The 125,493-nt window shown below is 42.4% G+C and overlaps 5 protein-coding genes across 12 annotated transcripts; 3 read left to right on the top strand and 2 right to left on the bottom strand.

Annotated features, from left to right (window-relative positions):
* Window positions 1-10,020: 10,020 nt before the first annotated feature.
* Window positions 10,021-25,390, bottom strand: FSAF1 (40S small subunit processome assembly factor 1). The gene is given in 8 exon segments (XM_073338019.1): window positions 10,021-10,422; window positions 11,424-11,476; window positions 13,717-13,803; window positions 15,103-15,198; window positions 15,808-15,864; window positions 23,729-24,081; window positions 25,182-25,341; window positions 25,343-25,390. Coding segments are annotated over 8 exon segments (984 nt in total). The 3' UTR covers window positions 10,021-10,292.
* On the top strand, window positions 25,123-65,473 carry GNPAT (glyceronephosphate O-acyltransferase). 2 transcript variants are annotated; one of them, XM_073338018.1, is made up of 16 exons: window positions 25,123-25,582; window positions 35,564-35,752; window positions 39,817-39,993; window positions 41,551-41,680; window positions 44,091-44,218; window positions 44,511-44,586; window positions 45,397-45,548; window positions 45,641-45,771; window positions 47,829-48,052; window positions 54,302-54,547; window positions 55,606-55,685; window positions 58,247-58,387; window positions 60,932-61,031; window positions 61,135-61,228; window positions 63,902-63,963; window positions 64,229-65,473. In XM_073338018.1, exons 1-16 carry the CDS (start codon window positions 25,535-25,537, stop codon window positions 64,270-64,272), a joined length of 2,022 nt encoding a protein of 673 aa, XP_073194119.1. In that variant the 5' UTR covers window positions 25,123-25,534; the 3' UTR covers window positions 64,273-65,473. The 2 variants fall into 2 exon arrangements, with proteins under 2 accessions (XP_073194119.1, XP_073194117.1); XM_073338016.1 differs by having other exon boundaries at window positions 35,561-35,752.
* Window positions 65,474-66,506: 1,033 nt separating this feature from the next.
* Window positions 66,507-82,596, top strand: PDCD2 (programmed cell death 2). Of its 3 annotated transcripts, none has more exons than XM_073337999.1 (6): window positions 66,507-66,936; window positions 67,292-67,527; window positions 70,528-70,689; window positions 77,373-77,488; window positions 79,459-79,575; window positions 82,248-82,596. In XM_073337999.1, the coding sequence occupies exons 1-6, from the start codon at window positions 66,542-66,544 to the stop codon at window positions 82,407-82,409; spliced, it is 1,188 nt and encodes a 395-aa protein (XP_073194100.1). In that variant the 5' UTR covers window positions 66,507-66,541; the 3' UTR covers window positions 82,410-82,596. The 3 variants fall into 3 exon arrangements, with proteins under 3 accessions (XP_073194100.1, XP_073194102.1, XP_073194101.1); XM_073338000.1 differs by having other exon boundaries at window positions 66,599-66,936; window positions 67,285-67,527; XM_073338001.1 differs by lacking the exon at window positions 70,528-70,689.
* Window positions 80,312-110,366, bottom strand: TBP (TATA-box binding protein). 5 transcript variants are annotated; one of them, XM_073338005.1, is made up of 8 exons: window positions 110,194-110,366; window positions 99,855-100,096; window positions 97,660-97,985; window positions 96,159-96,246; window positions 89,721-89,812; window positions 87,203-87,370; window positions 86,767-86,861; window positions 80,313-86,193 (listed from the first exon to the last, which is right to left on the bottom strand). In XM_073338005.1, exons 2-8 carry the CDS (start codon window positions 99,906-99,908, stop codon window positions 86,114-86,116), a joined length of 903 nt encoding a protein of 300 aa, XP_073194106.1. In that variant the 5' UTR covers window positions 99,909-100,096; window positions 110,194-110,366; the 3' UTR covers window positions 80,313-86,113. The 5 variants fall into 5 exon arrangements, with proteins under 5 accessions (XP_073194108.1, XP_073194106.1, XP_073194104.1 ...); XM_073338003.1 differs by lacking the exon at window positions 110,194-110,366 and adding an exon at window positions 102,789-102,889; XM_073338006.1 differs by lacking the exon at window positions 110,194-110,366 and adding an exon at window positions 102,847-102,869.
* Window positions 110,367-110,472: 106 nt separating this feature from the next.
* On the top strand, window positions 110,473-116,694 carry PSMB1 (proteasome 20S subunit beta 1). Its single transcript, XM_073338008.1, has 6 exons — window positions 110,473-110,647; window positions 112,393-112,500; window positions 113,746-113,827; window positions 114,380-114,509; window positions 115,581-115,687; window positions 116,403-116,694. The coding sequence occupies exons 1-6, from the start codon at window positions 110,547-110,549 to the stop codon at window positions 116,586-116,588; spliced, it is 714 nt and encodes a 237-aa protein (XP_073194109.1). The 5' UTR covers window positions 110,473-110,546; the 3' UTR covers window positions 116,589-116,694.
* Window positions 116,695-125,493: the final 8,799 nt, after the last annotated feature.

The raw sequence follows: 125,493 nt of genomic DNA, 5'->3' as shown, positions 1-125,493 counted from the left end.
CAGGGAAGCGAAACCCAACTGCTGCCTTAACCAGTTTTGAAACACGAGCACGTGGCTCTGCAGTGAACTCATCTCAGCATATAATGTCAATTTAACATTTTCTACCAAGCATGCTCAGTGGACAATGCTCAATATGCAAAAACGACTCATTTGCTGCATACCCAAGTTAGTCCAAACAGATATGCAATTTAGCCTTTGTTTAGAATGGTGGTGAAACTGGCTAAAGAAATTACTGCTCAAGGACTGTGCAGGGTTTGATTAAAGCATAAGCATGTGCCTGTGACCCCCACCTCAGAAGTCAGGCAATTGTTAGCATCAGAACTCTCATTTTAAAATAAAAAAAGAAAAAGTTTCTAGCCCTTAGGGTTGCAAAATAGCCCTTGAAAACATGAACAGAGTAACTAATGCAGTGATGCTCTTCTCACAATGTACAGTCAATCTGTGGAACTCTTTGCCAGAGGATGTTGTGAAGGCCAAGACTATAACAGAGTTTCAAAAAAGAACTAGATAAATTCATGGAGGATAGGTCCATCAATAGCTATTAGCCAGAATGGGCAGGGATAGTGTCCCTAGCTTCTGTTTGCCAGAAGCTGGGAAATGCGTGACGGGATGGATCAGTTGATGATTACCTGTTCTGTTCATTCCCTCTGGGGCACCTGGCATTGGCCACTGTCAGAAGACAGGATACTGCACTAGATGGACCTTTGGTCTGACCCAGTATGGCCATTCTTATGTTTGCCTGAGTTAGTTGAGAACCCTAAGCAGTAGCTACAAGAGGTATGAACTGCCCCTTGTGTTCCAATGGGGCATTAAAGCCAAGAGCCTACTTTGGGGGACTGTCCCAACACCACCCCTGCAGAGGACAACCCCTTAATAAATATGCCCTGGCTGTTGGGATGAAGTACTGGGGAGCCCAGCTGCTGTCCTTTCTGTGGGGAGGCAGAAGTGGGTGCACCCCTTCTGCCTCTGCTGAGGAGAGGACAACATACAACGCCACTGTTAGCCGATGGCCAAGGATGTTTGGTGAGGTGCCAGCTATGCCCGTTTTATACCATCCGTGACTTTAACCGCTAGGACGCACTGTCCCTTCACGGCGGGCAGCCCGGGCTAGGCTGACGGATGCCCCAAGGTCCTAAACACCCGTGACTTTAACTGCTAGAGCTCAGAGCTCCTTCGCAGCGGGCAGTCAGGATTGACTGACAGGCGCCCCAAGAGTTTGTCCCGTGGAGGCGGCACAACTCAACGCTAGGCTCTTAGTACTCTCACCTAATGGCCAGGCTTTATAGCCAAAACGGCTGAGGTTCTTTAATTGTGTTGGCTGCTTTACAGTAAACCAGAGAAAACAAGTCAGGCTTATGCACAAATGGTTACCAAAATTTATTAAACTAGATTCTAATCATGTGGTTACAAAATTGCTAGTGCCTACTTATTTAAATGTAGAGATGTTACGCACACAAACAAGTTACAAAACTGAAGCCACAATCCCAAAGAAAGAAAACAAAGTATAGAGCTCTATTTCAAAATATGTGTACACTAAAGATAGGAGATCAGGTGTGGGTGCTTCTTACCCTCCTTGCATCTCTCGATTCCAGCGGTGCCAAGCCACGATCGGTCACTCAATTCCACGGAAAGACGAATAAGGGACAAGGCTTAGGGACCCTCTTAGCTGCAGAAGCCTTGGGAGGCTGTCACTTATCTGACCAGCAGATAGATAGTGAAAAGCACTCAAAAATCATGGTGCTGGAGGTCCCATACTTATAGCTCTGTACTCCTTTATTCTCTTTCTCCTTTCTTATGCCAAATTGGGGCTGGTCTGTCTGGGCAACGCCAGCTCTCGCAAGAGTAGTTTACGCTTGCAAGGGAGAGAAACAATAAGTTTTGACTACTGGACATTCCTTTTATTAGGGTAAATATTTTCCCACCTAGGATGTTGGGGTGTGTGCATCACGCTATTTAGTAGGGGCTAAGAGCCATGTCTGTCACAGGGCCTCTGCCTGCTGTGAGCTTAATCATTGTATCTGCTCCCAGAGGCACATTGTAGCAGCACACCTGTGCTTCTCACAGCTTCAAAGGCTGTGCTGGAATTGATGTTAAGTGCCCTGTTGTTTTGGCTCCCTTGTGTTCCCAGCAATGCTGGTCTGAGGGGGGGGCTGGCTGTCTGGCTACATTCCACCCCCGATGCACCACACTACATCCCAGATTGCAAGGTGGTGGTGATGCCAGCACCTCTTGCCCTCCTTGGGGAAATCTAGAAATACCCAACAAACAAATTAGAGGATGAGGGTTCGCGGAATTGGTTAGGATCCCTTTTTAGCTCTAGGTATCTGATTTGTGTGGAGGAAAGAGCAGTTTGAATCAAACGCTTCATAATACATAAAGTTACACAAAAAACAATTACAATAATTAAAATGGTTAAAACAGTATTTACAACCGAATGTAAAAACGGGGAGAGGGAAAATCCGAAGTGTTGAGCTAACCATTGCATCCATGAGGTTTGTCCATTCTCAGCCACTGATCTAATAAGGAGTTAATAGATTTGATTAGCAATGGGTTATAAATGTGTCCGGAACTGGGAATAAAGAACAGTGATTGGTCATACCAATCTCTGCTTTCAGGGTATCTACTCATATTCAGGGGAACAATTGTGGCATTATATATTCTAAAAAGGGGTCTATGTTCAAGTGTGCCGTTGATGGGACCTTTCCAACATTTTAAAGTCCTTTTGTCATTCATGGGTGGGTAGGTAGTCCAATCCCCACTTCTTTTATCAAATACAATTGTATGGGCACATTGCTGCTTATCTAGACTACCCATTTGTATGTCACCCTGAGTTTCAAAAGAAATAGGGTATACTTCTTTAGATGATCCCGTTACATATTCCACAGGCCATCCCCAAACAGTGCGATGCCATTGTCGTCCCGCCCCCCCCCCCGAGTCAATGCGAGGGTTGTTGGTGTACCATGCTGGTCCCCACCAAAAGATGTCGCTTTTGTTCCACCAATCATTTAGGCTGAGTGGTACAAATTCAATTCCCAGTCCATTGGTTGAATTTAGCAAGGTGCACATCCAGCAATTTGTAGCACCAGCAGCTGAGGCGATGGTTTGGATTGCTCCCCGAAGAGGATGTTCTGGTATTGCCAAGGTGACTGGAGCCAACAGAAGGATCATGAGGGCTTGCAGGAATATATCTCTGGTGGGTCATGTTCTAGCTAAAAAACTTATTTTAAAACCAAAAGCAAAAGTTACACCTGCTATTATACGTAATGGCAAATATATCAACAGTCCATAGTAGTCTCTAGTGATCAAACAGGTCTGCTGCATGGTCCATTTTGCTGACAGGTTAGCTGGCAGGTTGCTCGGAACCATGGGACCATTCCTGCAATAAATCACATGGCAGCCGGTCTTGGATGCGATCCAAGCCTCTGTAATGGTTATTAGCCTTTTATCAGCATTTAAGGCACTCCATACACCTTTCTCTTTATAGGCGTACAAAACGCAGGTAAAGGTTCCCAGGGCTGGGTGTTTAATCACAACAGTGTCTCCGGGCGCATACTTGGAACTGTGCAGTGGTGTTCTGGCAGGGGAGATAGCTTTCCCTGTAGGGAAGAATCCACTGCTGATTGGACTTCCTGTAGGAGTCTGTCTGTTGTTTAATCTCTGCACCACTGCGTCCAGTCTGTCTCCCCATGTGCCATCAGTAGGCTTCAAGTGATTCTTTAGCAACCCATTCCAGCGCTCGACCATGCCATTAGATTGAGGTCGATATGGAAGGTGGAATGTCCATTGGACTCCATGGTTAAGGGTCCATTCCCTACAAGTTTATTCTTAAAATGCGAACCATTATCTGATTGGATTTCTTGAGGCATTGGGACAATTGCTGTTAAGCTGTTTAGTCGCATAACTGTGGACAACCCTGTTGCCAATCGGGTTGGATATGCAAAACCAATCCCTGAAACAATTTCTACCCCAGTCAAGATGTATTTCCACCTCTGCCTTGTAGTGGGCAGTGGTCCGACATAGTCGACCTGCCAGGTTGCCCATAGTGTTTTTCCATCTCTTAGCCTGGCAAACCTTTGTCCTTCTGCTATATGTTTTCTAGTCTCAGCACAAATAGTGCAGGCTTGCACCAGGTCTCTAGCCTGTCTGTGGGTGATAGGCCACCCCCTGATATGTGCTTGCCGCACTAACTCATCACTTCCTGTGTGTCCTAAATTATCATGTAACCATGAATATAAGCGTTCCCATTCTACTTGTGTGGTAAAGAGCTGGGCAGCTGCATCGGCTACATCGTTTAACTGTGCAGCTGGGGTATTATTCCTCTGATGAGCTGAGACATGTCCTATAGACAGGGGTTCTTGCAGGGCATGCTGATATAACCACTTCCAGTATTCCAGTCCCCAGACTGGTTTACCTCCTATTTCCCAGTGGTTATTTTTCCAGTTAGTGATCCACTGAGCGGCACCTGCCCATACCGCATAGGAGTCCGTATATACTGCGGTGGCTCCTGCTTCACAGGCCAGTTTAATTGCAGCCAATTCTGCAAGTTGTGCTGACCCATCAATTTCAGCAGTTAGGGGTGCTGCAGAGGTGTCTGCAGGCACTGCTGCAGCTTTTCCCTTCCATTTGCCTTTGACCAGCCTGGCACTGCCATCAGTGAACCATACTCCCTCAGGCTTAGAAGGATCAAATGGGGCAGCATCCTTAATGGGAGACTGCTGTGGAGGTAGGCGGTATTCATCAGGCATTCCTACTTTCCCTAGGGATTCCTGAATCATAGTGGGGTTTTGTGCAGTGTCTGCACTACCTACCCTGTGGTGTATGTAAAGTGCCCATCTTTGGCTAGTCAATTTTTGTGCTACACCAAGTGGTAACTCTTTCCCTTCCAATATAGGTTTAATGATTGGAAGAGGAGTGTGAATTGTGATGTCCTTATCCTGAGTTAATTCCTCAGTTTCTCTCAAGGCTGTGTAAGCTGCCAGAAGCACCTTCTCATAAGGTGTGTAGTTAGCCTGTGACCCTTGCCATGACTTGGAACCAAACTGAATTGGTTGTCTGGGAGCAGTGTCACTGTCTTGCCAGAGAGCATAAGACATTCCAGTGGCTCCCACAGTTAGGTACAAATGGAATGGGGCTTCAGGATGTATGGGACCCAGAGCTTGATAGGTGTGTATCTCCCCTATCAGTTGCCTGAGGGCTTCCTCATGGGCAGAAGCCCATTCCCAAGCAGCACTTTTCTTTAACAAATTGTACAATGGTCTGGCTATAATGGCAAAGCCAGGTACATGTTTTCTCCAAAACCCCAGGGTTCCCAAAATCTGTCTCAATTGATCTTTACTTTCAGAGGAGGGTGCCTGATTTAGCTCTTGCACAGTGTCATTAGGCACAGACCTCCTACCTCCCATCCATACAGTACCTAAGAATTTTATCTCTTGGGAGGGACCTTGGCATTTCTCAGCTGGTAACTCTAAATTAAGAGCTTCTAGTGCTCCTTTGATTTGATTCATAGCCTCCTGTACCTCTTCTGAGGTTTTCCCACCTATTAAGATGTCATCAATGTATTGCACAGTTTGTACATTGGGTGGCAGTATAAGGTCATCTAGGACCTTTGCCAGTGCCCCATGGCAAATAGTGGGTGAGTGTTTAAACCCTTGTGGCATTCGGGTAAAAGTGTATTGTACACCTCTCCAAGTAAAAGCAAATCTTTCTTGGTCAGCTGGTTGCAAAGGGACCATGAATAACATGTCCTTTACATCTAATACTGCTAGCCAGGGTTTATCCCAGGTTTGTATGGTGTTTACAATATCTGTTATGCTAGGGACTGCTGCAGTTAATGGTCCAGTGTTACTGTTCATAGTCTATAGTGAGTCGCCATTTGGTTTCTTGATGGGCCACACAGGAGAATTAAAATTCCTCGCTGTTCCAAATCTTTGATCAGGTCAGTAACAGGGTTTATGGCCTCAGCTGGGACATTATACTGCTTTATGTTTGTTACTGTTGAGGGCGGGAGAGTAGGCGCGCTGCTAAGTAAGTTTACAGAATAGTGGGGAGGGCTTTCCTCTTCCAGGTGGGTGGTAATTTTGGTAAAGTGTGTTGGAGCTTTACTCCCTTCTTTCCTCTTAAAACGTCCATGCCCAGTATGTTGGCATTGCCCAAAATCACCTCATATTTTCGGGGCTGATGGTGGGGTTGCAATGGGATATCTAGTTTTATCTTAACTAATGGGTAAGTTATGGTACTGCCATTTACTCCTGTAACAAGTACCTGCTTTCGGCCAGTAGGTGGCGAGCCCTGAAAACTTTCTCGCTTAATCATGGACATTTGAGCCCCTGTGTCCATTAAGAAAGGAATAATGTGTTTGTCATTTACAGTTACATGTATCCGGGGGTCTTTTGCTGTTGTTTTCTCCTCTTTGGATTTAAGCTGGTTTATTAGGAGAGGAGATTGACCCCCGCAAGCTAGTTTCCCTGCTCTGGTAACTCTTGCAGTTGCTGCAGCAATGGAGTATACAGGGTGTCTGCAGGTGGGGGAGGAGGAGAGAGCTGCAGAGGTGCACCGGGAGTAGCATTAGTTGTCTCCCAGTCAGCTCTTTTAAAGGTGGTTAATAATTTTAGCCGCTCTGTGGGCAGTCCATTTATCACATCTCTGGGATAACCTAAAGCCAGACATTGTCTCCACAACTTGGCTCTAAGCTCCTTTTCCTCCTGGGTTGGCTCTCGCTTGTTTTTATGTCCTTTAGATGGTGCCCCCTTGTTTCCCTGAAGGGAACACATCTTAGCTTTGCCTGTCAGTGCTCTGATGTCTCCGAATTCTCTAAAGTATGACACCAGAAGGTTTAGCAGTGCCCGAAAGGTTCTGTTATGTGCTGCAGCTTCTGATCTAAGGGACAGTGCCATAGCCCTATGGTTACTCAGAGCTCCCTTAAGCAGGGGTCTGAGATCATCTACATCTACCTGACCCTCCCATGGACTTTCATAGGCTAACTCTTGAGGGTTTTGGCCAAGCATGCTAATGACAGCCACAGTTAATAGAGCTGTTTTTACCTCATCTATGTTGGTCCAGTGCATTACTGTGGGTTCATCTCGGTCTGCTGGGTAAATTCCTCTTGCCCATCGACAAGCCAGAGACCAAAGTGTTCTAGGGGTGTTCCCCTCTGAATGTTCCAGGAATATTCCTGCACCTAAGTTAAGGCACTCAGTTTCTTGGGCTGTCAGGCGTATATATCTACCCCCAGTGTCCCAGAGACGGACCAGCCACTCTATTATACCTTCCTCGGGCTTTTTAGCAAAATCTCCCTGGATTGTTTTTAACTCCATGAGAGTATATTGGTGGGTGGTAATTTTGGTAAAGTGTGTTGGAGCTTTACTCCCTTTTCCCTTTTTACCTCCCTTCTTTGTTTTTGAAGAGGTGGATGGATCATTGTCATCCCCTTCTTCATCCAGCTCTGCCCCACTCAAATTTCCCTCATATTCTTCTGATTTGTGATGTGTGATAGCTGGTCTTAATTTTTCAGAGGGACCTTCCTCCTCAGAGGAGGGGGACTCATCTGCTGAATCCCAAATGTCTCCATCCCATTCCTCAGGGTCTAGCCAGAGAGCAGTCTCAACTTTAGCCCGGTTGATTCTGCGTGTTTTAGTCTCCAGCTTTTCCCTTCGTTCTATCCCTTCTTTCTCAATTAAGGGAAGTAATCCTTTCTGAAGATGTTCTATATCCCTATTCAGTGTTCTTACTCTGGTATCTAAATTCTGGCATTCCTTGCGCAGTGTGTCCCCTTCCTGTTGTAGCCTATTAAATTCTATTGCCAGACTATGATAATCCTTACAGGCAGCTTGCCAAATGTTAGTAAGCAGCCATATACAAGCACCTTTTCCTTTCCCTTTCTTCATCTTGCAGGCAGTTCTCCAGTTACAGAAATGCTGCCAGATCTCTGCTGGTTTTCCCCAATATTTCTCCAGCAGTTCTTTGCTCCACAGAGGATTTCCCCATCCCTCTTGGGTCAAACTTTTCTCTAGCTCAGGGAATTCTGTGGTGTTTATCATGACTGGTTTCATTGTGTTACTGTAGTGCAGCCTATATCACAATCCTGTTCGTGACGCCAATTTCTGTTAGCCGATGGCCAAGGATGTTTGGTGAGGTGCCAGCTATGCCCGTTTTATACCATCCGTGACTTTAACCGCTAGGACGCACTGTCCCTTCGCGGCGGGCAGCCCGGGCTAGGCTGACGGATGCCCCAAGGTCCTAAACACCCGTGACTTTAACTGCTAGAGCTCAGAGCTCCTTCGCAGTGGGCAGTCAGGATTGACTGATAGGCGCCCCAAGAGTTTGTCCCGTGGAGGCAGCACAACTCAACGCTAGGCTCTTAGTACTCTCACCTAATGGCCAGGCTTTATAGCCAAAACGGCTGAGGTTCTTTAATTGTGTTGGCTGCTTTACAGTAAACCAGAGAAACAAGTCAGGCTTATGCACAAATGGTTACCAAAATTTATTAAACTAGATTCTAATCATGTGGTTACAAAATTGCTAGTGCCTACTTATTTAAATGTAGAGATGTTACACACACACAAACAAGTTACAAAACTGAAGCCACAATCCCAAAGAAAGAAAACAAAGTATAGAGCTCTATTTCAAAATATGTGTACACTAAAGATAGGAGATCAGGTGTGGGTGCTTCTTACCCTCCTTGCATCTCTCGATTCCAGCGGTGCCAAGCCACGATCGGTCACTCAATTCCGCGGAAAGACAAATAAGGGACAAGGCTTAGGGACCCTCTTAGTTGCAGAAGCCTTGGGAGGCTGTCACTTATCTGACCAGCAGATAGATAGTGAAAAGCACTCAAAAAAATCATGGTGCTGGAGGTCCCATACTTATACCTCTGTACTCCTTTATTCTCTTTCTCCTTTCTTATGCCAAATTGGGGCTGGTCTGTCTGGGTGACGCCAGCTCTCGCAAGAGTAGTTTACACTTGCAAGGGAGAGAAACAATAAGTTTTGACTACTGGACATTCCTTTTATTAGGGTAAATATTTTCCCACCTAGGATGTTGGGGTGTGTGCATCACGCTATTTAGTAGGGGCTAAGAGCCATGTCTGTCACAGCTTCTCTGTCTGCTGTGAGCCTAATCGTTGTATATGTTCCCAGAGGCACATTGTAGCAGCACACCTGTGCTTCTCACAACTTCAAAGGCTGTGCTGGAATTGATGTTAAGTGCCCTGTTGTTTTGGCTCCCTTGTGTTCCCAGCAATGCTGGTCTGAGAGGGGGGGGGCTGGGTGTCTGGCTACAGTCACTCCTGGGGAGAAGGGAATCCCATGCTGATGCTCCTGCTTCAGAAAGAGAAGAGTCACACTGGAGAGCTCTGACATGCTTCCACATGGTTCGAGATTGCCTTAATCCATCCCTGGTGCTGTGCACGTATGAAGTGTGCTTTCTGAACTGTCATTACTGGGCCAACTGCTTGCCAATTGCCACCAGGACATTCAGAAGCATGGACTCCACAGTGAGGAGAAAAGGAGTACTTGTGGCACCTTAGAGACTAACCAATTTATTTGAGCATAAGCTTTCGTGAGCTACAGCTCACTTCATCGGATGTGAAGACATTCTGCAGTTTCCACAGTATGCCTCCGATGAAGTGAGCTGTAGCTCATGAAAGCTTATGCTCAAATAAATTGGTTAGTCTCTAAGGTGCCACAAGTACTCCTTTTCTTTTTGCGAATACAGACTAACACGGCTGTTACTCTGAAATCCACAGTGAGGGTTATTCTCCCTGCTAAACTTGAGTTGCCCATCTATGATTGTGTTTCAGTGCAAGAGCTGTTTAAAAAAAAAAGTGCAAACATCCAAAGAATCTTATTTTTAAATAGGAAAGCGTGGGCTATTTCCTCACTGTCCTCATACTCACAAAAAGCTAAACTTTTTTTCTTCAGTTAAAAAAATCCCAAACATAAGTCACTTTTTCAATTGAGACAACACCCAAGTAATTTTCAGCTCGCAAAGTGAACAGTTCTCAGACTAATAAAGTACAACACCTTTGTTAGCCAATGAAAATAATCGTTTAATTAGGTTACTTGCCATTAGGGGGAAAAAAAAAAACTTATTTTTTCTTACTCAGAATTTATGATGTATGCATTTTATGTTCTCCCCAGAGTGGAAACTGGGTGATGTTGAGGTAAAAAAACCAAAAAACCCCAAAGTATTGCAACAGGTATTAAAATACAACGAAGAAACATTGGCTATGTAGACATTTTTTAGTTAAGAAATTAATTCTAGCTCATTTTCAGGTTTGATGTGGTGTACCAACTTCATTTAACCGCTTTTGATGATTTAATTTTCTTTAGGTCACTACCTCTAAGAACCAAGGTCCCATTTGTAAATTTTCCAACCTGTCCTGTTGGCAAAATACTGGCTGCTGATTTTTTCTTTTTGGATTTCCTAGGTTTAAAGAAAAAATGAGGATAAAGAAAAGTCATCATCCAAAGCATTTGCAAAAAATGCTATATTTAAGGTGAAAATACACCTGTTTCATAACCTATAATAATGCAATAGTAGTAGTTTGAAGTTTATTAATATAGAGTCTTAGCTACAGGCCAAACCATCTAATACATTAAATAAACACAAATTTTAAATGGACACAAACTCCAAAAATAGGATACAAATTTTAAAAACAACAAAATTAAAATTAGAAGGTTAGCGCTTCCCTAAAGTCAGTTATAACTTTAAATCAACCACCCCTAAAACAACATATACAAAAATCAGAAAAATATTAGAAGTACATTATTTCAGTTTAGGTCAAAAGTAGCCTTTTTCCTTATTTTTATGGTCCTAGTTATGCCATGAATATGTTTTGAAAAGTTTTACAAATATATAGCCCAATCCTGCAAACACTTATGCATGTGATTAATTTTTGACTTACTAGCTTAACCATACACAGATATTTGGATAAATAAAATCAGAAAGCATAAAGGCTTTTAGAGAAATACAGAAATCGTTCCAGTGAACCAACTACATTGTAATTAAAAATGCAATCACACCTTCAGAGCATGTCATGTGGTTTTTAAAATTTATCCTGCAGAACACTTCCTCAGGGACAAAACCAATGCCCTGTTTTGTAAGATGGGGCAGAAGGCACTAGATTTCACATCAAGTGCCTCACCTTACTCTCAAACCACTATTTCCAAACCTTTTGACAAGTCAGGGCAGAATTAAGGCAGTTTAATTGAGAATGCTTAAATTAGCAAGTTTAAAAGGTTAGACAAACAAGATCACAAAACAAGATTTGCAGTGAGGAGTTTCTAGAATGTATATGAAAAAATAGACTCCATTTTGATATGCACAGCTTTTGGCCTAAGACTGCATTTTTATTTACAGGCAATTCACCAGGAAAGCGTAAGCAAAAGCAAGTTTGCTATCAATACTTAGTTAAAATGTCTCACCTCTGCTCCTGACCTTTTTTCTTCTTTTTCTTGATAGAATCAGATTTATATTCCTGATGTCAGATTTAAAGATAAATATTTCAGTGGAAAACGAACAGATGCTCCTGGCTGAACAGCAGTCCAGAACATAAAGGCTCCTGCATATTGTGTGTCTAGGGAGCGGACTGTTTCAGGGTGGCTTAAATAATGGGTTGGATCCTTGATGGTGCTATGCAGATTTACATCTGCTGAGGATCTGGCCAAATGTAATTAGGCAACATGCAGTAAAAATCCACTAAAGTTAATTCTGTTTCTTTTGAAAGGTGAAAGTGATACTGCTGGCTTGATTTAAACAAGGGTGGGCTGGCGGGCAGGAAATTAAATGAAACATATTATCCTAAGTCTGCATCCTCCATAATCATGTGAACAATCCTCACTGATGGGAACAGCCCTGCTAGAATCAGAACAAATAACTCATGGGAATAAATGGAGTAATGAGCTCTAGGCTCCCCTCCTAATAAGGTGATCTGTTTCACAATTCCACAAATGGATAAGGCAGTTTGGAAAGACCAAGGAAAAGGATTTGATCGGCATCAACGGCCACTCCACTAAGTTATCAGAAAGTCCTCCCACACCTCTTGCAATTTACAAATATAATCTCTGTAAAGCTTGCTAAAAACCTCAGAGGATCTCCCAACCCTGCCACAAAACCTTGGGGGAAAAGGAGTAGGGGGAGAGGGGTGAGATACATGCTCCCTGTCCCATAGAATGGCCTCGCTATTCCTGTTAGAATCCTCCTCTCTCGAGGCTAGATATAACGGCTACTGTCCTTCTGATAGACTGGGACGCTCTGTAGAAGATCATCAATACCACAGTATAATCTAACGCAGGGGTCGGCAACCTTTCAGAAGTGGTGTGCCGAATCTTCATTTATTCACTTTAATTTAAGGTTTTGCGTGCCAATAATACATTTTAACGTTTTTTAGAAGGTCTCTCTCTCTAAGTCTATATATTATATAACTAAACTGTTGTTGTATGTAAACAAGGTTTTCAAAATGTTTAAGCTTCATTTAAAATTAAATTAAAATGCTGATCTTACAGCGCTGGCCCGCTCAGCCCGCTGCCGGCTTGGGGTTCCATTCACCTAGGTTGGCAGTGGACTGAGCAGCACCTGTGGCCGGGACCCTGACTGGCAAGGGGCCGGCAGCCAGGACCCCAGACCGGCAGTGGGCTGAGCGGCTCAGCCCGCTGCCAGTCTGGGGTTCCGCCCGCGGGCTCTTGCCAGCTAGGGTCCTGGCCCTGTCCACATAAAGTAGGTACCTATCTTCTCCCTGGTTCTAGCTGTTCTCTTCCTCTCTCTGCACTGAGATGAGGGCAGGAGTGCGCTGAGAACAGGGCTGGGGAGGAAGGAGCAGGCTGGGGGTTGGGGTGCAGGGTCTGGCCAGGAGCTAGAATGAGGGAGGGGTCTCAGGGTTGGGGCAGGAGGTTTGGGTGTGGAGCGCTTACCTGGGCAGCTCCCATTTGGTGCGAGGGGTGCAGGTGGGGGGGGAGGGAGGGAGGAAGGGAGAGTGTGTGGGCTCCAGTTTGGTGCTCGGGGTGGGGATGTGGGGGGTGCAGGAGTCAGGGCTGGGGTTGGGGTGGGGATTCAGGGGTCAGGGCAGAGGGCTAGGGTGTGTGGGGGGGGTGCAGGGGTCAGGGGGGTGGGCTGGGGTCGTGGGGGTGCTCCCAGCCCCCTGCCCTGAGCGGCTCACAGCAGGGGGCTGGAGGAGATATGCTAATTCCACCCACTTCCCCAAGGTCCCCAGAGCAAAGAGTGCGCTGCGGTTCCGCTTTTCCCTCTCCCCTCCGCTTTTCCCTCTCCCCTCCGTAGCAAGGGCCGTCAGCTGATCTGCCACAGGGAGGGAGAGGAGGAGGAGGAGGAGGAGGAGGAGAAGAAGGGGCAGGAACCCAGCATGCTGGGGGAAGAGGTGGGGGGAGGGGGAAGCTTGCCTGCCCTGCAAGGAGAGAGCAGTGGGCAGGGGGCAGAGAAGAGCAGGCCGGTCAGGGCAGGATTTTTAATGGCAGGCTGCTGTCTGCTGGGATAGGCAGACAGCAGCATGCCATTAAAAATTGGCATGCATGCCATAGGTTGCCGACCCCTGATCTAATGGGTTGAGGCTGACTGGAACAATATCCTCCCATCTTCAAGGTAGAGCACCAGCCCAAGTAATAAGAGACTGGAACTGGTAATGAAATCTGGGTCATTATCCCATTAAGCTACTGGACTAGTTGCGACCTGCGCCTTGTTATTTTATAGGAAACATTGCATACAAACCATACTATGATCCTCTTTCTTCACTGTTTTCTTCTCTTTAATTTTCTGTTGATAAATCTTGTAGTTCAAATATTCCTTTTTGGGAGGCTGCAGTGAAAAAGATGAGTAAAGCTATCATTGCAAGAAAGATTCAAACATATTCTAAAAATCTACATGTTTCTACACAGAATCAGCTTCCATGAGCGACTGCAAAGGGAAACAGAATAAATAGGTTGTGTGTCCTTTTTGGGGAGTGGACACAGGGGGCTTGTTAAGAAAGTCTGAAAGGTTTCCACACTCTCCTCCCCAATAAAAGAACCCCCAAAATCAAACAAACCCTAAAAGAAAAAGGTTTTCTGCTTGTTGTTTTCTTTCCTTTTTTGGTGGTAGTTTCTTGGACCACTCGGAAATGTAGATGGAAAGCTCTCTAGGGCCTTAACTGAAACACTGGGAGAAAAACTAAGTTCAGTAAGGGTTAAAAACATGCACAAAATTCACAGACTAAATTTCAAATGGCCTCAATAGAAATCACTTTCCCTCTCAATCATATTTTCACTTCCTGGGTATTTCTGATGTCATACACCTACTAATTCTCCAGTCAGCCAAAGACTCTTCCAACATAGACAAAAGGAGGGGTGTGATTTAAAAAATCGTTTTAGAAAGAGACAAAAACCAACATTTTGTACCATCTTGGCTAGGCAGCAGTTCTGCGGAAAAGGACCTAAGGGTGACAGTGGACGAGAAGCTGGATATGAGTCAGCAGTGTGCCCTTGTTGCCAAGAAGGCCAATGGCATTTTGGGATGTATAAGTAGGGGCATAGCGAGCAGATCGAGGGACGTGATCGTCCCCCTCTATTCGACATTGGTGAGGCCTCATCTGGAGTACTGTGTCCAGTTTTGGGCCCCACACTACAAGAAGGATGTGGATAAATTGGAGAGAGTCCAGCGAAGGGCAACAGAAATAATTAGGGGTCTGGAACACATGACTTATGAGGAGAGGCTGAGGGAACTGAGATTGTTTAGTCTGCAGAAGAGAAGAATGAGGGGGGATTTGATAGCTGCTTTCAACTACCTGAGAGGTAGTTCCAGAGAGGATGGTTCTAGACTATTCTCAGTGGTAGAAGAGGACAGGACAAGGAGTAATGGTCTCAAGTTACAGTGGGGGAGGTTTAGGTTGGATATTAGGAAAAACTTTTTCACTAGGAGGGTGGTGAAACACTGGAATGAGTTACCTAGGGAGGTGGTAGAATCTCCTTCCTTAGAAGTTTTTAAGGTCAGGCTTGACAAAGCCCTGGCTGGGATGATTTAATTGGGGATTGGTCCTGCTTTGAACAGGGGGTTGGACTAGATGACCTCCTGAGGTCCCTTCCAACCCTGATATTCTATGATTCTATGATCTTTATATACCTTGGCTCCCAGCATGATGGCACGTTCTTGTTCCAATATCCGCTGTTCTTTCTTTTCATATCCAGTGATTCCAAACCTGTGTACTTCCAGACGGGCCTAAAACGTTACAGAAATTTGAAACCATTTCAGAAAAGGTATGAGCTATCACAAAAAAATGGTCGGCACACCACAAAGGAAATCCATTCCAGAGAATGCTTAACAAATGTTTGGCAAATCAACATAGTTATAAAATAAGACTAATCAAATTTGGTACTACTGTGGAACATCGATCATTACCTATTTAATTTTTTTTTCACCCCAGTCTCTGGATACACATTCAGAGGGGGAATTAGTAAAGACACAGATTTTTACTTTAGTTTAATAATATAACTGAAGAACAAATAGAGGGAGAGGAGCTATAAGAAGCTCACACAGAGTGAGCCAGTGACCATTCATTAGTGGCTACAAATATGTTAGAAAGAAGAGGACATGGAACAACTGTGATGCATCTATCTTCAAAGGATACCCTATGCAACAGCTCTAGCAGTCCTCTGACATGCCTGCACCAAACAATATATTCTGGAATGCTCTGTTTGCAAAAGATAAATTTATCTAAGAACATTCCAAATTGGTCTCCACTTTAACTTTCCCAATCTCACACACACACACACACACACACACACACTCTAAGCAACCATCATGATTAGATGAGCCAGAGTAACTTACTTTTTCTAAGTTAAATTCTTGTCCAGCCACATTTTTCTCTGGAATAGCCATCTTTGTCTATAAAGAAAAGAAAGTGTTTCCATTTCAATCTGACAACTAGCCGCGATGTAAAATGTGTGCCAATAGCGAGAGTTTTTTGAATGGCAATAAAATGCTAGAAAGAGCTTAGAGCCTTTCAGCAGGAACCTCTTGTGTCTCTGTTACAATACATAAACATTTTAGACTTTTATATGGAACAATTTTGTATCGTGTCCAGAGTATGGACTCTAAAAATGCATATTTCTTTATCCTGTGTGTGTGTATTTCTGTTTGATAGTCTTTTACCCCTGCAAATGTCACACAAGAAAAATAATCCATTTTAAAAGCAGACTCTGTTCATCTTGTGTGGACACTGGTATTCCACAATTACTCACTCCAACAATATACAGGCCACATTCTGCATAACAACTGCAATGCAGACTTGCTTTAAAAATTCAAATTTAATTTGCAGTTTGTCAGAAAGAAAAAAAAAATACTGCCTGCAAAATACATCTTTACCTCACATACTGTAGAACTGATCAATGAAATTGTTTTTAATTGTTCACTTTATTAATATAACTTCATAAGCAAAGTTTTATGAATGAAACAACATTCATTCGTAAAACCGATTACCCCAATAACTGGCTAATTAAGTTTCACTTTCAATCCAATTGCTGCTTAAATCGCTGAAACTTACACTGTTTCAGCATTCTAACTTCTGTTCACTGTTTGCCATTCCTTACACTTGTCCATATTGTAACTCAAACTCCATTTTAACTTGTTCCAAACTCCATTTTAAAATGCTCAGTCCATTTTGTAAATGCTTGCTGCAACCTTCATTTTTGAAAAATTCTGCTGTAATCTTATTAGTTTAGTTTAGATGTTTGAATGAGGTATGTATGGATGATGGAATCAGCCTCCAGCCCCAGCCTGTCCTGATGAAATAAAGTGTAAACAGCCCTGACAAAGTAAGAGGAGTCCACCCTCAAAAAAAAAGAAAAAAGAACAAAAGTACAATTGAAGAAACATCAAAGCCAGGTCCTAGGCTGAAAGTCATGTCTGCAACGGACCCAGAGGCAGCGTGACACAGCAAGACCAAAATGACAGGTTTCAGAGTAACAGCCATGTTACTCTGTATCCGCAAAAAGAAAAGGAGGACTTGTGGCACCTTAGGTGCTGTGCCACAAGTACTCCTTTTCTTTTTGCGAATACAGACTCTCTTTTCTTTTAGCAAGACCTATAGACTCTGGATTCAAACTAAAGCCTACAAAAAGGATGGGTGAGATGGAAGACTTTGAAAGGTAGCATTCTGCTGCCAACATGGAAGGGCATTGGTGCATGCCCAACAGAGACCCAGCTCTTCCTTGTGCCTGGCTTTCCTGGCCAGTTAGCCGCCACAAGCTACGAACCCAAGCCACGAACTCAAGCTACTTTCAGGAATGGTAACTATACAGCAGCTGCAGAACCTGTGTGTGTGTATGAACGAATGTGTGAATGAATGTGAAACTGAATGAAATGTTATAGCTATAACTGACTGCCTACTACGATTCTTTTTGTATTCACAATAAATGTGACATTTTGTCTTATCCCCTTTAATAAGATCCTGCTGGTTTTTATTTTATTGATAGAACAGTACTTCTATTACTAATTTGTAATAAGGTCACCAAGAAAGAATAAGAAGAGGATATAAGCTTGAAATCACTTATTTCGCACATTAAATATGGGACGCACAGAGTGGTCAAAACAAACTGTACATCAGTCATGGAAAATCTGTGTATTCCTCGAGGGAACAGTGGTACCAGTATCTGCCTGACAATTTGTGGTAATCTGCAGGACAATGCTCAATTTATAGTTGTTTACAGAAACAAATCTATTAATGTATATAGCCATCTTAAATGATGGATACAAGAAAAAAATCTTATGCAGGAGCACAGTCAACAATGGCAGGCCAATAAAAGCACTATTTAAAAAAAATAAAGAAATCTACTATCAGTTGCCCACAATGAGAAAAGTACAAACTACATCTTTTCTGCTAAACAACTCATGCACCCAACGCTTAGATCATTTCAGAGCCCTATGTCTCCTTGGCTTGGTGTGATTTTTTTTTTTCCCCTCAAAAGGTAAAGTTCATGCTGGTGAAAGTAGTTTGGGTGGACAGTCCTGGAAAATGAATAACTTGGTTTAACCAAAGAACTGGCGCAGCAGCAATGCAAGCTTCTCCACATCACCTGGCCAACATGCCTCAGCTGTGACCGCAAGGCTGTGCTGCATGAGGTTCTACAGTTGCAGACTTAATCAAGGTTTCAGAGTAACAGCCGTGTTAGTCTGTATTCGCAAAAAGAAAAGGAGTACTTGTGGCACCTTAGAGACTAACCAATTTATTAGAGCATAAGCTGTAGCTCACGAAAGCTCATGCTCTAATAAATTGGTTAGTCTCTAAGGTGCCACAAGTACTCCTTTTCTTTAGACTTAATCAAAAATCCCACAACTCGGAGATGGTTCAGTTGCTGGAGGAAGGAGATGTCATGGCAGGGTATGAAGCAGCACGAATTGACAAATTGGGAACAGGGCACCACCTGTCTCTACACAGGCTATTTTCATGTAAGATTTCTGCTCTTTTCAGGATACAGTACTACTTGCAAAGGTGTGTAATGCATTCCTGTGGGACCCTGAAAGTTTCTCTGTGCATTTCAGATTGGTAATAAATCTCATTGAGTTATTTCAGTTTGTCTTTTTATTTTTATTTTTTTTAAAGTTCTTGAGTTTGGCAATCAGGGAGCAGTCACATCAAACTGCACTCTCTAGGCCAATACACAACCAGCTCCTAAGCAGGCTGATGCAGTATGGTGGCACACTGGATTGGAAAATTCAGGCCATTTCACTGTTTCGTCCACTCAACTTTTACTGTCTAAATGCAAAAGCATTTTTCTCCTTCCCACCTTCTCCCCAGAGGAAGTAGGAGCATCATATATAGCTATTCAAACTAGAGCTCAATCTACACTAGAACACTGAATTCAACCCCCTTTCGTATCAAACCTGAATTTCATGCTGCAGCTCCCCTATGTATCAAGTTAACTCAACACATCAAACCCAAATACCTTTAAACTTTGGCAAAATTCAGATATGAAACATCCCAACTCAACCATCTGATTGCTTGTAATTTCCAGAACACTCTGTAACATGCCATTTGCCAAAACCTTCCATAAGCAAAAACCACAAACACGAAGAAGAGGGAGAAGAGTGTGTTGGGGAGGAGAAAAACAACATAAAGAGATTCCTAGAAACAGAGGGATGAACAGCAGAACCCATCGTATGGTTTGCAGCTCTCACAAGCTGTTCGTGACTAAGGTCCAAATCCTACAATGAGCTCCACCTCAGCAGACCTACAGGCAGTGGAGGCACAGGGATCTACCCAGGCGAAGCCCATTGTAGCGTCAGGACCTTAGAGATTACGGCAATAAACACTACTTTTGAAATAGACGTAGAATATCAGGGTTGGAAGGGAGATCATCTAGTCCAACCCCCTTGCTCAAAGCAGGATCAATCCCCAATTTTTGCCCCAGATCCCTAAATGACCCCCTCAAGGATTGAACTCATAACCCTGGGTTTAGCAGGCCAATGCTCAAACCCCCACTGAGCTATCCCTCCCCAGCTATCCCAAGACTCTGTAACTAATTAATAACTGAAGGGAACCTCTTCTAGGCATGGGAGGTAGTTCAGCTGCCAGGCTCTGTCAGTCCTTGTCTGCTCACTCTGTCAACAAGTGGGCCAGTTACAGCCAGTTATGATGGTGATTTTTGGGATCTCAACAGCATTAAGAAATGGACTGAGACCACCAAACAACTACAGACCAGGTCTGGATTTGAGCCAACCACCTAACAGGCTCCATTATCTCATCCCCAATTCCCTGAGCTATCTGCTTCTCCAAACTTGTATATGAGCAGACACAGTACTAACTGTACAAGACTGTGATTCCAGAGAAAGGGAAGAATCCTTATGGATGTCATTTCTATGCCAGCTCACAAGATCAGAGCAGAGCAGCTGGTGGCTCAGTGACAACACAAAACGTGTACATAGAGTCTGAGAGGCAGACTTTTGTCTTTTTTGTCTCTAGGACACTAGACCCATCTTTGCTGTTGCTTGTTGAAGACTATGCAAAGCTTTACTTCTGACCTGAAGCAACAAACATATTTCTATTGAACAAGTCCCTTATAAAAGCTTAACTCATGCTATTTGTATAAGGGGCCTGGGAATACAAGGGGAATGACTCATTGTTTTATCTATCACTTGGCAGGCTTGTTTTTATTGTAGTATTGGAAGTTCTATACACTGATTATTATTTAAATTTTTGTTGTAAATATTGTTAGTCTGTGCAAAGTGCCTGAAGTATTCCACCAGCAATATAAATTTGAATAGATCTGTTTAAATATCTCCCTTAAACTGGGAAATTGGACCTCAAGCCTACAAACACACGTGCTTAACTTTACTACTATGAGTTGTCCCATTGAAATCGATGGAACTATTCATAAAGTTAAGCACATGCATAAATCTTTGCAGAACTGGGGCCTTAGAGGTAACCATATTTTTTCATGTATAACTAAAAACTAGGGCTGTCAAGTGATTAAAAAAAATTAATCGTGATTAAATGCACTGTTAAACAATAATAGAATACCATTTATTTAATTATTTTTGGGTGTTTTCTACATTTTCAATCAAGATATTGATTTCAATTACAATACAGAACACAGTGTACAGTGCTCACTGTATATTTATTTTTGATTACAAGTATTTGCACTGTAAAAACAACAAAAGAAATAGTATTTTTCAATTCACCTAATAAAAGTACTGTAGTTCAATCTCTTTATCATGAAAGTTGAACTTACAAATGTAGAATTATGTACAAAAAAACTGCATTCAAAAATAACACAATGTAAAATTTTAGTCCACTCAGTCCTACTTCTTGTTCAGCCAATCACTCAGACAAGCAAGTTTGTTTACATTTTCAGGAGATAATGCTGCCTGCTTCTTGTTTACAATGTCAACTGAAATTGAGAACAGGCATTCTCATGGCACAGCATCGCAAGATGTTTACATGCCAGAAATGCTAAAGATTCATAGGTCTGTTCATGCTTCAACCACCATTCCAGAAGACATGCGTCCATGCTGATGACAGGTTCTGCTCAATAACAATCCAAAGCAGTGCAGACCGACACATGTTCATTTTCATCATCTGAGTCAGAGGCCACCAGCAGACAGCTGATTTTCTTTTTTGTTGGTTCAGGTTCTGTAATTTCTGCATCGGAATGTTGCTCTTTTAAGACTTCTGAAAGCATGCTCCACACCTAATCCCTCTCAGATTTTCGAAAGCACATCAGATTCTTAAACCTTGGGTCGAGTGCTGTAGCTATCTTTAGAAATCTCACATTGGTACCTTCTTTGCATTTTGTCAAATCTGCAGTGAAAGTGTTCTTAAAATGAACAACATGTGCTGGGTCATTATCCGAGACTGCTATAACATGAAATATATTGCAGAATGCAGGTAAAACAGAGCAGGGGACATACAATTCTCCCACAAGGAGTTCAGGCACAAATTTAATTAACCCATTATTTTTTTAACGAACGTCAGCAGCATGGAAGCATGTCCTCTGGAATGGTGGCCAAAGCATGAAGGGGCATACGAATGTTTAGCATATCTGACACATAAATACCTTGCAATGCTGGCTACAAAAGTGCCATGCAAATGCCTGTTCTCACTTTCTGGTGACATTGTAAATAAGAAGAGGGCAGCATTATCTCCTGTAAATGTAAACAAACTTGTTTGTCTTAGCGATTGGCTGAACAAGTAGGACTGAATGGACTTGTAGGCTCTAAAGTTTTACATAGTTTTGTTTTTGAGTGCAGTTATGTAACAACAAAAATCTACATTTGTAAGTTGCACTTCCATGATAAAGAGATTGCACTACAGTACTTGTATGAGGTGAATTGAAAAATACTTTCTTTTGTTTATCATTTTTACAGTGCAAATATTTATAATAAAAATAACACACACTTTGATTTCAATTATAATACAGAATACAATATATATGAAAATGTAGAAAAACATCCAAAATATTTAATAAATTTCAATTGGTATTCTTTATTCTACTGTTTAACAGTGCGATTAAAACTTCGATTAATCGCGATTAATTTTTTTGAGTTTATCGCGTGAGTTAACTCCGATTAATTGGCAGCCCTACTAAAAGCACACTTGGTGAAGGCATAGAGAGCATGTGTGTGTCTGTCTGATGATCCACAGTGGCAAATTACAAAATAAGCTCATTGCCCAGACAGACAACAAATTAATAATAATACCTTTTACTTCTATGGTGGTATTTTCAGAGCCATCTAAGGGGTTTGGATGTCCAGTTCCTTTTAACTTTAACAAAAACTAGACATTGAACTTAAAAACATAAGAACGGCCATACTGGGTCAGACCAAAGGTCCATCTAGCCCAGTATCCTGTCTTTCCACAGTGGCCAATGCCAGGTGCCCCAGCGGAAACGAACAGAACAGGTAATCATCAAGGGATCCATCCCCTGTCGCCCATTCCCAGATTCTGGCAAACAGAGGCGAGAAACACCATCCCTGCCCATCCTGGTTAACAGCCACTGATGGACCTATCCTCCATAAACTTCTCTAGTTCTTTTTTGAACTCTGTTATATTCTTGGCCTTCACAACATCCTCTGGCAAAGAGTTCCACAGGTTTACTGTGTGTTGTGTGAAAAAAATACTTCTTTTTGTTTGTTTTAAACTTGCTGCCTATTAATTTCATTTGGTGACCCCTACTTCTTGTGTTATGAGGAGTAAACAACACTTCCTTATTTACTTTCTCCACAGCAGTCATGATTTTATAGACCTCTATCATATCCTCCCCTTAGTCATCTCTTTTCCAAGCTGAAAAGTCCCAGTCTTATTAATCTCTCCTCATATGGAAGCCGTTCCATACCCCTAATCATTTTTGTTGCCCTTTTAGTCTCCTAGATGGCTATGAAAATCTCATCCTTAATGCACTTTCCATCCAAACAACCCTTAGTTAATAGATTTAACTGAGGTAATTGAAATCACTACATTATATATTTGAATGTCAAGGCAAATATGGACGAAAATCTTACATTTGTAAGGAAAGGTGTTTATAAAGTATTACAGCAACTAATAGCAAATTTGTGGCATGTTAAGAAGTAGCCACTCTGTCAGCAATGTGCAAGAAAAAAGGCTAGCCTACTGTGTTATTATAATATAAATAATGGACAAAACACAGTCTACAAATACTGCCAATTTTTTATGACAAAAAACATCAAATTCATCTAGTTTTATGTCAATGGAGTTTGCCAGGGGCGGGGTTGGCCTAGCATAATCTCTGCCGTTTCAAGACTTCAGAAAGTCGTACAACTTAAGGCCAGAAGGGACCACCAGATCATCTACTCTTATCTCTTGTATATCACAGTCACCAACATCACCCAGCATCCGCACACTCAACCCAACCACTGAAATTAGAAAAATTATATTATGTATTATACTCCTCAGGAGACTAAACTATTACCTGACAGGCAGAGAGACTAGGAGCTACGGAGGTGCACCACTGCCCGAGGCTCCTGACATGGCAGGAAATTGATTAACTGAGATGTACTCAGATGAGCCAAGTGACCCAGACCTCATGCTGCAGAGGAAGGAGAAACCCCCCCAAGGTCATTGCCAATCTGACCTGGGGGGAAATTCCTTCCTGACTCTACATATGGCAATCACTTCAACCCTGAGCATGTGAACAAGAATCAGCAAGTCAATCACATGAAAGAGAGAATACTCTGTACCACCTTGGAGCCCTGGCCCACCTCCTTTGATCTGAATGAATGACCCATTCATTACCTTTGAAACACTGTCCTGAGTGAGTTCCACTTTAGGTTTCTTCTTTTTATTCCGACCATGAAATGTCACAACTTCCACCTCTGTGGTCTTTCCCTGTTGCGTAGGTTCGGGGGACACAGCATTAGAACCGCTGGTTTCTGGGGTTGATCGTTTTGAATCAACAGAGTCATGATGCATCTCATTTTTCAGTTTTTCAAAGAAACTGGAAGCACTTTTCCTTTTGCCTGGTATTGCTGAATCAGGACACGCAGCTCTATCTTCCATTACTGTTCTGGAAGGTTCTGACCCCATCTTGCTCTCCACATTTTTCTTCTGGATCTTTTTCTTTTCATTTTTAACTAACGGCTCTTCTCCTGTGCTTCAAAACAAACATTTCAGCTTTCTTTCTCAGGTACCCAATAATCAGACTTTAAGACATGTAGTGTTTGTTTGTTTTCCCCTCACAACCTTTCACTCTCTTTTGTATAGCCCAGTGGTTCTCTACCAGGGGTATGCATAGGTCTTCTAGGGGTACATCAAACTCATCTAGATATTTGCCTAGTTTTACAACTGGCTACATAAAAAGCAGTAGTGAAGTCAGTACAAACTAAAATTTGACTTGTTTAGACTGCTCTATATACTATACACTGAAATGTAAGTACAATATTTACATTCCAGTTTATTTATTTATAATTATATGGTAAAAATGGAAAAGTAAGCAATTTTTCAGTAGAAAGAAAAGCTACAGCTCACTTCATCAGCTTATGCTCAAATAAATTGGTTAGTCTCTAAGGTGCCACAAGTCCTCCTTTTCTTTCTGTGAATACAGACTAACATGGCTGCTACTCTGAAACCAATTTTTCAGTAATAGTGTGCCGTGACACTTGTATTTTTATGTCTGATTTTGTAAGCAAGCAATTTTTAAGTGATGCAATACTTGGGGTACGCAAGACAAATCACACCCGTGGAAGGCGTACAGTAGTCTGGAAAGATTGAGAGCCACCGGTATAGCCCCGATCAACGCAGGTTTACTCGCGCAAGGGACCACTGGGTGTCTATGTACCACACAGTGATGATGGGCACGTGATAGGCACATAGTAAAAGACTGCTAGCCTAGTAAAGGCTAAATGCTAAGCAGAGATAACCGGGGCAGGGAAGGAGGTAACAGAGCTGTTTTGAGGAGCCCATGAAATTTACAGCCAAAGGAGAGACCGAGCTCCTGATCCGGGGAGGAATCGATTGCTACCTTAGCACTGCTCGAGGGAAGCCCACGGGGGCTCGAGGGTCTCTAGGGGAAGGGGGATGAAGGGCTTACGGACAAACTTCCTGGGCTCACTGGAACCGCAGGAGCTGCCCTGCACCCTTCCACCGGGGGCACAGTGCCTGCGAGGGGCCCCTGGAGCGAGCCGCCCCGAGCCCTGCCTCAGGGACTGTAGCGCCCGGCCCTACACGCCCGGCTCCCGCTCTCACCCACCGAGATCATACAGGGAGCCGAGCACCGCGTCCAGCAGACAGCAGCGCGCCGCCGCCGCCACTTCCTCTTCCTCCTGCTGCGGGCACCTGCCCGGGCGCCGCTTCATCCCCGGGGCCACGATCTCCCCCGACCCGCCCGCGGCGCGGAAGAACGAGCGCGCGCACGCACGCGCGGCTTTGGCCGCACGCGGCCGCCGTCGTATCCAACATGGCGGCGCCCACGGGTCGCTTCTCCCCGCCCCCGCGCGGAGCCGCCCGCTAGGCAGAGCGAGGCGGGCGGGGGAATGGGCGCTCCAGGTGGAGACGGAGCCCGATAAGGCGGGGCGGGCTCAGTCTGGCGGCAGCGCGGGCAGGATGGCGACGGCGGCGGGACGCTCCCGGCTCGGAGCTCCTATGTACTCGGTAGGTGCCGGGGGCGCGGCGCGGCCCTTTCCCCACGCGTCTGGGCTCGACCAGGCTCCGGAGCGCCGCCGCCGACAGCCACTTGGGGGGCGGGTATCGGGTCTCCTCCCCCTGGGGAGCGGAAGAGGGCGCTGCGGGGCCGCCTGGCGGGGTGGGGCTGGCTGGCTAGTCCGGTCCGGTCCCCGGACTCTGGGGGCGAGTAGGACTGCTCCGGAGGCGCCGCGCAGACCGCAGGCGAGGGGACCCCTGTCGCCGCCGTTCACTCCGAACCCTAACGATTCCCCGCGAAATGGCCGCGCTCCCGGGGGGCTGCTCAGCCGCGGTGCTGTGCCTGCTACCAGCCCTCAGTGCGCTGCCCGTTCCCCTCTAGTAGAGGGTGGTTGCACCCACCGTGGTCATATTCGCCAGCCCTCAGGTGCAGCAGAGTGGGGAGCTGGGGCCGCTGTCTGTCCTGGAGCGGGAGGGATTTTGCTGTGTATTATAAACTCTTCATTCGGTGTCCCCCCTAGGAAAGGTGAAAATTAGTCGTTCTCTTTCTCTCCCGCCCCACCCGAGGGATCTTACTATTGCGTGTAACTTGCTGCCTTCTGTTCTGATGGTGTTGCTGTGTGTTTCACATTCTGGTTTGACACTCTCATTCAGGATTGTTTGAAATCTTCCCCCTGTTCCTTTTAGTCACTGTAGGTTTTTCTTTTTGCTTCAGCTTCCCAGGCAGAATATGAAATGTCTAGTACAAATAAAACCCATAAAATGTAACTATAGTATCTTACAATTAATAGCCTAGGGGGAAAACACTTGGGATGAGGTAATAAATGCACCCTTATAAACGACAAGACATGATGCTGGTGTGATGATGACTGTATGTTGTTATAAACTAATCTCACCTCCCACACACTAGTGGGAATTACTTAGTAATGGAAGAAAATAGGCTCAAACAAGAGAGAGATTTGCAAGTATGATTGCTGTTTAAACTGACAATAAATAACACTAATTTACTGTCATCTCAATGTCTGTTAATTAACATTCACTAAATTTGTGGTTCTGTGTGGGTTCTGTCCAGAAGTCATCAACTACATCTCTATAGGCTCCTAAATCTGAAGGTGGCTACTTATTTCAGTTCCTTTCCCTTTACAGGAGACTTATTTTCCATCTGAATTCTTTAAAAAAAAATTATATAATTGGAAAGAAATAGTAATTAAATTCCCTATCACCAACAAAAAGGTTTCTATTGCAGATATACAAACACCTCCTTTTTAAATGGAAACCTACAGTATTACTTGTTTAATCAATATTGTGATATGTACAAGATGTTATGATTGCAACTCTAGCTTTTGTAATGTCCTGACTTTTGAGTGTTTGACTTCTCAGATCTAATATTACAATAATGCTAGTTTTTGCACTTAATCCTGTCTGTTTGAAGGAGAATGGGGGCGGGGGGGAAAGCACCAAGACTAAAGATAGATTCAGAGTAGCAGTCGTGTTAGCCTGTATCTGTAAAAAGAAAAGGAGTACTTGTGGCACCTTAGAGACTAACCAATTTATTAGATGTCTTTGTTGTCAAAGAATTTGATTCATGCCCATTGAAAGACTCTGATTTCACTGGGCTTTGGATCAGGCCCAGAATGCTTTAGATACCTTGTGCCTGTCTAGTGGGATAGCAGTACTAGGGTGGTTCTAAGTGGATCAGTTAAGCAGTATATCTTTTAACTGTGGAATCTGCCCTGCTTCTCTAGCTCAGTTACACAAATAACATGTGTAAAATTCCCAGCTTCAGCATTTTTTACTGTAGAACTGTTTGTTGTAAAACTTGATTTTTGTTCCTCCTTTCCTAGTGAGGATTCCACAAAACAAGTGCAGTTTGACATTTCTAGCATCAGCCAATTTTTGAGGGACCTAAATTAATGCAATTTTTTTTATTTAGAACATATGGATAAACTGCTCTCCATTCAAATAACTGAGCAAAATTTGTTCAACCTTTTAAAAATCTACTCCATCTCTTCTCTTCCTTCCTACACACAGAATCATGAACTTCAGACTAACAGGAATTTGTTTGAGAAATGTAGGAACAGCTGAAAGATGTGTGCATGTGTGGAATCTAGAAAGGAGATTGGAACTCTATTTTAAAGCAGAATGGCTTCTTGAGTCTGTGATGACTGTAACTTGATCTGTACACTCATATGCCCTTGTGGAGTCCCACTGTATTCAGTAGGGCTCCACAGCACAGAGAGAGGCTCTCCCCTTCATGCTGCAGTGATTTATCGTTGCAGTCCTCCACCCTCATCTTCAATAACTTCAGCTTCCAAGTTGACATCCTGTCCGCCCCTTAGCTTCCTTCCTCTCCTCACCGTCTTGTTATATCTTCAGGTCTGGATCTCCATTTTTCCAAACAGTCGCTTGCTTGACTTCAGCTTCACCAAGGATCGCTCCTTCTCATTACTACTGCATCGCCCATCCGCTTCCTTTGCTCTGCACTGCCACCTGCTCCTTCAGTTTTTCCCAATCCATTCATGTTCAAGACTTAACATCTCTGTCCTCCCTTTCCTTTTTCAGCTCAGTTGTTGACCCCTTGACTTCTTTACCCTTCTTACCCACTGCAGGGTCCCTCCCTCTTACTTCTAATCCTTTGATGAGATTTCTCGCAGTCACCCTTTTGTCTGTTTTCTTGCCACTGAAATGGAGGTTTCTCATCTGCTTTCCTCTTACCTCTCAGGAACATTTCCTCAGTGATATCTGAGGCATAGGCGCCAACTTCCACTGTTCCTGGTGGGCGCTCAAGCCCGCCCTGGCCCTGCCCCTGTACCGCCCCCATTCCGCCCCTTTCCCAAAGTCCCTGACCCCTTCCTGCCCCCATTCCACCCCCTTCCCCCAAGTCCCCACCCCTGCCCCGCCTCTTCTTCGCCTCCTCCCCTGCGTGCGCTGCATCCCCACTCCTCCCCCCCCTTCTGAAAAGTCCTAAGTGCCGCCAAACAACTGTTTGGCAGTGGGAAGTGCTGGGAGGTAGGCGGAGGAGTGGGGATGCGGCACGCTTGGGGGTAGGGCGGGGGGGAGGGCAGCTTGGCTGCTGGTGGGTGCAGAGCACCCACTAATTTTTCCCTGTGGGTGCTCCAGTCCACGGAGTCCGTGTCTATGATCTGAGGGACTGTAAGAAGTGCCCAGGAAATCTCCTTATAGCACCCTCCCTTCCTCCTGATTAGGGGGATGGAACAGCTCCAGTGTGGGGAGAGGCTAAAAAGACTGGGCCTGTTCATCTTAGAAAAGAGATCACAAGAGGAGGATCTGATACTGGTCTATAAAATCATGAATGGTGTGGAGAAAGTGAATAGGGTAGTGTTAATTACCCCTTCACATAACACAAGAACTAGGGGTTAATTAAATTAATAGGCAGCAGATTTAAAACAAACATAAGGAAGTACTTCTTCACACAATGCACAGTCAACCTGTGGAACTCATTACCAGGGGATATTGTGAAAGCCAAAACTATAACTGGATTAAAAACAGAATAAGTTCATGGAGGATAGGTCCAACAATGGCTGTTAGCCAAGATGGTCAGGGATGTGGCCCCATGCTCCAGGAATCCCTAAACCTCCAACTACCAGAAGCTGGGACTGGATCAGGGATGGAGCATTCAAAATTGCCCTGTTCGTTCCCTCTGAAGCTTGAGGGACTGGCTACTGTCAGAGACAGGACACTGGGCTATGTGGACCAGTATGGCAGTTCTTATGTTCTCCTGTTGCAGTATTTCCAAACCCAGGTGTTCAAATCTCATGAGTCAAATGTCCAAAAATCACGAGTGGCTTAAAAATCATGAGACCAAAAGTGAAACTATTTGGATTTTTTTCATTTATCTTCTGCTGTTGGAGCCTTTAGCATTGACCTTTTCAAAGTTTTTCTCTGCCAACATTAGTGCTAGAAACTAACGTTTTAAAAAATGAAATATGAGCTTCTGACCTCACATGAATCCAGAAGCTGTGGCTTTGAGAGACACCACGTAGTGTGACTTGTGATAAACTCAGAAGAGTTAGTAATACTGCAGTTGCCCCTACTTAATTATGGCCTCCTCACTGTCTCCTACTTTCCCCAAAAAAACAAGGAATGTACACACACACACACACCATCCTTAACATGAAGTTGAGCTTGTAGGCGCTCAGCACTGCCTTTTGCTCCTCATGCCCTGACAGAGTGTAAGAGTTCCCAAAACTCAGACATTAGAAAACCAGGAAATGCAGAGTTAATATGGCACTTCCCCCACAGCACAACCTTAACTTGGCACTAGGAATATAACTGTACCATAGCCCTCCATAAACAAACCTACCACTTACACTGTGCCCAGCACAACTCCAAATCAGCAATCGTAGTCATGCAGTTCCATGGACTATCACCATGCTGTTTGCAGACCTATTGGTCTGGGATGTATTGCTGCTGATTGGCAGATGCTGAGGGAGGTAAGGTACTGTGTCTGCCCTATGAGCTCCTTAAGGAAGGGATCAAAGAGGTGAGAGCCAAGACTGGGTGGCTGTGTTAGCACAGGGCAGTACTAAAGGCCTATGACCTTAAATCCCTGTTAGTGAAGATTTTTGTATGTGAGTTACAGAAGTGTGTGTGGACCTGAAGCTCACAGCTGGTGAGGATTACGCTGTAGTGCTGTGAATGAGCATGGAGCACCTTCTGGACTGAAACAAATGCTCTAGGGGGGGAAGGAGGAGAGAAGGGAGAAAAAGTGAGCTCCTCACCTCTCCTAGTCCTGAAGAAGAGTAAAGGGGAACCTCCCCAGCCTTCCATTGCTTCTCACTTGACTCCCACTGCAATCAATCCTCAGCCATCTAGGCCTGTGTAAGGATTCAGAGAAGAACCTCCTTTTGCTCCTCTGCACCTGTTTGGCTCCTGCAGCTGCTTCTCACCTCCCAGGCTATTGGGAGGGAGACCATCTCAGGCACCCAGCAGCTGCTCTCTGGCTTTATGGAAGAGATGGGAGTTTTCTCCTGGCCTCAAGGATGGCCCTTGTGAATGCAGGAGATTTCTGTATCATCTGTGCCTAGCACTCCCTGGTACCATCAGAGTCTGGCATGTGAAGCGAAGACTGCTCTTCCCCACTCCCAGCACAAAAGTCCCCATGCAAGGCCCCTTCTCTCCTATCTCCTGCCCTTCTATAACAGCAGCAAAAGTCATCTCACTGCTCTTTGTGCTCAGGGAGATTCTCTCATCCAATATGCCCGGGCACCTGCCGTTACTTCCTGGCTCTGAGTACAAGAACAAGTGAAGATTTTCTCATCCCTGTGGTTACCCTCTTGGCCAGGGCCACTCCACAGCACTGTAGAGAGTTCCTGGGGGTGCTGCCACACTTCACTGTGCCCTCTTTCCTCTGGCAGGATCCAGGGATGAGTCTAGGGGACCCCATTTGCCCTGGCTGTTTCCCCTTCATCTCTCTCCTGGCTCTGGGGAAGAGCGGGGAGGGAGAGAACATGCCTAGCCCTACTTTTCATGGATTTCTTCTCCCTGTTTCATGCAGAGAATTTGAGAGGGGGGGATGCTCAACCATTCTCCTACCTGGATTCTGAAAAGGTATGGGGGAGAGGAGGAGGAAATTCCCAGTTCCAGTGTCTGGGAACAGCCTCCTGAATTCTTCTTTACGCCTCTCCCTGGCTCCATACTGGTATCCTGGGAGCAGGGGGACAGCTCTGTGGAGTTTGGGGAATTCCAGGCTTGTGGCTGCTTGTCTTTTCCAGTATCCTGCAATACCTGTACATTTCTCATGACAACTGTTAATATGTGCATTTTAAAACCATTTAATATAATTTTCTAAATGAGGGAGTTCTATAGCAGCATCCAGCCAATCTGAAACAGTAGCTTTGCTGTTCTGTAAAACCACCCTGCTTTTAGTAAAAAGAAAAGGAGTACTTGTGGCACCTTAGAGACTAACCAATTTATTTGAGCATGAGCTTTCGTGAGCTACAGCTCACTTCATCAGATGTTTACCGTGGAAACTGCAGCAGACTTTATATACACACAGAAATCATGAAACAATACCTCCTCCCACCCCACTGTCCTGCTGGTAATAGCTTATCTAAAGTGATCAACAGGTGGGCCATTTCCAGCACAAATCCAGGTTTTCTCACCCTCCACCCCCCCACACAAATTCACTCTCCTGCTGGTGCTAGCCCATCCAAAGTGACAACTCTTAACATAATCAAGTCGGGCTATTTCCTGCATAGATCAAGGTTTTCTCACATCCCCCCCGCCCCCATACACACACAAACTCACTCTCCTGCTGGTAATAGCTCATCTAAACTGACCATTCTCCAGCTTTTAGTGTTTGGGAAAGAGAGTGTGAACAGGGGCTCCCCGAGTAGTGCTTGAGGCCAGGAAGCAAAAATAACCATTGGGCCAGAAGAGAAATTGGCTGTAGGAAAAGCACTGTCAAATTGCACGATGTAACCAAACTGAGAAAGGCGGGATGTTTCTGTGGTCTGGCTATTCAGTCAGATAGAAATGTAACTCTTAGCTTGACAGTGTCCTTTTAAAATCTGCTGTCACCAGATAAGCTTTCTGTGGTGGCATTGGCAATGCAGTGGGTAATGGATGTGATAATGCCAAAGCTGAGTATTGCATTTTTTCATTTCTACATAGCTGCAGATTACCAAATTTTCAGGGCTTTGTTTAACGTTTTCTAGCTGAAATAAAGGCTTTAACTTCTATTTATGTACCAATACATTTTGTCATGTTATATGTACTTAATATATGAACTAGCACTATTCTATACCCTTTTTTCCCAGCCGCTGATCTCATTTTAGGTCTTGGAGCCCCTTTTATAGATTCTTCTTTTCCTGCTTTATTTTTGAGCAGGAGGATTGATGCAGAGAGATCAGTGGCAACAGCTGACACACTTCACACACTAATACCAGTCATAGCACATATGTTCTTAGATTACTTAGGTATTGTAGCACACTGATCAATTGGAGACTGGAGAGAGAAGCAAAGATTGAAAGTTTTATAATCCTTTTAAATTTCACTGAAAAAATCGAGTGTAAGGAACTTTAAATGGCCACATCTGTATTTAACAACTGGTAGAGATTTAGGCTATGTCTACACTGGCACTTTTGTCGTGTTAACTTTTGTCACTTAAGGGTGAGGAAATCCTCTGCGCCCCCTCCCCCCCCAAACGACAAAAGTTTTGACGATGAAAGCACCGGTGTGGACAGAACATCAGCAGCAGGCCCTCTGCTCCCGGTAATGAAGCTACTGCCCCTTGTCTGAAGTGGTTTTATTTTGTCACCTGGAGAGCTCTCTCCCAGTGATAAAGAGCGGCTACACAGCGCACCTTACAATGATGCACCTGCAGTGGCATAGCCACGCCGTTGTAAGGTGCGCAGGGTAGGCATAGCCTTAATCTACTGTTTTCCCTTTCCTGTAAATTCTCACCTCTCAATTTGTTCTTTTGGTGTTTGGTCTTTACACAAATACGAGTTGCTTTGGATAGTTTGTGTAAAATCTGTTGTTTTTTTTAAGTGAGATAAGCAAGTAAAAAAAGTATACTTCTGTTTCATTTTGTATACAAGTAACTTGAATGGCTGAATTTTAAAATCACCCAGAACTTCATCTTTATGTGCAGGAGTTGTTTGGCAAGCATGATCAAACGGATTTTAAAATAACATAGTAGTAAACAACTGTAAACTTGCTTTCATTGTAAGCACAGTAAAACAATTTTATTAGGCTTTTAGTTTCGTAATTATCTGCAACACTTTAATGTTGCACAGATCTGAGTTATGCAATAGCTGTATAATGCTGCTGTTGCAGATTTTTGTGTAACTATCATTTGGTGCAGTTTAAGACTTGTGGAGTTGTGCATCTCTATAGTGCCATAGCCTAAGGCACTTTGCTTTATTTTTCTTTTATGTTAAAAAAAAAAAAAGAGAAACAAAATGCAAAAAACTACAGTAGTGCTAAATTAGTTGCAACTTGGAATACAAATAAGGAAAATGTAAGAGTAAAGGTTCTAATAGCAAGGTTAACTTAGCCACATCACACATACAGTATTTTTTTATTACTTTTTAGATAGTAGCTGCCAGCAATCTCAATATAATTGGGACTTCCCTGCCATTTGCACGCCCCTCAGACATGGTTTTCAATTATGAACAAAGTCCTGGGGACTATGGGCCACGTCCATGACCACTAAAGTCTTGGAAAGACTCCATTTGATTTCAGTGGACTTGAATCAAGCCCTATTTCAGTAGCAGCTGGGGTTTTTACTGCAGTACTGAGATAGCTGTGAGTCTGTGATGCATGCAGGAGACTACTGTGCCCTTTGCTATCTCATATGCCCAGTGGTGTTGGTAGAAAATATAGCTTTTTTTCTCCCTGGAACAAAGAGTTTACAGTATACCCACCTCTGTCAGATGAGTTTGAAATTCCCACATACCTGATACAGGCAGAAAAGTTGGGTGCAGGCTATATGATGAGTTTTGTAGTATGAATAGATATACTATTTTAGTTCCTAAAAAGAAAAGGCACCTTAGAGACTAACCAATTTATTTGAGCATAAGCTTCCTAAATGCAACATGGGAACATTTATATCTCTCTTCTTCAGGCCACCACTTGAGTTGGACCCATGCCTTTCTAGGTCTGTGAGCTACCTTTGATTGTGTTGACCGCAAGGTATTGTTATGGTCACTGGCAGGGATGAGTGACTTCTTTTCTTTTCTGGCCAAGAGAGCACAGAAGGTGGTGCCTGTCTGCCTCAAGGGTCCTCTTGTGTTGGTTGCTGCAGGCTTCTATCTCATTATGCTTCTTGCTCAACATATTTGTGAGGTTTCTGTGGGATACATTGAGGCAACATGAGGTCTTATATCTCCAATGTGCAGATGACTGTCAGTTTTGTTTCCATTTCATTTGAGTCCAGCCAGTGCAGTAAATTGATTTGCCTAGAGTTTGGTGCTGCTGCTGCTTGAGTTTTGATGGGTGCAAGATGGCTGAAACACAGCCCCAGCAAGACTAAGGGGACTAGCCAGAGCAATTGGCATAGGAAATATCCCTTTCAAATGGAAGAGTTTGCCTTTTGTTGCTCAGCTTTTCTCCCTGAGGTCTTGTTGGATCCACCGTTGCTTCAGGATACTGAGTTAGTATCAGTGGCCAAAAAAATCTATTTATTATTTGTTTCAGAGTAGCAGCCATGTTAGTCTGTATTTGCAAAAAGAAAAGGAGGACTTGTGGCACCTTAGAGACTAACAAATTTATCTGAGCATAAGCTTTCGTGAGCTACAGCTCACTTCATCGGATGCATTTGAGCTGTAGCTCACGAAAGCTTATTGTCAAATAAATTTGTTAGTCTCTAAGGTGCCACAAGTACGCCTTTTCTTTTTATTATTTGTGTTTGGCCAGAGGGAGGTCAGGTCCTCTTCTTTTATATGTGGAGCTTACCGTGGTGATCCATGCCTTTCTCACCTCCAGATGGATAAATATAATACAGTATGTATTGCATGAGCCTGCACTTTAAGCGACCCAGAAACTTTAACAAACTGGCCATTGCATTTTGCACTGGGTAAAGGGTGTTTCATTCAAGGACCCTTTTTACACTTGTGTTCCCTGATTTGCACTGTCTTCCAGTTTGATTTATCCTTAGCCTTAGATGGGTTGCATCTTGGATATCTCAGAGATCACCTCATTCCTTGCATGTAATTGCAACAGTTGAAATCAGAAGTGCTTAAGTCACAACCCATTAGTTTAATTAAGAAGATGCTGGAGGCAAGGCACTTTCTCTGTGGTCCTTGTTGACTTTCAAAGCCCATTTGTTCTGCCAAGCTCTTTTTGGTGGGGAAGGTTACGTCTATGTAATATTTGTTTATGCATGGGAAATTTGTTTAAGAATTCAATAAACAAACATTGCAAAAGTATTACATGACAGCAGAATAAAGCTGAACTGATATATCTAAGAATACCATTGGCTGGTTTAAGATATGGTCTCATTCTGTGTTTGCATATTCCCAGCAGAAAGAACTCACATCAAAGAAAAGGGATGAGTTTGAAGATATCTTGGAGGAGAGGCGGCAGTCCAGTGACCTGCGATATGCAATGAAATGTTACACTCCTGTCATTTACAAAGGACTTTCAGCTTGCAAACCAAGTGCCATTAAAAATAGTGTTGTGCAGTCTGAGCAAGTTCAGTATGTTATCAAACAGGTGAGACCAAACATCAAGTCTCTAATTCGTAGTAGGTGAAATTCAGATAGACATTGTGTGGGAGGAGGGGAGAATCCTTTTTCTAATCTCTGTCAGACAGGTTATTTATTTGTTGTTGGAAAGACCAGTAAATCAAGAACTTGAACACCACCCTTTGCTAGCAGGCAGAATAAATACACTGTTTTACCCACAGGGTTATGGTAGATGATCTCCAAGCAGTGTTTTGATTTTACAAGCATGCCAGTATGTTGCACAGTTTATCCACCCTGCTTGACTTTTTTTATGGGTCTTGAAAGAAAGCAACATTATAAAATACATAAGCATACATTTTAATGAAATTTCCTAGCTTTCTTTAAAGGAGAATGGTAAAAACAAATAGGAAACAATTAGTAAAAACAACTGTAACAACTCCTTCCCCTCATGCATCATCATCAGGTTTTGAAGCCTGAACTTTCAGCATTTCAGCACAGCCTGCTACTGCTTGAGCTACAGGACTCACTGCATTAGCTGGCAGCAAGAGAAGGCCGTTATCCCAGACTCAGGTGGGCTGCTGGATCCAGGAGGTTGTCAGTGGGAACCTGGCTTGGCTGCCTTCCTTCCGCCCCTCCCGAGAAGTTAAAGGAATTCCTGCCCTGTCTGGTGCTCCCAGATGGGGTAGGACACGGATGATGTATTAGGTCCACGGAGGGGATGGCGATGGGGACAAATGGCAATGTAGGGGAAATGACAGTTTTTAACACTTTATAACTGCTAACCAAACAAAGGGTAGGAATAAATGGTCACTTTTCACAGTGGAGAGAGATAAATAGTAGGGTCTCCCAAGGATCTATATTGGGATCTGTGCTGTTTAACAGCTTTATAAAATCTGGAAAAGGGGGTGAACAGTGAGATGGCAAAATTTGTAGATGATACAAAATTACACCAGGTAGATAAATTCAAAGTTGATTGTGAAGAGTTATAAAGAGATCTCACTAAACTGGGCAAAAAAAATGGCAGATGAAATTCAATGCTGATAAGTGCAAAGTAATGTACATTGGAAAAATAATCCCAACTATATGTACAAAATGATGGAGTCTAAATTAGGTGTTCTCACTCAAGAAAGAGATTCTTGGAGTCATCTTGGATAGTTCCCTGAAAACATCCACTCAATAGGCAGCAACAGCAGTCAAAATGCTAATGGAATGTTAGGAACCATTAGGAAAGGGATAGATAATAAAACAGGAAAATATCTAATGCCACTCTATAAATCCATGATATGCCCACATCTTGAATACTGCATGCGGTTCTGGTTACCTCATCTCTATACTTTTTCCATTTCTAATATATTATTTTCTGAGAAGGGCAACAAAAATGGTTAGGGGTATGGAATAGCTTCCATATGAAGAAAGACTAAAAAGATTGGGGTTGATCATTTTAGAGAAGAGATGACTAAAGTGGGTTATGAAACAGGTTTATAAAATCATGAATGGCATGGAGAAAGTTAACAGGATAGTGTTATTTACCCCTTCATGTAACACAAGAACTAGTGGTCACCTGATGAAATTAATAGGCAGCAGTTTAAAACAAACAAAAAGAAGTACTTCTTCACACAATGTACAGTCAACTTGTGGAACTTGTTACCAAGGGATGTTGTGAAGGCCAAAAGTATAACTGGGTTCAAAAGAGAATTAAATAAATTCATGGGGATAGGTCCATCAATGGCTATTAGCCAAGATGGTCAGTGACACAACCTCATGCACCACGTGTACGTAAACCTCCAACTGCCAGAAGCTGGGATTGGATGACGGGATGGATCACTCACTTTGTTCAGTTCGTTCACTTTGAAGCATCTGGCACTGGCCACTGTTAGAGACAGGATACTGGGCTAGCTGGACCGTTGGTCTGGCCCAGTATGGCTGTTTTTATGTTAACCCTGCATGGAATTTCATGAGACAAAGAAAATGCTCTTCTCTAGCCCAATGGCTTTCTCCCAGCTGCATTTTAAAAGCTGCTGCAAACCATGGAGCTGTTAGTTTCTTTTTAAAAGGTTCTTGTGACTGTTTTTATAGTGGAAAGCGTTTTAGCAACTGAAACATAAGGGTTACTTACCACTCCTCCTCTAATTTCAGTACCATCCCTTCAGCAGGGCAAGCTGCCAGCAATGCTGAAACAAGTGGTGGTTAAGCCCTTACTCAGAAATCCCCCACGCACTTGGTATGTCTGCACTGCAGCTGAGAGCGAGCCTTCCAGCCCCGGGAGACAGACTCACGCTAGCTCTGCTTGAACTAGTGAATGAAAAATATCAATATGGAGGTGGTGGCTTGGGCTAGCCATCCAAGCTCAGACCTGGGGATCGGCAGGCTTGGACTTGTGTGGCTATCCCGAGCTGCTACGCCTGCTGCAACGTCCACGTTGCTATTTTAGCATGCTAGCTTGAGTAGAGGTGGCATGAGTCTGTCTATCCGGGCTAGGAGGCATACTCCCAGCTGCAATGTAGACTCATCCTTGGAGGTTAATGATCTTGCCAGTTACAGTCCAGTCTCAAACATTTCTTCTTCAGACTATTGCAAGATGCTCTACTTGGGGCTGTCTTGGGAATATATCTGCCAGCTACAGCTGGTGTAGAGCACAACAGTCTGCTGTCTGAGTGGGGAAAACGTACTCACTTGAGTGAATCACCCACCATCTTTGGAATTTTCTTCCTTGGCAATTTGCTGGAACTGGTCTAGAAAATTTCAGGGTATGAGCTGAGTTGCATTTGTTTGATTTTTTTTTTTTTTTTTTTTTGTGGTTTATATGGGTTTCTTGTTTCCTAGTTTTATGGCATAAGTAATTAGCTGCTGTAGGAGATATGCACTCTATAAATTAATAATTATTTATTCATGAATGATAGGTGTGCTGGTAAGCATTTTACGAATGAAGGAGAACAAAGTGCCTGCCCTGAATAAATAATAAAAATCTACTTCCTGTTAAATATTGATTTTTGTTTGGTGGGGTTAGAGAAGGTAGTCGCTGGTTTCTTCTGTGTTGCTAAAATAATCGGGCTGTGCTAGACTTGAAACTATTCAGGATGAAATAAATTATGTAGAGAAGGAAGTTTGAATGCATCGATTTGATAATGAAATGGCCACTTTATTGGGATGGAGGAGGGTGGGAGAAGAGAAATTTCTTGACCGTTATAGAAGTGAAAACATTACTAATAAGGTAAATAGTGTACACCTCTCTAAAGAGACATGGTTAATTCACTGATGTTCACTGCATCCTCCATGCCTTTATAACATGCATGTTCCTTATTTAGTTGTTTAATCATAAAGAGTATCTTTTAGGTTAAATGTTTTTTGAGTCAATATACTGAATAAGGAGATTCCCACTCTTTAATTCCATAGTAACAATCTCCCAAATGAAAGATTTGCAAGAATTAAAACTGAACATCAATATGCAACATTTGTAGTGATGGTACTTTGTATGCATTTCAACTAGCCATTGCCAAAAGGATACATTACAAAGAAGTGCATGAGTAATGGAGTGGATATCCCCGGGTAACTAAAATCTTACCCCAAAAGCATTTTAAAACTTTTCTACAAATGTGTCTTAAGAATACTGGCTTTTTAAAATTAACTTTTTATTAATCAGTGAAAGAAGACCAAAGCATGCATTTGTCAGAAAGGCAATTTAATAAATCCTCTTCTAAAATGTAAGCTTCCTAAAAGAAATACAAATCTAGTATAACGTATATATGCCAGTGCATCCTAATGGCTTATTATAAATATAAATACAGCCTTTGTATGAAACTTATGTTTCAGAAGGTAATCACTTAAGTTACTGTGTTTCAGAGGAGTTCACGCTTTACTTTTTTTTGTTGTTGAAATAAAACGGAATCGGTAACATTAGGTTTATGCCTGTCCTATAAAGCAGAACCCACATTTCCCCAAAATAATGTTTGAAACATTTAGAATGTATTACATTTCATTGGCTTTAATACCTTTCTCTTAGTTTGACAGAATAATAGGTATAGTTTGTGGAACAGCCTTTTAAAAAAAAATTATGGGAAATGACTTTTGATCTTATTGTTGCTTTTTATTTAGCTATCAAAAGAGATGGGTGAGTCCACTGATATTATTCAAGAAGAAGCCATTGAAATCCTGGATGAGATGGGTCACAATTTACACATAGGAGCTATTCGATTTTTTGCTTTTAGTTTGAGCAAAATATTTAAACGCCTTTTCCAGAGGGTTTGTGTGAATGAAGAAGGAATTCAGAAAGTAAGTATTGGTATAAAGGCTGACATAACTGGTGGTTATACTACTCACTCAGGCATAGACGCTCAATCTTCACCCAAATTCATAGATTCAAAAGTTTTAAAGAATAAAAGTGGCAAGGCCTGTGTTAACTAGGATTATCCTTTTCAACAATTAAAAAGGGAGAAACCTAGATGTGAATAAAGAATTCAAAGGAGAATCTAAACTCCTAATTTCAGTACACAAGTATCAGCAGATTTAAATAATTCATGCATTTTATCCCATTGTGCAGAGCTATTAGATAGGCTTGTGGCTGGGACAAATTTTGAAACCGAGAAAACAGTAACTCCTAAAGATGACCTACAAAGAATTTTTTTTATTTGTGCTTGTACCCTTGATTCTGTATGAAGAGAGGCCTAACAAGGTTTTTTCTTGGTGTTTCCCTTGGAAATATCAAGAATGTCAAGTCTGATCTTTGCTTCCCCTCCCCCATCCCCCCCACCAAGGACTTGTTGGCAGGCTCAGAAGCTGCGTGTGAGCTTTTGCATGCATTTATTGAAATGGTGGGAGTAATCTTTATTGAAGATTTCCTTTCTCCAGAATATTAATTAGTCTTTGAAGTTAAATAGTTAACAAAACAAAGACACAGTCTGTCTAAATATTTTCCTCCTCTCATTCATTCAGTTTTCACTCTCTTATGATGTTACCATTTTATTAGTTCTTTGGTCAGTATAGAGTCTTACTGAACAGGGCCTGAATTCCTAATTAAATTAAAATAAAATTGCATAAGAGTAACTTCTCTATGGTGTTTGGGGAAACTTTATGAAAGAAGTTTTGTTTCTAAAAGGCATAAGCCCATTTTTTTTTCTTTAATTTATGTTTAGTAGTAGGCGCTGATAAAGAAAGGTTCTAGAAGTAAAGTTTGGACCCGTGATGAAATGGGATATGGTCATAAGCACTGAAGAATGGGATTGGTGACTAATAGAAACATGGGAACCTGGTTGGAGTTACACCATGGTGATGGGTATATGGTATGCCTGAGAGAATAAGAAGCTAGCTTATCAATATGTATTTCAAAGAATTTCACTATAATCTATATCCGTTATATCTAACTCAGTAAATATCCAAAATATATTAAAGCACTTCAGAGGGGTGTTGGAAGGAATAGAAAGTAAAGATCATGTTTCTCCATATGTTGTATGAATGCCCCGAAAATAAAATACTGAAATGTAGTGACTCATTAAGACAATCAGAACACATGTTAAATGTCAGCAGTCTTCCATGACCCATCTCCCACTATCGAGTGGTCCTGCTAGATATATGATTAAAGGGGAGTTCTCCTTTGAGAAACTCTAGATAGATATGGGATCCAGTGCTAGTGTTACTGTAGCTCCAAGTTGTATGTCAGCAAAAACTGAAAGAATTACAGACTACTGATAAACACAAGGACCACCCTCTAATGAAATTCACTATAATGTCATCTTGAAACAAAATCCATTCTATTCTGAGATCTTGTTGGAATTTGCAGTGATAGCTTCCATGAAAGGGGTTCCCATAAATATTGTTTGTGTTTGTTCTTAGTTACAACAAGCCATTCAGGAGCATCCAGTTGTCCTGCTGCCCAGTCACCGAAGCTATATAGATTTTCTGATGCTATCTTATTTGTTATACACATATGACTTGGCTCTGCCCGTCATTGCTGCAGGAATGGGCAAGTATTTCTTTTAACAATCCATTTTCAAGATGCAGAGATATTATTATAGCAGGTGCCTGGTACTAGCTACCAGCATTAAAGTTGAAATAACTTCTGTAATAACCCCCCATTTTCATATGGTTAAAACATTCTGACAAACTTCATTGGTGAATTTTTTTTATAGCATGTTTGAGCAAAATCCCACTAACTGCACTTCTCAGTAATGGTGGGGGAAAATACTTATGTCACTTTAAAAAGTTGCCATGTTTTTTCCTATACATGCAGATAATTGAAGCTGGATTCTGAAACTTGTTATGTGATTATTACTTATTGAAGAGTATCTACTTGAGCAAGTTGGGCGGGAGGGGAAATTGGTTTGGAGGAGGATGATTTGGTATGATTGAATACTGGCAGCTGCATATGTGCAGTAGAACATTTTCATATGTCTGTTGTGCTGTGCGTGGCTTTTTTTAAGTGCCCCTGTAAACATCTGATCTTGTGAAAAAGGTTCTGACCGCTCCTGAGAAAAGTGAGGTTTTGGAAAAAATTTCATCTCCCGTGATGAAAATCCAAAATCTTGAAAATTTTTGTGCAAATGAAATGCCAAGCTGCCTGGGAGCCCTGGCTCCACAGCAGCGAGCCAGGGAGCTTAGACCATGGGACTCCCGAGTAGCTATAGGTGCATTGCTGGGAGTCTGGGAAGCCCCGGGAAGCAGGCAAGCTGTGGAGGAGGACACAGGAGCCTGGAAGTCGTGGGAGCCATGGCTCTGCAACAAGCAAACTGGAGAACTGGGAGCTTGGGTTCCCTGGTAGCCAACCAAGCAGGCTGTTTGGGAGGTGGGAGGGAGCAGGTGAGCTGGCAGGGAACCATGTAAGATTTAATTGAAAACCTGTTCTGATTTCTGTTAAGACTTGTCAAAATCAACACATTCTCACAGAACGTTTTGCTTTTGATGAATTAGCATTTTCCAGCAGAAAAAATATTGCATGAGAAAACCCAGCTTTAGCTGAGACCTTATTATGCGCTTTTCAGTATGTCAGTAGGTAGCGCTCAGTCTTAGGGACTTAACTTTGTGCTCTTCACATGCAAGGTGCTGCAGATGTGGCAATTACTTTATATATTAGGTATACACCTATCGTTGTATGATAGTAGTGGTACTATCCTACAAAGTTTTCAGAAGTACTCTGTATTAGCTTAACTTTCCTCCCATTGAAGTTAATGGGAGCAGAGTTAGACCAAAATGAATGCACCCTAAGTCATTTATGGCACTGCAATATACGTTAGTTCCTCAGCTATGTTCAGAACTTACTGTGCCTTACAACACACTATGGATTTAAGGTATGTTAGGCACTAATGGTGATTACAGATTTTATTCTTTATTCTTTTTCAATATAAGACATTAAATCCCAAATATATTTTTAATATGTTAAGATTAGTCACCAGAAATTAAGGTTGAAACTTTGAGCTCACTGTATTGCACGTGTATATGTTCTATTCTTCTCTTTCTAGTGAGATGTGTACCTTAATATGTGTGTTATCGTTTACTCTGTACTGCACTATAAAGTTATACAAGATATTCATGGCAACCAAGTTCATGTTGCTGTTGGAACTGTAACTTTTGTGTTTACTGACTTTGACATTCACTGTGCAACCTTAAAAGGTTCCCAAATATAGTGCATCAGAAGAAGATCCAAGAATCTAACAGGTCAAACTGTTTTCAAACTCTCCTGCATTATGTGACTCCCCAAACAATTCGTTGTTATAACGCAAGTGATCTAAATAACTTGCCAAAACCCAGAAAGGAGTAATCCTGATTCCTCAAGACTAGGAAACGCATAACAGCTGTACTTTCAAGTTCCTATTTTCCATGCCTCATAAAGTTGGCGAGCCAGACATCAACTATTGTAAATGGGCCTGGTTTCATTGACTTGAATAGAGCTAGGCCAACTTACATCAGCTCTGGATCTATTAGAATATATTTAAATGGATGTGTTGCTCCCTCTCAGGATTACTGAGGGCTTGTCTACATTTTACAGCACTGCAATGCTTAATGACGACACTACCTACACCGAAGGGAGAAGCTCTTCCTATTGGCATAGGTACTCCCCAAAGGCGGTAGCTATGTCAACAGGAGGAGCCCTCCTGTCAACATAGCGCTGTGTGGGCGTTCGGTCAGTATAACTGTTGCTCAGGAGTGTGAAAAGTCCACACCCCTGAGCGACTTAGTTATACCGACATAAGTTGGCGGTGTAGACCAAGCCTGAAATTACTATGGACTTTGTGTCAGTATAACAATGGCTATTTACATTACATCCCCAAAGAATTAGTCCTTTATGGCAACAGCTGAGGTCAGAGCTTCAGGGAAACTGATTAATATTCGGTGGCACAGTCAATCAATAAGTTTTGTGTTTGTTTTTTTCCCCACAGATTTCCTAGGAATGAAAATAGTTGGTGAGCTGCTACGAAGGTCAGGCGCTTTTTTTATGCGACGTACGTTCAGTGGGAACAGACTCTATTGGGCAGTTTTTGCTGAATATGTAAAAACAATGATAAGGGTAAATAAACTACTGAACAATTTTTTTAAAAGTACGTTTTAAAGCATTAGTTGACCTTACTGGCACATGTGTTCTATGAAAGATACATTAATGCAAAAAACTTTATTTGGTTAATTTAACTATATGCTGCTTTGGAGGTGATGGATGAATGTAGGTGTAGTGATGCCTGATGTTAGACTTGCGTGACTCCCAGCTTAAAATAAGCCTTTTTACTATGTGGAGAGAGAAGATTAAACATTATCATATTGATTTTTTTCCCCCAATCAACTTATTTTTTTGTTTTGTTTTGAAGAATGGCTATGCCCCAATTGAATTTTTTCTCGAGGGGACCAGAAGCCGCACCGCGAAGACTTTGACTCCAAAGTTTGGTACGTTGGTTGAAAAAGTTAAAATCTTCATTGAATTTGGGGATTTTCACTAGAGTACCTTACTGGGTTGCTGGGGGGAACCAAAACAATAGAATGTGGGAGAGTAGCAAGGTGGTCCAACGTATTCAGTGACCATGTGTAGTTGTGTGGCACCAAATGGCATAACATCGCACATGAGGTGTGTCCTCCGTGCAGTGTGACCTCACACACCATTTTGTAGAGCAAGTCTGTTGTGGGGTGGACAAATTCAGGAGCTGTATGGAATGGTCCTGTAGGCCTCCAGACCAGCCTACTGTACTGGTTAGTGTTGTGTTGTATACGTCCGAGCACAAGGGGCTCCTGTTCCGTGGCCGGGGCTGCTAGATGGTACCACAATACAAATAATAGAAACATACAAGATTCCTGATTCTCACACTGCCTCCCTGTGTGGCCTGATGCAAATCACTTAACCTCTCCCTGCTTCCCATCTGCAATGGGTGTAACAACAGTTATTTATCATCACAGAAGTGCTGAGAGATTGCTGGATGGAAGATGCTATGTGAATGCAAAGCAGTAGTATTGTTGTGTAAATACAGCACAGGTATTTGATCAAATGTAACACTTTTTTCATTTGCATTGTTTTAAAGCACAGACAGCAACTTTGGCTTATGCTTGCATCTGCATCGTGTGAGCACAAAGCGCATCTTCTAACATAGTTTTTGTCTATTGGTACACAACCAGATGCCTCCTTTCAATTGCAATTCAGCTTAATTTCCTTTCCAGAAGCCTCAGAATGTTGTTTTTTTTCCCCCTTCACCCACCTATTTACAGGTCTTCTCAGTATTGTGATGGAGCCATTTTTTAAACGAGAGGTTTTTGACACCTACCTTGTTCCAGTCAGCATCAGCTATGACAGGACATTAGAAGAATCCCTCTATGCATATGAACTTTTAGGAGTCCCTAAGCCCAAAGAGTCTACATCTGTATGTAAATATATTCAATAATAATACAATGTATTTGCCTCTCTGTATATCCCTGCAATATCAACTCACATTTTTCCCTCTCCTCACTTCAGGGGTTGTTGAAAGCCAGAAAAATCCTCAGCGACAATTTTGGAAGCATACATGTGTATTTTGGGCAGCCTGTATCACTCAGAACATTGGCATCTGGCAGAATCAATTGGTGTCCTCATAACTTGGTCCCAAGGTACCAGAACATCTGATCTCCCAATAGTTTGGGTTCAAATCTATAATTTGTTTGTTTTTGACTCATGTGAAACAGCGAAGGCTGGAGAGTAGCATTTTTCTTTTCATCTCCATGCTGGGAGCAGGTCAGGTTCGTTCGTTCTTCTCCCCTCTACTTGATCTGACCATTCAGGCAGCTCAGCCGTGTTTCTCTAAAAATCAGGCACTAGTGTGATTCCAGTGATCAAGTATTTCTGAAGAAGCTCATTCTTTGTTACTTGTTTTGTGAGTGTCACTGAGTACCCTATTCAAGATTATGGTGATGTATATATGTGCCATGCTAGGCTCTCAAATGCAGAGCTCTACCATCGAGAGTTGTCAGTAATTGAAGTATCTCAGTTGTTTCACCATTTCAGGTCTTCCTCTTCCCCCACCACTGCCACCTTCTTCATTGCAGACAGCGTGTGTCCTTGTGCCAGGAAGTGGTAATTTTCTGACAGGATGAATGGTTTCCCAATTTGATATCTGGAATTTAAGATTTTCATGGCTTTTGTTTGAGGATAGCAGACGTTATAGCCCCAAGCTCCTGGAGCGGTGAAAAAGCTGAAGTGTAGGATGTGGTATCGACAGTGGTCTCTGCCCACCACAAAGCATAGGATATGTCTCGGTGAAGGATTCATGGCTAAATGGAAATAAGCATCGTGGGGGTCAAAGGAGACAAACCAATCTCCCAGGCCCAGAGAAGGAGTGATCGCTGCTAGGATTACCATTCTGTACCACTGGGTGTGAACAAAGGTGTTGAGTATACTGACATCCAGAATTGGTCTCCACCCCATTTTTCTTTGGGACCAGGAATCACATTGAATCCTTTCCCAATGAAGTCCCGTGGAACAGATTTGATCGGCCCCAGTGTTAGGGGGATTGTACCTCCTGCCTCAGAAGACTCTTGTGAGAGGGGTCCCTGTAGAAGGGGCGGGAGGAGGCGAGGGAGCAGAAAGAAGCTGAACTGGATAGAGTAACCTGTGGATACAACTTTCAAGATCCATCTGTCTGAGATGATGAGCTCCCAGGAAGACAGAAAATGGATATTTAAAAGCACCTCTTAACTGCAAACCTCTTGGCAAAGGATTTGTATTCCCCACTATTATGGGGATTCATCGGCACTGCCCTGATCATCTAGATGCTTTTCCCCTTGCATGCTATCATCGCCTCTGTCTTGTCTGGACTCTGCTTCCTCCAGCTTATATTCATCCAAGTCTCTGCCTCCAACACAGGTAAGGCAGACACTACAGCTGTGAGAAGGAAAGATTTTTCGACTTTGCACGGGGCAGAAAGAACCTCAGGCCAACTCTGGAAATTTACTACATTCTCTTTACAAACCAACTTTGGCTTTCAATCATTTTCAGTGTCTAAAAGAGGTGGTGTGATTGGAGGGTAATGTAGTTAAGGAGTTAAGTGTGTGAGAGAATGTTTGTGTAATACAGCATTCTGGAGAGAGTGAAGGGTTTACCATTGTTTAACACCCAAAATCAAAGCCCCATACATAATGCAAATATGTAACCATGTTGTTAGCTGCAAAATTTACCTTTTCCCACGGAGTTGCAAATATGTGTTTATATTGCATAAATCCACAAAAACAACCATTCTCCCTAAGCTGGACATAGAATCCAGAAAGGCTACCCTCCTTTTGAGCTGCTTTATCCTGGCAGGTGTGATATTTCTTTGCTATAATGCAAACAGACAATATGCATTAGCAATATATTTTCACATTATATGGTATTTTTGGAATCTTTTCAATAAAGTGGAAGGTTTTGAATGATTTTTTGTAATCAGTTAACATAAGTCTTGCTTAGATCTGGAAGCCTTGCTTCATAATTTAGGTCTCGTGTACTTGCATAATTGCCCAAATGTGTTAGGTGCTGTACTGTGGGTACAATGGGCAGAAGAGTATCTATGTGAGAGAACATACATATATGGGTACAGTACAGGACTAATGGGATTAGGATATAAATTATATCCTAGGATGTAGAGCTTCTTCTTGGTTGTAATGTATTATGTTATTTCGACTTTTCCTTTCAGGCATCTTCCCCAAAGGCTATCTGAGGATATCCAGGAATTTGTTACTGATATAGCCTACAAAATAGAGCTTCTACAGATAGAAAACATGGTTCTGAGCCCCTGGGTATTAATTGCTTCTGTCCTGCTCCAGAATTTGCCAGCCATAGATTTTGAACTTCTGGTTGAAAAGACACTTTGGCTGAAAGGCTTAACGCAGGCTTTTGGAGGATTCCTCGAGTGGCCTGGTACGCAGAGAAAGTTATATTTCTTTTGCTAAGGAAAGTTACACTGTGAAGTGAGTTTTATTTATGTTGAAGCAGTACTAAAAGCCGAGCTTAGGAGTTTTAGTCCTGATCAAAAAATTTTGACTGAAAATCCAGTCATATGGAGACAGAACAGATATGCTACTTTTTTGAGGTGTGAAGCGGTAAAGGGGGAGAAACTCCAGTATAATTATATTAAAACAGTACTGAGATTTGCGTAATATTGTTTCTTTATCCAAACCCTAACTTTTGAAAGCATGGGTCACAGAACGTTATCTGAGCTGCAACAGGAGCTCAGTACATTACTAAGTCTAAAGTTTGATATCCAGTGTAATGTAAACTGCCCCTGTAATCAAGAACTCTCTCGAACACATGCACAGAAAGTCACATTACAACTTTGATTTTTATTTTTTTCTTCTATTCCATAGTTTGAGAGTGTTTATTCCTGCCTCAGGGTTCGCTCTCCTGCCCAATTCTTTAATTTAAGCATTCTTTATATTTAACCTCTCCTTAAAGTGGCTCGTGATACTTCATATGGGGAGCCACTGAGAGTTATGCAAGCCAAAACGATGAGCGTAATCCAGTCTCATGCTTCAGTGTATAAGTAGTAACATACATAAAGAACTTAGTTTACACTATATATGATTAAGACGACAGTTTTTCTTCAAAGTCTCTCAAATATATAAACTATAGTCCAAGCAGGTCTTTACTCTAGTGCTCATTTGTACATAATCAAAAGGGGGAATATTTTTAAACAGTGCAGGCAGGGCTGGATTAACTCTCCTGTGGGTCTGGGGCTATTAGATTTTGTGGCACCCCTGTATACAAGTCTTTTTCCTAATTTAAAACAAAATTATCACAATTATAGCATCGAGGCTATTAATGCTATACTAAACTTGTCTTTTAATTAACATTAAGCCGTTCTGTGGTTACATTTCAGTCTTAACATGTAGAATATAATTAAGTTAATTCAAAATAGCCTACTTCTTACCTTAGAACAGCTGTTATATTAGTTTCTTTCTGGGAGGGAGTTTGGGTGCAGGAGGGGGCTCCAGGCTAGGGCAGAGTGTTGGGGTGCAGCTGAGGGGTGTGGGCTCTGGGAAGGGGTTTGGTGCAGGAGGGGATTCTGACTTGGGGCAGGAGGCTGGGGTGCAGGAAGGTGTGCGAGGTGTAGACTCCAGCCAGGAGGCACTTACCACAGGCAGCTCCTGGCTAGTGGTGCAGCAGGGTTCAGGCAGGCTGCCTGCCATAGCCCCATGCTGCTCCCAGAAGCAGCTGGCTGCTGGCACGTTTCTGCCGCCCCTGGCAGGGAGGGGGACAGCGTGTCTCCGTGTGCTGCCAGTGCCCGCAAATGCAGCCCCCACAGTTCCCATTGGACAGGAACCAGCCAATGGGAGCTGTGGGGACGCTGCTGGGGGCGTGAGCAGTGCACAGAGCGGCCTCCCCCACCCCACCCTGCCAGGGGCTGCAGAGACATGCCAGCAGCCGGCTGCTTCCGGGAGTGGTGTAGGGCCATGGTATGCAGGCAGCCTGCCTGAGCCCTGCTGTGCTGGGGCCCCCTTTACCCCAGGGCCCTGGGCTGCAGCCCCTAAATCCCTGCATTAATCCAGCCCGAACTGCAGGGCAAAAATAGACATACTACACTGTAACAGAACTCTGTCCATCACAAAAGAACAACCCATCTCTCTCCCCTCCGGATACTTCAGTTTTTTGACTGAAGGAAAGCTCTGCCTTTGGAAGCCCAGTAAAAATAACTACCCAAATGAGAGATGTCCCGAATCAACAGCCTTATTGCAAAGTGAATTAAAGAATACTCCAAATGTAGGCATTTTGCAGGGTTTTGTTTTGTTTTGTTTTTTTAAACAATCCTACTAAAACAAAAAATTATCTTTATAAGTAAGACCCTACTTGAACTGCGGTATGACTGTCAAATAATTGTGGTTGAGTTGCAGACAAGACATGGAAAATTGTGGAAAAGTAATAATGGACCTTTCATTATTTTGTGGTAGTTTGGAAAAGCCAGAGTAGACCTATTTGTTTAAGAAAAATTTGCTGGAACTATATGAACACTCTATTATGCTGTTAATTTTTTTTTTTTATAAGCAGACATTTAGCTGCAACTGTATTACGGTCATGAATGCATGGGACTGACAGAGGGAACTCCCACTGTCAGCTGCCTGGGGCTAACAAAATTGTGGTGGAAGCCTAATATTGTGGGATCCGCAATTTCTGCAATATCGCAGTTTAAGTAGGACCTTAGTTATAAATAAGGAGATGATTCTGTCATGGATTCCATGACTTTCTGGGACCTCTGTGACTTCTTGGCAGGGTCACTGCAGTGTCAGCTCCATGGCTGCGGGAGCAGCAACTGCTGGGACGGCCACCAGCCCCAAGGCTGCCGGAGCCATGGTCCCCAGCATGCCAGAGCAGTGGCTGGGGTTGGGTCAGCCCCCTTGGAGCTGGAGCAGCAGCAGTCAGCCCGTGCCGCAGGGGCAGTGGTGGGATTGGAGCAGCCGCAGGCCCTCGGTAGCGATCTGACTGTTTGTCCTTCCCCAACCCCCAGGGTATTCTTAGTAAAAATCAGGGACAGGTCACGAGCTTCTGAGAATTTTTGTTTGTCTGTGATCTGTCCCTGACTTTTACTAAAAAATACATAATCTTAACCTTAGTTATAAGTATAATCTGGGCACTGGAACATAGACATTTTCTTGTAAATGAGCTCTCTAATAATTTTTGCTTCCATTAAAACGGGGGTGGGCAAACTATGACCCGCTTTGGATCCGGCCCACGGGATTGCCACCCCTGTGGCACCGCAGGCCCCACACCACTCCAGGAAGTGGCCAGCACCACATCCCTGGGGGACGGGGGGTAGAGGGCTGAGCACACTGCCCTTGCCTGTGGGTATCTTCCCCCAGAGCTCCCATTGGCTGGGAACGGGGAACCGCAGCAAATGGGAGCTTCGGGGGAGGTACCCACAGGCAAGGGCAGCGCGCTCAGCCGTCTGCCCCCACTTCCCCAGGGGCCGCAGGGACGTGGTGCTGGCCGCTTTCTGGAGCAGCACGGTGCTGGGGCCAGGGCAGGCAGGGAGCCTGCCCTGGCCCCGGTGTATGCCTCTGCCACTCCGGAGTCGCTCCAGAGCCCTCACCCTGAACCCCTCCTGCACCCCACACCCCAACTCCCTGCCCCAGCCCTACATTCATAGCCCTGCATGCAATTTCCTCACCCAGATGTGGCCCTCGGACCAAAAGGTTTGCCCACCCCGCATTAAAATGTTGTTGCACTTCTGCAAAGTGAGGGGAGCTTTGATATCTTATCTGATATCACTTGGCGCCACTAGATACTACAGTAATGTAAATTATAAGCAATGACAATCTCTGCTGATGGTCCTTCCCTCCCTCTGAAGGCTGTAGTTCATCAGGAATAAAACAGCTAATCTAAATTGCTGTAAAATGTCAAACCACAGATTCTCAATTTCCTTCTTTTTTTTTTTTTCCTTCCCCGTGAGTTTATCCTTAAACTTGATGATGTGGTATTCTGGATTCTGAAAAGTTCTTCCACTAGGTGTTTGTATCTTTGGAGCCCTTGGTTGCTTTACAGAAGTTTTCAGACCTCCAGATGTGGTCTGAAATTCTGTGATCTGGAACACTCAGCAACCAGATTTTTTTAAATATATGATATGACTGATATATACTTGCAGGTATATTACTCATGATGCATTGAAGGGATCCAGGCATTTAAGCAGCATTTGTGTGGCACATCAGCAGTTTTTTTTTTAACAGGTCAGCAGCGGTAGCATCCCAGCAGTCAAAAACTGTGGTCCTAGCTTGGCCCACGGTACTCATCTCTTAGACCATGTCTGCTAGCAGTGGTCTCTTTGGCCCTCCATGTTCTGTAAAACTAAATGGCAGAATCACCTCCATTTACTGTTAAAATAAGCAACCTATATTGTCAAAATGCAAGACAAAAGACTGATGATAGAGCAGATTCCACTATTTTGCACTGGCCGTTTTATGGGGCCTGGTTTATACTTAAATTGTAAGTTGATATAGCTATGTTGCTTAAAGGTATGAAAAATCCTCATCCCAGAGTGACCTAACTATGCTAAGCTAACCCCTAGCATAGATGCAGCTAGGCTAATGGAAGAATGCTTCCATCAATGTAGCCGTTGTTACTCTGGGAGATGATGTTCCTACAGTAACAGAGAAACCCCTTCTGTGAGTGTAGGCTCCATTTCTATTACAAGCTTATGCCAGCATAGCCATGGTGATGTAGCTATGCTGGTATAGTCCCCCATAGCATAGACAAGCCCTGGGTATGATTACACATTTGGGTTTTTTTTACTTTGAGTTATTAATTTGAAGTAGTTAGTAGCTGTTTGTAATACATTGGGCTTATTTATCTACTGTTGAAATGTACTTGTGTAAGAAAACTATATTAAAGGATTGCAAAACAACCTGTCTGCCTCACCACTTCTCACCCAGTTGAGCAACTTTAATGCACTGGCAAAGATAGGATGACACGTTGAAGCAGCAGATAAGCCACTAGCTGCTTGGGGATGAAGGTTATGTTAAAATTGATTTTTAAAAGAAACAAATGTACCCCTTCAATGTCCTGTAGATTGGCATGCACACAATCCTATGATCATATGTTTTACCTCTTCATGTTCAGTTTAAGGTTATTGTCTATTCCCTTGCATGTTAGTATATTCTGGTCAGACAAAGAATATTGTCTCATATTCTACACTGAGAATGTTTTGAAACAATTAGTTTAAATAAATTAAAATATCTGAATCAGTCAAAGTAGAATAACTCAAGCTAAGCTTTTTGAGTGGAAGAGGCTGTGCATATGCTGTGTATTTTTGATCTCATACCACAATTCTGGGATGTGCTTTTCTTAATTTTTTTTTATCTGCTATACGCTCCTCTTTGCAAACACTCACTTACATCTTTGAATAGCGTTCTCAGTAAAACTGTTCTTGAAAAAGTGTGCCAGGGATATGTCTTATGGAACTTTGAGCTTGGGTACAGTCTGTTATCTCTGTAAGCAGGTGTGTTACGCATGATGGTCCCATTTTTACTACTTTTAGTTTAAGGTGAGTTTGAGGGATCTTTGGTTTGTGGGAATTTGCTTTTACCTTGACAGAAGGGTAGATGAGAATTAAAAATGTACGTTTGCAGATCTAAAATAAATGTGGTGAACAGAGCTATGCAGTGTACCTGTCTAATAGTGTAGATCTGTGTTCTCCATTGAGAGGTTCAGAACAGCGGTTACCCACTTTTGGTTGCAGAGAAGGAAGGAGACTACTTCGTATTTCCCAAATTCACGGCCCTGAAAAACACGTCATGGACCATGAAAGCTGGACTCCCCCTGTGAAATCTGCTTTTTTGTGTGTGTTTTTACCCTATGCTATACAGATTTCACGGGGGAGACCAGCGTATCTCAAATTGGGGGTCCTGACCCGAAAGGGAGTGGGGGGGGGTACACAAGGTTATTTTAGGGGGGTATTGCCACCCTTCCTTCTGCACTGCCGTCAGAGCTGGGCGGCCGGAGGGCGGCAGCTATTGGCCAGGGTCCCAGCTGTGAAGGCAGCACCCCACCAGCAGCAGCGCAGAAGTAAGGGTGGCAACACCATACCAGGCCATCCTTCCTTCTGTGCTGCTGCCTGCAGAGCTGGACCCTCAGTCAGCAGCTGCCATGCTCTGGCGGCCCTGCACTGCTGCCTTCTGGCTGCCCAGTTCTGAAGGCAGCAGTACAGGGCAGCCAGAGAGTGGCAGCTGCTGACTGATGGCCCAGCTCTGCAGGCAGCAGCGCAGAAGTGTAAAAGTGTCAATACCACAACCCCCACTACAATAACCTTGTGATCCACCCACAACTCCGTTTTGGGTCAGGACTCCTACAATTACAACGCTGAAATTTCAGATTTAAATAGCTGAAATCATGAAATTTATGATTTTTAAAATCCTGTGACTATGAAATTGACCAAAATGGACCGTGAATTTGGTAGGGCCCTACTGGTAAGGTCTAGGTTGTAGTTCCAGCAATGCCTGTAATTATTGTCTCCACCTCACCCTATGTTTTTTCCTGCCTCTTTCCAACATGGATCATCCTGGAACAGGTTTCTAAGTGTTCCTAGAGGTAAAAATTGTTCTGGGTTTTAAAATATAATGTAATATACATTCTGTACATACTTTTTCCTTTAGCATGTGCCTGAGTGTTATGTCCTTTTACTAGATAATCTATGTGCCAATAAAGCAATCACGTCCAGCGTTGCCCTGCACTCCAACATTGTGAGCCTTGTCAATGGCCAAGTGGTTTTAAATGACATGGGAATGGAGGCTGGAGCTACAGAGGAGCTTGTTTTTAAACAGGCGCTCTCCATCCTCATGTGTGGAGCCTACAGGAACCAGTTGCTAAATGTGTTTGTGCGCCCATCTCTGGTGGCTGTAGCATTGCAGATGACGCAAAGTTTCAGAAAAGGTAACTTCATAATATTAACATATTCTAAGGGAGGTTGACCTGATCAGAGGTGTTGGGCACCTGGAGTGCCTGCTGATGTCACGGGGTGCTAACCAAATTGAATATTTACACCAACATTCAGAGTGAGGCCCACTGGCATCAGATTTTGAGGGTTTTTTTTTTTTTTTCCAGCTTTTTTAATGCCCTCTTCACACTAGCACAAAGCTAACCCATTTTCACAGCCATGTTACAGCATTCCTCTGGGAACCACGACAGATGTTTTTGCAATGTATTAAGTCATGGGACAAGTTAATGTGACTCTCATGATTCCTGACAGTACTTATACTGATCTGTGACATATTACTGATTTGAAAGTAGATACTCTGCAGGCCTTTCTCTTGTTGGCTTCTGATTTGCACTGGGAGCTTGCCTGGGAGGACCAACTCCTGCAAACAGACAGTGTAAATAGCTTTCCACGCTCCAGTTGTGGTATATGGAGCAGTATTTGATACACGCTACTTCCTTTAGTAAGGTCTGAATGCTGTTTGATAGGGTTGTGGAATAGTTTAGTGTGGACATGGCCTTGCTCTGACTGTTCAGGTGTTTGAGTGTGTGTACACATATTCTGACACTACCTGCATCCTAGATTTATTCCCATAGAGTGCAGTTTGTCTCTCCATGTCCTTGCTTGTTTCAGTGAAATATTGTAGCAGTCAGTACTTTCCCTTGTTCAGTACTTGCGATACATTTTTTTAAACAGAAAATGTTTGATTTGGCAAAGATTAATTTTAAACATCTACAGTATTTCCTGTATGTTCAGGGAGGTTGCACAAATACAACCAACTTCTTCCCTTTTTTTTAAGATTAGTTGCATAAAGTATATAGGTGATACTATTTCAAGTTGAATCAGTCTCTGTGCACATGCTTATATTTTTTTTGTCAAAACATTTGTGCTAATTGTGCCCTGTTAAAAATTTCCTCTTACACTGAAGGCTCCCCCCCCTTTATTTTACAAATGACTTAAATGAACAATGTTATATCCTTAACCTTATCTTTTCCTTCCCCCCCCGCCCACCCAGAGGAAATCTATAGCTGCTTCAACTTCTTGCGAGACATTTTTTCTGATGAGTTCATCTTCTTCCCTGGCATTGCATTGAAGGTAAAACCATCCTGTGTAAATAAATAAGGGTACATGTAATTTTATCTGGGTACATGATGGATTAGCTTTAGGAGTCTCCGTAATGGGAGTTCTGTGTCAAATTCTTTGAGCCTGAGATCTGTCAGATCTCCGCTAAGCAGGAGTGAGCCTGATCAGTACATGGGAAGAACATCTCAAAGGAAAACCAAGTGTAGGTCATTCAGTAAATGCCAAGTTCTACCATGAGTAAGATTTGCAGCAGTTTCTCCATATAGCATTAAAGGGCTTGTGCTGCTGAAAGAAGAGTCTTTCAGGTGAGATATAAAACTACTACCCCTTGGCCCACACCGCTTCCCGCAGCCCCCGTTGGCTTGGAACGGTGAACCGCGGCCAGTGGGAGCTGCAATTGGCCGAACCTGTGGATGCTGTAGGTAAAAAAAACCGTCCTGGCCCACCAGTGGATTTCCCTGACAGGCCGCGTTCCGAAGGTTGCCGATCCCTGCTTTAGCATCTACAAGCCCACTCAGTCCTCCTCCTTGTTCAGCCAATCGCTAAGACAAATAAATTTGTTTACATTTAACGGGAGATACTGCTGCCTGCTTCTTATTTACAATGTCACCTGAAAGTGACAACAGGTGTTCGCATGGCACTTTTGTAGCTGGTGTTGCAAGGTATTTACGTTCCAGATATGCTAAACGTTCGTATGCCCCTTCATGCTTCGGCCACCATTCCAGAGGACATGCTTCCATGCTGATGATGATCGTTAAAAAAATGTGTTAATTAAATTTGTGACTGAACTCCTTGTGGGAGAATTCTATGTCCCCTGCTCTGTTTTACCCACATTCTGCCATATATTTCATGTTATAGCAGTCTAGGATGATGACCCAGCACATGTTCATCTTAAGACCACTTTCACAGCAGATTTAACAAAACGCAACGAACTTACCAATGTGAGATTTCTAAAAATAGCTACAGCATTCGACCCAAGGTTTAAGAATCTGAAGTGCCATCCAAAATCTGAGAAGGACAAGGTGTAGAGCATGCTTTGAGAAGTCTTAAAAGAGCAACACTCAGGTGTGGAAACTACAGAACCTGAAACACCGAAAAAGAAAAATCAACCTTCTGCTGGTGGCATCTGACTCTCATGATGAAAATGAACATGCATCAGTCTGCTCTGCTTTGGATCATTATTGAGCAGAACCCATCATCAGCATGGACGTACTTCCCCTGGAAGGGTGGCTGAAGCATGAAGGGACATATGAATCTTTAGCACATCTGGCATGTAAATATCTTGCGACGCTGGCTACAACAGTGCCATGCGAATGTCTGTTCTCACTTTCAGGTGACATTGTAAACAAGAAGTGGGCAGCATTATCTCCTGCCAATTGTAACCAAACTTGTTTGTCTGAGTGACTGACTGAAATAGGACTGAGTGGACTTGTGGGCTCTAAAGTTTTACATTATTTTATTTTTGAATGCAGTTATTTTTTTGTACAGAATTCTACATTTGTAAGTTCAACTTTCATGATAGAGAGATTGCACTCCAGTACTCGTAATGTGGGAATTGAAAAATACTCTTTTTCTTGGTTTTTTACAGGGCAAATATTTGTAATAATAAATATAAAGTGAGCACTGTACACTTTGTAGTCTGTATTGTAATTGAAATCAGTATATCTGAAAATGTAGAAGACAAAAATATTTAAAGAAATGGTATTCTATTGTTTAACAGCACGATTAATTGCAATTAAATTTTTTTAATCGCTTGACAGCACTACTAGAATATTTTATGTACATTAACTTTTTTTTTGCTCTGTTTGCTGATTGGAAATATCAAATTTAATGTAATGATTATTTCTAACTGGAAAAGTTCAGAGACAGTGCTCATCTCCAGAAGCAAACCAGGAACTGGAAGATTAACGTAACCAGTCTTTTTTGAGCCAAAATAAGCTGGTGCCAAAGCACTACTTCAGAAATAGAACTTTTACAGACCTTGGCAGAAATTTAGGCACTGAATTCCCATGGACTTTCCATAGGCGTTAAGTGCCTAAACGTCATTTATGTCTTTGAAAATCTCCTGCCTTATCTTAAGTAGGAAAACCAGTTTTGTTTGACCTTATGATAACTAACTCCACTTCAACCATGGCATGGTCCCTACTCCAGAGAGCTTTTAACATGTTTTATGTTAGATGGTTGTCATTGATGCTAGCGGAGAGCCTCGGGTTGACCACGACCAGCTAACACCCATCATACTGGGACAAAGTCCTAGATTAAGTGATGTAGGCTAATGTAATGCCAACTTCTTTCCTAGACAAGACAAGGTCCCAGAGGCCTTCCTGTGAAGATAGAGAGGCCATTCTATTATGAGGCTCCCAGTTTGAGAATATAAACTTGGTGAAAATATGAACTCAATACCTGTTTAGAAATTGATTCTTGGTATATCTGAGAGTGTCTAGAAAACTTCTTTCAGAAACTTCAGTGGCAGGCTGATGGTAGCTGTGTGCTTTATTTTCATGAGGAGACTTAGCTGCACTTGTCCTAGTTGGGAAAATTACCAATTACACTGTTTTTCCTTTGTCCTACAGGACTTTGAAGAAGGATGTTTTCTGCTTACAAAATGTAATGTAATTCAAGTGACTCCCCAGGAAATCATCTTTACAGAGAAAGGAAATTCTGTAGCAGCTTTTTTGGCAGCTCTGTTCAGGCCTTTTATGGAAGGTTACCAGGTACACAGTTCTTCACAAAGTTTGCACCTACTCTCTCCCGTCTCCAACTCATAATTTCCATGGGGAATGACATGAGTCATAGTTCTTCTGTGGTACAAACACTAAGTATTAGCGTGGGTGGGAGTGGAAGGGAGAAGATACATAGTAGTAGTAAGTTTTATCCAATGATTTGAAGAGATTGGTTCCCTCTCGTGACACAGATTTTAAAAAAAAAATGACAGGGTAATTAACTTTGTGGTAGTGCTAAGGGTCTTATGACAGGCTAGTTGGAGCTGTGGTATCTTATACAATTGAATCTGCATGTGAGGGTTGGTGTTCTGGCCCTGTGAAGGGCAGTTTATTTAAGAAGAGAAATCCAGAGCAACAAACACCTTGTCCTGTTTAGGTCCCAGCACAAAAAGTGCCCAAGTCAAAAATAAATGAGGTTTTCAGCCAAAAGAGGAAGGGTAGACTACCTGGTTCCCTTAGCTCTAGCCCTCTCCCTTTAAAATAATTCCCTCTGGATTTATAAAGCCCACTTCTCAGGGAATCTGTTGTTAATGGGCTAATTGCCAGTCCTTAAAAGGAGGACTTCTTTAGCATATGTAAGTGGATAGTATGCAAACTGCAGAAGTTGGTTGTATGTTTGGCTAAAGCCTGTGTGGGAATTCTTTGCCCTGTCAGTGTTTATTTTAATTCTCTCCCCCCCGCCGAAGCCTACCAAAACTAAATAACTCTTTACACTTCTTAAATAAAATAAATATGCTAGAAGAGGATAGCAAATTCCCACCACTGTGAAACCGTGTCAGTTATTGGTTAGATCATAGCGGTCAGGGTCATAAGAACGTCCATACTGGGTCAGACCAAAGGTCCATCTAGCCCCGTATCCTGTCTTTCCACAGTGGCCAATGCCAGGTTCCCCAGTGGGAATGAACAGAACAGGTAATCATTAAGTGATCCATTCCCTGTCGTCCATTCCCAGCTTCTAGCAAACAGAGGCGAGGAACACCATCCCTGCCCATCCTGGCTAATAGCCATTGATGGACCTATCCTGCATGAATTTATCTAGTTCTTTTTTTAACCCTGTTATAGTCTTGGCCTTCACAACATCCTCTGGCAAGGAGTTCCACAGGTTGACTGTGCGTTGTGTGAAAAAATACTTCCTTTTGTTTGTTTTTAAACCTGCTGCCTATTAATTTCATTTGGTGACCTCTAGCTCTTGTGTTATGAGAAGGAGTAAATAACACTTCCTTATTTACTTTCTCTGCACCAGTCATGATTTTGTAGACCTCGATCATATTCCCCCTTAGTTATCTCTTTTCCAAGCTGAAAAGTCCCAATCTTATTCATCTCACCTCATACGGCGGTTGTTCCAAAATGCCTAATAATTTTTGTTGCCCTTTTCTGAACCTTTTCCAATTCCAATATATCTTCTTTGAGATGGGGCGATAACATCTGCATGCAGTATTCAAGATGTGGGCGTACCATGGATTTATAAAGGGGCAATATGATATTTTCTGTCTTCTAATCTATCCCTTTCCAAATGATTCCCAACATTCTGTTTGCTTTTTTGACTGCCGCTGCACAGTGAGTGGATGTTTTGGGAGAACTATCCACAATGATTCCAAGATCTATCTTTCTTGAATAGTAACAGCTAATTTAGACCCATCATTTTATATGTACAGTTGGGATTATGTTTTCCACTGTGCATTACTTTGCATTTATCAACATTGAATTTAATCTGCCGTTTTTTTGCCCAGTCACCTGGTTCTGAGAGATCCTTTTGTAGCTCTTCGCAGTCTGCCTGGGACTTAACTATCTTAAGTAGTTTTGTATCATCTGCAAATTTTGCCACCTCACTGTTTACCCCATTTTCCAGATCATTTATGATTATGTTAAATAGGACTGGGCCCAGTACAGACCCCTTAGGGACACCGCTATTTACCTCTCTCCATTCTGAAAACTAACCATTTATTCCTACCCTTTGTTTCCGATCTTTTAATCAGTTACCAATCTATGGGAGAACCTTCCCTCTTATCCCATGACTGCTTACTTTGCTTAAGAGCCTTTGGTGAGGGACCTTGTCAAAGGCTTTCTGAAAATCTAAATACACTATGTCCACTGGATTCCCCTTGTCCACATGCTTGTTGGTCTATTGCTGGCTCTTCCACTGACTCACTGTTGACCTAGGACAGGTTACTTCACTTCTGGATCTCACTTTCCCCATCTGTGAAATGGGTGTTGCTGAAAAGGAATGTCACTTTTGACAGCAAGGCAACTTTTTCAAAGACAAGGACCATAAACCAGTTTCTAATAGTATTTAAAACAATACTGACCGAATAATAAATCATAAGATTCTTGTTATGATTACCCAAACAATATTAAAATTTTCTAATGCTTTGCATAATGTTATATTTGTTAGCCTACTAAAAATGTGTCTTCCAAATTGATGATTATTAGGATATGTTATTCCTTTAAAAATATTTGTTTGTAATTAAAGACCAATTCAAGTTACAGAATAAGAGGAAAAGCTCAAATACTTTTTAAAAAACTTTTATTTTTTAGATAATCGGCAGATATCTTTCAAAAGAAATAAAAGAGGCCTTTACCGAGAAGCAGTTTATACTTGGAATCCGTAACTTTGCTTTTCAGCTTCTTGAGACAGGTATGTTTGCTTTGTATGATGATGTTGGTGCTGTGATTCCTTACATGTGTAATAGTTTGAGTAATTAATGGACTTTTAATTGCCCCCTATGCTTTCTCTGTAGGAAGCACTCCATGTTATGAAGTTTTGTCTTCTGATTTGCAGAAAAATGCCTTGGCAGCTTTTGTGCGCCTAGATGTAGTGAAGAAGATGAAAACGTAAGTAATATAAGAGGCCCTCAGGTTTGCAAGAATATTATTAGTAAAAAAATTTTGCTGAGGTCTGGACACAAAAGTTGGAGGTAAATGCAGACAATGTGTTGTCATTATGAGTCTAACTAGATCCAAGGATGAGATCTAACGTAATTATCAATTGCAATGAGTGGTTGTACTTTGGAGATACTTCCGTTAGTATACCATAATTCACATACAGAACCATGGGGCTCTTTTATCTGATATCTTAATGGTTGACCTATAAAATACTAAACAATATATTACAACCCTGATTTTCTGAACTTGAGCCAACTACAGTTTGATTATATACCCCCCAGTGTCATACTGAGTCACAAAGTTGGCACCTTCTTTGTATGTGCCAGTTCCCCAAATATGGCATCTCTTCATTCTATACTAGGATTATGCGATCTGAAATACAGAATTTACAGATTTCACTAGCTGGCTTTTAAATCTCTGGACCCCATTTCTTTTTTATCTTGAGGTATGAGGTGTTTCCCCCCAAGATCTTTGGATAAACAGGATTCTGCTTTGTTTGCATAGACTGTTTGTAACACACTTAAAAATAGCTAGGTTTTTTTAATCTCCTTTTTATTAAAACGGAGACACAAATGACTGTTACAGGCAATATAGTAAACTGCTCATTCTGACTGTACCATTGTGTTGACTTTTGCTTTAGCATTGCAAGTTAAATGAATTGAAGCTACACTAACATTTTCTAATTGTGAATAAATACTTGGGTTAACTGATAAAATGAGACCAACTAATGCTATAAAAATATTGTGTGTATACACACAAATGTGTTCATATTTTATAAATTCTATAATATATTATGGATCTTCTTATGGTATTAGTTAGTGGGGCAAACAGTTTGTAGCGAGCAAATTACCTGGCAAATTTAGCCCTTTTCCCTTTTATGAATAGTCTGTTAATAGACACATTTTTACAAACTTACATACTAGTCACAGTTGACCAAATGATGTATCCAATTTATTGTGAATATTTGGTCTTTGTTCTGTGATCTTAGTTGTGTTCTATTTTAGTTCTTTGATTGTGTGACCTTCTAGCTCAAACACTCAGATTTCAATCAAGACTGCCAACAGACTACTTCTGGTGGGGACGCTAGTGTAAAATAGGGATGCTTTCCTACATGACTGGGGTGTTGTGAGGATGAATTAGTTAAGACTTGTAGAGCACTTTGAATATGTCAGTGCAAGGTACTGTTGCTATTGTGGTATCATCCTTTCTGTAGCACCTAGCTGTGATACAGAAAAAAACTTTTGAGGCACATCCTCAGCTGAGGTAAATTGGTGTAGCTCCATGGAAGTCAATGGTGCTATGATGATTTACACTAGCTCAAGATCTAACTTGATTTCAGATGGGTAGTTAATCATATAATAAAACAGGGGAAGGGAAAAAATAAATGTTCTAGAAGCATATCTATCCCTCTGTAGTATGGCTTTTTCAAAGAGCATTTGTGATGTCAGCAGATCTTTCAAAGTTGATTATGTGGGTAAAATTGATGGAGGAAGAATAACGAAAATATTATTTGCTCCAGATAACTTGAAGTAGTATCCTTTTCTTAAATATTCATTTTTCCATCCTGTCATAAATATAAAGGGAAGGGTAAACCCCTTTGAAATCCCTCCTGGCCAGGGGAAAGCTCCTCTCACCTGTAAAGGGTTAAGAAGTGTCAAGGCTCCTCCCCCACTCTGAACTCTAGGGTACAGATGTGGGGACCTGCATGAAAAACCTCCTAAGCTTATCTTTACCAGCTTAGGTCAAAACTTCCCCAAGGTACAAAATATTACACCCGTTGTCCTTGGACTGGTCACTACCACCACCAAACTAATACTGGTTACTGGGGAAGAGCTGTTTGGACGCGTCCTTCCCCCCCAAAATACTTCCCAAAACCTTGCACCCCACTTCCTGGACAAGGTTTGGTAAAAAGCCTCACCAATTTGCCTAGGTGACTACAGACCCAGACCCTTGGATCTTAAGAACAATGAACAATCCTCCCAACACTTGCACCCCCCCTTTCCTGGGAAATGTTGGATAAAAAGCCTCACCAATTTGTATAGGTGACCACAGACCCAAACCCTTGGATCTGAGAACAATGAAAAAGCATTCAGTTTTTTACAAGAAGACTTTTAATAAAAAATAGAAATAAAGAAATCCCCCCTGTAAAATCAGGATGGTAGATATCTTACAGGGTAATTAGATTCAAAAACATAGAGAACCCCTCTAGGCAAAACCTTAAGTTACAAAAAAGATACACAGACAGAAATAGTTATTCTATTCAGCACAATTCTTTTCTCAGCCATTTAAAGAAATCATCATCTAACACATACCTAGCTAGATTACTTACTAAAAGTTCTAAGACTCCATTCCTGTTCTGTCCCTGGCAAAAGCAGCATACAGACAGACACAGACCCTTTGTTTCTCTCCCTCCTCCCAGCTTTTGAAAGTATCTTGTCTCCTCATTGGTCATTTTGGTCAGGTGCCAGCGAGGTTACCTTTAGCTTCTTAACCCTTTACAGGTGAGAGGAGCTTTCCCCTGGCCAGGAGGGATTTCAAAGGGGTTTACCCTTCCCTTTATATTTATGACACATCCCAAAAGAATAACAGCCTATTACTGTGTTTTTTTTTCTCCATATCTAGGACCAATGGATTTACTTACACTGTAAACAAAGAGGCACTCAGTAAAACAGCAGAAATGTTTGGTAAGTGTATTTCTTATTGGTATACTAATTAAACATGTATTTATGGGGAGACTTTCAAAGTCACAAAGAACCGTTAGATACCTAATTCCCATTGAAAGTCACATTATGTCTAGTTTTTTTACTGCATATGTTGTAATGCGATACCAATGTGAGAGCTGAATGAAAAATAAGCAGTTTTTAAAATGTTCTTGCTTGCATGATAAACTCCAGCTTGGCATTGAAGGTAGTCTTCTAATCAATGTATGTGCTTTTCTTTCATCCTTAGATTCTCAGATACCCATAAGGAAACTTGTGACCTCAAGACTTTAATATTAATCAAAAGGCTTTGAATTACTTGACCGTGTGCACTATAATCCGCAAGGAACACTGACAAGTACTCAACCGGAGTATGGATAGGTACAGAAGTATAAACCTTGCCTTTTCCATTTGGGAATTTTCATATGTATTATACTAGATGGCGGGCAAAGGATGTTCAATTGGAATATTTTCATTACCAGTACTGAACTTTGTCAGTACTGATGTTTACTGTGTTCCTTTTTAAACTAAATGTAAACATCTTTTTGGATACATATTTAAGGAAAAAATGCACAGAAACATCTACTTTAAATACTTTTGTAGTTTTGTTACAAGGAAATGTTTTGTTTCAAATAGGTTATTTCATCAATATGAAACTGTAACTAAAAACTAAAGACTTAACATTAAACATAATATTTAGACAAAAATGTTGCTGGTTGTCATATCTATGATATTGCCATTGAGGTCTTCTTTCATAGAATAAATGTCCTGTAACTGCCAAAATTCTGCTTCTATCTTATCACTTGTTTTGTATTTATTTTATGTGCAGCTGGAACTACCAAGTATTTAGCTTCTGCACAAAATCTGCCTTAGCATTTAAAACTGAGTTTAAAGCAGTTTGTGCTGTTTTCAATTGTTAAAATATTGACATCAATAGTTATTGTGCAATGCCTTGTTGTTTCTTTGTGAATGAGGTTTTATAAACGCATTTTGTCAGTGTTATTGCCCTTCTCAACTACCGTGTGATCTGTGTGTATACTGTATAAATAGATATGTATATTCTGGTACCACTACCACCTGTGAAGGTGGTACTTGTATCAGGGATGTGTCTTGCTGTCCCATGAAAATCTGCCTAAATTTTGCTTAGTTTTAAGCTTTTATTTTTTTGGGGGGGGGACTGTTCATACATGCTCAATACAGACTTGCTACAGTTTCTTAGCTAAGTTCCCTAAACATTCTGTGCATGCTGCAGCCAGAGCTAAGCAGAACTTTCTCTGCAGTTTTAGTTCTGGGCTGCTCTGGGCCACATTGGTTCTGGGTCTAGGCACCAGAGTGGAAAGGATGGAGATTTCTTTTCCTTACTGAGCCTGGCAGTGTAAAGGAGGAAGGTGCCTTATTTGAATTCAGACGGGACAAGAGGTGGACCAGGAGTAGGGGAGTAGATTGGGACAAAAAACCTGGAATGTAACCAAGATCCTAAGTCTTCTGTCAATAAACATCTGTGCAACTCACTGCTAAAACGTTGTATCCCTCTCTAGGTCCACAGAGGGTATGACAACACTCCATTAGCTCAGTGGGTTCCAACCCAGCTGATGACCATTCGGGGTGACAATATGATGGATGATCAAATATATTTTTTTAACATCCTAGGAAATTACACCTACCCCCACCTCAGAACATTAATGCTGCACAAACACTCAAATTGGGGGGGAAAGGCACTAGCCACCTTAATTCTGGCATTTCCTAACTTTTGAGTGTTTGTGTGTGTGTGTGTGTGTGTGTGTGTGTGTGTAGTGAGCTTTACTATATCTTTATGTAAAATTTCCTCTGCTACAGGTGTTATGCATCATCAGCTGACTGCTAGCCTTGAGTTAACTGCATGTCACTGGGGGGAGTTGAGCCTGTAGTTTAAGAGGTGGGTTTTTAAATGAAGAACACGGTAAATGTAAAACTAACCGCATAAACCACCCACGTATGTAGCCGGTAACTAATGTGTAAAAGGGGTAGGATGTGTACATGGAAGTTACTATAGGAACAAGAAAAGGAGGACTTGTGGCACCTTAGAGACTAACCAGTTTATTTGAGCATGAGCTTTTGTGACCTGCAGCTCACTAAGCTTATGCTCCAATAAATTGGTTAGGCTCTAAGGTGTCTCCAGTCCTCCTTTTCTTTTTGCGAAAACAGCCTAACACGGTTGCTACTCTGAAAACTACAGGAACAGGGGTTCTAAACCTTTTTCTTCAACTCTCCCTCAAATCCGCCCTCCCCTGCCAGGCTCTGGGCCTGGTGGCAACAACCACCACCCCTCCCCCATCCTTCCTGGGGCACGGCTTGGTTTGATGATGGTTTCCATGGGCTGGAATATGGGCAGGGCCCCGGCCCCGGCCCTAGAGGGAGCAGAGGCGGCTCCGCGACCGGGTCTGACAGGGGAGCAAAGAAACAACACGAGCTTCCCCTCGAGCCTCCCTCGGCCAGCTGGACACGAGGGAGCAAGTCCGCCGCGGCCCGCGCTTCCGGAGCTTGACAGGGGTCCGGGCTCATTGCAACAGCTCGCACTTCCGGTATGGGAGCCCGGGGGGACGCGTTTCGGCAGCGCGCACTTCCGGTACGGGAGCCGGTCGGACGACTTGTGGCACTGTCCACTTCCGGTGCACGCGTGTTGTGCCGCGGGGATGGGCGCGCGCGTGGAGCTGGGGTTCGCGGAGGAGGCGGCCCCGTGGCGCCTGCGCAGCGCCCAGTTCCCCAGCAAGGTGGGGGGGCGGCCGGCGTGGCTGGGCGAGTCCGGGCTGCCGGGCCCCGCCGAGCTGCGCTGCGGGCGGTGCGGGCGGCCCTGCGCCTTCCTGCTGCAGCTCTACGCGCCGCTCCCCGGCCGCCCCGACGCCTTCCACCGCGGCCTCTTCGTGTTCTGCTGCCGCGGGCCCGCCTGCTACCGGCCCGGGGCCCAGGGCCCGCTGCGAGGTGAGAGACCCGCCCCCCTCCCCGGGCTGAGACCTGTCAGGGGGGCCCTACCCCTCCCGCTCCGCGCGGCACCCACCTTCCCTCCACGCGGGGCGCCTCCTTCCCGCCCTACCTCTCCCTCCACAGGTGGAGTCGCCCCCCAGTGATGTGTAAACTCTCCGGGGCAACGTCTGTGCTGCCTTTGTACAGCGCCTAACACCGGTGGGGGTGGGCCTGGCCCGTGGATGGGTTTCCTAGGTGCAAAAAATAAAAACCCAAACCATCACTGGCAGGTTTTTGGAAGTGCCCCATGCTGCTGCTCTTTGGACAAATGGCATTTGGTCCCTTCACTCCTGTGTTTCTTTTAAGTTTTTAGGAACCAGCTTCCTAGGAAGAATGACACCTATTCCTATGATCCGCCACCTGAAACGCCCCCTCCGGAAGGGCATCCCCCTGTGAGCCTGCAGCTTCAATGTGGAGCTCATCTATGCAGAGTCTGTGGCTGTTTAGGGCCAAAGACATGTTCCAAATGTCACAGGGCCCATTACTGTAGTAAAGATCATCAGACTGTCGATTGGAAATTGGGACACAAACTATCTTGTGTGCAGTCAGGTGAGTTAAGTGGAATTTAAAATAAACCTGGGAAGATTCTGTCTGGAAGATAATGCAATGCTGCTGCTGCTTGTTTTCTTCTTTGCCGTTTATATTTTGAAGAGAACTTCTCAAGATGTAGTGCAGTATAGAACAAAAGTATGATGCAAGTCCAACAAGAGTTACTTACAATCTTAATAATCTAGCGGGGGAAGGGTCGACCATTGTTCTTGTTCTTTTTGCTAGACACAGTACATTGCCCGGGAGAAATAACACTAATCTGTATTTCCTTCTAAATTGACTAGAAGATCATGTCCACATCTTTATTATGCCATAAATCTCTGCAAACAGTTAGGAAAATCAAAGGCTGTATTGTTTTAAAGAGAATACTAAGTTTTGATTCTATTTGTAGGACAACTTCAACCACCCCACAGATGGGGTGTCTGTGGCTTCAACATGATTGATTCATGGTTAAAACCCAAGGGTTAAGTTCCTTCTGTGGTCCAAAATAGAACTGCATTAACCATGTTGGGAAGTGATTGTTAATGTAAGGAGATGAGAGAGTCAAATGAACTTACCTCTTATAAAATGGAAAGGGCCTAAGTGTATTTCATGAATCAGGTCTATATAATATATATATAACAGTAGTTAGTAATCTATATAAGCAAGTGCATAATCAGTTTGGATATAGGCCTAGTTTAGTTTGGTTCATTAGACCGTTGAATAACCCTTTTTGGGGAAAGGAATGCAGAACAATATTTTTGGCTTACTAAATATCCTGTTATTTCACTTCTTGAAATGTTCCTGGTATTTGGGTACAGAACAAGGATGAAGTGTCACAATTTCCCCAACCAAATATAATCAAGATAAACAAGGAAGTCCCCAAAGTCCCTGTTAAATATTAAGATTGTTTTGTTGCTAATAAATAAACACATTATATAACCTAGTATGTAGTGAGGAATCTTATATTTGGCTATAGATATTGTTATATTTGCTTTGCAAGGTGACCTCTGGGCATGGTTGGTGGTCCAGAATAATCCTTGCAGTTATAAGCAGGTAATTTGTAATGTGGAAAGGGAGCTTTGTGAAACCTGGGTGTAACAATAGAGCATGGCTTATCTGAATTGGTTCGTTTTAATTGTAATAAATGATATAGGGTATGACAAAACGATAAACAACAATACTGCAAACAAAGACTAACAAATTCAGCTAAAGATTTATTTTTAACTTGCTTGGCCTTGCATAAATTGTACCATTTGTTAAAGAAAATATGCAAAATAGGGTACTGCAACCAAAATAATATAGAACTGTTCAAGAAGTCAGTATTATTGTTGCAGAAAAAACAAAAACTAAACTTTTTTCAACTCGTCAAAATGTCTTGGTTGGTGGTTTAATGATTTGCAAAGGAAAGAAAATAAGTGCTGCTTTATGACTTATAAAGAAGGCATGAATAGAATCCTAGAAATGTAGGGCTGGAAGGGAACTCGACAGGTCAAGTCCAGCCCCCTGAGCTGAGGTAGGACCAAGTAACCCTAGACCATCTCTGATACGCGTTTGTTCAACATGTTCTTAAAAACCTCCAATGAAGGGGGTTCCACAGCCTCCTTTGGAAGCCTATTCCAGACCTTAACTACCCTTATAGTTAGAAAGTTTTTCCTAACATCTGACCTAAATCTCCCTTGCTGCAGATTTTTTCCAGAAGTTCTTCTATTGCTAGATTTACACTTCAGAAATTAAGATTTTGTCTACTTTGCCTCTCCTGAAAATTAGTAAATTTATGTAATCCAGAAAAGCAACTGAGGAAGATTGGCTTCTTTTATTGACAGTTTAAAAAAATATATACATAGGAAATATATATAACTCCTATCTAACTCAGACACTTGGGAGAAAAGATTTTTTCAATTAAAGATTGAACGCCATCATCTTTCAACTAAGGGCTACAAAGTCCCAATCCATATCCAGAGTTTTTTAGCGAAAACAAGGATTATAAGTTTTTTTTTTTTTATATTCCTAAAGTAAAAAACCGCCAATCTCAATGACAGCTTTCTAGCCTTCATGTCATAAATAACAAAATGGCCAAAAACTTTTTTTTCCCCTTTGCAGTTCATTTTTAAGGTGTTTTAATTAAAAAGTGTAAAGGAACATCTAAAGTTGATTCTTAAAGGGATACAGTCAAAGTTAGTAGACAGAAAATGTGCTAGCAGGTATTGGTGCACTTGGTACATTTTCTTTTGTACTCTTCCCCTACTTGTATGCTTTTCTCGTAAGTTCTTGTTTGTGGGTAGTTAAAGTGACACAAGAACTGAATGCTGCAGAGAGTAGATTTCTTATATATTTCATATCATTTTTATTGAATATGTTCTTTCGTCTTCTCATCATTTACTGTGGTCCTCTTAGTTATGTGGGCTCTGGTGCACACAGTGGCATGCCTGCATTTTTTCCTGTGTCCTACTCACAACAAATAAGCATTTATTGGAGAAGTATTAGATGTTGTGTGCTTGCATCATGTGAGTACACCAGTCAGAAGGAAGACTTTTAATTTTACAGATCTCTGCAATGTGCTATCTGTTTTTTAATAAATCTACTTCTGCTCTCTTAGCCCAGATAACTGATATTTTAAAAAATAAACTACTAGAACAAATCACTGTAAAGTGAAAGAATGTTTTCATACTTTGACCACTAAGACTACTTACTTAGGCAAACATGTCTGTGTTGACTCTATATTTTGTGTTCCAGTCCATCATACCCCCCAGTCTGTCTCTTCATCTACCTGTTGCATCTTGTCATTACTCCTGAACAGTGATTTATTTTATTGGGGGGGACTGTTCTTGTTTTACTCATTTGTGCAGTGCTTAGCACTGTGGGGCCTCAATCCTGATTGGAGCCTCAAGGCACTAACACTATATAAATAATCATATTTGCCTTGCCAACCTTGACTGTGCAGTTTTAAGCAGGAGAGAACGTGAAATATAGCATAAAGCAGTGAAATGATAAAAACAGTAGTTCTCTTGTGTGTTGCAGCTCAATTGGACACTGCAATTCCAGATCATAAGTTCCTTTTTCCAGAGTATGAAATTGTAATAGAATCTGAGGAAATGGAAACTCCTGGTGACAGTCAAACAGATGCAGATAAACAAAAGGACTTAGAGAAACATGAAGAATTGGAGGCTGCAGGCAGTGCAAGTAAGAAATAAAATGGGCTTCCAAGAGAGAGTTTTCTATATGCATTGTGTGTTGCTTCACAAATTGAAATATTCAGTGATTTTAAATCATGTGTTAACCATAAACTACATATTACAAAGGATTAGTCTACAAATCATCATTGAGGCAAATGGAAAAAACCCACTGTAGCTACTGCTTCTGTTAACTACAGTTCATCACCATGTGCATGTCATTTATGACGCATGTAAAAGTATATATGATTCATTTAAATTACCATTTTTAAATTTTATTGAAAGCATGCTAATGGGGTAACTAGTGACTAAATTCTTAGCAGGGTGCCAGTGTTCTGGTTTGGTAGGGGGATTTCTTGAAGACTTTTCTTAGTCTCTAGGTTTACTTTTGGAGACAACTTGTAGTTAGTAGCTGTTAAAATACTTACCCAGCTGTACCTAAAATCTGGCCTGTGCTAAAAGAAAGCTTTAACCTGTTTTGAAAATGGGTTTGCTAACTCTCCATATGCTCCTGGGGGAATGCTGCACCACTGCACAATGCAGCGTATGTGCAGAAATTAATGTTCTGCGCAGAATTTCCTTTTTTTGGTCCCGCATGGAAATGGGCTGCTGAGCTGCTGGCCACCACTAGGGGTCGCTGGATCCAGCAGAGGCCAGCTCACAAATAAAAGATTGCGGTGGGGGGGAGAAGGGGACAAAGCTGGAAGGGTTTTTGGTTTGTTTGGGGTTTTTTGTGAAAAGGAAGTTTTTATATACAGGTTTTGCCACATCCCAACAAATATTTTTCTTTCTCCGAAAACAAAAATAATCTGCACAAAACCATGGAGGAGGAGCAACTTTTTGCCCCCCCAAGTGTCTCTGGGTAAGAAAACACCCTATGTGCCAGGTGGGCATGTGTCCCTGCCCCATGGGCACCTATGTACAACCCTGAAAGCACTGCGGGGGGGGGCTTAACCCCTCTAGTGCTGGTGCTTCCTCATCCCCTGGGCTTTTAGCAGGAATGGGGGGGAGCCCTGCTGGCGGTAGCGCCACGCCCCCCCCCCTCCCCCCGGTGTGCTTATGAACAGTGAAATAAGTTAAAAACCCCACAACCGGGAGCCGGGGGAGGGTTATTGCTCAATACTGAAGCAAGCTGGAGGGGTCTGGGCAGCTACAGTTTTCTGCATGCGCTAAAGGAAGGAGGCGGCATGCAGGAAACTCCAGACAAGCCCAGGATCAGGCTGTTTCTCCCTCTAGGTCCCTGGGCTCTGGGAGAGTAGGGGGTACGTCTGAGCGTGTGGCCTGGGGGGGCACGCTGCAACTAGGCTCTGGGGCTTAGGGGGTGCGAGTGTCTGGGCTGTTGCGGGAGAGGGGAGCAGGCTGTGGCTGGGCTCTAGGGGAGGAGGTAGTGCAAGTATCTGGGCTGAGGGGACTACGGAGCAGAGAAACAGGAACTGTGTTGTCATAGAATCATAGACTATCAGAGTTGGAAGGGACCTCAGGAGGTCATCTAGTCCAACCCCCTGCTCCAAGCAGGACCAATCCCCAACTAAATCATCCCAGCCAGGGCTTTGTCAAGCCTGACCTTAAAAATATCTAAGGAAGGAGATTCTACCACCTCCCTAGGTAATGCATTCCAGTGTTTCACCACCCTCCTAGTGAAAAAGTTTTTCCTAATATCCAACCTAAATTTCCCCCATTGCAACTTGAGACCATTACTCCTTGTTCTGTCATCTGCTACCACTGAGAACAGTCTAGAGCCATCCTCTTTGGAACCCCCTTTCAGGTAGTTGAAAGCAGCTATCAAATCCCCCCTCATTCTTCTCTTCTGAAGACTAAACAATCCCAGTTCCCTCAGCCTCTCCTCATAAGTCATGTGTTCCAGTCCCCTAATCATTTTTGTTGCCCTCCCCTGGACTCTTTCCAATTTTTCCACGTCCTTCTTGTAGAGTGGGGCCCAAAAGTGGACACAGTATTCGACATTGGTGAGGCCTCATCTGGAGTAGAGGGGAACGATCACATCCCTCGATCTGCTGGCAGTGCCCCTACTTATACATCCCAAAATGCCATTGGCCTTCTTGGCAACAAGGGCACACTGTTGACTCATATCCAACTTCTCGTCCACTGTAACCCCTAGGTCCTTTTCTGCAGAACTGCTGCCGAGCCATTCGGTCCCTAGTCTGTAGCCGTACATTAGATTCTTCCGTCCGAAGTGCAGGACTCTGCACTTGTCCTTGTTGAACCTCATCAGATTTCTTTTGGCCCAATCCTCCAATTTGTCTAGGTCCCTCTGTATCCTATCCCTACCCTCCAGCGTATCTACCACTCCTCTCAGTTTAGTGTCATCTGCAAACTTGCTGAGGGTGCAATCCACACCATCCTCCAGATCATTTATGAAGATATTGAACAAAACTGGCCCCAGTACCGACCCCTGGGACATGCCACTTGATAGCGGCTGCCAACTAGACATGGAGCCATTGATCACTACCCGTTGAGCCCGACAATCTAGCCAGCTTTCTATCCACTTTATAGTCCATTCATCCAGCCCATACTTCTTTAACTTGCTGGCAAGAATACTGTGGGAAACTGTGTCAAAAGCTTTGCTAAAGTCAAGGAACAACACATCCACTGCTTTCCCTTCATCCACAGAGCCAGTTATCTCATCATAGAAGGCAATTAGATTAGTCAGGCATGACTTGCCCTTGGTGAATCCATGCTGACTTTTCCTGATCACTTTCCTCTCCTCTAAGTGCTTCAGAATTGATTCCTTGAGGACCTGCTCCGTGATTTTTCCAGGGTCTGAGGTGAGGCTGACTGGCCTGTAGTTCCAAGGATCCTCCTCCTTCCCTTTTTTAAAGATGGGCACTACATTAGCCTTTTTCCAGTCATCTGGGACCTCCCCCGATTGCCATGAGTTTTCAAAGATAATGGCCAATGGCTCTGCAGTCACATCCGCCAACTCCTTTAGCACTCTCGGATGCAGCGCATCCGGCCCCATGGACTTGTGCTTGTCCAGCTTTTCTAATAGTCCCGAACCACTTCTTTCTCCACAGAGGGCTGGTCACCTTCTCCCCATACTGTGCTGCCCAGTGCAATAGTCTGGGAGCTGACCTTGTTCGTGAAGACAGAGGCAAAAAAAGCATTGAGTACATTAGTTTTTTCCACATCCTGTCACTAGGTTGCCTCCCTCATTCAGTAAGGGGCCCACGCTTTCCTTGACTTTCTTCTTGTTGCTAACATACCTGAAAAACCCTTCTTGTTACTCTTAACATCTCTTGCTAGCTGCAACTCCAGGTGTGATTTGGCCTTCCTGATTTCACTCCTGCAAGCCCGAGCAATATCTTTATACTCATCCCTGGTCATTTGTCCAATCTTCCACTTCTTGTAAGCTTCTTTTTTGCATTTAAGAGCAGCAAGGATTTCACTGTTAAGCCAAGCTGGTTGCCTGCCATATTTACTATTCTTTCTACACATCGGGATGGTTTGTCCCTGTAACCTCAATAAGGATTCTTGAAAATACAGCCAGCTCTCCTGGACTCCTTTCTCCTCCCTCATGTTATTCTCCCAGGGGATCTTGCCCATCAGTTCCCTGAGGGAGTCAAAGTCTGCTTTTCTGAAGTCCAGGGTCTGTATTCTGCTGCTCTCCTTTCTTCCTTGTGTTAGGATCCTGAACTCAACCATTTCATGGTCACTGCCTCCCAGGTTCCCATCCACTTTTGCTTTCCCTACTAATTCTTCCTGGTTTGTGAGCAGCAGGTCAAGAAGAGCTCTGCCCCTAGTTGGTTCCTCCAGCACTTGCACCAGGAAATTGTCCCCTACATTTTCCAAAAACTTCCTGGATTGCCTGTGCACCACTGTATTGCTCTCCCAGCAGATATCAGGGTGATTGAAGTCTCCCATGAGAACCAGGGCGTGCGATCTAGTAACTTCTGCGAGTTGCTGGAAGAAAGCCTCGTCCACCTCATCCCCCTGGTCTGGTGGTCTATAGTAGACTCCCACCACGACATCACCCTTGTTGCTCACACTTCTAAACTTAATCCAGAGACTCAGGTTTTTCTGCAGTTTCATACTTGAGCTCTGAGCAGTCATACTGCTCTCTTACATACAGTGCAACTTCCCCACCTTTTCTGCCCTGCCTGTCCTTCCTGAACAGCTTATATCCATCCATGACAGTACTCCAGTCATGTGAGTTATCCCACCAAGTCTCTGTTATTCCAATCACATCATAATTCCTTGACTGTGCCAGGACTTCCAGTTCTCCCTGCTTGTTTCCCAGGCTTCGTGCATTTGTATATAGGCACTTGAGGTAACCTGCTGATCGCCCCTCTTTCTCAGTATGAGGCAGGAGCCCTCCCTTCTCACGTGCTCCTGCTCGTGCCTCCTCCCGGTCTCCCACTTACCTCAGGGCTTTGGTCTCCTTCCCCCGGTGAACCTAGTTTAAAGCCCTCCTCACTAGGTTAGCCAGCCTGCTTGCGAAGATGCTCTTCCCTCTCTTCGTTAGGTGGAGCCCGTCTCTGCCTAGCATTCCTTCTTGGAACACCATCCCATGGTCAAAGAATCCAAAGCCTTCTCTCCGACACCACCTGCGTAGCCATTTGTTGACTTCCACGATTCGACGGTCTCTATCCAGGCCTTTTCCTTCCATGGGGAGGATGGACGAGAACACCACTTGCGCCTCAAACTCCTTTATCCTTCTTCCCAGAGCCATGTAGTCCGCAGTGATCCGCTCAAGGTCATTCTTGGCAGTATCATTGGTTCCCACGTGAAGAAGCAGGAAGGGGTAGCGATCTGAGGGCTTGATGAGTCTCGGCAGTCTCTCTGTCACATCGCGAATCTTAGCTCCTGGCAAGCAGTAGACTTCTCGGTTTTCCCGGTCGGGGCGGCAGATAGATGACTCAGTCCCCCTGAGGAGAGAGTCCCCGACCACCACCACCACCCGCCTCCTTCCCTTGGGAGTGTTGGTCGTGGAACCCCCAACCCTAGGACGGTGCATCCCATGCCTTCCAATCAGCGGAGTCTCCTTCTGCTCCCTTCCCTGAGACGTATCATCTGGTCCACTCTCCGCATTAGAACCTGTGGAGAGAACATGAAAACGGTTACTTACCTGTCCGCCCTGCTGGTACATGGACGTTCCCCTTTTTTCTTCTGGAGGTCACATGATGCCAAATTTCTTCATCATCCTTCTGTCCCCGATGTGCAGCCTGCTCTGAATCTTCAGAACCTTGTGCCCGTAGAAGCCTATCCTGACATCTGTCCAGGAAATCTTCAGTTTCTCTTATGCAATGCAGGGTCAATACCTGTTGCTCCAGACCTTGAACCTTCTCTTCCAGTATGGAGACCAGCTTGCACTTTGTACGGACAAAGTTGCATCTGTCCTGTGGAACAAAGACAAACAGCACATCCAGTGCAGGTCACAACAGCTGAACATCCCCCATCCATATTACCTTCCTTCTATGAGCTTCCTCAGGAGTTGTTGTAATTACTCAGAGAATCCGGCAAGATGTAAGCCTCAGTGGGCTCTCCCCAGGCAAACTCCTTTTGTTAGCTGCTCTGCTGTTCGCTGCTCAGCTGGTTTGCAACTGACCGGCTTTTTATGCAGTAGGCCCACTTAAGGCTCATCTGGAACAAAGCACACCCAGTTCCCGCCCTTTTCAAACAACCAATCAAGCACACAGCACACAGTCACACTGTCCTCACAACAAACACTCAGATACTCACCAACACAGCCTCCTTAATGCAGCCCTTAGCGTACCTCCTCTCAGGCAGATCCCAGGCAAACTCCTTTTTGTTAGCTGCTCTGCTGTTCGCTGCTCAGCTGGTTCGCAAGTCATAGGCCTTTCTTTAACGCTCTACTCCTGGGGGGGAATTTTTGTCTGTATTATTACAGACATAGTGGCTGACAAGTATTTTGAAATAAATTACTAAAATAATTGAAACTGGTATGATTACATAGTGTTATTTTAGCAAATAGAATATGCAGCATTTTACAGAATTTTAAAACATCGTGTAGAATTTTTAATTTGTTGGTGTAGAATTCCCCCAGGAGTATCCTTAACGCTGAATGAAAAACAGGAAACCCTAGATCCTTACCATGAAGGGTGAGTGAATTCATGTGAAACTATACCCACTTGACTGGACTGGACTTCAGATATAGCATGGTTTGAAGTTTGTGATGAGACACAATGCTACCCATTTTTAAATTTGTGATTTAACATTGTCTAAAACTTTGTGGCTGGGGCTTATTAAAGATACAGGATGATACAACCACACTGAGCATGGGTGGTGAGCATTGTATAAGGGATGCGAACACATAGGTCTTTTCCATTGTTAAATTTTTAAAGTTGTGAATTTACTGATTTCCACATGTGCATACTTCATTGGTCTTTTTTTAGTGTCAAATTCAGAAAGTACATCAGGTTTGTGCTCCATGTTTCAGACACGCTTTCCTAGATGAATTCTGCCTGTCTTCCTTGCATACTTCTCTCTAATGCTCTAATCTTGAAATGTATGCTTAAAATAGTACAGAACTAATCGGTCACACAACTGGCTAAATCTGTTGGCTCTCCAAACAGGCTGAAGCTTCTCTCTGATGTTGTAGTTTGCTTTCCTGAACATTGGATGCTTGAACTGATTTTAGAGGATGGTAGAGACATTATATTGTAAGCTTTAACTTTGGCCATATTGTGTTAACCTGTGTTGTCTTTTTTCCCTTAGGTGAAGGTTTTGAGTCACTAGATGAGGAGGTATTGGAGGCAATGGCAAAACATGAGACTCGAGAAGACAAGATTTTCCAAAAGTTTAAAAATCGAATAGCTGCGGAGCCAGAACAGGTAAAAAGAAAAGTATCTTTTAAAATACTAATCACCTAATGGTCAAAAGATGGATGCCTGCTTTATTTTTAAAGCATATATTGCAGCCTTGATGCTTACATAGCATCCTGATGGTGTTTCTATAAATTGTGCTTCTTTAGCACAAATATCTTAAATAATTGAGGTCAAAGAGAGAGAGAAATTTCACTAGATCAACCAGTCCACACGTCCACCAATATAGAATAAAAGTCCCCAGATACAAGATGCCTGATATTACCGCAAGGAGCCAGCCTTTGTTGTACTTAGACCAGTTTTGTTAAAGCTTGGCAAATTAAGATACTCATCTAGGGCTTGGAAAAATCTACTTAACCAAGGCAAGCAGAAATTTAGCTAAGGTGGGAGGGTTGAGTGGAGCTGGGAGCCACAGGGAGAGGGCGATCTGCTGCCCTTCTGTGGAAAGGGAGAAAGCAAGCTGTCAAGGTTCCTCCCCCACTCTGAACTCTAGGGTACAGATGTGAGGACCTGCATGAAAAACCTCCTAAGCTTATCTTTGCCAGCTTAGGTCAAAACTTCCCCAAGGTACAAAATATTCCACCCTTTGTCCTTGGATTGGCCGCTACCACCACCAAACTATTACTGGTTACTGGGGAAGAACTATTTGGACGCGTCTTTCCCCCCAAAATACTTCCCAAAACCTTGCACCCCACTTCCTGGACAAAGTTTGGTAAAAAGCCTTACCAATTTGCCTAGGTGACTACAGACCCAGACCCTTGGATCTTAAGAACAATGAACAATCCTCCCAACACTTGCACCCCCCCTTTCCTGGGAAATGTTGGATAAAAAGCCTCACCAATTTGCATAGGTGACCACAGACCCAAACCCTTGGATCTGAGAACAATGAAAAAGCATTCAGTTTTCTTACAAGAAGACTTTTAATAAAAATAGAAGTAAATAGAAATAAAGAAATCCCCCCTGTAAAATCAGGATGGTAAATACCTTACAGGGTAATTAGATTCAAAACATAGAGAACCCCTTTAGGCAAAACCTTAAGTTACAAAAAAGATACACAGACAGAAATAGTTATTCTATTCAGCACAGTTCTTTTCTCAGCCATTTAAAGAAATCATAATCGAACACGTACCTAGCTAGATTACTTACTAAAAGTTCTAAGACTCCATTCCTGGTCTATCCCTGACAAAGACAGACTATAGACAGACACACAGGCCCTTTGTTTCTCTCCCTCCTCCCAGCTTTTGAAAGTATCTTGTCTCCTCATTGGTCATTTTGGTCAGGTGCCAGTGAGGTTACCTTTAGCTTCTTAACCCTTTACAGGTGAGAGGAGCTTTCCCCTGGCCAGGAGGGATTTCAAAGGGGTTTACCCTTCCCTTTATATTTATGACACAAGCAGAGTGGCGTCATCACTTTTTCCCCTTCCCCTGCAGGTTCCCTTCCTGTTTTCTCTTTTTTCCTTCTAACCAGTTTTGAAATTACAAGGTAAAACTGGATCACTATCACTCAAGCATGAGAGTCGGGGGCGGGGGGTGTGTCTTGTTGTTAGAGACAGAACTGTGAATTGGGAGACCTGGGTTCTTTTCTGGTACCTGATACAGATTTCATATGTTACCTTGGATGAATTAGTCTACTTCCCCTGCTCCCAAACAGAAGTTTTGAGTCTAAAATTATTGTTATAGGACTTCTGAGATGATCTGTTATGGAATACAAAATATTGCTGTTATTGCTGGACTGATGCTAGATGACGTGGGGAAATTCTGGCATTTTGTTTCCTCAAGTAGTCAAACTATATAAAAGACTCTGTTTGTTTGTTTTATTTAAGAAAACCCATACCCAATTACAATGGACTTTGCTAAGAAGTTTTAGTGGGGAAGAAACAACCTTGATCAATGTCCATTTAAACATAGCTATCTGTGGTTGATTATTAATTATATAACTGAAAAGACTGTCAGTTACTTAATACTTCTATTCAATTTCAGATTCTCAGATACTGTCGAGGAGGAGAAGGCCCCGTATGGATCTCAGGTGAAAACATTCCTCAGATGAAAGATATCCCAAATTGTTCATGTGGTGCCCAAAGGATGTTTGAATTCCAAGTATGTGAATTGGTCCACAGATATGGTATTTTTGGTGTATAATTAAAAACCTATTTTAAGTCTGAAATAGAAGTATTTGCATATGGCTAGAACGAAAGGAGTTATATTTGAATTCACAGGATAGCTGTGCTAAAGTGTAGAAGCCTCAATTACAAGTTTAACAGTCCTTTCTTACAAGATTTTATCACGCAGTAAATCGCCCTTTTTTCCTTCCGATCTGTTTGCAGCCAACAAAATAGTACTTTTTCTATCCAGTTGAGGGTCAGATGAACGTCTTCTAAACGTGGAATTCTATGGAAAAAAGTAATGGGTGAAGGGGGACTCTTTCAGAATTTGTTTCTGACACTACTGTATTGTTTAAAGAGAAAAATGTTCTAATGTGGACTACTAGACTTCAGTTATGGCCGCCTTCACCATGAAGTTCAAACAGCTTGTCCTCCCCCAGCCTTCCTTGTGGAAGAGGGGAGAGTTTGTGTGAGGAAGTGTTCTGCCACATTGCTGACAAACCGAGGGAAAGGGGAATCTGGTGTTAGGTTTCATTGCAGCTGATGTGCCCAGTCAGCTGTTCGGGAAAATCTCTTCCTGTCAGCAGTGGTAGAACCTAAATGTGAGGGAATGCTGGAATGAAAAACAGTCTTTCCTGGGACTGAAATACACAATGTTGTTCACTGAGTACAACTGTTTTTTATCAAAATCTTTAATATACAAGATAAGAAACTTGACATTCCATTTAAAACAGTGTCACTTGGTAAACATTCTGAAGAAATCATAAGTGAACAGGTTGCCTGCAGGATGGAAGTGGAAAGTCCTTTCATTTCACCAGCTCACATCATTACATTAATTCTGTCTATATTATACTTTATTTCGCTACAGTCCCTTAGGACTTCTCTACAGGGGAAAGTTTTACCAGTTAGATTAGTGTAATTGTATAGTAGATTCCACTTAAAAGCAATCCTGCAACTTCCGGTTAGTGGCAACATATTGCGGGGAATCAATCCCTTTCCATTCGTATCACTGTTAATGAAATTCAGTTATTAGCAATGGTGTGCTGCTTGGTAGCAACTTTTTGTTTGTTTGTTTGTTTTTAAGAAAGGCCCTGCCTGTAGCCAGGGAAGATAAGTGCTGGGACAGGCCTGCCTGTGTCTGGTGCTAGTCTGTCTCAGCGCTTCCTTCTGGGGCTGCAGCCTGGCATACCTGCCTGCACAGACACGGGGGGGTGGGCAGAGCAGTAGCTGGGAGAAAGGTTGCAGCTTGCATTCTGGAGCTGTACGATACCTCACTGCCCGCAGCGGGCTGTGCACGAGGAAATGCCAAACTGCGACCTGTGGAGAGCGACTGTTCAGCTTCAAGGCCCTGACATTTGTGCTGCAGCTTCCCCTCCCTGCTGCTGCCCTACCCTGAGGAAGGTATGTCCTGGCACTTCCTTCTCTGACTCCTGCCTCCCAAACCTTCTTTCTGCTTCTCAGCAACTGTTGGATAACAGCAACTTTTTGCTGGCAATAAAGGGGTTGCTCATAAGCAGAAACTACTGTACATGTATAACTCCCTGTGTGGACATGCTTATTTTGGTATAAGAGTGGCTTTATTTGGTTTAGTTTGGAAGGGATTTAAACTGAAAAAAGGCAACACTTTTTTGGAAGAACCAAAATTGGTTGTTTTTGTTGTTGAACATTTCCAGTCTCAGCTCTGCTGCAGCCTGCCTGGTGAGGTGCTTAGGAGTCTGAGTTTCTCACAAAGCAGGCAGAGTACCCTGCCTGACTTCCATCAAAATTTTTGACCAAATCAGAACATTGCAGTGGAATGCTCCTTGAAGTCTTTCAACTATGATTTGAGGACTTCAATAGCACAGACATAGGTGTGAGGTTTTTTGCAGGAGTGGTGGGTGAAATTCTGTGGCCTACCTTGTGCAGGTCAGACTAGATGATCATAATGGTCCCTTCTGACCTAAATATCTATGAATGTTTTGATTATTGAATCAACATTTCCCAACAAAATAATTCCTTTTGAAAATCTGACCTGCTCTAATTATAAAATATCAATGGATGTTCTAGTTAATAATGTCTCCTTATGCATCTGTAATAGCTTGATCATGGTTTTTCCATCCTCAGACTAAAAGGTGGCACTCTTGCACCAGAAACCACTCAAAGATGGGAAATCTATTAATCACAGAAATGTAGGGCTGGAAGGGACTTTAAGAGGTAATTTAGTGCATCCCTCACCCCTCCTGCTCCGTCAGAATTAAAGGATTAGGTATATCTAGACCATCCCTGAGAGGTGTGTGTTGACATGTAGTAGTGGAGGCCTTGTGAAACAAAAGAAAGATAACAAATAATGCAAGAGAACCACCCAGGTTAGCAAACAAAGACATTTTTATTTAAAATTGATTTATACTTCTACTGGAGGTAGCATTTCAAACAGTGCATCACTCACCATATCTCTTCTCCCACTCCAAAACAAAATAGCCAGAGCCATGTTCTTGACCTGTCTTAATGAATTTATTTTTGTTTGTCAGCGGTTTTTCTTTTCAGTTACTGAAATAATTTGATTCTATTTATTGCAGCTATTACCTTTTCTGGGTGGGATAACATCCTTTGATTAAAACATTGAGTGGAATAGATAGCCATATTCTACATTATGCATTCTAATGACAAATCATGTCTTGTGTTCCTAAGGTTATGCCTCAGCTCCTGAACCACCTGAAGGCTGATAGCCTAGGAGAAAGTATTGACTGGGGAACACTGGTAGTCTACACATGTGCTGAAAACTGTAACCAAGCAAATGGATATATGGAGGAGTTCATCTGGAAGCAGGACATTTCCGCAAACTCGACTTAACTACTATAAATCTATTGTTAGTTTCTGTAAAGAAATGAATTGAGTTTATACACATGTACTGAAGTGTTACACATTGCAAGAAGGAAAAAAAGGTAAATGAACTAATATTTCATACTGAGGAACTAGCCCAGAGTTGTATCGGTTATCATTTAATTACAATATACACATTAAAGGTAAGTCATTAAAACAGACTCGGTTGAAATTTTTTTTGTGTGCCAGTACATGAGCTTGAGCATTTAAGTTTTTCTGCTCATTGTTTTTAGCTTGGACAGTGAAACTACATGGTTGAAAGTTTCACTTTCCCATGCAATTGTTTCTCAACATTTTTTTAAAAAGTAATCTTTAGTTTCACTCAAACACTTCTAGTGTGCCTAGATTCAGTAACTTGTCTGTTATACTCGATTTCAGGCTCGTTCAGACATTGTTTCCTTTAAGTCAGTGATGTGTCTGCTTATCTCCATTGTTAAGAAAATGCTGACTGGTTGATCTGAAACCTGATCACCTACTGCATGATTTACTTTGTGACCTGCCAGTTGAGTTAATGTACTTGATCACTCACTGTGCATTTACTTTAATTACTGGTGCTTCTTGACCTCTCAATGTTTTGCAGTTATTGCTGCAGGGGATATAGTCCAGTTGGTTGAACAGGGGTGTGGGAAACTTAGTCCCTGCCCAACGGTTACAATCTGTGCATAGCATTGTGGAAGTGAACCTCTTGCAAATTGCATGGCACATGTTGGTTTGTACAGTTTTTCAAAAATATTAAATAAGTTAATGGGGCTTCCAGCTATATGAAGTGGTATCACTAAGTCAGTGTTTTAGCTCTGGCAGTTAGATTCCTCTTTGCCTATTTTTACACCAAATCCAGAAATATTCCATTGCTGTAAAGACACTCCACAGCAGTGGGTAGCTTAATTATTGAATTTGCTGTCAAAGTAAATTGACACATTATTCTACATGTTACAGTAGCTTTAAAAAGATTATCTGAGATTTTTTTTTTGTGAGTGCTTAATGGTGCTATGCAAATGTAGTTTCCCCCAATTCAGGTGGTTATTTAAAAGAAACTGAATCCCACCACACATGTTAGTTCTCTGCTGGAAGTAATTAACTGTCAGGTTGTCTTGGTATATTAATATCTCAGAACAAATTCCCCTCTACAGTACCTTGGCTCATAGAAAGAGGTGTCCCCTTGAAAATAGCACCCATATACACAAGAGGTATCAGTTTCATATTTACTTCTGTCTTGTGTACAATCCTGTCCTACCCCCAGCTTTATTTAAAAATTGATCTGTATCGTATGGAATTATACTTTTATGTCTAAGTTATTGAGACTAATTTCATGATAGCATAGTACACACCCGTGGGGCTTAAAACTAAACAAATGGCTACCTAATCCTACTCTTGAAGAGGTGGATATTGCTACCACATCAACACTTACTACTTGATAACCAGCCCACCCACAAATCAATGACTAGAGCTGAATCATTCAGAGTGTTCCCAGTGAAGTACAACTAGAGTCCAGTTCTGGTGTCCAGAAAAAGTGTTTGAACAGGGTAAGATATTTGGTCAGTTACTTTACAACATACTGGTGTTTAGAAACTTCAAGTTCTGGTACAATTTCACCAGCAACCTTGCCATCCTACCAAAGCTCCCTGGCTTAAATGTTTGACATCCATTAGGCAATTTTCATAAAAGAAATCTTCCTGACCTAGTTTCACAGATTCCAAGGCCAGATGGGACCACTGTGATCATGTAGGGAGTCTGACTTCCTGGAGAACATGTCAGATCTTTCCTATCCAGTGTTGATTTTCAAAATGGTCAGTGAAGAATCCACCACAATGATAAATTACTCATCATTAAAACTTTACACCTTATTTCCAGGCTGAAGTTGGCTAGCTTCAAATTGCAACCATTGGACAATGTTATACCTTTCTTAGCTAGATTGAAGTTATTAAATATTTGTTGCCCAGGTAGGTACTTACAACCTGTAATCAAATCACCCCTTAACCTTAAGTTAAACAGATTGAGCTCCTTGGGTCTATCACTAAGGCATGTTTTCTAATCCTCTAATAATTCTCAGGGCTCCCTTCTGAACCCTCTCTAATTTGTCAACATCCTTCTTGAATTGCACCAGAATTAGACACTGTATTCCAGCAGCAGTCACATCAGTGCCAAATACAAAGGTAAAATAACCTCTCTATTCTTACTCAGGAGTCCTGGAAGCAGTGGCTGAAAAAGATAGTCTGCCATCCTGCAAGTATGGCCCAACAGTTCTTTAAAAGCTCTGCAGAAGTAAACGATTAGCCACACAGAGGATTCAGGAATGCTGCTACTGCTAAAGAAGCTGTAGCATCCCTGAAGTCTCTAGCCCTTGCTTTAGTCAGGTCAAAACATTTGTCACTTTAACCAAATGTTCTGACATTCCCTTTGAATGTAAATCCATTCAGGTTTACTTACTGTGGCTTTGTCTGCTATTCTCAGGCCTGTAGTTCCCAAAGGATGCAGCTCAAGTTCTGTCTTCAGCATCCACTGAAGGAGATGTAGCAGTTAGGAATTACAAGTCCATCGCGCTACTGAAACTCATCTTAAAATAGTGCATGTCACTTAAGGGTTGGTTGTCCACTATTCTCAAAATAGCAGAATATCTTTACCACCACCACCACTTAAAGATTTCAATTCACATTTTCAGCAAAACATTAGCTATATATTTGATCTGCACAAATCACTACTTGTCATTCAGATGAAACAGAACTTCATACTAGAAGTCTTTAATAACACCAAGCAGAAGAGAAGATACTGTAAAAGTAAAGATATTCAAGAACCCCAGTGAAATCAGAATGTTAATACTGATGTCTAAAATACCCAACTGCTTATAACCAAACCAGATTGGGAGGATCACTATTTTGAGAAAATAGGGTCAAAAATCACATGGCAAATGCACTGCTTTAATACTGGCATGTTATTAAGAAAGTCATATAAAAGAGACTCAAGTATTCAGTACATTACATATTTCTACAGCATGCACTTACCACATTAACAGCAGCAAAGATCAAGCAGGGTTACTTTTTAAAAATCATTAAGGGTCTTCCCATAGAGTTTTATAAACAGTATTAATGTACATATAGAGCTGAAAAAACATGACATTTGTTTCCCCCCTTCCCCCCCCCAAAAATATATACAGCTAGCCATTTTCATTAATAAATTTATTCTGTCCTGCTGAACCCTGGAAAGAGGGAATGTCTGGCACAAAAAAAAAAAATCTACAAATGGAGAACAAAAAACTTTTAAAAGTAACTTTAGAAGTAAGATTATAAAAACATTTATGAAAAAGATAAAACTTACAGCAATTGAAGTGGTTTACACATTTGGGGTGGCATGGTTGCATTTGTCTCAAACCAACTTACCAATATTTGTGGGTGCCTAAAACCATTGACATTAAAATCAATCAAAAGCTAAAATATAAATAAAACTTGGAAGAGGTGCTCCAAGAACAGCTCAGTAAAGCAATTCACCGTAACTCAGTAGACATAATCCATAAAAATAATAGTTTCCCATGAGTATCAGGGAAGTAGGCACTAACTGGAAAACACTGAGTCTTGGTGTTGCAGTTTGTAACTGAAAGTCCATCTCTTGTTACTACTGTGCCATACTCCATACCTTTTAAAATGTACCCCAAAAATTTCTTTGAAAGTATGTAAAAACTGTTACGTTGTCTTTCTGAATCCCTTTAAAATTGGATATATATTTTCAAATGCTTCATAAATTTCTGCTCTGACTTTAGCACCTAGAAACAAAAAAATTAGAAAGTACATTGTGACAGTTATAACATACTTATATTTCACAATTAGTTATGATCCAGATACTGTACAGATGAGGCAGCTTCCAATCACACTTACACTATCTCTTCCCTGTTTGCCCTGTTTCCCTACACTATTGGGATTGCTTTAGATTTGCAATTTTTGTTGGCTTGTTTTCTATTATCATGATTGAATAGTTTCATACGTCTAAGAGTATAATTGTATTTATACCTGAGTGTTGAATACTTGTAGTGTATAGATTTCCTGTAGGCATTTCCTTGTTATAACTTCATATAATTTTATTCAGAAGAATGGCTTTTAGAACATAGTGTAAAAATAACTATAGCCTATAACCCATTTTTGCTCTCAGCATGTCCACCACACCAACAAACTGAGTAGTAAATAATACACAAATGAAACCTCTGATTTGGAAAGGTTTTAAATTCTGAAAAGTGTAGTTTAGCATTCTAAAGACACTCTGAGTAAGAAAGATGTATGTTCCTGGTTTTGTAGCCTAACCCTAGACTGTTAAAAGCATCAGTGTTGGCTTGGTTACTTACCAGTTAAAACCACCTTTCCAGAAACAAAAATAAGCAGGACAATTCTTGGCTTGATCATTCGGTAGATTAAGCCAGGAAACAACTCTGGCTCATAACTGAAAGGAAAGAGAGAAGGTCAAGCAAATGCACAAACTAATCTGAAAGTGATGTTAGCTGATCAGATTCACTCTCCCCATGTTTAGCAACAGAAAACAGCTATCCCACCTTCACTTTTTTTTTTTTTGGGGGGGGGGGGGGGGGAGAGAAGGCTCCACAAAGGTTTAGTGGGGAAGGATTAGCATCTGGCTGACAAAACCAGAGGCAAAGGAACAAGAGGAATCAAGGTGTAGGATACTCCCAATCTGCAACGGAACAATCTAACCAGTACAGTACACCCTTTGAGATCACTAGATCAAGTGTTCAGCAATAATGAATCATACTAAGCTTTTTTATTTACCTGCTAAACTGTTGATGTGTAAGTACCAATCCCTCTAATCTGATAGGAAATTTCACATCACAGCTTCCCACCATATTCTGAATCTTAAAATCCAAGAATTTTGCTGGAAAGCCCAATTTTTGAACAACTCTGGCATATTTCCTTGCTGCCAATCTGGACTGCTCCTCGCTGAAGGGAGAAAAGACATTCATTGTATTCCCTCATGTAAGTATCACTGAAGTGACCAACTTTAAAAAGCAAATATATATATGTGGAAAAACTGAAGGGAATGAGGAGTGTAAAGCTGTATGCCAAAATACTTGTATACATTGTTAGCAACTACTAACAGTGCTTTCTATCCTGTTAATATCCTTTCAGCAGCCTCAAAATAATTATTTCACATTTTGGCCCTTACAGTTTATGAAATTAAAAATAGAAGTATTCATTCTCTACAAATCCCCCTCTCAATATGCTACCAGAGTCCTATTCTCCCCTATCCACCCTTAGTCTACAAGGCCTAGTAAAACGTTGTAACTGAATTCGTTAGTCTGATTATTTTGTCCTTCCTTTTTGGATGGTTGCTCTCTGCTCTTCTTTTCACAGAGTAAAGCTTCTTTCTTGGCCACTGGGTCTAGGTCTATTTTAATTATTTTTAAATCTCTGTAAAGCATCCAGCTGCAGTGAGGAGCATTATATAAGCCAGTGATACTCAGACCTCAGCATTACCCAAAAGAGCCACAGTAGGGTGAATTCATTTACTATACTACTATATAGTCATATTTAAACAATATGAAGGGAAATATTTAGTTTTTATATACATATATACTCACAGCAAAATGACTTATTTTATCAACTACAATTGGTTAACAACATAGTAAAAGCATCCTGATTGGTTGTTAATTAAATCACACCCTGTTTTAATATCATGTGCTGCAAAGAGCCTCTTGCAGCTCACAAGCCTCAGTCTGAGTATCTCTGATACAAGCAAATACAAACCCTAGTATAACTCTTCACCATCAAGTGCACAGTACATCAACTCCTCGCACCTCTGTAAGGCAAATATAATTTTACAAATGGGGAATCTGAGGCATACTGGTTAAGTACCTAAGATCACATAAATCAGTGACCAGTCAGTGTAGAAACCAGACAGGATGGATTGTTTTCATTCAAGATTTAAATGACTTCAAACATGATTTAAAGTCAATAGTAAAAAATGCTTCATTAGAATTAAACTAAATTTGTGTAAAAAATTAAAACTAAAAAGATGCACTCGGTCATTAGTAGTAAAGCCCAAACATTTTGGTAATCCCCTTGATCTCTTCAAATGAAAGGTAGCCTGTCACAAAAGTTGGACAACACATATATGCCTTATTCAAATGGTGACTGGGCTTAGTCAATTAAATTCCTTCAGTCTTTAATTTTTACAGTAAAAAGGGGGAAATGTTATGTTTGTAACTAGAGAAACCAGGTGGGTGAGGTTAATATCTTTTAATTGGACTTTTGTCCAATAAGAAGAGCTCTGTATAAGCTCGAAAGCTTGTCTCCCTCACAAACAGAAGTTGGTCCAACAACAGATATTACCTCACCCACCTTGTTTCTCTAATATTCTGGTACTGACACAGCTATCAACACTGCACATCTCTAGCTAGACATTCATCAAAACACAACATAGGTAAACCATATTGTTAAAGCTAAACATTAAAGTCAAGGAGTTTAGGGATTTTCTTCAGCTTTTTCTTTAAACTAGGCTTTTCCTTTTAATGGATTTTTAATATTCAACAATATGTGCATTGGCATTTGAAAGTTATAAAAATACTTTCAATGCTTTCTTATTCTATGAAGAACCCCAATACTCTCTCTAGGAAATCACATAGCTATCAGTATTACACTGTGTGTTGTAGTTATTGGCTGGTGGAAAAATGTAATAACTTCACTGCTTGGATTTAATGTATCATGTGTTTTGTTAAGCCATGCATTCATACTAATGGAAAATCAGAGGGTAGCACTGGGAACACTGTTCAGGTATCATGCTCTGCCCAGATTGCATATGAAGTGAGTATATCTTGCTTCATTCTACAGGATCCCCTTTGGCCAGTGCAGAAGCACTGACAAGCTCCAGGAGGAGGGGCCTCTGAACATGGGAACCTGTGGGGGTCATCATGATTATTTGGGATGGATGAGGGAAATTACTGAGAAGTCAGATCACTCTCCTCCACCCGCTCAGACGTTTCTCAGAGGCATTAGTGCACACCTACAATTCTGTGCCTGTAACATTCCATTTTTAAAATGAGGGCTTTGTTTTAATGAGAATAGGTGAAACCATAGAAGTTTCTAAAGCCTGCACCCCATTTAGACAATGGCACATACACCAAAAATGCTGTTCTAACTTAATCAGTTATTTGGAAAGAAGTGTCTGGGCTGCCAAGCTTGCTTGTAGGTCAAGATATAGCCAATGCCAGTAAACACTGTAGACTGGAATGGTCAATTGATCCTGAATTACAAGCTGATTAATGAGCAGTTACAAGTTAGTTACACAAACCTTTTTGCCCCTGTGCACACCATTTTTCCGGAGCTGAATATAAGTGCAGTAGTTCGTGGTTCTCTTATTCTCATGATGACAGCAGCAAAACGCTGAAATGCATAACTTGAAGCTGTTAGTGATATTATTGCTAGAAGAATTCTATACAAATAAATGCATTACTAAATTTTAAACAGTATTAACCAACTTAGTACTATACTTTCCACTTACGCAGCCTTCTTAATTCTGAAAGCGCTGTCAACTTGAGATCTAAACCATTTTAAAAAATGAATGAAAAGTAGCTTTAAATACTATGCCTGACTCCCCTTGCAAAAATGTGCTTTTACAATCACATTTTCCTTTTTATTAAAATGTTTTTTTTACTGTGTGAAAGACCGATATAGACCAGAAGAAATCTTACTATAAAAAGGGAACAAATTATTCTGTATCATGTGTTGTTAAATGCACCAAATTATTTGAAAAAAGGAACAGACTCTGCAATCTTTCAGTTATATTAACATTGCTTGTGACAATCAATTTCCAGACAGAAGTTTGATTTTGTCCCTTTAAGCCTCAACACCCTTGCAAGGTACAAAACTCTTAGATCTTCATTTTACTGATGAGAAACTAAAACAGGGAAATTGAAGGATTGTCCAACCTCAGAATGTTGGTTATGTTATGGGTAGAAACCAGAAGCCAAATACTTGTCAATGGAAGTCAGCTGAATTACTTCAAACACACACCAGGAGCATCATTACTCATAGTTCCGGGCTGTAATCTCTATGTGTAGAAATTTAAGCCCACATTTGAGTGAACTACGGTTTTAAATTGTGTTTGGATATTGGCATGAGTAATAAGCCCAAAGCATGTGACCAAAAAGAATGAACTCATGAGAAGGATTGTGTATGTTAAACTTGTATTGACCCTTTGCAAATTACCAGAGTTCTCTTATTTAACATTTGGGAAATAAAGAAAACATGGTTAACTGGGCACCAGGTGCAGTAAATAATTGGTTAGAAATGCTTAGTCCAGTAGTTGGAAAAAATATGGGGAGTGAGTGAGATAAGGGAAATATCCCTGAATAAAGTAAAGTGCAGCCCTCAACTGCTTCAGCTAACTTCAGCTAAGGCCCAATAACTAACAATGATGTCACTTGTTAGTTATAATGTATTAAAAAAAGCAAGGCTTCCTAGGTGTTTTGTCAGAGCTTTTCCCTAGCCCTCTGGAACCATGCCATGAAGGGAAGGGGTCTTCCAGGCGTGATCCGATTGAGAGTATATTTAGACAATACTTATAACTGTATCGTGGTAGGGTATAGAATATAGGTGTGTAGATATGCTTATGTTTGTATTTTGGTTGTAACTAGCACCATGTGGCCTTTTGACTCATAAAGGAATGCTTGTGTGGAAAATGACTTGTGGTAAACCTTAATAAAATTATTAGGAAAATTATTTCCAACACTGCTGCTTAATTTTTATTTATGCAGGGTACCACAACACTAATTTAACCATAAATTCCTTTATTAAATCCAAAGGCCAAATGGTATTTATACAAATTGCTCTAAACATGCTTAAATACCAAGCAATTTACTTCATCCAAGCAGTAACAAAACATGTGATCAAGATACTTACAAACAGACTAAACCCAGGGGTGCTTAGATCCATATTGGTCAGCTCCAACTTGATCAGGCAGGTATTAACATATGAACCCCTTTAAGAGTTTACTTTTTTATACCCTTTAACAAACAAGTGATGTCACTGCCAATGATCAGACCTTAGCTAAGGCAAAATGAAGCAGTTTCTTATATAGTTAATTTACTGCACCTGGCACCCAATTAACCATGTTTTATTTCTATTACCGGTTTCAGAGTAGCAGCCATGTTAGTCTGTATTCGCAAAAAGAAAAGGAGTACTTGTGGCACCTTAGAGACTAACAAATTTATTTGAGCATGAGCTTTCGTGAGCTACAGCTCACTTCATCGGATGCATGCAGTACTTCAACCCAAACCTTAAATAAGAGAACACCCTTATTTTGAAGGGTCACTACAAATTTAACACAACAACTCTTCTTTCTCCGAAGCTCATTCTTTTTGGTCACATGCCTTGGGGCCTATTGCTCATGCGAATATCCCAACTCAATTTAAAACCATCATTCACCCGATCTAATGTGGAGCTATTATCCTACAACCACACTACACTTCCTTGTAAATGCAGATGAATGGCTTGAAAGCTAGAGATACTATAAATTCCTTAAAAGGTTTTTAGATTAAACAATAAAGGTTGATAAACATTGAATTATCATCAAAACAGAGTGTATAACAAATCCCTCATCTTGATTATCCAAGTTCAAACTTTACATAGCCTACCTACCTTAAAAACAACAATAGCATCATGCTGTTGCCCCAAACTACTCTTGCTGAAGTCACATCCCACTTACATGTGGTTGTGTAACTAATGTTTTGCCTTTATGGAAATAAGCTATAGTACAACTATGGCTACCATCTCAAATTTACATAAGCATGTGCTTTTATTGTTCTATGACTAGAGTTTAAACTAGCACTTCCCTTGTCCAGGGCCTTAAAAAAAAAATCCACACCCCCACTACTAAGTAGGAACTTTTCCCGAAGGCAAGAGACATCAATTCTGCAACATTAAAGCTTTCATTTGAAAAAAAATTAGTTGCAAAGAACCTTCCTAACAAGAAAGGAGTACAAAAGCTGAAGCAATGACATTTCCCTGATCCAGTTAAAGGACAGCTCCAGGTCCTCTACTTGCTGTTCAGAGCTTCCCAAGCTGTAGAAAAGAGAAAGTAAACTACAGCCATCCATTTTTACTGCTGATATTTAGAATCTTGTGGACAAGAGCAAAATGGACCAAAAAAAATAATCAGGGTACTGTCAGTTTTGCTGCTTCATCAGAAACCTCTAACCATCAGCTCAGAAAGACACTGGCGCTACGAGGTAAGAAGGCCCAAAAATGGAGGTTGGAGGAGAGGTGAAGTGACTCCATGCTGAGGGAGGGGCTGACCCCTGCGCATGGGGTGGCAATGCAGCACAGAAAAAGCATTGCTTCTTCTCCAGCAGAGGGATTGAAGTACAGATATGTAATGATATGAAAGATGGAACTCCCGATCATTGTCCAGGAACAGCAAACCCCGCTTTCCAGCAGCTTGAAATATGGAGGGAGAGAGTTTCCACCACACCATTATAGAAACCTTCTTACCCAAGTGTGTATATAACTTGAGTAATCTGGTCTTTTACAAAAAGAAAAGGAGTACTTGTGGCACCTTAGAGACTAACCAATTTATTTGAGCATGAGCTTTCGTGAGCTACAGCTCACTTCATCGGATGCGTACCGTGGAAACTGCAGCAGATATTATATACACACAGAGATCATGAAACAATACCTCCTCCCACCCCACTGTCCTGCTGGTAATAGCTTATCTAAAGTGATCATCAAGTTGGGCCATTTCCAGCACAAATCCAGGTAAAAAGCTCATGCTCAAATAAATTGGTTAGTCTCTAAGGTGCCACAAGTACTCCTTTTCTTTTTGCGAATACAGACTAACACGGCTGTTAGTCTGAAAACTGGTCTTTTACAGTCACTCTTGTCCCATCAGCCTGCCTCCCTCCCTCTTGATGTTTGTTAAAAATCACTCACATATCCCATCTTTAATTAGACTGTATATCCTTCAGATATGCATACATTAGGAAAGAAGGAGTGTATATACACACACCAACTCCCTAGTGTAAAGAGGGAAATTTGTATTTTAACCTGAGTTACTTGATAGAGGGTAAACAATAGGAAAGCACCTATGATTGACCTCTACCAGCTAACATGTTAGTATTCTAATTGCCCTGTTAACACATGTTAAAAGAGCTAACAATGTTAGGAACCATTAGGAAAGAGAGAAAATATCATCAATATATCCATGCTACGCCCACACTGAGTCTTGGTTGCAGTTTTGGTTGCCCCATCTCAAAAAAGATACTGAAATTGGAAAAGATACAGAAAAGGGAAGAAAAATGATTAGGAACAACTTCCATATGAGGAGAGATTAAGAAGACTGGGACTGTTCAGCTTAGAGAGAGGCTATAAAATCATGAATGGCAGGGAGACAGTGAATAAGGAAGTGTTATTTACCCTTTCACATAACATAAGAACAAGGGGTCACTCAAAGAAATTAAGGGGCACCATGTTTAAAACTAACATCTGGCAGTACTTCACACAACACACAGTCAAGCTATAGAACTTCTTGCTAGGAAATGCTGCGAAGGCCAAAACTATAACTGGGTTCACAGAAGAACTAGACAAGTTCATGAGGATAGCTCCATCAATAACTCTTAGTCAAGATGGTCAGGGACACAACCCCATACTGCCAGAAGCTGGGACTGGATGACAGAAAATGGATCACCTGATAATTGCCCTGTTCTGTTCATTCCCTCTGAAGCATCTGGCACTGGCCACTGTTGGAAGACAAAATACTAGATGGACCATTGGTCTGACCTAGTATGGCCATTTGTGTGTATTAGCTAATACACATTTTTAGACACTCTCCCTGCCTCACACTAGTGAGGACAAGGCCTTCGTAGCAGGGACCCTGTTGTAACGGATACAGCAATTTCCTGAAACATCCTTGATTGACCTTATTGTATTAAGTTTATGCATTACTGTGGGCTGGGATCGTACGTAACCTCTCTAGGGAAAAGACGTGACAGATGTGAGACCAGGGTGTTCAAAACACTATTGAAAATATGCCAGACAAGTGTGGACATTTGGGGCAATAAGCGTTACATGGATTTCCTAGGGAATCCCTACGGAGAGGTTAACGCATATTCCCCAGTGCCAGTTATTCAAAAACCCAGCCTTCTGAAAAGGCATGAGGAATGGGTCCATTGTCTGCTGATCACTTGTTGCAAAAGGCCAGTATCAAAGGCCTGATCTGTATAAGGAACAGCTGATCTGCCCAGTCTGCTTTCTGGCTCAAGATCTAAGACAAATGAACTTGTAACCATGGGGAAAACCCAGTTGTGGGTTTTGAAGGATGAAAACGTACTAAAGCCCTAAGTTAGAGATGGGAGTGACCTCTGGTAAGCTTTTTAGCATGTGTTTTAGTTCTCCTATTGTTTAATATGTTTTCTCTGTAAATGCTTTCTCCGTAAGAATAAACGTGCTAGCACAGTAGGACCTGTGTGGCAAATTACAACTGCGGGCAACACACCGGTCATACCCATCAAAGAGATGGCAAAAAGGCAGTCTGGCTTGCTGGGGATATCAGTGTAAATCAGGGAGCTGTGCAGCCTTAAAAACCCTTGTCAGAATGCACTGAGATGTGGGTCTCTGCCCAGGAGGCCTGATGGCTGGGCACTGGAAACCTGTAAATCAGTGCCCTTGGTGGACCATGGAAGGGGGAAATACAGGTGCAGTTGCCCTGAAACTGACACCTGTCTTCTTATAGGTTCACCTAGCACCATGGGGCCCTGATTTGGTCCTTTGCTACGATAATGCAAATCTCAGTTGAATATCATGGAACCAAAAAGAGAAGTGAATCTTGGGAGGGACTGGTTGCCAGCCATGTTAACAACTGTGCTCAAACACCGTCAATTCACAGTGCAGAGCAGGGGTTCTCAAACTTCATTGCACCGCGACCCCCTTATGACAACAAAAATTATTACATGACCCCAGGAGGGGGGACTGAAGCCCGAGCCCCACCACTCTTGGGGTGAGGGGGGAGGAGAAAAGCCTAAGCACTTCAGCCCCAGGCAGGAGGCCTGTAACCTGAGCCCTGCCACCCAGGGCTGAAACCCTCAGGCTTTGGCTTCAACCCTGGGCAGTGGCGCTCGGGCTTCAGCTTCCATCCCGGGTGGTGCGGGTTTGGCCCCGGGCCCCAGCAAGTCTGAGCCAGCCCTGACGACCCCATTAAAATGGGGTCATGACCCACAATTTGAGAACCGCTGGCGTAGAGGCTCTAAGAAGCCACGGCTCTTGGCTTTGAACTACACAGACCCACAATGGAAACAAATAAATTTGACTCTACAATTACACTTGAGGATGGAGATGGTAAAGAAGTGGGAGGTAGGAGCCCCTGAGAGCAGGAAGCACATGACTCCCTGTTTAAACTACTACAGACAGGTCTACACAAGAAGCTTTTGCCAATCTAGCAACATTGGTTAGGGGTGTGATTTTTCTACACCAGCAAAAGCCCCAGTGTAGACACAGATATACCAGTACAGAAATGCTTTTTCCAGTACAACTCATTTCACTTCCTGAACCAATATAAGCTCTACTGACAATCTCTTTTTATAAGGTCTTTTTTCTCATATAAACATTGACAATAGGTGGGTTTTGCTGGTATAGCTCTATGATCAAAATTTTTAAAAGCAGACTACACTTAAGACTTGTTTCATTGATGGCTAGTGAAAAGTCTGTCCCCCATTCAAATCGAATACATCTCTCTTACCTTGGGATTGTATTCAGCATTTCGGGCTCGAAGCGCAATGGTTTTTAGGTCAAGTTTGCAACCAAGATTCACAGTGGATACAATATTCCTGAAGACAAGTTAGAGAGATTAGTTGGTAAGGCTAGATTTAATGAAGGATTCCTGGAATCTCTCTCTTTTTAAACCTTACATGACTAGATACTGAGATTTTGCTGTTCAAGCAGGTTTGATTGGGTCAGATACATCTGTAGTTTAACACTATTGACTGTGATGGAGTTACACCGAGGATTAGTTTAGCACATGGGTGGTAGCAACGATCAAACTGATTTACATTAAAGTTCTCTCAATTTTCCCCACATATCACAAGGTTTCCGTCTTTCTCAACAGTTAAAAACAAAGGATTTTTGTTAATTTAGAGAGCTAATTTGAGTTTATATCACAGCATATTACAGGGGTTGGCAACATTTGGCACCCGGCCCGTCAGGGTGAAGCTGCTGGCGGGTCAGGCCGGTTTGTTTATCTGGAGCATCCGCAGGCACGGAGCCCTGCAGCTCCCACTGGCTGTGGTTTGCTGTTTCTGGCCAATGGAAGCTGCGGGAAGCAGTGGTTAGCACATCCCTTGGCCCATGCCGCTTCCCGCAGCTCCCATTGGCCAGGAACAGCGAACCGCAGCCAGTGGGAGCTGCGGGGCTCCATGCCTGGGGATGCGCCAGATAAACAAACCGGCCTAGCCTGCCAACGGCTTTACCCTGACAGTCCAGGTGCCAAAGGTTGCCGACCCCTTGCATATTAGAATGTCATCTGCACTCAAAAATAAGGTTGAGTACAAAATGCCCACTGGCACTTTTTCTATAAGTTGCCATAAAAGAAAAAGAGTTTAATTAGTGTTTTCCCTTTATTGCTAAGTACAGTGAAAAAGATTTTCAGATCCAATGCCTTGAACTAATTCTATATTTTTCTTCCCTGAACATAAATTCATACTCCGTAGTCAACTAGAAAACAAGACAAAATATTAGAGACAATTCCATCTATAGTTGACTAACAGGGTTTTTTCCCCCTTTTAATTCTCTTTCCACCGTAGATATATATTTTCAATTTTAATAAGCCTCTCATTAACAAACTAGTATAACCAGGAGACAGAGGTTATTTTAAAAACACACAATATGCAAGCTTTCAGTAGGTTACAGCTGAGAATACATTTAAGGCTATATGTATTTTGGAATATTAGATTGTCAATTCGGATTACATTTTACGCCAGGTTTGTTGGGACTTTGGAAACCGAATATAGCCGAAAACAGTTACAGCATTATAAAGCTACCACATGAAGACATAGGATGACATTAAGCGGCCCAACCCAGTGCATATTAGATATACGGCTAACAAAGACCAGCAGAAGTCCCACTTCTACTACTGAACCACCACGCTAACAGAAGTTTAAAATCATCAGAGTCACTAAATCTTTAAAAGGCTCATTGTATGGGAGGAAGAGAATATATAATAAAAATATATGAAGCACACTCACTGCAGCTGTGGCACAATCCCAGAGCTCTCAGATGCAGGTGTTGCAGGCGTTATTGGGGTCATAGGCGTCATGGGAGAGGAATAGAGTGGCGTGGTTCCTGGTAAAGGAGCTGTCGTAAGCGTCTGTGAATGGAAGAGCTGTGGTGTTTGACTGGATGTTCCCTGTGTGGCTTGCTGCGATGTGGACTGTTGTGCTGCTTGCTGCTGCTGCCTCTGCTGTTCCTCCAGAATAGACAGACTGTTGCTGCTTTGGACAGGCTGTGGTGTCAGTCCAGTGCCATAGGGCATCATTGGGCTAAAAATTGGAATTCCAGGAGTCATGGCACCCTAAAGAAGAGAGTATAAAGAATAAAGCATGAGTTCAGTCGAGTCCATTTACTTTTATGAGAAAAATCAAACATTTGTTGCATGAGGTTAAGAACAAGAATGGTGGTTTGTACATGTCCAGCCTGAGTGGGGATTTGTTAGAAATTAATACTCTTAAGGCATGTCTACACTGCAAATTTATGTCGACCTAACATACGCTGGCATACTGTTGCCACGGTAATTAAATCACTTTTGCTTGTACACACCACACTCCTGGAGTCAGCGGCGAGCGTCCTCACCAGGAGCGCTTGTACTGATTGTACAGTCAGTGTGGGGCATTATGGGACAGCTTCTGAAGGGCAGTAACAGTCAACATAAGCAACACTGTATCTACACTGACACTGCGTCGACCGAACTACATCAACGTTGATTCTGTGCCTCTCATGGAGGTGGAGTTAAGTCAGCCTAGCAGGGCAGTTATGTCAGCAGGAGTGAAATTTTAGAGTAGACACTTGCATAGTTAGGTCGACATAAGCTGCCTTGTGTCAACCTAATTCTGTAGCGTAGGCCAGGCCTTAGAAGCTCATTTTACTGGACAGTACTTAGAATTATTTTTATCTCCATTAAATTATCCAGTCAAGTACTCCTCTCCACTAGCCAGTGAAGCATTATTCTCTTCAGTGTATACTCCAGGGCTTTGTTTTCCTGATGAATATGCTAATATCTAACAGCTCTCACTTAAAAAAAACAAAAACAAACCCAGTTAATTTGGTGCTTGTGGAAAATGCCTACTTAAAAGCCCTGAAGATTGAAGTTGTCCTTTTATAAAAAGAAGAGATACAGCATTAGCAGTGGCAGCTTCCTTATATCACCTTGTAGGTATGCTTCAAAACGTGACCAGGAGAGAACCTCCAGAAATTAAAAGGGAATTCAGGCTCATGTCAATTTAATGCTCAGTTGTCTGACCAAAGAAACTAATTGGGGTGCCAATGGCAGTGATATTTGGGGGTGATGGGCACTCCAGGCTCAAATTTTTGAAATTCAAATATTTCAGATGTTACCACTAAAATGGACTTAACATTCGTTTTACTTAAATGTAAACAGAGAAAGAATGAGAATTCCATATATTTGTATATTTCTGAAATCTCCATTCATGTAAACCTTAAGTTTACAAAAACGTATTTTTCTATTTAATTAATTTGCTTACACTGTGCATCTGAATAATCAGTTTCTCCCTTTCCACTACATAATGTGTTTACATTAAAGTCAATGGAATTACATCAAGGATGAATGTTTCTCCCATACTGAAGAGATCCTTATAAACATTACAGGGAAGTAGAAAAACCCTTAAGAATTTTCTTTTGTGTGTGTGCATGTGAAAGAGGGCTTTACCACAAAGTGGATTTATTTTTTTTAATTAGTTAATTGTCAACTGGATTTTTTTTTAGTGCCCTATTAATATTCTTCTGTTTTAGATAAGCAATTCACACAAGAAAATTTGATATTTGCAGAACAATTGTACTTTAACATCTGGAAAATGAGAATACTGTTAAAAACCCAATTGCAATGAAATTGTAGTTTAATTTAAAAACAAAAAAAATAGTAATCTACATGTTTGAAGATGAAATGGAGGAAAATACTCCAGAGATTACAACTAACTACTTTTTATCTTAGTACCTGTTATCCTATAAAGTAATTCCAGAAGCAACAAATGTTAAACTCTTCTCTAGCAAATAAGCACGTTCATATTGCTAGGTTCTAAACAATCTTTCCTATCCATAAGCATCCATATTGTTACTCAAGACAGGTTACATGCAAGAAACTGAAATCTCTTTTACAAAGAAATTAATCTCATGAGTAAATTTGAAATAATTTGTGGGGTTTTTTTACCTGAGGGGATGCTAACCCCTGGGCGTAGGGCGGTAAGCTGTTGTTCTGATCCATGATTCCAGTTACTTCTTTGGTCAGGATAGAAATAATTCCACCAATTCAATAAAAAATAATTCCACACCCTCACGGGTTTTTTCCCCCTAAAGCATTCCAGCAACCAGTTTCTCAGCAACTCTTGAAACGTTATGAAAACATCAGCTCCAGAAAAGTCTGTGTAGTAGGTCTAAAATACAAGCCAAAACCTGAAAGGGAAAAAGTAGTCTCTTGATAACCGTATGTTTAAAAAACTTGTACGATTACATCCAGCTGCCATTTAACATAGCAGTCCTTAAATATGTTTCTTTGTGCACATTATACTGCCTTTGAAACTTCACTCCCACCAAGAACTTATGTAGGTGTGTGACTTTACACATACGAACAGGCCCATTGGAGTCAGTGGGACTACACACATGTCTAAGGGCTGGTCTACAGTAGAAAGTTGGATTGACCTAGCTACATTGCTCAGGGGTCTGAAAAATTCACATCTGAGACACACAGTTCCCCTTTTCTACACCTATCCCTGATGTAGAAAGCTGTAGGTCAGTGGGAGGATTCTTCCATCAACCTACCTACTGCCTCTCGGAGAGATGGATTTACGAGAGATGGAAAAACCCCCCTTCCATTGCTGTAGTTAGTGTCTATGCTACAGCAGCGCACCTGTGCCAATGTAGCATTTCTAATGTAGACATACCCTAAGTGTTCGCAGGGCTGAGCCTTTAGTTATAATGATTTCAAACTTTGCCACCAAAACACACGTAATATATTTCACTTAAGTTTTAAACATAATGTAGCAGAAATCTATGTTTGTAGATTCATTCATATAATATTAAAATTATTGTGTCTTAATATTTCACTAAAAGATTACATCTTTGCATTAAAATTAATACGAGATACTCAAATGTTGCACAAATTTTACCAAGATACTAAATAAAGTGAATTTGATATTTATAGCTCATCATATATTGATTAGTGCTTCCAAAACACAGCAGACCCAACTCTATTCTCAACTGCACCAGTTTGACTCAACTGATTTCAGTCACAGTGCCCTGGTACAACTGAGGGTAGAATTTGGTCTGATTTTTTCGAAATGGCACCAAAGTACTTCCATATGTTTTTTAAATTATTTTGGTAATCTACAGTAACTTCACTAGTTTGAAACCAAGATTTCTAGTCCTTGTGCTTGTACATTCATTTGTTGTTGTGGGATTGTTCTTGAAGCCTGAGCTGCTGGAAATGATTTAACAACAAAACATTATTAAAATCAGAAAGAAAAAAGAATCTCGTTTTCCAAATCCAGATAAAAAAATGAAGCACTGAGACATTTCACCAAAGAATTACATGCACCGTACAGAGTAGAAAAAAAGTTAGAAAAAAATTGGGGTTTTCCAATTGACATATATGCATATCTTTTTAATGCACACAGCAATCTTCTGATTTTCCTGAATTACACTGCTGCACTAACAACAGGGCACTTAGAAGCTTAAAATAGAATACCCCCCTATCAAACACTTCTAGTAACTTTCAGCTTCCTAAAACAATTACCTGTTGGGCTGAAATCTCAGACTCACTTCCAGCCCTGAGGTAAATGTTCTGAAAGTTTGAAGAAAACCTGTTCAGCTGCTTATTTTTACCAGGGATTCCTTGACCCACCGTTAGTAGAAAGACTAGACAAAGGTCTTGCAACACAGTGTAAATAAGGCCTGTTTTGAGTTTAGCTACATTTGTGCAAGGAACAAATTCCACAGGCAAGGGACTTCTGAGGATATCCTGCCTTCAGTGCCACTGAGCTTCCCCCCTTAGTACTAAGCATTAACGCAAAATAATGCATATGAAGTTATAGCAAGAGGAACTCTTTAAACACGAATGGGACTTGTGTACTTATGGATAGCCTGAACCAATACTTCTGATGGAAGAATATCCCACTAACTTCAACAGGAGGTTTGACTATGTAATAATACTTAGTAATTGCATAGCATGTTTCATCTTCAAAGCACTTAACAATAAGCTTCTTAATAATCTAATATTGTACATAATTATGTTACCCCAAAATACTGTAATGAAACCTGATTTACCCTCCCTTTCACTATGAGGGTGATCATGAACACCTCAGGATATATTATTTGGCTAACAAATAACTAATCTCCTCAGGCGGCTGGGTGAGGGCTGATTTGCCAATACTGCCTTGTTCCCATTTTGCAGATGGGGAAAGAGACAAGGCAGCTTAGTGACTTGTCCAACATCACACCAAGGGAGTCAGTGTCACGGGCCCAATCAGAATTACTGTTGCCGACATACTACAGTGATGGGCTTATGGGGACGACACTGAACTCATCAGTGCCCCCCAATCCTGTCTCCAACCCTCCTAGTCACGCCAACAGGCTCAGGAAGGCCAGAGCACCAGAGAGGGGCTAGATAACAGACGTACAGAAAGAAGCGCAGCTTCTCTTTTCTGCACACAAGAGGTTTTACAAGACGGCGCTCCCCCGACAAGCCTGTGCGAGGAAAGCCCCAGAAAGGCCGCGCTCAGCTCGGGGCTGGGAACCCACCTCTCACTGTCTGGCCTCGGGCAAAGGCACCGCGGCCTCCGCGCGGCACGGCCGGGACCGCTCCCGGGCGGCGGGAAGGGGCCGAGACTGAGCCCGGGCCCGGGCCGCCCCGCGCGAAGCGTGGCCGGTGTAGCCCGCGGGGAGAAGCGGCCGCGGGGTCGGACCGGGGTCGGCGGCCGCTGCCCAGTCCCGTCCCGGAGGAAGCCGGGGCTACGGGGGCAGGTTCGGGACGGGGGAGCCTCGCACCAGGCGGCGGCGGCGGCTGCCGGCCCCGGGAGAGACACGCGCCCCGCCGCTGCCTCGGGACCCCGCGGGCTCTGCCCGGGGCCGGGGGGGGGGGGTTCGGTACCTGCCGCTCCAGCTCCCCCCAGGCGCTGCACAGACCCAGCGGCGGCGCTGAACCCCACCTGCTGCAGCCCGCCCCCGCGCCCTGCTCCGGCGCGCGCATAACGCGTCACTTCCGCCCGCAGCCGCCCGGGCCCTTTCCCGCCCTGGCCACCCCGAGCGAGGGCGCAGCTGGGAGGAGAAGCCCCGGGAGAGGCCCCGATCCCGCCTCCGCTGCGCCGCGCGGGCGAGTGAGCCCCGGTCGCCCGCCCCCCCCCAGCGCGGGGCCCCCCCTGGGGGATGTTTATTGCCAGAGAACCCAGCGCCCGCAAATAAGACACCCCCCCAAAACCACCCGCTGCGAGCAGCCCCGGGCCGCAGCCCCCCGCCCCCCAGCGGTCACAGCCCCCGCCATGTCTGTATTGGGTTTATTGCATTTCACCGCCAGCTCCCACTGCCCCGCAGAGCCGGCTGTGGGCAGAGTTGCCACCTCTGCGGGACCAACAACGGGGGCAATGCGGGACGATCCTTAGCCCACGAATCCGGACAGCTGGCAGTGTGTCCTGAGCACCCTACAGATCCCCTGGCACAGCTACGATCCTGGGAAAACCTGGACAGGTGGCAATCTTACGAGGGGGAGCCAAAATGATACAAATCTGAACTTTGTAGATTTGGTTCCTGGGTGGGGTAGAAGACAAGTCTCCTTCAGTGTTATTTTGTCTCTATAAATGGCTCCATAAAGGATGGGAAAAACAATAAAAATCACAGTCCTTGATGCCACACTACTCTGTACAGGCCCTCCAGCAGGGCAGCATGCAAGATGGTGTCCTATCGTAGGTGATTAGGGTTGGAAGAGACCTCAGGAGATCATCTAGTCCAATCCCCTGCTCAAAACAGGACCAACACCAACTAAATCATCCCAACCAGGGCTTTGTCAAGCCGGGCCTTAAAAACTCCTAAGGATGGAGATTCCCCCACCTCCCTAGGTAACCCATTCCAGTGCTTCACCACCCTTCTAGTGAAACAGTGTTTCCTTATATCCCCCACTGCAACTTGAGACCATTACTCCTTGTTCTGTCATCTGCCACCACTGTGAACAGCTGAGCTCCATCCTCTTTGGAACCCACCTTCAGGTAGTTGAAGGCTGCTATCAAATCCCCCCTCACTCTTCTCTTCTGCAGACTAAACAAGCCCAATTCCCTCAGCTTCTCCTCGTAAGTCATGTGCCCCAGACCCCTGATAATTTTCATTGCCGTCTGCTGGACTCTCTCCAATTTGTCCACATCCTTTCTGTAGTGGGTGGCCCAAAACTGGGTGCAATACTCCAGATGTGGCCTCACCAGTGCGAAATGGAGGAGAATAATCACTTCTCTTCATCTGTTGACAGTGCTCCTACTAATGCAGCCCAATATGCTGTTAGCTTTCTTGGCAACAAGGGCACACTGCTGCCTCATATCCAGCTTCTCATCCACTGTAATCCCCAGGTCCTTTTCTGCAGAACTGCTGCTTAGCCAGTCGGTCCCCAGCTTGTAGCAGTGCATGGGATTCTTTTGTCCTAAGTTCAGGACTCTGCACCTTGTCCTTGTTGAACCTCATCAGATTTCTTTTGGCCCAATCCTCCAATTTGTCTAGGTCACTCTGGACTCTATCCCTGCCCTCCAGCATATCTACCTCTCCCCCAGCTTAGTGTCATCTGCAAATTTGCTGAGGGTGCAATCCATCCCATCATCCAGATCATTAATAAAGATGTTGAACAAAAGCGGCCCCAGGACTGTCTCCTGGGGTACTCCGCTTGATACCGCCTGCCAACTAGACATTGAGCTGTTGATCACTACCCGTTGAGCCCGACAATCTAGCTAGCTTTCTAGCCACCTTATCGTCCATTCATCCAATCCATACTTTTTTAACTCGCTGGCAAGAATACCGTGGGAGACTGTATTGAAAGCTTTGCTAAAGTCAAGATATATCACGTCCACTGCTTTCTGCATATCCACAGAGCCACAGTTATCTCAACATAGAAGGCAATCTGGTTGGTCTGGCGTGACTTGCCCTTGGTGAATCCATGTCGACTGTTCCTGATCACCTTCCTCTCCTCCAAGAGCTTCAAAATGGTTTCCGTGAGGACCTGCTCCATGATTTTTCCAGGGACTGAGATGAGGCTGACTGGCCTGTAGTTCCCAGGATCTTCCTTCTTCCCTTTTTTAAAGATTGGCACTACATTAGCCTTTTTCCAGTCATCCGGGACCTCCCCTGGTCACCACGTTTCCAGAGATAGTGGCCTGTTGGATCATATTAAAGTAGTTCTGTATTAAAATCACAAATGAGTTTGATTCCCCATGTTAGGGGGCTTATTCCTTCACGCACTTACTTCCCTGGTCCTTCTCGCATGAACAGAGAGCAACAATACCCGAAGTCCAAAGGTGCAAACAATTTAATGTTTATTGGGGTGAACTTCCAGCAAGCATGATTCCAGTTTTCTTCCTTAGTGTCCCCCTTCCCAGTTCTGACACCACAGAGCTTTACACCTGTGTCCCTGTTCCCATTCCTGCCCTTAGCCAAACATGATTCCAATTTCCTTACCCCCATTCCCTGTTCCCATTTCCCCCTTTAGCAAAACATGATTACAATTTCCTTACCCCCATTCCCTGTTCCCATCTCCCCCACCCCCTCACTTCCTGATTGACTGCAGACTATATAGTAAAACTTGAGTTCTGCTTAGCTATACCTTAACCAATCATTTTCCTGAAATTTAACTAACCAATCCTAACATATTGTAACATGATTATGTAACCAATTATATCCCACCACCTTAATTAGTTTACACCCAGCAAAATTAATTATACAGCAGACAGGGACAATCACAGAACCAGACAGAGATTATATACACAAACAATAGCAAAGTGGGAGCTATAATGACAAAACAATACAGAAGTGAGGATTTCGCATCCCAGCTATTGATAAGCGAGTTCTTGCCAAACAGGATGCTATCAAACTAAGTTTCCTTTTACATTTTCTAGGCACTTCCCTTTCTCTGAAGGTGATGGGCACTATCAGGACAGGATTGTATTCCTAACAGCCCAATAGCACCTTATTTCAATGTGACTAGTTTGGAATGTAAGGATGTGACCGTTGGCTTCCCACTTCATGGCTGCCTCTGCTGCTTAGCCAAAGGCCTTAGCCTAAGAACAGGCCTCAGACTGTCACAGTAAGAGAAGGACCTTACACCAGCAGACAGTGATTTTGATTCTCTCTTTTATACCTCTATAACTAGCCAAGTAATAAGAATACACCTAAATTCTTCGAGTACAGGCCTTTACCGACAGGCCTGAATATCTATATCCTAACACCCCACAGTTTAAATTCCAGGGTATTACTAATTAAGAGGTCTCTTGGTTTTTGGTACTGTTTCTCTCCCTCTGTGTGAAACTTGTAAGCTGCTAATTGTGTTAATACATTCTAAGACAGAGTCTGTTCTCAAAGCAATTCTTTGTAACAACAACTACTCACACAGAGAGAGACTCAAAGCAAAATGAAAAGGAGTACTTGTGGAACCTTAGAGACTAACCAATTTATTTGAGCATAAGCTTTCGTGAGCTACAGTTCACTTCATCGGATGCATACTATGGAAAGTATAGAAGATCTTTTTTATACACACAAAGCATGAAAAAATGGGTGTTTACCACTACAAAAGGTTTTCTCTCCCCCCACCCCACTCTCCTGCTGGTAATAGCTTATCTAAAGTGATCACTCTCCTTACAATGTGTATGATAATCAAAGTGGGCCATTTCCAGCACAAATCCAGGGTTTAACAAGAGCGTGTGGGGGGAGGAGTGGGGAACCTCAAAGCAATACTCTGTAACAATAGAAACAGCACCCAGAGACTCCCCGCCCTTTTGTTGTATTCATCTTGCTTTGTTAACAACTGTGATTAAAATAGAGATAGAGGATGTATGTGGATGGATGCTTGGTGTGGATAATAACTGAATGATCAGGGAGGTGCCAACCTAAGAATTCAGTGTCCATTGGCTGAAGAAGGTGTCAAGTGGAAATAACCAGAGGATCCCCGGAGGGCAGACTGGAATCCACCCAACAGCCTCAAGAATGGGAGAACCAAAGAACAAGATAACATCTGGCAGCACGGAGCCATCAGGAATGTGCCATCTGCTGATTGATTCAGCAACAGCATGATGAAGCAATTCCCAGACTGGCATAGGAAGAAATTCCTATAAAAATGGACTCTAGAAAGTGAGAACTTTGGGGTCTGATTCTGCAAACCAACTTCCAGGAACATCAGATATGCATCTGACGAGGCGCTGCTCCCTCCTCATGTCCAGGCCATCTGGCCAGTGGCTTGGCATGAGCAACTCTAAGGCTGGTAACTATGATAACAACCTTGCAGAACCTGTGTGTGTGTGTATGAATGAACGTGTGAATAAATATGAAACTGAATGGAATGTTATAGCTATAACTAACTGCTTACTATGATTCTTTCTCTATTCACAATAAATGTGGCATTTTGCCTTTTCCCCTTTAATAAGATCCTGCTGGTTTTTATTTTGTTGGTATAACAGGCCTATGGCTCTGCAATCACATCAACCAATTCCCTCAGCACCCTGAGATGCATTAGATATGGACCCATGGACTTGTGCATATCCAGCTTCTCTAAATAGTACTTAACCTGTTCTTTCATCACTGAGGGCTGCTCACCTCCTCCCCATACTGTGTTGCCCAGGACAGCAGTGTGGGAGCTGACCTTGTCTGTGAAGATCGAGACAAAAAAAGCATTGAGTACTTCAGCTTCTTCCACATCATGTCACTAGGTTGTCTCCCCCAATCATTAAGGGTCTCACACTTTCCCTGACCTTTTTCTTGCTGCTAACATACCTGTAGAAACCCTTCTTGTTACCCTTCACATCCCTTGCTAACTGCAACTCCAGTTGTGTTTTGGCCTTCCTGATTACACCCCTGCACGCTCGAGCAATATTTTTATACTCTTCCCTAGTCATCTGTCCGAGTTTCCACTTCTTGTAAGCTTCCATTTTGTGTTTAAGCTTACCGAAGATTTCACTTTTATGCTCCTTTTCAAAATTACCTGCGCTCCAGGCAGACTCCAGTTACTGCATGTGCTGAGCAATTTTCAGGAGCAGTGCCTTACTGTGGAAACCAGGGCCGGCTCCAGGCACCAGCGAAGGAAGCAGGTGCGTGTGGCAGCTAATAGAAAGGGGTGGCACTCCGTCCGTCATCGGGGCGGCACATCCGGGTCTTCGGCGGCGGGCCCTGCAGTCCCTCTCTTCCTCTTCGGCAGCAGCTCAGCCAGGCTTGGTTTTTTTGTTTTTTGTTTCCTTCGGCGCTTGGGGCGGCAAAAAAGCTGGAGCCGGCCCTGGTGGAAACTCAACACTCGAGATTATTTTTGTTTTCAATTTAAGGATCATGTAGATACAGGTTTCACCCTGAGTGTAAACTGATCCAACTGATGCTGCTTTGGGTGGTTGCTTTTCCTCTAATCCACAGACTGGCCATGATTCAGTGTCACTGTCTTAAAAACCTTGGTTAGATATCCTTTATCGCACCTAGCTAAAGCCATGCTTCCTGATGGCTTTTATCCAGTTGGCCTTTCATCTCCACCTAGACAGGCCTTTACCCTCTGAAATATATATATAATCCCATGTTTATCCCCCTTTAGCTTCATTAACTTTCTGCCTCCCCACCACACACTCCCTAGTCTTTTTTCAAGCAAATACAAATTTCAGGAGGAAGGGAGAAAATAATGATGGATTTATAGAGTAATTTTTATGTTATTAAAGCTAGAAACTAATGTTCAGTAGTCTTATTCACACATGCCAATTCATAAATCTCCAGACAAAAGCTAAGTAAAGATAAAATTAAGATTGAAAGTACATAAATGAAGTAAAAATTAAGAGTAAAAAACATTATCAGGATGTTGTAATTATCCAAAGAGCAAGCACTACAAACTCAGGAAATTCAGAGTTCAGTTTAAATTTAAAAGAAATCTATATATATATTATGACAGGTTTCACAGAGCAGCCGTGTTAGTCTGTATCCGCAAAAAGAAAAGGAGTACTTGTGACACCTTAGAGACTAACAAATTATGGTAGTGGAATGCAGAGTTAGGGCACTTAGTCCTCAACTCTGATGTCATACAATAGCTGCACAACTATGATTAGGGTGTTCTGGTGTTTGTGGTCCAAGATTAGATTAAATTTATTTTTAACAACATTAGTTTTGTCCATATTTTCCACCCCATGGTGTCCCTACAGGAGATGGTTTGTTTGGAACAAGTCTACTCAAAATAGACTTGTGATAGTCTGTGCACTACCGGGAGCAATTTGGTCTTGAAATGTGTTCTGTTACCATTTTGCTGGGGTGCACCACAGTGGTCACCATGCCAAATTTATCCAGCAAGGCCTGATAGTCAACTAAACTTCCTTGCAAAAAATGTTGAAGTTGTTTTACCTAACTACACAGCTAACAATGTTGTCTTTTCTAATTGAGGTGTCAGCCAACAGTCAGTGCAGTTTGGTTTTGTTATCACAGTAATGCAGAAAGCAACTGTTAAAGATTACCTTTTGTTAATCATCTTGGCGCAGCCCAAATCAAACCAAGGCTGCTATCAAAATTTTTATTTATTCCATATCACTAACACCACTGTAACCTATTGCAGAGTGTCCTGGCAATACCATAAAGAGAGAAAATCAGATTAGACACATAAAGCTTGCACATGCTTAATTTAATAACTTTATGCCTGGTGAGTACTCCTATTGAAGTCAACGAGACTACATACAGCCTACACTTAAGCACATTTGTAAATTTTTGCAAGACTGGGGCCTTGGAGAATGCATCCAGACATGGTGGCAATTGGCAAATTAGAAATATACGTAAAATAAATTTGTCTGCTGTTGTTGAATCCTTTAAAAGAGTGGCAAACACTATCATAGCACCCAATAAGAAAAGGATAATTTGATTCTAGTGACTTTAGTGGCTGTGTGCTCTGTGCAGGGGGAGAGAGTGACTGATGAGATGCTTGTTTACTTCATTGGGGTGTGGTAGGGTTTTGAGAAGAGATTGTATCAAATATACAGACAGGCAGCAATATCACCTACATGCAGTTGTCCTGCTTAAAAGCACGGGATGAGCAGTGTGAAGCCACATCATAACCCTGAAAGCTTTTACTTTCCCAAATACAAGGGTGGGTTTGTTTGGGGGTGTGTTTTTGGGTGGGGGCGGGGAGGAGCAGGGGGTTCTCCTCAGCTGTCCCAGAGCTGACCAACATTCACTCTCAGCAGCCATGGACCCTTTAACTTCAGCATGCCACCTGACTGAGGGGCTGTTGCCCAGACAAACTCTCCCCCAACCAACCCAGCCCAGTGAAAGGGCGAGAGCCTTAGAGAGCAGCGCTGGGGCTGGCTGACCTGAATGTCCCTGCAGCCGCTCTTCAAGTTGTGCCAGTTCATCTTCTTTCGGCCTCTGGTGAGTGTGAGGAGACCCCTGGGTCGGTGCAGGCAGCGCGCCCTCTGTGGACGCCCCCGCCTCGCCCCGACTGGGGAGCATTCATTGCTGAGGCCGAACCTTGCAGGCAGGCGCGCGGCGTTCACTCCTCCCGCCTGCAGGCGGCGCTGCCGGCGCTGGGAGAACCCGGAGCAGAGGAGATCAGGCCAGCGTGAGCCTAGAGCGGACGCCGCTGGTAAGGGAAGGAGTTCCGCTTCCGGCGCCGCCATTTTGCCGTGAGACAGCAGCCGCGCACCGGCTCCCAACCCGCGACAGGATGTTGTCGACAGCGGGCTACGCGGAGCCCAGGCCCGGGATGGGGCATCAGCTCGGCGCCCCCGTGCAGCACCGGTTCTCCCCCTACACCTTCAACGGAGGGTAAAGAGCCGGGCCCTCGCCGCTGGGACCCGCAGCCCCGCGATCTCGTCGCCCCCCCCGGGCGCTCGTGGCGCTGCGGGGCCCGGCGCTTTCACTTTCTGTTATCGGTAGATCCCCGAGCCCGGCCGGCGCCCCCCGCTATGTCCCCCCCCACCCCACCCCCCAAGCCGGCGAGCGCGGCGCCGGGCTCGGGGACCAGGGCGCGGAGGCCACGCCCGGGTCACAGCCACGGCTCCCGCTGCCCGCCCGTAGCCTGGCCGCGAACCACCCCGAAGGGGAATTCACAGAAACCCTGGTGCCTTCGGAGCCCCGCAGCAGCTTCCCCGCTCCGAGCTGCTCAGTGTGGGGTTTTGCCTCACCTCTTGCTCCTCTACACTGGAGGGACCCCCATTTGCCTGCAGAGAAGGGAGGTGAACAACGTGATGAAAAGACCCTCATGTAAAGAGGACCCGTGGCTGTAATGTCTCAGTGGCAGCGAGTAGTTTACTGTTTTCACTAGTAGTTGAGCACCTGCCCCGATCTCTAGGTGCCGCACACAATGCTAGGGCGTATGAATGCCGTCTGTGCAGCTGAATGTTGTTTGAAAGACTGGAGGAAAGGAGGTTTGGAAACTGCTTTTCTATATTGAAGCTGGGCCTTGCAGCAGCTTTCAAGGCAGAGGGACGTTGAAAGGCAGGTTTTAGTCTGATGAAGAATCCCTGTGTTGCGTCCAGCTTTTAGGAGCACCATTACGCTTAGAAGGGAGCATCCAACAAAAGGGTCTAATTTAAATCTAAAGCAAGGTGTAGTGATCTCCTGGCTTGTGTTTGTGATCTCATCCCCTTCTCTGAAACTGTAATGGCAAATTATCCTGGCAGATTTTTATCACTTTCTTTCTAGAACGTATGCATCTTAGACTCTGTTATCCTCAATATTCGTAAGGTAAACCACCTTTAATTGTTCAGAAAGCCCAATGGCAACATCGTCCTATAAAAGTTGTAACTGCTGTGTTGAAAGCTACCTGGGGATAACTGTTACCAGTGGATTAGACATTTTATTAATACACTTTTCTGAGGTGACTGTGGGATCTGGGCACACAGATACACTAGTTTGTTGGTTCACAGAATTTTTCATAATGTTGGACCACTTCTAAAAAGAGATCGTTGGGTGTCCCACCACCTATCCCAGTCTTCTGATTCTGTAACTTACTTGTGGCAACTATTGCAGTTGGTTATTTGAAAAAACTAGGATAGTATTAAGATAAGATGAAAATGAAACTCTCAAATGTGAAGGTATTGGTGCTTAGTTGTATCTTCCCATCATATGTGTCTGAGCAGTTTTCACTTCCTTTGTGTAAGACTTTACCTTTATGAGGACTGATTCTCCACTCATCCTCAGCCCCTTTGCACAGGTCACAAAGTTTTTACCATCCTACCTGTGTATTGCTCTTCTTCATGTTGTCTATATACTTTGGGTGGCAGTGGGTGTTATCTGTGTAAATTCAGTCACAATCAAATTTATAGACATGAAGCAGCCACTTATGGTGAATGTATGAATTTTTTTTTTAAAACCCTTCTGGAAATCTTGAGTACTGGACAGTATGACATCTAGCAGGAAGCATAACTGCTTAAAAACTAAAAAGCTCCATCATTGTGACAGAGCTTCTCAGATCAGTTTGAGAACCATGCAGTAGTTATATTTCCCTATCACCTAAGTGAGTGTTTGTTAGAAATCATGATTATACATTAGTCTTTGTTTTCTTTAAGGACGGTGCTGGCAATTGCTGGAGAAGACTTTTCTATTGTTGCCTCAGACACGCGACTGAGTGAAGGTTATGCAATTCACAGCCGGAACAGTCCAAAATGCTATAAACTGTAAGTTTTAATCTTGTAGTATGGCATCTTGGGGAGATTGAATGACCAGCATTTTAATTTGCTGTCCCAGAAAAAATATTCCAGTAAGACAGGAAACAAATTTGTAAGGGTTTAATTTGGGCTCTCTTGTGATGCTATAAATGAGATCAAGTTTCTTAGTTTGTGTGTTAGAGTTGCTGTTGTGAATAGCTTTGCCTGTTCCTGACACCCAGTAGGTACATCAGTAGTCCATTATTACAGTAGATCATGTGGCACTTCCAGTAGCTCCCTAGCAGAGATCAGCAGTGAACCTGTCAGCAATTCCTTTTTCAATCTTCTTTCATGTTTCTCCTATACTTCCTTCAGTGCACGTGGATAGTGTCCCTTTTAAAAAGTTTATCATTACATGCTTTTAAATGTGGCAAATGCCTCACTCACACTCCCAACTGCCACCAGCTACAGATGCAAACCCTCTGTTGTCTTTGACTGTTCACGTGAGTTCAAGTTTCTCCCAGCTAACTCCTTAACATATCAGCAACTTCTTGGTAATGCCCAGTGGTGAGTTATCTTGGTACCATTTCAGTCTGCTGAAATGTGGTGGCTGCCTATCATTGATGTAGCCTTATAGTAAGAGAAAAAACTGTCACTTTAGGCTGTTAAAGTTAATAACAAATTTAACAGCTTTATATAAAATATATTGTCAATTTTTAGATGGCACAGTTTGTAAATAGTTAAGCTTGAAATGACTATCGACCCTCATTAATTTTTAAATAAAAGTTTAATATTTTGATGATTTGCATTTCTATAGCTCCTTCACTCTGATCACACTTTATAAAATGTTAATTAAATAGCCCTTTAAGGTATGTAAATAGCCTCTCAATAGCCCTATAAGGTATGTAAATGCTGTTGTTCCAATCTTCGATTGGCAGTTTGAGGCACAGAGGTTAAATCACATACCTGTGGTATTACAAAATTTAGCTGACAGGACTGGGAATAGAATCTGTTTCTCCTTTCTCACAGTCTTGCACTTAACCACTAGATAAGTGGTTCCCAAACTGGTATACAGAGCCATATTGATTTGCAAATTCCTTCCTAATAGTCTATAGAGAATTAGCTGATCATTGTTACCAGCTGATGCATTGCATTAAAAAATGCTAAGAATATGTTCAGTACTTTCCTAGTGTTGCTCATCAATGTAAGAAACTGGTGGAGTTGATGGTTCATGTTTTTAGTGCTTACTGAAATATCAAATTTTGCATTTTACAGAACAGATCAAACAGTCATTGGATGCAGTGGTTTTCATGGAGACTGCCTTACACTGACTAAAATTATCGAAGCAAGACTAAAGGTAGCTAGATGTTTGATATTTTTATGTATAAATGAAAGTAATAAAAACCTTATTAAAATATTAGAGAAGTGAGCAATAATTAGATCAGGTGAAGAAGCTGAAATAAAAATGTAACAAAGTAAAGTTGGCTGTTTTGTTTCAAACATTCCCCTGAAATATTTATACCCCAAACATTGTAGCACTGCTAGTGAAAGAACTAGAAAGTGAAAGTGTACTTACATGGATTTACTGAGTAAAATGCAAAGGCAATTAGAACACAAATTGTGAAGAGTAATATCAGTGGTTTTATGAAAGCTTCTGTATGAAACCTAAATTTTGCGCTTAAACTACTTTAAGAAACCCAATGTGTACACCAACATTTAATCATGATAATTTTTTAGATTACTAATTGAATTTTCATATCATTAAATGTATTTGAATTATACTCCTGCTATGCACTCTTCTTCTTGGTGAGATGTAGTTTGAAATTTACTTGTTATAAAAATAGTGGTTATGTCCACTTACTATTCTAATATTACTGTTTACCCCACCTTTGTGTGTGCTGCACCACAGATGTACAAGCATTCCAATAACAAGATCATGACTACTGGGGCTATTGCAGCAATGCTGTCGACAATCCTGTATTCTCGACGCTTCTTTCCTTACTACGTTTACAACATCATTGGTGGGCTTGATGAAGAAGGTAAAGACTTAGACTTTCTTGTGGAGAGCAAAGGAAGCGGTGGCTGATTTCTACAGGTGAAGGGCAATCATTTCAGCAGAAGCAGACTGGTGGTGCAGTTTGAAGAAGCTTGTATGCTTGCTTCTCTTACGTGAAATGTTGCTCTTCACTTACATTTGTTTGAGGCTCTCAAAGCACTTTATAATAGCTTTGGTGGTAAGTATTACAATCCCTTTAAGTAGGTAAACTAATGCATAGTTTATATGACCAATCTTATAGTTTTCACCAACATCTCGATATATTACTACTGTCAGTCTCTAAAGAGTCTGTATGAACTCCAAAATCTAAAGATGGCTAAATCCTATTTTTTCAAATGACTTACAGCTGAAATAACATCTTTGCTAAAAACACTACCTTTCTATCTTTTCATGTTTTAATTTTTTAAAGGTGGATTGGAATACACTGCTTGTCTTTCAAGCTGTTTGGAAAAGAAACCATACAGAACACTGGAATGCCAGTGGCATGGGTTGCCAGTGTTCTGTTCACAGGACTTTGCCTGTATTGGGGGTCAAGCATATACATCTAGTTTAAAGATGAAATGTTTTACTAACTCCCATCTTAATGCTAACTTTACCTTCAGATCCTTTATTTTTATTGGTAGGCAGGGCTGTTCCAGCAGCATATTCCTTTTCTGAATGGCCTGTGAAATTAACAAATATACTGTTTTCAAATCAAAACTTTTGGAGATATGGATTATATAAAAGCTGTAGGTCAATAAAACTTGGAAAGTAACTATCACTTTTAGCACCTCAGAAGCATGTTCTTATCTCTGGCTTTTAAGCTTTTCCAATTATTTAGTTGAGCTCCAGCTAGAATACCATTAGGATCCTCTATTCTATGGCTTTGACCAAGAATCAGAGCTGGTCTTTATCCTCAAACCTCCAGTCACCTTTTCTTTAGAGGTCAAGTTATTAATCTTGTCTCAGGATGGCTTGGAAACTAGTATATGTAGTGTTTTTGAAGTAGGTCTTGTATATCATTAAGAAAATAGTTTTCTGGCATGTAGATTTAATATACATTTTTCTTTTCAAGGGAAGGGAGCAGTGTACAGCTTTGACCCAGTAGGTTCATACCAGAGAGATGCCTTCAAAGCTGGTGGTTCAGCAAGTGCCATGCTACAGCCCCTACTTGACAACCAGGTAAAGTAGTCTTGATTTTTGTGTCAAAAATATTTTACATCTTGGTAACCTTATGTGTCTCATTCTTTCCGAACAATTTTACCATGGCTCATGTGTAATAGGGCTGTAACATAGTTAGGCTGTGGAATGGTGGTTCTTTCCCTGCACCATTCTGTTAAGGGCAAACGTGAGTGAAAGTCTTGGACAATCTTTAGAAACTTGAATGTTCACACTTGTGCAAATTCTTAATGTTCTTAGAGTACTGCAAAGCAATGTGTAAACGGATTGTGCTCTATGGGATGATCTGGCATAATGCTGAGTGTGGTAGCTCTCAAGCAATGCTAGAATGGGAAGCCTCTGTATGAACTGGTTCAGTTTGAATGTTCATTGTGGTTTTTAATAAAACTACTCTATATATATTGAAGAGGAGAAAAACCATACTTGCCTTATCCGGAGCCCAATTTCCTGCTCTCTCTACTCAGTAGGTATAATAGAATTACTAGCACACCTCCCTTTATGCACCAGCTTTTGAGCAGTCTTACATCAGTTTAAATTGTTGAACCAAATCCCTTTGCAAGTGTTTGGTGTTCAGAAGAGATTGATCTATGTTTTAGAATTTCTGTTCACACTTAAGCCTAGCAATTCTGATGTCTGACTAAACTAATTTTAGTTTCTTTTTACTTGAATTTTTAAAAACCTGTGAAACAAAACGTAATCGTGTCACTTTCTTTCCTAGGTTGGCTTCAAGAATATGCAAAATGTGGAGCACGTACCTTTGTCCCTGGAAAAGGCTATGCAACTAGTTAAAGATGTCTTTATTTCTGCAGCTGAGAGAGATGTATACACTGGAGATGCACTTAAGATCTCCATTGTCACAAAAGATGGTATTAAGGAGGAGACACTTCAATTACGGAAAGACTAATTCAGAATACTTGTCACTTAAATCTGCATTATGTAATCTAATTTGTAACCAGTCTGATTTACTTGTTATGTGGTGATATTTGTCTTATTAAAAGAATTTAACAAAAGTTATCAAAATGTTGAACGTTTGCTATCTTCAGACATTACTGATGGAGTTTGAAAAGTGATGGTGTTTCCTGATTAAATTGGGGCAACCCATTTATTCACTGGTTGGGATATGGGTTTGTTTTGATAAATGGGAAAACCAGAAAGAATGCTGCATAGTAGATCAACCAGAGTGTGACTGACAGCACATAATAGATTGAATTACCCTTCAGTTTACAGCTGCCAGTTTTACTCTTTGTGAGCTAACTTTGCAGTTGTGTGTAAGAGTAGTAAGCGTACTACTCAGGATGAAGGAAAAAAAAATCAATCCACTTTCTTCCTCCTCTGTTCTATCATGACATTCTTTGTTGGATTGGTTTCAGTGTTCCCCTTCTTTGTAGCCCATATAACTTGCTCTTTCTCCAAAATCTGTGCTACTCTTCTAATTTATCTCTCCTGCTCATCCTCAACCATATAGGGCTTAGAAACCTTACCTGATAGCTAGAGGAGTAAACCTGTTAACCAGAAGCCAGTTTTGAGTGAGAAGCCAGTTCCCCTTGGAAACAGAAGGGTGCAGGGATTCCTAACAGTGTTTTCCTTGAACCCTGCTCAGGGGCTCATCTTTCACATCTGTTGCCAACTAGTTAGTATTCAAATGTGAAGCCCACCAGTGACCACCACAATATCATGTGGCTGCTGTGTTGGGAATGTCTCTACAACCATACATATGTCCTAAACTCTATCTCATAAGTAGCTCCATTTGCCACCTACTGCTGCTCAGAGCTTTCCCAAGGAGCAACTGAGTTACCTGCTGAATAGCATCAGGGGAGCTGTTTAGTGTTCACTCTGCAGCAGCTTGGGAAACTCTGAGCATCAGTAGAGGCACTTCAACTGTCTGCAGAATTTGGAAGATGGCACTGTATTGTTTTACAATAAGTCCATGTTTGGAAGGTTCTCTTCACAGCTGCTAGGGCCTGGAAATGGAAACAAAAACTAGATTCTAAAGATGTTGATGGCACTAGCCTGGGAAAGAATCCTACTTTTCAGGAGTGAGTGGATTTTTCAAGGTTTGTGTCTCTAGTCACAAAATCAGATATTTTAGTAGTGCTTTAAAGTAAATTGTTAATTTACTACGTGATTGGTATAATTTAGAATATTTCTATATAAACTAGAAAGCATAAATAAAGAATTACCATCTTCTCACTTAAAAAAAAGAAAAGGAGTACTTGTGGCACCTTAGAGACTAACAAATTTATTTGAACATAAGCTTTCGTGAGCTACAGCTCACGTCATCGGATGCATACAGTGGAAAATACAGTGGGGAGATTTATATACACAGAGAACATGAAACAATGGGTGTTACCATACACACTGTAACCAGAGTGATCAGGTAAGGTGAGCTATTACCAGCCGGGAGGGGGACAGGGGGGACGACCTTTTGTAGTGATAATCTAGGTGGGCCATTTCCAGCATCTGACAACGTCGGGGTGGGGGGGAAGAGGGGGGAGATAAACATGGAGAAATAGTTTTACTTTGTGTAATGACACATCCACTCCCAGTCTTTATTCAAGCCTAAGTTAATTGTATCCAGTTTGCAAATTAATTCCAATTCAGCAGTCTCTCCTTGGAGTCTGTTTTTGAAGTTTTTTTGTTGAATTGCTTCTTTTAGGTCTGTGAATCGAGTGACCAAAGAGATTGAAGTGTTCTCCTTGTTAGGGTTAAGAACATTTTATAGCTAGATCAGCATCCATATATGTTTAAAATGATTATTCATTTCCAAACTCACCTATGGTAACCCAACCCAATGCTAATTTTAGTTAATAGGAATTTGTCAGTTGAGTTCTATGGATGTTGGTCTGGGGTCCATAATAAATATTTATTATTGCATGCTATAATTAAAAAAACATTTTAGCTGCAACTTTGGTTTCCAAATGTATTTTCAAAGAATACACAAGTGAGATATAGGTTTGATCAGCATTAGTCTTTCCAGTCAAGTGGCTTCACTAGACGAGCAATTCTCAACAAGGGGTATGCAGAGGTTTTCCAAGGGGGGGTATATCAACTCATCTAGATATTTGCCTCATTTTACAACAGGCCACATAAAAACCACTAGCCAAGTCAGTACAAACTAAAATTTCATACAGACAAAATGAGAACGGAAGCAGTTTTTCAGTAATAGTGTGCTGTGCCACCTTTGTATTTTTATGTCCGATTTTGTAAGCAAGTAGTTTGGTCTTGCATCCCCACAAGTTTCACCTCACAATCAGACTCCTGAAAACGGGTACAGTAGTCTGGAAAGGTTTAGAACCACTGCACTAGACAAACTCATCAATATTCCAGTATGCAGGAGTCAGTGTTCTTGTTTTCAATAAGTTTGAATATATAAATTGTGTTCCACCTCATGAAACCTTACTGGGTTAAATGAGTGGAGGTGCCATGCTTGGTTCCTCGGACTAACTACAAACATTTAGTAAATAGAGAGTGTTTGAGTAGTATTGTGAAAGCTAGTGCAATGTAAAAAAAATTTGTTGTAAACATTTACCTACTTGGGAGCTCATGCTCCAGTTTCAGTCTTTTCAGAAAAGTATTTAAAATTGCAATAATTTTTACAGCAGAGAGTCTCATATTATAACCTCTCTTCCGTGGTCAATCCAGTATAGAGATTGAAACGAAGACTGCATCTGCATTTGGAGCTAGGGGTGTGATTTGCACCTTGCAGAGGCATACGCTAGCTCAATAAGCGCAGGCAATGGTGGCCCAGGCTAGCTGCACCAAGTACAGACCTGCTTGGATCCTGTGGGCACATGCTCAGGGTGGTTAGCCCGTGCTGCCTCTTGCTGCTGTCCATGCTACTGTGGATACACCACCAATTTTAGTTCACTGTGCTAGCGTGTTTCTTAATGAGCTGGGAATCATACCCCTAGCTCCAAGTGTAGATGTAGGTTCAGGAAGGATTGTTGCATTCCTGCCTCCATGAATCAGCAGTTCAAGACACAGATGTGGTCTCACTAATACTTTCAAGCAAGTGAAAGCCCCTAGGAAGGACTACTGGGACAAAAACCTTTGCTGGAATTGTATGATTTGGTTTGAAGGCTGAGCAGTTCAATCTTCTGTCCTCCAGTGGAAGGTTGCATATTTAGTGGCAAAATATAGCCTGGTGTACTATGCATGTTCTTAGATGCTTTCACAATCCATACATGCTTTACATCAACACATTCAGTGCAGTAGTTTGGCCTGAAGCATTTCATTTCAGGCAGAAATGTGTTTCTTCATTTACCTGCTGCTAGGTCTTAGGTAAACAATAGCAGATGTGAATTATATGAGTCAGCAAAGCAGTAATTTCAGACTAGCTTAATATGAAAACTTGTGCCTTTGCAAACACCTCTTCCAGCTTTTCCAGGCCATGGACTGTGCTTTTATGGAGATATGCGGAGACCAGTCTCACTTTTTTGCATATGTCTTGCCTCTAAATTAAACATGGAGGTTTCTTGCCAAATGTAGCAGGACTGACTATTAGCTGTACTCTTCCCCCCCATGAAGTGAGACTAGCACTACTAGGATCAGATTGTCACATCACCCCAGCAGGGAGCAGTTCCACAATTCTTTTGGCTTTTTTGTGAAGTACTAGACAGACAAATACAGGTGAATGACTGCAAAAAAAGAACGCATGAGTACTATATCACATTCCTACAGAAAGCTACATCCCATTAAGCTAGAGCCTGACTTTCCTTTCTCTGACATGGCCATTTTTATACAAAATTAATGATTTTCAAGTGAGTGCCTTGAGTATTTAAGTTTTAATTAGTTTGTTTCTTCTCAGCCTTCATATCACTGCTGTGACTGTTCCATGAACGGTAGACACCCACCCAAAGTAATAACACTAAAGCAATGACACTTCTCTGCTTCCTGCCCTCTCTAGCCCTTCTCATTTCCTCCCACTGCTGTGCTCTGTCCAATATACACAGTGCCAGCACATCTCTGCCCTTACAGAGAAAAACACCTTGGTTCTCCCAGTCTACCGCTCTGGATGTTGACTCACTCCTGTTCGTTGAAACTCATTTTACCCATTTCCATTATCAGCCTCCTCAAGTCACAGTCTGAATGTTAGACTTGTCCCACAGCCACAATTGTTACACGGCCATGCTATATAGTTAAGTCTAGTGCAGGGGTCAGCTACCTATGGCACGGGTACCAAAGGTAGCGCGTGAGCCAATTTTCAGTGGCACGCTGCTGCCGGTCTGGGGTTCCATCTGCCAGCCCCTTGCCAGCCGGAGTCCTGGCCGTTGGCCCTGCTCAGCCCGCTGCTGGCCTGGGGTACTGGCCACTGGCACAGGGCTCTGCTCCTGGCCTTGGCCTGGTGCTCTGCACCTGCCCCTAGCTTTGGCCCACTGGCCCCAGCCTGAGGCAGTGAGGGGTTCAGATAGGGGTGCAACTCAGCACCCCCACCTTAAAAATTGTTCCAGCGCCACTGGGATGTTTTTAAGTCCTGATTTGCTGCTTATACCACGCCCCATGGAACAGCGCACAGCGTTTGACATGCATGCTGTCTGTAGCGATTTTTTTCCCCCACTGAGTTGAGGGGTACATTTGACAAAATGTCAGCTCCTAAGAAAGCAAAGTTAGATGTCCATTCATTTCAGCCTTTTTGGACAGGCATTTGGATTTATTCAAAAGAAGAACCGTGCTCTTTGTGCTTTCTGTTGTGAGAGTGTTGTTTGTCGCACATCAAGTGTTCAACAACATTTTGAAACGAAGCACGAGAAAACCTTTGATGAGCAGACAAGACTGAATCGATCAAAAACGCAGTAGCAGGATATGAGAAGCAAAGCAGCGTTTTTAAATGCTTAAGTGTAAGTAAAAATCAAGCTACAGAGGAAGTTACAAGACTGCACAGTGCACTGCAAAAAATGGAAAGCTGTCTACAGATGGGGAATTTAAAAGAAGTTTCTCAGCAGTTCGGAGATTTTGTTCAATGATTTGCCAAATAAAGATACGATCGTATCCAGAATTAAAGAACTGCCTGTCTCTGCCAGAACAGTTGAGAGTGAGTGAAATGGTAGAAAACATTAATGAAAAGCAGACGACTGCATTAAAAGACACAGCAGTGTTTAGCGTTGCAGTTGATGAGAGCGTGGATATAAACAATGTTCCACATTTGGCAGTTGCTGCAAGATATTGTGCTTCCAATGAAATCCAAGAGGAACTTTGTTACCAAAAAACCTCTGCATGGTACAACAAAGAGGGAAGATATAGTGGAAAGTTTTGTAAACCATTTTGAAGAACGAGGAGTTGACATCAGAAAAATATTTTGAGAGACAACAAATGGTGCTTCTGCCATGGTCGGAAAACAGAAAGGATTTGTAAAGTTACTTGAAGATCAAATTGGCCGCCCGATAGTCAAATTTCACTTTCATCCATCAAGAAAACCTGTGTGCTAAAATTTCTAATTCAGAGCTTAATAATGTGATGAATACAGTGGTGCAAATTGTGAATTTCCTTGTTGCTCGATCTGCTTTTACTCACAGCAAGTTTCAAGCACTGCTAGAAAAGATGGACAGTGCTTATAATGATATTCCACTTCACAGCAACATTCAGTGGCTATGTCATGGCAAGGTTTTGGTGTGTTTTGTAAATTGTGTTTTGATGCAATTAAGGCTTTTGTTGGAAAAAGCACAAAACTACTGTGACGCGTTGGATTACAGAAGCCGCCTGGGAGCTGCCACCTGATGTGCCAAAACTACTTCTGCCCCTGCTTTCCTGCCTAGACAGCTTAGGACTTCAGTGCCCTGCCTGGTTGGAGCCAGACCCGCTAGCCTGCTGCAAACCCAGACCCAGGGCTGAACCACGTCCCCTAAAAGCTGTAGGCTTAACTGAAAGCAGCTTACAGAAGTGTGCCTGTCTTTAACACTCCGATGCCCAACTCCAAATGGGGTCCAAACCCTAAATAAATCTGTTTTACCCTGTATAAAGCTTATACAAGGTAAACTCATAAATTGTTTGCCCTCTATAAACACTGATAGAGAGATATGCACAGCTTTTTGCACCCCCAAGTATTAACACATACTCTGGGTTAATTAATAAGTAAAAAGTGATTTTATTAAATACAGAAAGTAGGATTTAAGTGGTTCCAAGTACAGACAGAACAAAGTGAATTACCAATCAAAACAAAATAAAACCCGCAAATCTATGCTAATACAGTAAGAAGCTGAATACAGTTAAAATCTCACCCTTAGAGATGTTTCAATAAGTTTCTTTCACAGAGTGGATGCCTTCCTAGTCTGGACACAATCCTTTCCCCTGGTACAGCTCTTGTTCCAGCTCAGGTGGTAGCTAGGGGATTTCTCATGATGGCTCCCTCCTTGTTCTGTTCCACCCACTTATATATCTTTTGCATAAGGTGGGAATCCTTTGTCCCTCTGGGTTCCTACCCCTCCTTCTCAGTGGAAAAACACCAGGTTAAAGATGGCTTCCAGTTCAGGTGACATGATCACATGTCCTGTGAGACTCCAAGCCTTCATTCCTCCCACACTGACTCACAGGAAGGCCTGCCTGCAAACAGAGCCGTCCACAGTCAATTGTCCTGGTTGATGGGAGCCATCAAGATTCCAAACCACCATTAATGGCCCACACTTTGCATAACTACAATAGGCTCTCAGGGTTATTTCATATTTCTAGTTTCAGATACAAGAGTGATACATTTATACAAATAGGATGACCACACTCAGTAGATTATAAACTTTGTAATTATACCTTAGAAGAGACCTTTGCATGAAGCATGTTCCAGTTACATTATATTCACACTCTATATATAGAGTACTTGTGGCACCTTAGAGACTAACACATTTATTTGAGCATAAGCTTTCGTGAGCTACAGCTCACTTCATCAGATGCCTGCAGTGGAAAATACAGTGGGGAGATTTTATATACACAGAAAACATGAGACAATGGGTGTTACCATACACACTGTAACGAGAGTGATTAGGTAAGATGAGCTATTACCAGCAGGAGAGGAAAAAAAACTTTTTGTAGTGATAATCAAGGTGGGCCATTGCCAGAAGTTGACAAGAACGTGTGAGGAACAGAGTGTGTGGGTGGGTGGGTGGGGGGGAATAAACATGGGGAAATAGTTTTACTTTGTGTAATGACACATCCACTCCCAGTCTTTATTCAAGCCTAAGTTAATGGTGTCCAGTTTGCAAATTAATTCCAATTCAGCAGTCTCTTGTTGGAGTCTGTTTTTGAAGTTTTTTTGTTGTAATATTGCCACTTTTGGGTCTGTAATCGAGTGACCAGAGAGATTGAATAAAGACTGGGAGTGGATGTGTCATGACACAAAGTAAAACTATTTCCCCATGTTTATTTTTCCCCCCTACTGTTCTTCACACATTCTTGTCAACTGCTGGGAATGGCCCACCTTGATTATCACTACAAAAAGTTTTTTTTCCCTCTCCTGCTGGTAATAGCTCACCTTACCTAATCACTCTCGTTACAGTGTGTATGGTAACACCCATTGTTTCATGAATGCATTCGATGAAGTGAGCTCACGAAAGCTTATGCTCAAATAAATTGGTTAGTCTCTAAGGTGCCACAAGTACTCCTTTTCTTCTGCGAATACAGACTAACACGGCTGCTACTCTGAAACCTTAGTTAACAGAGACTTTCCCAGTGCCCAGCGTTCAGCCTTTCTGGGCAATTTGCAACCTGTGCGGTTTTAGCTTCTGATCTTCCCTCTTACTTATTTTGCTTCCTTTTCTGTCCCTACTTCCCTTACCCGAAATAAGCAAACAGAAAATAACAAACCAGTGACCACTTTGTCTGTTCTCCAGCCACCACACTTAAGACCCGCTTAAAATCACTACCAGTATCTCAAAGCAATCAGCTGTGCACAGATCCTGCTCGACTACGCCACTGTGACGATGCTAGTTCTGGCAGGATCCAACTGAGTGCCAATTCAGGACAAATTGCTTAAAGCAGGGCAGTTACAGCCCAAGGCTGGTGTTTCTGTGCACACTAAGGCAAACCAAACCAGCCGAATAGAGAAGACTTTGGTTTTACCCCACTGGCTAACCACAAGTCACACAAGCAATTCCCTTAGACACCCTAGTTTCCCACCACCAGTGCCACTCGTTATGGGGACAAATGGTTATGAAAACCAATACAACTACCCCGAACTGGATGATGACAAATGGCTGTTCAAGCTCATGTTTCTAACTGACATCACCGCTCACCTAAACAAACTCAACCTCTGTCTCCAGGGTGCAGGACAAACGGTTCTGGATCTTTATGAAGCCTGGAAGGCATTTGTTGTAAAACTAGCAGTTTTTCCCTTGGGATATTCAAACTTCGACTTTCCGTTACTTTCAACACACACACAAAAAAAAGCTATCAACATGTTGCACTGTCAGGGTCGATGAGACTGGAATGTACATGCAAGAACTGGAATCAGAATTTTCTGACAGATTTCAAGATTTCCAGCGATTTGGCCCAATGATCTCTTTTCTAATTAAACCTGAAAAGTTCAACGTAAGTGACTTGGATTTGTCTGTATTTCAGTTGATGGGTGTTGAAGATTTCAGAATGAAGCTCATTCAGTTAAAAAGCTCAGAATTGTGGGCATCAACGTTTGGAGATCTGCGGAGTGCACTTGAAGCTACCAAGAGATCGTGGAGCCTCTATTCTGACCTGCTGGACATCCCTGCCAGTGAAATTTAACTGTTTGAAGAAAATTGCGTTTGCAATGCTTTCAGCATTTGGTTCCACATACCTGCATGAACAGGTATTTTCACACATGAAATCTGTCCTCTGTCCCTCTTGGAACCAGT

This window comes from Lepidochelys kempii, chromosome 3, assembly GCF_965140265.1.
Source record: "Lepidochelys kempii isolate rLepKem1 chromosome 3, rLepKem1.hap2, whole genome shotgun sequence".
In the NCBI taxonomy this organism is placed as follows: domain Eukaryota; kingdom Metazoa; phylum Chordata; order Testudines; family Cheloniidae; genus Lepidochelys; species Lepidochelys kempii.
This window is presented reverse-complemented; position numbering and strand designations above follow the sequence as displayed.

Bases quoted from the DNA above. Each gene is read 5' to 3' on its own strand.
- GNPAT (XM_073338016.1), top strand. From the start codon at position 25,535: ATGGCGACGGCGGCGGGACGCTCCCGGCTCGGAGCTCCTATGTACTCG. The intron at 39,994-41,550 runs GTAAGTATTGGT...GTTTGTTCTTAG, and splicing joins ATGAAGAAGGAATTCAGAAA to TTACAACAAGCCATTCAGGA. The intron at 44,587-45,396 runs GTACGTTGGTTG...ACCTATTTACAG, and splicing joins GACTTTGACTCCAAAGTTTG to GTCTTCTCAGTATTGTGATG.
- PDCD2 (XM_073337999.1), top strand. From the start codon at position 66,542: ATGGGAGCCCGGGGGGACGCGTTTCGGCAGCGCGCACTTCCGGTACGG. The intron at 67,528-70,527 runs GTGAGTTAAGTG...TGTGTGTTGCAG, and splicing joins ACTATCTTGTGTGCAGTCAG to CTCAATTGGACACTGCAATT. The intron at 79,576-82,247 runs GTATGTGAATTG...TGTGTTCCTAAG, and splicing joins AAAGGATGTTTGAATTCCAA to GTTATGCCTCAGCTCCTGAA.
- TBP (XM_073338005.1), bottom strand. From the start codon at position 99,908: ATGGATCAGAACAACAGCTTACCGCCCTACGCCCAGGGGTTAGCATCC. The intron at 89,813-96,158 runs GTAAGAGAGATG...TATGCATTTCAG, and splicing joins ATGCTGAATACAATCCCAAG to CGTTTTGCTGCTGTCATCAT. The intron at 86,194-86,766 runs GTAAGTAACCAA...TTTTGTTTCTAG, and splicing joins TGGAAAGGTGGTTTTAACTG to GTGCTAAAGTCAGAGCAGAA.
- PSMB1 (XM_073338008.1), top strand. From the start codon at position 110,547: ATGTTGTCGACAGCGGGCTACGCGGAGCCCAGGCCCGGGATGGGGCAT. The intron at 114,510-115,580 runs GTAAAGACTTAG...TTTCTTTTCAAG, and splicing joins TGGTGGGCTTGATGAAGAAG to GGAAGGGAGCAGTGTACAGC. The intron at 115,688-116,402 runs GTAAAGTAGTCT...TTTCTTTCCTAG, and splicing joins AGCCCCTACTTGACAACCAG to GTTGGCTTCAAGAATATGCA.